This window comes from Ranitomeya variabilis, chromosome 7 (assembly GCF_051348905.1).
Source record: "Ranitomeya variabilis isolate aRanVar5 chromosome 7, aRanVar5.hap1, whole genome shotgun sequence".
Classification (NCBI taxonomy): Eukaryota; Metazoa; Chordata; class Amphibia; order Anura; family Dendrobatidae; genus Ranitomeya; species Ranitomeya variabilis.
This window is the reverse complement of record NC_135238.1, coordinates 30886701-31025465: the sequence shown is the minus strand read 5'-3', so window position 1 is coordinate 31025465 and position 138765 is coordinate 30886701. Positions and strand designations below refer to the sequence as shown.

At 49.6% G+C, this 138765-nt stretch overlaps 26 protein-coding genes and 3 pseudogenes across 26 annotated transcripts; 15 read left to right on the top strand and 14 right to left on the bottom strand.

Annotated features, from left to right (window-relative positions):
• Positions 1 to 1434: 1434 nt before the first annotated feature.
• LOC143784882 (histone H1.01-like) lies at positions 1435 to 2147 on the top strand. Its single transcript, XM_077273508.1, has one exon. The coding sequence runs from the start codon at positions 1467 to 1469 to the stop codon at positions 2109 to 2111; it is 645 nt and encodes a 214-aa protein (XP_077129623.1). The 5' UTR covers positions 1435 to 1466; the 3' UTR covers positions 2112 to 2147.
• A 1286-nt stretch (positions 2148 to 3433) lies between these two features.
• Positions 3434 to 3844, top strand: LOC143786189 (histone H3). The gene has a single exon (XM_077275478.1). It carries the CDS (start codon positions 3434 to 3436, stop codon positions 3842 to 3844), a length of 411 nt encoding a protein of 136 aa, XP_077131593.1.
• A 7718-nt stretch (positions 3845 to 11562) lies between these two features.
• Positions 11563 to 12029, bottom strand: LOC143784880 (histone H2A type 1). Its single transcript, XM_077273507.1, has one exon. It carries the CDS (start codon positions 12007 to 12009, stop codon positions 11617 to 11619), a length of 393 nt encoding a protein of 130 aa, XP_077129622.1. The 5' UTR covers positions 12010 to 12029; the 3' UTR covers positions 11563 to 11616.
• Positions 12030 to 18182: 6153 nt separating this feature from the next.
• Positions 18183 to 18895, top strand: LOC143784879 (histone H1.01-like). Its single transcript, XM_077273506.1, has one exon. The coding sequence runs from the start codon at positions 18215 to 18217 to the stop codon at positions 18857 to 18859; it is 645 nt and encodes a 214-aa protein (XP_077129621.1). The 5' UTR covers positions 18183 to 18214; the 3' UTR covers positions 18860 to 18895.
• A 1286-nt stretch (positions 18896 to 20181) lies between these two features.
• Positions 20182 to 20592, top strand: LOC143786188 (histone H3). The gene has a single exon (XM_077275477.1). It carries the CDS (start codon positions 20182 to 20184, stop codon positions 20590 to 20592), a length of 411 nt encoding a protein of 136 aa, XP_077131592.1.
• Positions 20593 to 24171: 3579 nt separating this feature from the next.
• Positions 24172 to 24575, bottom strand: LOC143784878 (histone H2A type 1-like; annotated as a pseudogene).
• Positions 24576 to 35239: 10664 nt separating this feature from the next.
• Positions 35240 to 36081, top strand: LOC143784877 (histone H2A type 1). Its single transcript, XM_077273505.1, has one exon. It carries the CDS (start codon positions 35251 to 35253, stop codon positions 35641 to 35643), a length of 393 nt encoding a protein of 130 aa, XP_077129620.1. The 5' UTR covers positions 35240 to 35250; the 3' UTR covers positions 35644 to 36081.
• A 4263-nt stretch (positions 36082 to 40344) lies between these two features.
• On the bottom strand, positions 40345 to 40809 carry LOC143784876 (histone H2A type 1). The gene has a single exon (XM_077273504.1). The coding sequence runs from the start codon at positions 40787 to 40789 to the stop codon at positions 40397 to 40399; it is 393 nt and encodes a 130-aa protein (XP_077129619.1). The 5' UTR covers positions 40790 to 40809; the 3' UTR covers positions 40345 to 40396.
• Positions 40810 to 46959: 6150 nt separating this feature from the next.
• LOC143784875 (histone H1.01-like) lies at positions 46960 to 47672 on the top strand. The gene has a single exon (XM_077273503.1). The coding sequence runs from the start codon at positions 46992 to 46994 to the stop codon at positions 47634 to 47636; it is 645 nt and encodes a 214-aa protein (XP_077129618.1). The 5' UTR covers positions 46960 to 46991; the 3' UTR covers positions 47637 to 47672.
• A 1286-nt stretch (positions 47673 to 48958) lies between these two features.
• Positions 48959 to 49369, top strand: LOC143786187 (histone H3). The gene has a single exon (XM_077275476.1). The coding sequence runs from the start codon at positions 48959 to 48961 to the stop codon at positions 49367 to 49369; it is 411 nt and encodes a 136-aa protein (XP_077131591.1).
• Positions 49370 to 57087: 7718 nt separating this feature from the next.
• On the bottom strand, positions 57088 to 57554 carry LOC143784874 (histone H2A type 1). Its single transcript, XM_077273502.1, has one exon. It carries the CDS (start codon positions 57532 to 57534, stop codon positions 57142 to 57144), a length of 393 nt encoding a protein of 130 aa, XP_077129617.1. The 5' UTR covers positions 57535 to 57554; the 3' UTR covers positions 57088 to 57141.
• A 6153-nt stretch (positions 57555 to 63707) lies between these two features.
• Positions 63708 to 64420, top strand: LOC143784873 (histone H1.01-like). The gene has a single exon (XM_077273500.1). The coding sequence runs from the start codon at positions 63740 to 63742 to the stop codon at positions 64382 to 64384; it is 645 nt and encodes a 214-aa protein (XP_077129615.1). The 5' UTR covers positions 63708 to 63739; the 3' UTR covers positions 64385 to 64420.
• A 1277-nt stretch (positions 64421 to 65697) lies between these two features.
• LOC143784872 (histone H3) lies at positions 65698 to 66139 on the top strand. Its single transcript, XM_077273499.1, has one exon. The coding sequence runs from the start codon at positions 65707 to 65709 to the stop codon at positions 66115 to 66117; it is 411 nt and encodes a 136-aa protein (XP_077129614.1). The 5' UTR covers positions 65698 to 65706; the 3' UTR covers positions 66118 to 66139.
• A 2143-nt stretch (positions 66140 to 68282) lies between these two features.
• LOC143785396 (histone H4) lies at positions 68283 to 68643 on the top strand. The gene has a single exon (XM_077274200.1). The coding sequence runs from the start codon at positions 68283 to 68285 to the stop codon at positions 68592 to 68594; it is 312 nt and encodes a 103-aa protein (XP_077130315.1). The 3' UTR covers positions 68595 to 68643.
• A 1053-nt stretch (positions 68644 to 69696) lies between these two features.
• Positions 69697 to 70100, bottom strand: LOC143784871 (histone H2A type 1-like; annotated as a pseudogene).
• A 10664-nt stretch (positions 70101 to 80764) lies between these two features.
• On the top strand, positions 80765 to 81606 carry LOC143784868 (histone H2A type 1). Its single transcript, XM_077273498.1, has one exon. The coding sequence runs from the start codon at positions 80776 to 80778 to the stop codon at positions 81166 to 81168; it is 393 nt and encodes a 130-aa protein (XP_077129613.1). The 5' UTR covers positions 80765 to 80775; the 3' UTR covers positions 81169 to 81606.
• Positions 81607 to 82564: 958 nt separating this feature from the next.
• LOC143785719 (histone H4) lies at positions 82565 to 82876 on the bottom strand. The gene has a single exon (XM_077274802.1). It carries the CDS (start codon positions 82874 to 82876, stop codon positions 82565 to 82567), a length of 312 nt encoding a protein of 103 aa, XP_077130917.1.
• A 2991-nt stretch (positions 82877 to 85867) lies between these two features.
• Positions 85868 to 86328, bottom strand: LOC143784867 (histone H2A type 1). Its single transcript, XM_077273497.1, has one exon. It carries the CDS (start codon positions 86312 to 86314, stop codon positions 85922 to 85924), a length of 393 nt encoding a protein of 130 aa, XP_077129612.1. The 5' UTR covers positions 86315 to 86328; the 3' UTR covers positions 85868 to 85921.
• Positions 86329 to 92487: 6159 nt separating this feature from the next.
• On the top strand, positions 92488 to 93200 carry LOC143784866 (histone H1.01-like). The gene has a single exon (XM_077273496.1). It carries the CDS (start codon positions 92520 to 92522, stop codon positions 93162 to 93164), a length of 645 nt encoding a protein of 214 aa, XP_077129611.1. The 5' UTR covers positions 92488 to 92519; the 3' UTR covers positions 93165 to 93200.
• Positions 93201 to 94477: 1277 nt separating this feature from the next.
• On the top strand, positions 94478 to 94919 carry LOC143784865 (histone H3). Its single transcript, XM_077273495.1, has one exon. The coding sequence runs from the start codon at positions 94487 to 94489 to the stop codon at positions 94895 to 94897; it is 411 nt and encodes a 136-aa protein (XP_077129610.1). The 5' UTR covers positions 94478 to 94486; the 3' UTR covers positions 94898 to 94919.
• Positions 94920 to 97061: 2142 nt separating this feature from the next.
• Positions 97062 to 97373, top strand: LOC143785716 (histone H4). Its single transcript, XM_077274799.1, has one exon. The coding sequence runs from the start codon at positions 97062 to 97064 to the stop codon at positions 97371 to 97373; it is 312 nt and encodes a 103-aa protein (XP_077130914.1).
• Positions 97374 to 98475: 1102 nt separating this feature from the next.
• Positions 98476 to 98879, bottom strand: LOC143784864 (histone H2A type 1-like; annotated as a pseudogene).
• Positions 98880 to 109543: 10664 nt separating this feature from the next.
• Positions 109544 to 110385, top strand: LOC143784863 (histone H2A type 1). The gene has a single exon (XM_077273494.1). It carries the CDS (start codon positions 109555 to 109557, stop codon positions 109945 to 109947), a length of 393 nt encoding a protein of 130 aa, XP_077129609.1. The 5' UTR covers positions 109544 to 109554; the 3' UTR covers positions 109948 to 110385.
• Positions 110386 to 111343: 958 nt separating this feature from the next.
• On the bottom strand, positions 111344 to 111655 carry LOC143785710 (histone H4). Its single transcript, XM_077274794.1, has one exon. The coding sequence runs from the start codon at positions 111653 to 111655 to the stop codon at positions 111344 to 111346; it is 312 nt and encodes a 103-aa protein (XP_077130909.1).
• Positions 111656 to 116183: 4528 nt separating this feature from the next.
• On the bottom strand, positions 116184 to 117883 carry LOC143784862 (histone H4). The gene has a single exon (XM_077273493.1). The coding sequence runs from the start codon at positions 117880 to 117882 to the stop codon at positions 117571 to 117573; it is 312 nt and encodes a 103-aa protein (XP_077129608.1). The 5' UTR covers position 117883; the 3' UTR covers positions 116184 to 117570.
• Positions 117884 to 120064: 2181 nt separating this feature from the next.
• On the bottom strand, positions 120065 to 120503 carry LOC143784861 (histone H3). Its single transcript, XM_077273491.1, has one exon. It carries the CDS (start codon positions 120492 to 120494, stop codon positions 120084 to 120086), a length of 411 nt encoding a protein of 136 aa, XP_077129606.1. The 5' UTR covers positions 120495 to 120503; the 3' UTR covers positions 120065 to 120083.
• A 1291-nt stretch (positions 120504 to 121794) lies between these two features.
• On the bottom strand, positions 121795 to 122492 carry LOC143784860 (histone H1.5-like). The gene has a single exon (XM_077273490.1). It carries the CDS (start codon positions 122462 to 122464, stop codon positions 121817 to 121819), a length of 648 nt encoding a protein of 215 aa, XP_077129605.1. The 5' UTR covers positions 122465 to 122492; the 3' UTR covers positions 121795 to 121816.
• A 4799-nt stretch (positions 122493 to 127291) lies between these two features.
• On the bottom strand, positions 127292 to 128041 carry LOC143784859 (histone H3). Its single transcript, XM_077273489.1, has one exon. The coding sequence runs from the start codon at positions 127717 to 127719 to the stop codon at positions 127309 to 127311; it is 411 nt and encodes a 136-aa protein (XP_077129604.1). The 5' UTR covers positions 127720 to 128041; the 3' UTR covers positions 127292 to 127308.
• A 242-nt stretch (positions 128042 to 128283) lies between these two features.
• Positions 128284 to 128958, bottom strand: LOC143784857 (histone H1.10-like). The gene has a single exon (XM_077273488.1). The coding sequence runs from the start codon at positions 128929 to 128931 to the stop codon at positions 128284 to 128286; it is 648 nt and encodes a 215-aa protein (XP_077129603.1). The 5' UTR covers positions 128932 to 128958.
• Positions 128959 to 138765: the final 9807 nt, after the last annotated feature.

Genomic DNA, 138765 nt, shown 5'->3' with positions numbered 1-138765 from the left:
CATGAAGGATTGATCATCTCTCCCTGAGAGAGAGAGAGAGAGAGAGAGAGAGAGAGAGAGAGAGAAAGACAGAGAGAAATAGAGGGAAAGAGAGACAGAGAAAGAGAGGTAAAGAGAGATAGAGCGAAAGAGAGAGAAAGAAAGAGAGAGAGAAGAGAAGGAGAGAGAAAGAGAGGAGAGACTGCTCTATACTGTACACACTGCTCTATATACTGTACACACTGCTGTATATACTGTACATACTGCTCTATATAATGTGTACATTGCTCTATATACTGTACACACTGCTGTATATACTGTACTTTCAGCCCTATATACTGTACATACTGCTCTATATAATGTATAAACGTCTCTATATACTCAGCTCTATATATTGTACACACTGCTGTATATACTGTACACTGCTCTATATACTGTACACTCTGCTCTATATACTGCATACACTGCTCTATATACTGTACATACTACTCTATATACTGTACACTGCTGTATATACTGTACACACTCCTCTATTATCAGTGACATTTATTACACTGCTGATCTGGGCTGTGCAGATGTGATGTGTTGCACTACATATACTATATACAGCTGTGCTCTGTGTAGACGCTGGATTTTGCGTCTCCGCTTTTCTCCCGATATTCCCCTTTTGCACAATAGTGGGGGTCACATAAATCCGTTAATAGTTCACAGTTTCCTCCCCGGAGAGTCGCAATGTGCAGCTGTCGCCTTATCAGAGCTCTTCCCTCCATTACAGGCCGCAGCGGTCACTGCTTCACACGGGGTAAGACACGATATCAGGCAGGTGATTGCAATCAGCCCCCGATGTGGAACACGTGTCCCCCCAATACTCTGCACATACGGGGTACAGAGATATCACAGGTCAGGGAGGGGGCAGTCAGCGGAGGCCGTCGCCTGTGTGATCCTTCTGGGCTCTCAGCAGCTCCAGCTCGTCCCCACATCGTACAATCAGCTTCCTGTACGATAGACATTGGAGTAAAGATCCCTGTGATGGTGACAAGAGCCGGGAATAGGAGGAACGAGCTCCCGCAGCAGATTTATCTCCCCGGATACACAGCGATGTGCAGATCGGGAGGACGTCGGCGATGATCGCGGGATTTCCTCTCCGCTCTTTCCCGACTTCTCTGTTAGTGACGGCTACAAACGGTCGGTGGAGATGTTGGAGCAGGAGAAGCGATGGAGGAAGCGCGCTCTGCTGTCCGGTGTTAGCCGGTAAAGGGCTTTTCTCCCGGGCAGGGAAGCACAAGGGGAGAGCGGAGCTTCACTCGGACTCAGCTGGGATGAGGCGGGGCCTGTGTCCACTATCAGCCAATAGATGCTCAGGACCGTGCAGCTCAGCAGCCAATCAGTGCGCAGTAAGCCTGTACATATAACAGGCGCCTCCAGCTCCGGCCTCAGTGTTTTCCTTCCTATCAGAAGAAATTTTCGTTTTATTTCCGCAGCACATAATGGCAGAGACCGCGCCAGCCGCCGCTCCCCCTCCCGCAGAACCGGCCGCCAAATCCAAGAAGCAGCCGAAGAAATCCGCCGCCAAGAAAAGCCATAAACTCTCCGGCCCCAGCGTCTCCGAGCTGATCGTGAAAGCCGTGTCCGCCTCCAAGGAGCGCAGCGGGGTGTCTCTGGCCGCCCTGAAGAAGGCTCTGTCTGCCGGAGGATACGATGTAGAGAAGAACAACAGCCGCCTGAAGCTGGCCGTCAAGTCTCTGGTCACCAAGGGCGCCCTCCTCCAGGTGAAGGGCAGCGGCGCCTCCGGGTCCTTCAAGCTGAACAAGAAACAGGAGACGAAGGAGAAAGTGGCCAAGAAGAAGTCAGCAGCTGCGGCCAAGCCCAAGAAACCCGCTGCTGCCAAGAAAGCCGCCAAATCTCCGAAGAAGCTAAAGAAGGCTCCGACCGCGGCCAAGAAGAGCCCGAAAAAGGCCAAGAAGCCCGCAGCAGCTGCCAAGAAAGCGGCCAAGAGCCCCAAGAAGCCGAAAGCCGCTCCTAAGCCCAAGAAGGCGACGAAGAGTCCGGCTAAGAAGGCGGCCAAACCCAAAGCTGCCAAGAGTCCGGCTAAGAAGGCTGCGAAAGCCAAGAAGCCCGCGGCTAAGAAATAAGCGGAGCTGCTCCTGTACTTATACCACAAAGGCTCTTATCAGAGCCACCACCTCCTCCCCGCAGAGCTGTATGATCAGTGCCAGCACCTCCTCCCCTCAGAACTGTATGATCAGTGCCACCACCTCCTCCCCTCAGCTGTATAATTGCCGGCACCTCCCCGCAGAGCTGTATGATCAGTGCCACCACCTCTTCCCCTCAGAACTGTATGATCAGTGCCACCACCTCCTCCCCTCAGCTGTATGATAATTGCCAGCACCTCCCCGCAGAGCTGTATGATCAGTGCCACCACCTCCTCCCCGCAGAGCTGTATGATCAGTGCCACCACCTCCCCTCAGAGCTGTATGATCAGTGCCACCACCTCCCCTCAGAGCTGTATGATCAGTGCCACCACCTCCTCCCCGCAGAGCTGTATGATAAGTGCCACCACCTCCTCCCCTCAGCTGTATGATAATTGCCAGCACCTCCCCGCAGAGCTGTATGATCAGTGCCACCAACTCCTTCCCTCAGAGCTGTATGATCAGTGCCACCACGTCCTTCCCTCAGAGCTGTATGATCAGTGTCACCACCTCCCCGCAGAGCTGTATGATCAGTGCCACCACCTCCCCTCAGAGCTGTATGATCAGTGCCACCACCTCCCCTCAGAGCTGTATGATCAGTGCCACCACCTCCTCCCCGCAGAGCTGTATGATAAGTGCCACCACCTCCTCCCCGCAGAGCTGTATGATCAGAGCCACCACCTCCTCCCCGCAGAGCTGTATGATCAGTGCCACCACCTCCTCCCCGCAGAGCTGTATGATCAGTGCCACCACCTCCCCGCAGAGCTGTATGATCAGTGCCTACAGGTGACAATTCTGTGTCACTATTAATGGAGGGAAGGGGCCGATGTGCAGCAGAGATCACGACACTTGCATCATCCTAATCAGTTATCACCACATGTAACCCTCATCTCAGTAATAGGGGTGTGAGGTTATTACTGCGATGTGAGAGTTGAAGCCTCAGTGACTGATTATAGAGGAGCCACTGTACAGCTCCGGGCACTGGGAATCTAGAACCGGAGCTTCCGCTGTATTAGCCGCCTGGAGATTTGATGCGACCCTGTGTTTCAGAGCAGCAAGTAATATCTGAAGTGTGAGTCAGGCTGAACCTTCTCTGTGCAGTGATTGGTCGCGGACATCACACGTTATTGGCTGCTCACCTTCTACAAAATAACCAATGGTATGCAGGGGGCGTGTCCACATGGAGCGAGACTAGGAGCAGAGGAGTATAAATATCCCGCTCTCTCCGCTCCTCTCATCACTTCTGTTCTCTTCTATACAGAGCTATGGCCAGAACCAAGCAGACCGCCCGTAAATCCACCGGAGGGAAAGCTCCCCGCAAGCAGCTGGCCACTAAGGCCGCCAGGAAGAGCGCTCCGGCCACTGGTGGAGTGAAGAAGCCCCATCGTTACCGCCCGGGAACAGTCGCTCTCCGTGAGATCCGCCGCTATCAGAAATCCACCGAGCTGCTGATCCGTAAACTTCCCTTCCAGCGACTGGTGAGAGAGATCGCCCAGGACTTCAAGACTGATCTGCGCTTCCAAAGCTCGGCCGTGATGGCCCTGCAGGAGGCCAGCGAGGCTTATCTGGTGGGGCTGTTTGAGGACACCAACCTGTGCGCCATCCACGCCAAGAGGGTCACCATCATGCCCAAAGACATCCAGCTGGCCCGCCGGATCCGTGGGGAGAGAGCTTAGATCTGTTCTCAAGACCTGACTGTACCACAAAGGCTCTTTTCAGAGCCACCAAATCCTCCCTCCAGACGAGCTCATTCCTAACCTCCGCCACACAGGGCTGATCCTGAATGCATCATGTATCCGGACTAGTTGTTCATTTCTCTGCAGGAGTTTGCAGCAGTTCTATAGTCGTTTTGCCTAGATAAAATCAATCAGCGTTTTAGAGACTCCTCATCCCCTTATAAGTTCTCTCTAAACTGCTGGACCTCGTTTCCTTATATTCCCGGCACTCCGGTGTGATGGAGTCACTATGGAAAGAGGGAAAGTTATGTTCCTTGTATTCTTGAAAGCGGATACTTCTCCTTTGATACTTCTCCCTTGATACTGAAAACCTATCTAGACTAAGTAGAAGGAACAAGGTAAAACGTCATCTCACCCAAAAGTAGAAAGGGACACGAGACACTGAATCATTTAGTGGGGGACAGATCCAGCTCCAGGCATCCCATAAAAACGTATTTATTAGTAAGTCAGAACCGCGTCTGCCTAGTGTAAGTGTACATCCCCTGTGACTCCTTATGCAGTTTGTGAGTTTTTTTGTATTATTTCCAAATACGTTTTTCTGTGATCCCTGGACCTGGATATATATCTACCTATTAGACTCCTGTATGGAACGTAAGTGACCAGTGATCGCAGGACACAAACACATTTCCGATATCTGTCCGTCCGGAAACTAAAGAAAAAAAACGGACACCAGTGCTGCAAGGCTGCAGTGTTAACCACTGAGCCACGGCGCCGCTCAACAATACTTAACTCCCTCTTTGTCTGCTCTGTATATACTGTACACTGCTCAATATAATGTACACGCTGCTGTATATGCTGTACACACTGTTGTATATACTGTACACACTGCTGCATATAATGTAAACTGCTCAATATAATGTACACACTGCTGTATATGCTGTACACACTGTTGTATATACTGTACACACTGCTCTATATACTATACACACTGCTGTATATAATGTACACACTGCTCTATATACTGTACACACTGCTGTATATAATGTACACACTGCTCTATATACTGTACACACTGCTCTATATACTGTACACACTGCTGTATATAATGTACACACTGCTCTATATAATGTACACACTGCTGTATATACTGTACACACTGCTGCATATAATGTAAACTGCTCAATATAATGTACACTGCTGTATATAATGTACACACTGTTGTATATACTGTACACACTGCTGCATATAATGTACACTGCTCAATATAATGTACACACTGCTCTATATACTGTACACACTGTTCTATATACTGTACACTGCTCTATACACTGTACACTGCTCTATACACTGTACACTGCTGTATATACTGTACACACTGCTGTATATACTGTACACTGCTCTATATACTGTACACTGCTTTATATACTGTATACTGCTGTATATACTGTACACTGCACTGTACACTGCTGTATATACTGTACACACTCCTCTATTATCAGTGACACTTATTACACTGCTGATCTGGGCAGTACAGATGTGATGTGCACTATATATACTATATACAGCTGTGCTCTCTGTGTAGATGCTGGATTTTGTGTCTCCGCTTTTCTCCCTCCCCCCATCGCTACAGATCACATTTGTGGTGGGTGGGTCGTTATGTAATTATCGTGTATTTGAGTTCTCCTATGTTCTCTGGGGCTGGAGACGCCGGGGGTCTGGTTACATGCAGCTCCCTGCTCTGAGGGACCGGTAATGGCCGCCAATCCGGCACCACAGTGACTGCCGGGGATCAGATGAGTTTTCTGTAGATCATTGTCCCTAAAATACATTTTTGTATTCTACTTTCTAACAAGCTGGAAAATAGCAGCAGGAACTACAATGAAAGCACAAATCAAAATAACCAACAGATCTAGCAGCAGCGCCGAGGTGAGAAGAATGGAGAAGCGGGAAAATAAGAGGACAATAATCGGGAAATTCAAAATCGCCAACCGTTCTGTGCTCAACCAATCAGAGACGAAAGGGAGGAGCTAACTGCAAATTTAGTACTAGAAATCTCGCTCCGGAAACGCGTCATCTCTGCGGTTCTCGCTCCGGTCCGCTCACTCGCTATATAAAGGAAGGACTCTGCGCTGCTCAGTCATCGTGTTCTGCTGACTACGTGGAAGATGTCTGGTCGCGGTAAAGGAGGAAAAGGTCTCGGGAAGGGCGGCGCCAAGCGGCACAGGAAGGTGCTCCGTGATAACATCCAGGGCATCACCAAGCCTGCCATCCGCCGTCTAGCTCGCAGAGGAGGCGTCAAGCGCATCTCCGGCCTCATCTATGAGGAGACTCGCGGTGTCCTGAAAGTCTTCCTGGAGAACGTGATCCGTGACGCCGTCACCTACACCGAGCACGCCAAGAGGAAGACCGTCACCGCCATGGACGTGGTGTACGCGCTCAAGCGCCAGGGCCGCACTCTCTACGGCTTCGGAGGTTAATTGTGTTCTCTGCTCCATGCTCACACCCCAAAGGCTCTTTTCAGAGCCACCCACATCTTACATGAGAGGCTGCACCTGACTGCTGGGGTCTAATGGTCACTGTGCTTGTGTGACTGCCAGTGCAGGCTTTATACACGCTGTACATGTGTAAGGGGGGATATATCCGCACTGGGCCGTTTATAGTAATTTGTGCACAGTTCTACCATATTCTGCTGATACTACGGAGCAGAAATCCACGTCCTGATGTTGAGTAAAGGAGATTCTGACATTGTATCTTCCTGCTCAGATCCGTGTGGGTTGTAGGAGGGCTGCGAATAGTGAAAGCGGCTGGATTGATGAATGGCCTCGGAGTGTAGACTCCTATGTGACCGCGTCCTGATCACTAGACTCTGGTATGGATGGCGGCTCCGGTGCTGAGGCCGCATTTTTTGGGCCACATGTCAGTCGATTTACTTTATAATAAATAATCTGCCATTACCAGTGGAACCCTGGAGGCAGCGGCACTAGGACCCAGAGCTGAGAGGACAGGGGTCTATAGCTACAGAAAGCGCTGCGCCACTGGTAGAGGAGCCGCACAGAAGCTCCCACAGCTGTGATGGGGACTGGACCTGCACGGGGCCGATAGAAATGGTGAAATCAGCCAGATGTGATACAAATCCGGTGAACAAACAACCTCCGCCGGCGAACGATCTACATCTCACTAGGACACATCTGCAGATGAAGACGGAACAAAACCCTACGAGGCAGCGGAGAAGCAGCTCTTCTAGTGAGGGTGTGGGTGGCTCTTAGAAGAGCCTTTGGGGTGAGGAGCAGAGGAAGGAGCCGATCACTTGGCGCTGGTGTACTTGGTGACCGCCTTGGTGCCCTCGGACACCGCGTGCTTGGCCAGCTCTCCGGGCAGCAGCAGGCGCACGGCGGTCTGGATCTCCCGGGAGGTGATGGTGGAGCGCTTGTTGTAGTGAGCCAGGCGGGAGGCTTCCCCTGCGATGCGCTCGAAGATGTCGTTGACGAAGGAGTTCATGATGCCCATGGCCTTGGAGGAGATGCCGGTGTCGGGGTGGACCTGCTTCAGCACCTTGTACACGTAGATGGCGTAGCTCTCCTTCCTGCTCTTCCTCCGCTTCTTGCCGTCCTTCTTCTGGGTCTTGGTCACGGCTTTTTTGGAGCCCTTCTTGGGCGCTGGGGCAGATTTGGGATCAGCCATAATGAAAGCAAATAGTTCTTGTCACAAGTGAGAGGAAAATGATCCTGACTCTCCCAGAGCAGCGGAATCTATAGCCAGTCCATGCAAATGAGCACTGATGACAGATCGCTGTGCTATTGGGTGAGAAAATCAGGTGATCAACATCAGAAGCTCCGCCCTCTGAAGTTCATTGGTTATTCCATAAATAAATCTCCCCTCCATCAGACTGTGCTGTAACTCCCCATATACTGCTGCGTACCCCCGTATAGTGCGATATATGCCCATATAGCAATGTATACCCTCATATAGTGCAATGTATGCCCATATAGCAATGTATACCCTCATATAGTGCTTTACAACTCCATATTGCATTGTATAAACTCCAGACGGTGCTGTATACCTTACACATAATGCTGTGTATCGCATGTAGCACTGTAACCCCCCGTCCATATGTGCTATATTCTCCCCTTATAGTGCTACACACACCATGTTGCACTGCATACCCTCCATAGAGCGCTGGAAACCCCCATGTCTCGTTTTTACCCATGCATAGTGATGTATACCCCCCTATAGTGCTGCATTCTTCCATATAGGAGCTTTTACCTTGGTAGATCCTGTGTGCCGGTTTGCTGCCGGTTGTGACTTTATTGCTATCGGGTCGGTGCGATTCTCTAACTGATGTTCTCACTGTCGCAAGTGATCGGAGGACGCCACCTATTGCTAGAGGCGGAGGAGCAGTGATCGGATTTCGGCCTCTCCCCTGTGCTCCTCACCCGGATCTCTCTCAGCTGACCAGATTGTTTGTGCAGAGCCCAGGACTGATCGCTGCGACATTTCCCCAACTAGAAACAACTGGTGAGCACCGGCAGTAACGGAGCGGGAATGTCCGAAGCAACAAATCACCTGCGAGGAGGATGCGGCCACCGATCAGTCCGTGTACCGGCTCCCCGCTATGTCCAGCGCCGCTTCTGCGGATACTGCGCCACTAATCAGGGACTCCAGTGGGGGATCACTATACAAGAGCGGATCGTCCGACCCGACACCGGGCGTCGTCCATGCTCCTGGGTCCTCTCCAGTCTTCCCGCCGTGTCTGCGGCTGCACAGCCCGGGTCTCTCAGCCTAGCGGCGGGAGAAATAGCAGGTGGCGCAATAGAGGTGAGGGCTAAATGCTGAGGAGGGTGATGGCGGGATCCGGGGCTGAGCTCCTCTACAGCTCGGAGCCTTCACTACTGATCTTGTCAGTTCTGAGCGAGTTGCTGTGATCAGTGGTGTCTGTTATTTAACCCTTTGCTCCCCAGATCTGATATTCTGGGGACTCCGGCATCTGCTATAACATGATTCGGTTTAGTTCATGATTCTCCAAATAACCTGAGACCTTTGCGCTCCGTCAAGATTACAGACTATTCCGGATCCTTCTCTTTACAGAGGAAGAAGTTACATAATGACATTTAGAAGCTGCGGAGACGACGATGAGCGGGAAATTCAAATTCCCTAACAGTTCTGTGCTCAGCCAATCAGCAGAGGGAGGGGAGGGGCTAATGTTGGTTACAATGTGGCAGTTCCCGCTCAGTGGCTTCTTCTGTTCTGTGTCTTCATATAACGCGTGGTCCCAGGATGCTAAACTCAAATGCTCTCCGTGGGGAGAGAGCTTAGATCTGTCCTCCACACCTGCCTGTACCACAAAGGCTCTTTTCAGAGCCACCAAATCCTCCCACAAATGAGCCGAGTCCTGAACGGTCCCTTTTCTGCGCGTATTCTCCATATACGGAGCGCGGTCGCAACCGGTAATAGACGGCGGCTGCTGTTTCCGATATTGTAGGTGATCCGCGATATTCCAGTGACCGCTCCGCCCCTTCTCTATTCTCACCTAGTCCAAGTGTGCGACATCTATTACATAACTGACGTTTTATAAGGACAGGGTAAAGTGTGTACAGAGCACAGCCCGGGTCTGTGGCGGTGGAGGCGCGGTTTCTGTACAGCAGGGGTAAATGGGGTCCTAGTGCCGCCTCTGCAGTCTTGCGGCTTTAGGTTGTTCTCTTGTTCTGATCGGAGATCTCTGCGTTTAGTTTCTATTAATAACCTCATTTGTCCCCCAGATCGGTGATGGCGCCTTTATGTGAATCTATTCTGCTTGACACTGATCGGAGCAGATCCCTCCCCCCATCGCTACAGATCACATTTGTGGTGGGTGGTTATATAATTATCGTGTATTTCAGTTTTCCCATCTTCTCTGTAGCTGGAGCCGCCGGGGGTCTGGTTACATGCAGCTCCCTGCTCTGCAGTGACAGGTAATGGCCGCCAGTCCGGCACCACAGTGACTTTTCTGGGGTGGCTGGGGGCAGATGTTTTTAGCCAGGGGGGGCCAATAACCATGGACCCTCTCCTGGCTATTAATATCTGCCCTCAGTCACTGGCTTTACCATTCTGGCGGAGAAAATTGCGCGGGAGCCCACGCCAATTTTTTCCGCCATTTAACCCTTTATTTCAGCAGCTACAGCGCTGAAATTTTGCACATACACACTACTAACATTAGTAATGTGGAATATGCAAAAAAAAAGGGGATATGAGATGGTTTACTGTATGTAAACCATGTCTCATATCCTGTCGGGTTTGTGCAGGAGAAATTAAAAGCCGGCAATTGAATTACCGACTTTTCACTAACACCGCTGCGTATTTCTCGCAAGTCACACTGCTGGTCAGTGTGGAATCCGTATTTTTCACGCCCCCATAGACTTTCATTGGCGATTTTTTTGCGCAGTACGCTGACAAACGCAGCATGCTGCGATTTTGTACGGCCGTAGAAAGCCGTATAATACTGAACCGTAATATACGGCTAATAGGAGCAGCCCCATTGAGAATAATTGTGCCGTATGTTATGCGAGTTTTACGGACGTAGTTTCTGCGCTCTTGCGTCCGTAAAACTCGCCAGTGTGACGCCGGCCTAAGGGCTCATTTCCACATGCGAGTCACACGTCCGTATCTCGCATGTGGAAACCAAGCTCTGGCGCCGGCACTTTGGAGCAGAGCGTGCAGCTCCATGTGTTCCTATGCGGCCGCACGCTCCGCTCACAAGTGCCGGCTCCACAGCTTGGTTTCCACATGCGAGATACGGACGTGTGACTCGCATGTGGAAATGAGCCCTAAGACGTTCTGTCTGTTCCTTCTGAAGCTGGTTGATGCGGTTCTAATGATCGAGAACAGGGATATATCCGCACTGGGCCGTTCATAGTAATTTGTGCACAGTTCTACCGTATTCTGCTGATACTACGGAGCAGACATCCAAGTCCTGGTGTTGAGTAAAAGGAGATTCTGACACCTTGTATCTTCCTGCTCAGATCCGTGTGGGTTGTAGGAGGGCTGCGAATAGTGAAAGCGGCTGGATTGATGAATGGCCTCGGAGTGTAGACTCCTATGTGACCGCGTCCTGATCACTAGACTCTGGTATGGATGACGGCCACTGAGATAAACATAGATCCCATATATACACCAATATGTAATAGAATAGGTCGTGTCCGCAAACTATAAGCGGCTCCGGTGCTGAGGCCGCATGTTTCGGGCACATGTCAGTTGATTTAATTTATTAAATGACTGAAAGAGGAGCCTCCTGCTGAACCTACACATGCAGATTATTGCAGAAGATGCCTATACTGCGCCGACAGTGACTAACCCCCGGCATCCATTACTCGGAGAACCGAGAACCAAAACAAGAGGCAGTCTGCTAGAAGTTCCATCTGTTTGGGAATGTTAGGACATAACTTACTAGCAGCCGCACTGAAGGTTACAGGATAACCCGGCTTCCCCACTAATGCTGGTGGGAGAGTTTCCCGTCATCTACTGTATTAGCCGCACACTCTGGACCATTTATTATAGAATACTGCGGTAATAGCAGCCGCTGCGGTATCACCAGGAGACATGTGGCAGGATGGACATCAGGCCTCTGCTGACCGCAGCACAGATCGTGTATATAGTTGTATCTAATTCCAGATACCGCGGGGGCACATGTGTTAGCAGACGCTAGTGTGGACCATCGGCCGATTACAGCTCTCAGGAAGAGGATGTGGGGGCTCTTAAAAGAGCCTTTGGGTGTGTGGACAGACGTGGAGAAGCGGCACTCACTTGCTCTTGCTCGCCTTGCTGCTCTCGGTCTTTTTGGGCAGCAGCACGGCCTGGATGTTGGGCAGGACGCCCCCCTGGGCAATGGTCACCCCACCCAGCAGCCTGTTCAGCTCCTCGTCATTGCGCACCGCCAGCTGCAGGTGACGGGGGATGATGCGGGTCTTCTTGTTGTCCCGGGCAGCATTGCCGGCCAATTCCAGGATCTCGGCGGTCAGATACTCCAGCACAGCGGCCAGATAGACCGGAGCGCCGGCGCCGACTCTCTCAGCGTAATTGCCCTTGCGAAGAAGCCTGTGCACACGGCCGACTGGGAACTGCAGTCCTGCCCGGGATGAGCGGGTCTTGGCTTTAGCGCGAACCTTTCCTCCTTGTTTGCCGCGTCCAGACATGATGGCGAGAACTGTAAAAAGAGAAAATCGAATGTAGAAGAGACCGTGTTGTGTCGCCTTATATAGTCTGCTGCCCCGCCCTCCTCTCCTGTCGTTGGATGAATCTGAAGCTGCCAACGGAGAAGAGACTTGGAGAACCACCAATGAGCTGCAGAGGGCGGAGCTTATTACCGCTCCATTGCTCAAATGAGTTTCTCACACAATAGAAAACGTTTGCTTTGAGCAGAATAGATAAGGGGTGAAAACAGATATTTGTCTTGGAGCAGAAGAAAATGCAGAAATATTCTGTTGATTTGTAATTTGCACTCGTTAGAATTGTGTCTTCTATCAGTCATGAATTGCACTGACAGGCTGGCGGGAGAGGGGTTAATCCCTGTCAGGGCTTCTTACTCCGCTCCATCTATACAGGAGCAGATTCCCTGCGGTGTCCGCGCTGATCCTATCACTGCCCGTAAAACAAGTCTCTTATGTTCTACCAGGAGCCTGATGTGACGCTGCCGGGTCTGGGGTGGGGGAAGTTGCCGCTTCTGTAAAGCAAGTGTGTAGTGGGGAGCAGCACACACACGGCCACTGAGGAGTTAAATGGAGGCGGATATTCCTGTATCTGGGATTGGTCGGCGCCTGCGGATGTCTCTCGCTCATTGGCTGATCACAGATCCGTTGCTTGTTTTGAATTTCCCGCTCAATCTCTGTTCTTTGTCCGTCGGATTATTACCGGCCCCTCTGCTGGTAGCGGCGGTCGCTGTGGATACCGGTGGGGGCAGCTCTGCCCCACTGATAATACCGGGTCCTGCCCTCCCAGCTGTCTGCCCCCAAACACCGGGATCGGTGGCCATTATTATCCTGGTGAGGTTATAATAGTCTTCAGAGGCGCCATCCAACCGAAACATTAGTGTCCAGGACGTGGTCATCACACAGGAGTCTCCGTACCCGGTACACAGGGCGTCCATCTATCCAGCTGCCTCATACAGCCACATTCCCTGTGAATATTCGTTGCCCTATTCATCCCACACGGATCTGATCAGGGAAATATTACGGCACAGCCCATATCCCTGGAAATCGTGTTATATTTATTTTGTAGATCAATATAAGAAACCGCATTTGTGCCATGATGGGAGTCACCAGGACTTGGGCATCTTACAGTCGGACTTGTGATCGGAGCTCTCTGCACTGCAGTGATTTTATCTAGTCCTGTCATATTAACCCTGTGAGATCTGTGACATCCGTTATACATGATTACATCTGGTGCTAGAGGATCTTATCCTGCGATTATATTGGGATATTTATCCTATGATTCGCTGTTCCCCTCCTCATTCTCGGAGCTTCTACATGTGGATATATTGCCCGAGAGCCGCCTGTCTTGACACTGGATGAAGCGGGGGAGGAAAAGTGATAGAACAGAAGGACGATCAGTAACTGAGCAGGAATCCTGTGAGGAGGATGTGACGGCGATAATGTGACTGCCTGACCTGTGAGATCCTGACACCGCAGTGTAATGTTCTGAGCAGGGAACTCTCAGCAATCTCCTACACATGATCGTCCATTCCCCATCACAGACCTCCTGTAGCCTGTAGCCGTAGGACGGATCTGTAATGGGGAGACATGGTGGGATCTGCTGGGAGAGCAGAATTGGTCTTCCCTGAAATGTCTCTTGTAGGACACGTCCCTGACCAGTATATCGTCTCCACAATACTGATTGTGACGGGAAAGGGAAGATCTGATTGTCTCCGGGTCAGACACACGGGCACATCACAGCATGTGGAGAACACGGAATCATTCTCTATAGCCATGAGAGGAAACCGGGGCGGATACTGCGCCGCTAACCTGGAAATCTGCAGATTCCTGTGTGGGATGTAAGAGACCAATGATCGCTCAACACAAGCAGATTCCCCGATATCGGTCCTGGGACCACGTGTTATATGAAGACAAAGGACTGGAAAAAGCGGGAACTGTAAGCGTGTTACCATTGGCAACATTAGCTCCTCCCTCTGCTGATTGGCTGAACACAGGACTGTTAGGGGGGGGTTGAATTTCCCCGCAGCTTCTAAATGTAATGACGTCACTTCCACTGTAATGTAATGACGTCATTTCCCTAGATCAACTCCACCGACCACAAATGTCTCCTGTTATTTGATAAACAAGAGAATAATTAACTAATAAACGAGACCCCAGAATGCCGAGATCTGTGCAGCAAGGGGTTAAATAAGAAGTCCCAGAACACAGAGCAACTCACCGAGAAATGCCCAGATTATTCCGGACAAGGTTTTCTCACCATCTCCCTCGTCACCATTAATTCCCTCCGTTGCTTCACCTGCTATTTCCCGTCACCAGACGCAGAGCCCCGGGCGGTGAGAGCAGACACCTCGGGGAGACTCCATATAGTGCAGTGATATCTCCAGATGGTGCTGGAAACCCCTGTAATTCTGTATACCTCCATATAACAATGCAGTGCACATCTGTATACCGCTGTATGCCCCCTGTAATGCAGAAATCCCCACACACAGCAGTGAACCTTCCATGTAGAAATAATTACCTCTATATAGTAATGTATCTTTACGAATAGTCCTTTCTACCCCCATATAGTGCGACATACTGCGATGTAGCGGTTTGCGGTATAGTGCAGTAAGTGTCCGGTAAGGGCATCACAGCAGTATGCATGGCCCCCTCACACATACAGATATGAGCCACCATCCTCTGTGGAAGTTACATATGGAAACGGGGAAAAAAGATCAGAAATGACCCTCAATATTACTGAATTACGAATGTACTTTTTATCAAGATCCATTTTAAGTTATTCTACCGGATTTTCCCCTCTTGGATGTTTTTTTTGTCTATCAAGACCCCGGTAGGGAAACATTTAGTCAAGATATAGTTGAGAGCTCTTATCTTGTAGGTTGAGTTTTACTAACATGTTTTTATTTTCCCTTATTAAGGTCATTCAATTAAAGCTATCATATTACTTTTCTCCTGTTACGCGGTTAGTATTATAACAGTACGCTTGTCTTTCTCCAACCTGCTTGGATCTGTGTCTTATCCTACACTTTCCTCAACTTTGATCCCTTTTTCTTACCCTATTACAATTTATTTTTACCGTCCCTCTTTTCTTTGTTTGTTGTATAAAACTCTATGTGTGTATTTGACAAATCGCGCTGCGCTCAGTGGCTTTTCATTCCAGCTCTTGCTCCATGGATCGTCCTGATTCTTTGTGGTCTCATAGTCCTCTTGTATTAATTGAAGTTCATGATTCTCACTTTGTTTCTCCAAACATTTATTAACTAAATGACTCCAGTCCTAATGCAAAATTACAGGAATGCGCCCGTTTTTTTTTTGTTTGTTTCTTTTAATTGTTAGTCATGTGAAAAGTGTACTGGCAGCAACCCAAAATAGCAAAATAGAAAAAATAATCCCTACTACATCGGCCTCTATAGTGCCAGAGGCATTTACTTTCTTATAAGCAGAACTTCCTTCTTAGGGCTCCTTACTCACCGGCAATACCCCGGCACTGCACCCCGCACAGAGGAGCGGAGCGTGCGGCTGCATCTATTCCTATGCGGCCGCATGCTCCGATCTGAGTGCCGGGTGCAGAGCCGGGTTTTAAACATGCGAGACTCATCCGAGTTGCTTGCAAGTGAGTAGTAGCCCTTAGACGTTAAGGCAGTGCCCCCATTAAATGCTGCAGGTTGGTTACTGAGTAGCTGTAGGATGGCTTCTGGGTCCCAGTAGGGCACTGTAGGAAAAAACAGGTGGGATTCACTGCAAATTACAGCACAAAAGGCATTATTTTTGCAGCAAAAATGTCCCTTAAACTTCCCATCAGTAGCAATCTGCATCGTGCATTTCTCCCCACCCATAAGGTGGCTTTGGTTATCCAAATCCATCTTCTTTATGACCCCAGTGGCCCATTCTGGTGGGCGCTCCTGCCGGTCCCCAGCACCTTCCCCACCTGCTATTTGCTTCTCTTTCATCGTGTGCTCCAGCCAGTCTCTTCCATGCTGTACGGAGGGATCGGTGTCCCCACTGCACAGTTTGGACTTCACAGCGAGAAGGATTTCACAAGCCTTTAATGCCACTGGCCGTTCAGAGTCACAAAGACAAGTCAATAAGGCCTGGAAAAGCCCGACTCGTTCACAGGTAACCAGAGCGTCTGAGATGGAACCTGAGCTTCTGCTAGATGGCAGCCCTATAGTGTAAGGGCACGTTAGGGATGGCCCCATCTCCAATGTTTGGGACATATAGGAATCTGCCAAGTCCATTGCGTTCACCTTCACCTCCCAATCCAATTCCCTGCACGTCGTCTCCAGAATCTGGGACAGCACGGTGTCCGAGTCTTGGAGATTTGCATGTGACCGTTCCATAGCCAATTAGTAAACACTTTCACCACCGCCCTCCTGGGGAAACCTTCCGTGCCATGACATAGAATGTCCATTAGATGGGGCACCAGATCCTGTTGGGAGGACACAATTAATGATTATTAAATTTCCATAGCATATCATCCCGCACCACAGCGGAGACACTTTAGGGAAGACAGAGGCGGGTTATCACCACTTCTGTCTTCTCCTTTGCAACATATTGCAGTATCGCCAATGCTGATGGGTATAATGGACCCAGCGATCACTTGGCTGGATGTGGAAACGTGCAGAGGAAAAACTATAATGATGAAAGGGATTACAGCAGCACCGAGCGCAGATGGCAGTGCCTAGAAAATCTAGTACACCAGCCTCATTCTGGAGAGGTGCTGACATGAAGGATTGATCATCTCTCCCTGAGAGAGAGAGAGAGAGAGAGAGAGAGAGAGAGAGAGAGAAAGACAGAGAGAAATAGAGGGAAAGAGAGACAGAGAAAGAGAGGTAAAGAGAGATAGAGCGAAAGAGAGAGAAAGAAAGAGAGAGAGAAGAGAAGGAGAGAGAAAGAGAGGAGAGACTGCTCTATACTGTACACACTGCTCTATATACTGTACACACTGCTGTATATACTGTACATACTGCTCTATATAATGTGTACATTGCTCTATATACTGTACACACTGCTGTATATACTGTACTTTCAGCCCTATATACTGTACATACTGCTCTATATAATGTATAAACGTCTCTATATACTCAGCTCTATATATTGTACACACTGCTGTATATACTGTACACTGCTCTATATACTGTACACTCTGCTCTATATACTGCATACACTGCTCTATATACTGTACATACTACTCTATATACTGTACACTGCTGTATATACTGTACACACTCCTCTATTATCAGTGACATTTATTACACTGCTGATCTGGGCTGTGCAGATGTGATGTGTTGCACTACATATACTATATACAGCTGTGCTCTGTGTAGACGCTGGATTTTGCGTCTCCGCTTTTCTCCCGATATTCCCCTTTTGCACAATAGTGGGGGTCACATAAATCCGTTAATAGTTCACAGTTTCCTCCCCGGAGAGTCGCAATGTGCAGCTGTCGCCTTATCAGAGCTCTTCCCTCCATTACAGGCCGCAGCGGTCACTGCTTCACACGGGGTAAGACACGATATCAGGCAGGTGATTGCAATCAGCCCCCGATGTGGAACACGTGTCCCCCCAATACTCTGCACATACGGGGTACAGAGATATCACAGGTCAGGGAGGGGGCAGTCAGCGGAGGCCGTCGCCTGTGTGATCCTTCTGGGCTCTCAGCAGCTCCAGCTCGTCCCCACATCGTACAATCAGCTTCCTGTACGATAGACATTGGAGTAAAGATCCCTGTGATGGTGACAAGAGCCGGGAATAGGAGGAACGAGCTCCCGCAGCAGATTTATCTCCCCGGATACACAGCGATGTGCAGATCGGGAGGACGTCGGCGATGATCGCGGGATTTCCTCTCCGCTCTTTCCCGACTTCTCTGTTAGTGACGGCTACAAACGGTCGGTGGAGATGTTGGAGCAGGAGAAGCGATGGAGGAAGCGCGCTCTGCTGTCCGGTGTTAGCCGGTAAAGGGCTTTTCTCCCGGGCAGGGAAGCACAAGGGGAGAGCGGAGCTTCACTCGGACTCAGCTGGGATGAGGCGGGGCCTGTGTCCACTATCAGCCAATAGATGCTCAGGACCGTGCAGCTCAGCAGCCAATCAGTGCGCAGTAAGCCTGTACATATAACAGGCGCCTCCAGCTCCGGCCTCAGTGTTTTCCTTCCTATCAGAAGAAATTTTCGTTTTATTTCCGCAGCACATAATGGCAGAGACCGCGCCAGCCGCCGCTCCCCCTCCCGCAGAACCGGCCGCCAAATCCAAGAAGCAGCCGAAGAAATCCGCCGCCAAGAAAAGCCATAAACTCTCCGGCCCCAGCGTCTCCGAGCTGATCGTGAAAGCCGTGTCCGCCTCCAAGGAGCGCAGCGGGGTGTCTCTGGCCGCCCTGAAGAAGGCTCTGTCTGCCGGAGGATACGATGTAGAGAAGAACAACAGCCGCCTGAAGCTGGCCGTCAAGTCTCTGGTCACCAAGGGCGCCCTCCTCCAGGTGAAGGGCAGCGGCGCCTCCGGGTCCTTCAAGCTGAACAAGAAACAGGAGACGAAGGAGAAAGTGGCCAAGAAGAAGTCAGCAGCTGCGGCCAAGCCCAAGAAACCCGCTGCTGCCAAGAAAGCCGCCAAATCTCCGAAGAAGCTAAAGAAGGCTCCGACCGCGGCCAAGAAGAGCCCGAAAAAGGCCAAGAAGCCCGCAGCAGCTGCCAAGAAAGCGGCCAAGAGCCCCAAGAAGCCGAAAGCCGCTCCTAAGCCCAAGAAGGCGACGAAGAGTCCGGCTAAGAAGGCGGCCAAACCCAAAGCTGCCAAGAGTCCGGCTAAGAAGGCTGCGAAAGCCAAGAAGCCCGCGGCTAAGAAATAAGCGGAGCTGCTCCTGTACTTATACCACAAAGGCTCTTATCAGAGCCACCACCTCCTCCCCGCAGAGCTGTATGATCAGTGCCAGCACCTCCTCCCCTCAGAACTGTATGATCAGTGCCACCACCTCCTCCCCTCAGCTGTATAATTGCCGGCACCTCCCCGCAGAGCTGTATGATCAGTGCCACCACCTCTTCCCCTCAGAACTGTATGATCAGTGCCACCACCTCCTCCCCTCAGCTGTATGATAATTGCCAGCACCTCCCCGCAGAGCTGTATGATCAGTGCCACCACCTCCTCCCCGCAGAGCTGTATGATCAGTGCCACCACCTCCCCTCAGAGCTGTATGATCAGTGCCACCACCTCCCCTCAGAGCTGTATGATCAGTGCCACCACCTCCTCCCCGCAGAGCTGTATGATAAGTGCCACCACCTCCTCCCCTCAGCTGTATGATAATTGCCAGCACCTCCCCGCAGAGCTGTATGATCAGTGCCACCAACTCCTTCCCTCAGAGCTGTATGATCAGTGCCACCACGTCCTTCCCTCAGAGCTGTATGATCAGTGTCACCACCTCCCCGCAGAGCTGTATGATCAGTGCCACCACCTCCCCTCAGAGCTGTATGATCAGTGCCACCACCTCCCCTCAGAGCTGTATGATCAGTGCCACCACCTCCTCCCCGCAGAGCTGTATGATAAGTGCCACCACCTCCTCCCCGCAGAGCTGTATGATCAGAGCCACCACCTCCTCCCCGCAGAGCTGTATGATCAGTGCCACCACCTCCTCCCCGCAGAGCTGTATGATCAGTGCCACCACCTCCCCGCAGAGCTGTATGATCAGTGCCTACAGGTGACAATTCTGTGTCACTATTAATGGAGGGAAGGGGCCGATGTGCAGCAGAGATCACGACACTTGCATCATCCTAATCAGTTATCACCACATGTAACCCTCATCTCAGTAATAGGGGTGTGAGGTTATTACTGCGATGTGAGAGTTGAAGCCTCAGTGACTGATTATAGAGGAGCCACTGTACAGCTCCGGGCACTGGGAATCTAGAACCGGAGCTTCCGCTGTATTAGCCGCCTGGAGATTTGATGCGACCCTGTGTTTCAGAGCAGCAAGTAATATCTGAAGTGTGAGTCAGGCTGAACCTTCTCTGTGCAGTGATTGGTCGCGGACATCACACGTTATTGGCTGCTCACCTTCTACAAAATAACCAATGGTATGCAGGGGGCGTGTCCACATGGAGCGAGACTAGGAGCAGAGGAGTATAAATATCCCGCTCTCTCCGCTCCTCTCATCACTTCTGTTCTCTTCTATACAGAGCTATGGCCAGAACCAAGCAGACCGCCCGTAAATCCACCGGAGGGAAAGCTCCCCGCAAGCAGCTGGCCACTAAGGCCGCCAGGAAGAGCGCTCCGGCCACTGGTGGAGTGAAGAAGCCCCATCGTTACCGCCCGGGAACAGTCGCTCTCCGTGAGATCCGCCGCTATCAGAAATCCACCGAGCTGCTGATCCGTAAACTTCCCTTCCAGCGACTGGTGAGAGAGATCGCCCAGGACTTCAAGACTGATCTGCGCTTCCAAAGCTCGGCCGTGATGGCCCTGCAGGAGGCCAGCGAGGCTTATCTGGTGGGGCTGTTTGAGGACACCAACCTGTGCGCCATCCACGCCAAGAGGGTCACCATCATGCCCAAAGACATCCAGCTGGCCCGCCGGATCCGTGGGGAGAGAGCTTAGATCTGTTCTCAAGACCTGACTGTACCACAAAGGCTCTTTTCAGAGCCACCAAATCCTCCCTCCAGACGAGCTCATTCCTAACCTCCGCCACACAGGGCTGATCCTGAATGCATCATGTATCCGGACTAGTTGTTCATTTCTCTGCAGGAGTTTGCAGCAGTTCTATAGTCGTTTTGCCTAGATAAAATCAATCAGCGTTTTAGAGACTCCTCATCCCCTTATAAGTTCTCTCTAAACTGCTGGACCTCGTTTCCTTATATTCCCGGCACTCCGGTGTGATGGAGTCACTATGGAAAGAGGGAAAGTTATGTTCCTTGTATTCTTGAAAGCGGATACTTCTCCTTTGATACTTCTCCCTTGATACTGAAAACCTATCTAGACTAAGTAGAAGGAACAAGGTAAAACGTCATCTCACCCAAAAGTAGAAAGGGACACGAGACACTGAATCATTTAGTGGGGGACAGATCCAGCTCCAGGCATCCCATAAAAACGTATTTATTAGTAAGTCAGAACCGCGTCTGCCTAGTGTAAGTGTACATCCCCTGTGACTCCTTATGCAGTTTGTGAGTTTTTTTGTATTATTTCCAAATACGTTTTTCTGTGATCCCTGGACCTGGATATATATCTACCTATTAGACTCCTGTATGGAACGTAAGTGACCAGTGATCGCAGGACACAAACACATTTCCGATATCTGTCCGTCCGGAAACTAAAGAAAAAAAACGGACACCAGTGCTGCAAGGCTGCAGTGTTAACCACTGAGCCACGGCGCCGCTCAACAATACTTAACTCCCTCTTTGTCTGCTCTGTATATACTGTACACTGCTCAATATAATGTACACGCTGCTGTATATGCTGTACACACTGTTGTATATACTGTACACACTGCTGCATATAATGTAAACTGCTCAATATAATGTACACACTGCTGTATATGCTGTACACACTGTTGTATATACTGTACACACTGCTCTATATACTATACACACTGCTGTATATAATGTACACACTGCTCTATATACTGTACACACTGCTGTATATAATGTACACACTGCTCTATATACTGTACACACTGCTCTATATACTGTACACACTGCTGTATATAATGTACACACTGCTCTATATAATGTACACACTGCTGTATATACTGTACACACTGCTGCATATAATGTAAACTGCTCAATATAATGTACACTGCTGTATATAATGTACACACTGTTGTATATACTGTACACACTGCTGCATATAATGTACACTGCTCAATATAATGTACACACTGCTCTATATACTGTACACACTGTTCTATATACTGTACACTGCTCTATACACTGTACACTGCTCTATACACTGTACACTGCTGTATATACTGTACACACTGCTGTATATACTGTACACTGCTCTATATACTGTACACTGCTTTATATACTGTATACTGCTGTATATACTGTACACTGCACTGTACACTGCTGTATATACTGTACACACTCCTCTATTATCAGTGACACTTATTACACTGCTGATCTGGGCAGTACAGATGTTATGTGCACTATATATACTATATACAGCTGTGCTCTCTGTGTAGATGCTGGATTTTGTGTCTCCGCTTTTCTCCCTCCCCCCATCGCTACAGATCACATTTGTGGTGGGTGGGTCGTTATGTAATTATCGTGTATTTGAGTTCTCCTATGTTCTCTGGGGCTGGAGACGCCGGGGGTCTGGTTACATGCAGCTCCCTGCTCTGAGGGACCGGTAATGGCCGCCAATCCGGCACCACAGTGACTGCCGGGGATCAGATGAGTTTTCTGTAGATCATTGTCCCTAAAATACATTTTTGTATTCTACTTTCTAACAAGCTGGAAAATAGCAGCAGGAACTACAATGAAAGCACAAATCAAAATAACCAACAGATCTAGCAGCAGCGCCGAGGTGAGAAGAATGGAGAAGCGGGAAAATAAGAGGACAATAATCGGGAAATTCAAAATCGCCAACCGTTCTGTGCTCAACCAATCAGAGACGAAAGGGAGGGGCTAACTGCAAATTTAGTACTAGAAATCTCGCTCCGGAAACGCGTCATCTCTGCGGTTCTCGCTCCGGTCCGCTCACTCGCTATATAAAGGAAGGACTCTGCGCTGCTCAGTCATCGTGTTCTGCTGACTACGTGGAAGATGTCTGGTCGCGGCAAAGGAGGAAAAGGTCTCGGGAAGGGCGGCGCCAAGCGGCACAGGAAGGTGCTCCGTGATAACATCCAGGGCATCACCAAGCCTGCCATCCGCCGTCTAGCTCGCAGAGGAGGCGTCAAGCGCATCTCCGGCCTCATCTATGAGGAGACTCGCGGTGTCCTGAAAGTCTTCCTGGAGAACGTGATCCGTGACGCCGTCACCTACACCGAGCACGCCAAGAGGAAGACCGTCACCGCCATGGACGTGGTGTACGCGCTCAAGCGCCAGGGCCGCACTCTCTACGGCTTCGGAGGTTAATTGTGTTCTCTTCTGTCCTGACAACCCAAAGGCTCTTTTCAGAGCCACCCACATCTTCTATGAGAGGCTGCACCTGACTGCTGGGGTCTGATGGTCACTGCTTGTGTGACTGCCAGTGCAGGCTTTATACCCTGTACATTAAGACGTTCTGTCTGTTCCTTCTGGAGATGGTTGTTGCTGTTCTAATGATCGAGGACAGATATATACCTGGAGTGTATGGGGGATATATCCGCACTGGGCCGTTCATAGTAATTTGTGCACAGTTCTACCATATTCTGCTGATACTACGGAGCAGAAATCCAAGTCCTGGTGTTGAGTAGAGATTCTGACACCTTGTATCTTCCTGCTCAGATCCGTGTGGGTTGTAGGAGGGCTGCGAACAGTGAAAGGGAATGTGGCTGGATTGATGAATGGACTCGGAGTGTAGACTCCTATGTGACCGCGTCCTGATCACTAGACTCTGGTATGGATGACGGCCTCTGAGATAAACATAGATCCCATATACACGAATGTTATAGAATAGGTCGTGTCCGCAAACTATAAGCAGCTCTGGTGCTGAGGCCGCATGTTTTCGGGCACATGTCAGTTGATTTCTTTTATTAAGTGGCTGAAAGAGGAGCCTCCTGCTGCTTCTAACGCTGCTGAATCTATACATGCAGATTATTGCAGAAGATGCCTATACTGCGCCGACAGTGACTAACCCCCGGCATCCATTACTCGGAGAACCGAGGCACAAGACAAGAGGCAGTCTGTTAGAAGTTCCATCTGATTGTGAAGGTTACCTGATAACCCGGCTTCTCCACTACTGCTGGAGGGAGAGTTTCCCGTCATCTACTGTATTAGCCGCACACTCTGGACCATTTATTATAGAATACTGCGGTAATAGCAGCCGCTGCGGTATCACCAGGAGACACTGTGGCAGGATGGACATCAGGCCTCTGGTGACCGCAGCACAGATCGTGTATGTAGTTGTATCTAGATACCGCGGGGCACATGTGTTAGCAGACGCTAGTATGGACCATCAGCCGATTACAGCTCTTGTGGTGACGGTATGGGTGGCTCTTAGAAGAGCCTTTAGTTTTGTAGGGATCGGCGGCAGCGCTCACTTGCTCTTCTTGCTGCTCTCGGTCTTTTTGGGCAGCAGCACGGCCTGGATGTTGGGCAGGACGCCCCCCCTGGGCAATGGTCACCCCACCCAGCAGCCTGTTCAGCTCCTCGTCATTGCGCACCGCCAGCTGCAGGTGACGGGGGATGATGCGGGTCTTCTTGTTGTCCCGGGCAGCATTGCCGGCCAATTCCAGGATCTCGGCGGTCAGATACTCCAGCACAGCGGCCAGATAGACCGGAGCGCCGGCGCCGACTCTCTCGGCGTAGTTGCCCTTGCGAAGAAGCCTGTGCACACGGCCGACTGGGAACTGCAGTCCTGCCCGGGATGAGCGGGTCTTGGCTTTAGCGCGAACCTTTCCTCCTTGTTTGCCGCGTCCAGACATGATGGCGATAACGTCAGATAAGAAAATCGTGTGAAGAAGAGACCGTGTTGTGTCGCCTTATATAGTCTACTGCCCCGCCCTCCTCTCCTGTCATTGGACGGATCTGAAGCTGCCAATAGAGAAGAGACTTGGAGAACCACCAATGAGCTGCAGAGGGCGGAGCTTATTACCGCTCCATTGCTCAAATGAGTTTCTCACACAATAGAAAACGTTTGTTTTTAACAGACTAGATAAGGGATGAAAACAGATATTTGCCTTGGAGCAGAAGAAAATACAGAAATATTCTGTTGATTTGTAGTTTGCACTTGTTGGACTTGTGTCTTCTATCAGCCATAAATTGTGTCACCAAATTACAAGGATGGAAGCTGCAGAGCAACGTGACGTCGCTTTAGAACATCGCTGGACAGAATCTTCGCTCCCAGGAATTCGCCTGCAGACAGTGAGGAGGGGCCGGCGCCGATCACCTACAGGAGCTTCTATTGGGGAAGCAGCACACACGGCCACTAAGGAGTTAAATGGAGGCGGATATTCCTGTATCTGGGATTGGTCGGCGCCTGCGGATGTCTCTCGCTCATTGGCTGATTACAGATCCGTTGCTTGTTTTGAATTTCCCGCTCAATCTCTGTTCTTTGTCCGTCGGATTATTACCGGCCCCTCTGCTGGTAGCGGCGGTCGCTGTGTATACCGGTGGGGGCAGCTCTACCCCGCTGATAATACCGGGTCCTGCCCTCCCAGCTGTCTGCCCCCAAACACGGGGATGGGTTTTCTTATCGGTTGCCATTATTATTCTGGTGAGGTTATAATAGTCTTCAGAGGCGCCATCCATCCGAAACATTAGTGTCCAGGACGTGGTCATCACACAGGAGTCTCCGTACCCGGTACACAGGGCGTCCATCTATCCAGCCGCCTCATACAGCCACATTCCCTGTGAATATTCGCTGCCCCCTGTTCAGTATAATATGCAGCAGAATCAACACATTCACCTCACGGCAGCACTGTAGTAACCGCATCACATCGGGGCTTGTACTGTGCGCATAGAGGGGTCTCTGGGAGGCAGTGTGCGGATATATCCCCCATAAATCTGTTAGGTTTCTGTCATGCCCCCAAACACGGGGATTGTTCTCCTGATCGGTCGCCATTATTATTCTGGTGAGGTTGTAACCGGATTAGATGGAGCCGAGTCTTTTCTCTATGATTCTGTATGAGACTCTTCTGGGGATGGAGCTGCTCGGGGACTTGATACATACAGCGCTCCCCGATCTGCTCTAATAAATGAATTCATTTGACGCTGCGTGTCAAACAACGATATCGCTATCCAGGACGCTGCAACGTCACGGATCGTTGTCGTTCTCGTTGTAAAGTCGTTTCGTGTGAAGGTACCTTAAGACCGGAGCTTGAGCCGGCAGCCACCTCCTGTGCTCGGTGAAACCAATCACATCCCGCTCCCTCCCCGCAGCTGGTCTTATAGGGAACAACTACTGCGCTACTAACCCGGGAACCAGACACCTGTGTGCTAGAAAGGCCGCAGATCAGTGAGGAGCAGGACGCCAAATACCGCGCACGATCTACATCTCACTAGGACACATCTCCAGATGAGGACGGAACAAAACCTAACGAGGCAGCGGAGAAGCAGCTCTTCTAGTGAGGGTGTGGGGGTGGCTCTTAGAAGAGCCTTTGGGGTGAGGAGCAGAGGAAGGAGCCGATCACTTGGCGCTGGTGTACTTGGTGACGGCCTTGGTGCCCTCGGACACGGCGTGCTTGGCCAGCTCTCCGGGCAGCAGCAGGCGCACGGCGGTCTGGATCTCCCGGGAGGTGATGGTGGAGCGCTTGTTGTAGTGAGCCAGGCGGGAGGCTTCCCCTGCGATGCGCTCGAAGATGTCGTTGACGAAGGAGTTCATGATGCCCATGGCCTTGGAGGAGATGCCGGTGTCGGGGTGGACCTGCTTCAGCACCTTGTACACGTAGATGGCGTAGCTCTCCTTCCTGCTCTTCCTCCGCTTCTTGCCGTCCTTCTTCTGGGTCTTGGTCACGGCTTTTTTGGAGCCTTTCTTGGGCGCTGGGGCAGATTTGGGATCAGCCATAATGAAAGCAAATAGTTCTTGTCACAAGTGAGAGGAAAATGATCCTGACTCTCCCAGAGCAGCAGCATTTATAGCCAGTCCATGCAAATGAGCACTGATGACAGATCGCTGTGCTATTGGGTGAGAAAATCAGGTGATCAACATCAGAAGCTCCGCCCTCTGAAGTTCATTGGTTATTCCATAAATAAATCTCCCCTCCATCAGACTGTGCTGTAAATCCCCATATACTGCTGCGTACCCCCGTATGGTGCGATGTATGCCCATATAGCAATGTATACCATCATATAGTGCGATGTATGCCCATATAGCAATGTATACCCTCATATAGTGCTTTACAACTCCATATTGCACTGTATAAACTCCAGACGGTGCTGTATACCTTACACATAATGCTGTGTATCGCATGTAGCACTGTAACCCCCGTCCATATGTGCTATATACTCCCCTTATAGTGCTACACACACCATGTTGCACTGCATACCCTCAATAGAGCGCTGGAAACCCCCATGTCTCGTTTTTACCCATGCATAGTGATGTATGCCCCCCTATAGTGCTGCATTCTTCCATATAGGAGCTTTTACCTTGGTAGATCCTGTGATCAACCTGATAACTTTGCTGCCGGTTGTGACTTTATTGCTCTCGGTCGGTGCGATTCTCTCACTGATGTTCTCACTGTCGCAAGTGATCGGAGGACGCCACCTATTGCAAGCGGCAGAGGAGCAGTGATCGGATCTCGGCCTCTCCCCTGTGCTCCTCACCCGGATCTCTCTCAGCTGACCAGATTGTCTGTGCAGAGCCCAGGACTGATCGCTGCGACATTTCCCCAACTAGAAACAACTGGTGAGCACCGGCAGTAACGGAGCGGGAATGTCCGAAGCAACAAATCACCTGCGAGTAGGATGGGGCCACCGATCAGTCCGTGTACCGGCTCCCCGCTATGTCCAGCGCCGCTTCTGCGGATACTGCGCCACTAATCAGGGACTCCAGGGGGTGATCACTATACAAGAGCGGATCGTCCGACCCGACACCGGGCGTCGTGCTGCCTCCCCCTTTGGTGAGTATGACACTATCGGCAGTGACTTTAGCAAGAATCGCTGATGTGAAAGTCGCCTTTTGCAGCAGATCTTGCAGTTTTTCTGCATCTGCCGCGTAACGGGTCACTCACTACAGCAACATTGCGTTCGGCCTCATTCATTCACTATGGGATTTGCCAGAAGGGTAACACAGGCGACGGCCTCCGCTGACTGCCCCCTCCCTGACCTGTGATATCACTGTACCCCGTATGTGCAGAGTATTGGGGGGGGGGGGGGGGGGGTTGTGTTCCACATCAATAGATGATCCACATCGGGGGCTGATTGCAATCACCTGCCTGATATCGTGTCTTACCCCGTGTGAAGCTGTGACCGCTGCGGCCTGTAATGGAGGGAAGAGCTCTGATAAGGCGACAGCTTCACAGTGCGACTCTCCGCGGAGGAAACTGTGAAATATTAACGGATTTATGTGACCCCCACTATTGTGCAAAAGGGGAATATCGGGAGAAAGGCGGAGACGCAAAATCCAGCGTCTACACAGAGCACAGCTGTATATAGTATATATAGTGCAACACATCACATCTGCACAGCCCAGATCCGCAGTGTAATAAGTGTCACTGATAACACAGGCCAACAAAAAACAACTTTTTTTATGTTTCTTTGATGAAAATAGGCAAATATTACTAATTTTGGGTCGAGAAACTCAAATATACCCACAGAATTGTTTAATTAGCTCTCGTTTTTTAGATACACGCCATGGAAGTATGTGCTGTAGGTAGCGATAAGAATTCATTACAAGAGTATAAATTGCACAGTACAGTACACATATTTAGTATCGCCGCGTCCGTAACGACCCAACCTATAAAACTGTCCCACTAGTTAACCCCTTCAGTAAACACCGTAAGAAAAAAAACAAAAAAACGAGGCAAAAAACAACGCTTTATTACCATACCGCCGAACAAAAAGTGGAATAACACGCGATCAAAAAGATGGATATAAATAACCATGGTACCGCTGAAAACGTCATCTTGTCCCGCAAAAAACGAGCCGCCATACAGCATCATCAGCAAAAAAATAAAAAAGTTATAGTCCTCAGAATAAAGCGATGCCAAAATAATTATTTTTTCTATAAAATAGTTTTTATCGTATAAAAGCGCCAAAACATTAAAAAATGATATAAATGAGGTATCGCTGTAATCGTACTGACCCGACGAATAAAACTGCTTTATCAATTTTACCAAACGCAGAACGGTATAAAGAAATTCATGAATAGCTGGTTTTTGGTTATTCTGCCTCACAAAAATCGGAATAAAAAGTGATAAAAAATGGTCACGTGTCCGAAAATGTTACCAATAAAAACGTCAACTCGTCCCGCAAAAAACAAGACCTCACATGACTCTGTGGACCAAAATGTGGAAAAATGATAGGTCTCAAAATGCAACGTATATAAGTGCCACGTATTTAAGTGCCACGTATAAGCAAAGTAATGATGGTAAGCAGTCTTCACAAGTGGAGTAATTGGTCTTCTTTGGTTGGCAAATGTCACATAACCACACACGTAACAAAAATTGTTAACAATATTTGCACATTTACGAGGCATTTTCAAAGTGTAAATTCTCTCCACAAAATTACTGCAACAAGAGAAAGAGACTTCAATTAGTACAAACTATGCAGACACAATGAATAAAATGGCTGACATTGGTTCAACAGGTCTGTAATCAGGTTTACCAATACACATTTGTTGAAAATTCAAAATTTCCCTATTTTCCTGCATAATAATCTTAAATGACCTGTATCTCAGCAACAAGAGCTAATAATGATTTTTAAGTAACATATTCGTTTTTAGGATGCTAAAATTATTACAAACCAGCTATTTTCATTTCAGAAACATTTTCACTGTTGGCCAGTGTAATAGAGGAGAGTGTACAGTATATACAGCAGTGTACAGTATATAGAGTAGTATGTACAGTATATAGAGCAGTGTATGCAGTATATAGAGCAGAGTGTACAGTATATAGAGCAGTGTACAGTATATACAGCAGTGTGTACAATATATAGAGCTGAGTATATAGAGACGTTTATACATTATATAGAGCAGTATGTACAGTATATAGGGCTGAAAGTACAGTATATACAGCAGTGTGTACAGTATATAGAGCAGTGTACACATTATATAGAGCAGTATGTACAGTATGTACAGTATATACAGCAGTGTGTACAGTATATAGAGCAGTGTGTACAGTATAGAGCAGTCTCTCCTCTCTTTCTCTCTCCTTCTCTTCTCCTTTCTCTATCTCTCTTTATCTTTCTTTCCCTCTCTCTATTTCTGTCTCCTCTTTCATTCTTTCTCCTTTCTCTCTTCTCTCTCTCTTTCTTTCTCTCTCTTTCGCTCTATTTCTCTCTTTACCTCTCTTTCTCTGTCTCTCTTTCCCTCTATTTCTCTCTGTCTTTCTCTCTCTCTCTCTCTCTCTCTCTCTCTCTCTCTCTCTCTCTCTCAGGGAGAGATGATCAATCCTTCATGTCAGCACCTCTCCAGAATGAGGCTGATGTACTAGTTTTTCTAGGCACCGCCATCTGCACTTGGGGTGCTGCTGTAATCCCTTTCATCATCCTCGTTTTTCTCTTTCTCTCTCCTCTCTTTTAATCTTTCTCTCTCCTTTCTCTCTTTCTATCTATCTCTATCTCTCTTACTTTCTTCATTTCTTTCTCTCTCACTCTTTCTTCTCTCTCTTTCTCTCTTTATTTTTCTCTCTCTCCTTGTCTCTTTCTTTATCTCGTTCTCTCTCTTTCTTTCTCTCTCTTTCTATTTCTCTCTCTCAGAGAGAGATGATCAATCCTTCATGTCAGCACCTCTCCAGAATGAGGCTGGTGTACTAGATTTTCTAGGCACTGCCATCTGCGCTCGGTGCTGCTGTAATCCCTTTCATCATTATAGTTTTTCCTCTGCACGTTTCCACATCCAGCCAAGTGATCGCTGGGTCCATTATACCCATCAGCATTGGCGATACTTCAATATGTTGCAAAGGAGAAGACAGAAGTGGTGATAACCCGCCTCTGTCTTCCCTAAAGTGTCTCCGCTGTGGTGCGGGATGATATGCTATGGAAATTTAATAATCATTAATTGTGTCCTCCCAACAGGATCTGGTGCCCCATCTAATGGACATTCTATGTCATGGCACGGAAGGTTTCCCCAGGAGGGCGGTGGTGAAGGTGTTTACTAATTGGCTATGGAACGGTCACATGCAAAAACTCCAAGACTCGGACACCGTGCTGTCCCAGATTCAGGAGACGACGTGCAGGGAATTTGATTGGGAGGTGAAGGTGAACGCAATGGACCTGGCAGATTCCTATATGTCCCAAACATTGGAGATGGGGCCATCCCTAACGTGCCCTTACACTATAGGGCTGCCATCTAGCAGAAGCTCAGGTTCCATCTCAGACGCTCTGGTTAAATGTGAACGAGTCGGGCTTTTCCAGGCCTTATTGACTTGTCTTTGTGACTCTGAACGGCCAGTGGCATTAAAGGCTTGTGAAATCCTTCTCGCTGTGAAGTCCAAACTGTGCAGTGGGGACCCCGATTCCTCCGTACAGCATGGAAGAGACTGGCTGGAGCACACGATGAAAGAGAAGCAAATAGCAGGTGGGGAAGGTGCTGGGGACCGGCAGGAGCGCCCACCAGAATGGGCCACTGGGGTCATAAAGAAGATGGATTTGGATAACCAAAGCCACCTTATGGGTGGGGAGAAATGCACGATGCAGATTGCTACTGATGGGAAGTTTAAGGGACATTTTTGCTGCAAAAATAATGCCTTTTGTGCTGTAATTTGCAGTGAATCCCACCTGTTTTTTTCCTACAGTGCCCTACTGGGACCCAGAAGCCATCCTACAGCTACTCAGTAACAAACCTGCAGCATTTAATGGGGGCACTGCCTTAACATCTAAGGGCTACTACTCACTTGCAAGCAACTCGGATGAGTCTCGCATGTTTAAAACCCGGCTCTGCACCCGGCACTCAGATCGGAGCATGCGGCCGCATAGGAATAGATGCAGCCGCACGCTCCGCTCCTCTGTGCGGGGTGCAGTGCCGGGGTATTGCCGGTGAGTAAGGAGCCCTAAGAAGGAAGTTCTGCTTATAAGAAAGTAAATGCCTCTGGCACTATAGAGGCCGATGTAGTAGGGATTATTTTTCTATTTTGGGTTGCTGCCAGTACACTTTTCACATGACTAACAATTAAAAGAAACAAACAAAAAAAAACAAAAAAAAAACGGGCGCATTCCTGTAATTTTGCATTAGGACTGGAGTCATTTAGTTAATAAATGTTTGGAGAAACAAAGTGAGAATCATGAACTTCAATTAATACAAGAGGACTATGAGACCACAAAGAATCAGGACGATCCATGGAGCAAGAGCTGGAATGAAAAGCCACTGAGCGCAGGGCGATTTGTCAAATACACACATAGAGTTTTATACAACAAACAAAGAAAAGAGGGACGGTAAAAATAAATTTTAATAGGGTAAGAAAAAGGGATCAAAGTTGAGGAAAGTGTAGGATAAGACACAGATCCAAGCAGGTTGGAGAAAGACAAGCGTACTGTTAGAATACTAACCGCGTAACAGGAGAAAAGTAATATGATAGCTTTAATTGAATGACCTTAATAAGGGAAAATAAAAACATGTTAGTAAAACTCAACCTACAAGATAAGAGCTCTCAACTATATCTTGACTAAATGTTTCCCTACCGGGGTCTTGATAGACAAAACCATCCAAGAGGGGAAAATCCGGTAGAATAACTTAAAATGGATCTTGATAAAAAGTACATTCGTAATTCAGTAATATTGAGGGTCATTTCTGATCTTTTTTCCCCGTTTCCATATGTAACTTCCACAGAGGATGGTGGCTCATATCTGTATGTGTGAGGGGGCCATGCATACTGCTGTGATGCCCTTACCGGACACTTACTGCACTATACCGCAAACCGCTACATCGCAGTATGTCGCACTATATGGGGGTAGAAAGGACTATTCGTAAAGATACATTACTATATAGAGGTAATTATTTCTACATGGAAGGTTTACTGCTGTGTGTGGGGATTTCTGCATTACAGGGGGCATACAGCGGTATACAGATGTGCACTGCATTGTTATATGGAGGTATACAGAATTACAGGGGTTTCCAGCACCATCTGGAGATATCACTGCACTATATGGAGTCTCCCCGAGGTGTCTGCTCTCACCGCCCGGGGCTCTGCGTCTGGTGACGGGAAATAGCAGGTGAAGCAACGGAGGGAATTAATGGTGACGAGGGAGATGGTGAGAAAACCTTGTCCGGAATAATCTGGGCATTTCTCGGTGAGTTGCTCTGTGTTCTGGGACTTCTTATTTAACCCCTTGCTGCACAGATCTCGGCATTCTGGGGTCTCGTTTATTAGTTAATTATTCTCTTGTTTATCAAATAACAGGAGACATTTGTGGTCGGTGGAGTTGATCTAGGGAAATGACGTCATTACATTACAGTGGAAGTGACGTCATTACATTTAGAAGCTGCGGGGAAATTCAACCCCCCCCTAACAGTCCTGTGTTCAGCCAATCAGCAGAGGGAGGAGCTAATGTTGCCAATGGTAACACGCTTACAGTTCCCGCTTTTTCCAGTCCTTTGTCTTCATATAACACGTGGTCCCAGGACCGACATCGGGGAATCTGCTTGTGTTGAGCGATCATTGGTCTCTTACATCCCACACAGGAATCTGCAGATTTCCAGGTTAGCGGCGCAGTATCCGCCCCGGTTTCCTCTCATGGCTATAGAGAATGATTCCGTGTTCTCCACATGCTGTGATGTGCCCGTGTGTCTGACCTGGAGACGATCAGATCTCCCCTTTCCCGTCACAATCAGTATTGTGGAGACGATATACTGGTCAGGGACGTATCCTACAAGAGACATTTCAGGGAAGACCAATTCTGCTCTCCCAGCAGATCCCACCATGTCTCCCCATTACAGATCCGTCCTACGGCTACAGGCAGGAGGTCTGTGATGGGGAATGGACGATCATGTGTAGGAGATTGCTGAGAGTTCCCTGCTCAGAACATTACACTGTGGTGTCAGGATCTCACAGGTCAGGCAGTTACATTATCGGCCGTCACATCCTCCTCACAGGATTCCTGCTCAGTTACTGATCGTCCTTCTGTTCTATCACTTTTCCTCCCCCGCTTCATCCAGTGTCAGGACAGGCGGCTCTCGGGCAATATATCCACATGTAGAAGCTCCGAGAATGAGGAGGGGAACAGCGAATCATAGGATACATATCCCAATATAATCGCAGGATAAGATCCTCTAGCACCAGATGTAATCATGTATAACGGATGTCACAGATCTCACAGGGTTAATATGACAGGACTAGATAAAATCACTGCAGTGCAGAGAGCTCCGATCACAGGTCTGACTGTAAGATGCCCAAGTCCTGGTGACTCCCATCCTGGCACAAATGCTGTTTCTTATATTGATCTACAAAATAAATATAACACGATTTCCAGGGATATGGGCTGTGCCGTAATATTTCCCTGATCAGATCCGTGTGAGATGAACAGGGCAACGAATATTCACAGGGAATGTGGCTGTATGAGGCAGCTGGATAGATGGACGGCCTGTGTACCGGGTACGGAGACTCCTGTGTGATGACCACGTCCTGGACACTAATGTTTGGATGGATGGCGCCTCTGAGGACTATTATAACCTCACCAGGATAATAATGGCCACCGATCCCGGTGTTTGGGGGCAGACAGCTGGGAAGGCAGGACCCGGTATTATCAGTGGGGCAGAGCTGCCCCCACCGGTATCCACAGCGACCGCCGCTACCAGCAGAGGGGCCGGTAATAATCCGACGGACAAAGAACAGAGATTGAGCGGGAAATTCAAAACAAGCAACGGATCTGTGATCAGCCAATGAGCGAGAGACATCCGCAGGCGCCGACCAATCCCAGATACAGGAATATCCGCCTCCATTTAACTCCTCAGTGGCCGTGTGTGTGCTGCTCCCCACTACACACTTGCTTTACAGAAGCGGCGACTTCCCCCACCCCAGACCCGGCAGCGTCACATCAGGCTCCTGGTAGAACATAAGAGACTTGTTTTACGGGCAGTGATAGGATCAGCGCGGACACCGCAGGGAATCTGCTCCTGTATAGATGGAGCGGAGTAAGAAGCCCTGACAGGGATTAACCCCTCTCCCGCCAGCCTGTCAGTGCAATTCATGACTGATAGAAGACACAATTCTAACGAGTGCAAATTACAAATCAACAGAATATTTCTGCATTTTCTTCTGCTCCAAGACAAATATCTGTTTTCACCCCTTATCTATTCTGCTCAAAGCAAACGTTTTCTATTGTGTGAGAAACTCATTTGAGCAATGGAGCGGTAATAAGCTCCGCCCTCTGCAGCTCATTGGTGGTTCTCCAAGTCTCTTCTCCATTGGCAGCTTCAGATTCATCCAACGACAGGAGAGGAGGGCGGGGCAGCAGACTATATAAGGCGACACAACACGGTCTCTTCTACATTCGATTTTCTCTTTTTACAGTTCTCGCCATCATGTCTGGACGCGGCAAACAAGGAGGAAAGGTTCGTGCTAAAGCCAAGACCCGCTCATCCCGGGCAGGACTGCAGTTCCCAGTCGGCCGTGTGCACAGGCTTCTTCGCAAGGGCAACTACGCCGAGAGAGTCGGCGCCGGCGCTCCGGTCTATCTGGCCGCTGTGCTGGAGTATCTGACCGCCGAGATCCTGGAATTGGCCGGCAATGCTGCCCGGGACAACAAGAAGACCCGCATCATCCCCCGTCACCTGCAGCTGGCTGTGCGCAATGACGAGGAGCTGAACAGGCTGCTGGGTGGGGTGACCATTGCCCAGGGGGGCGTCCTGCCCAACATCCAGGCCGTGCTGCTGCCCAAAAAGACCGAGAGCAGCAAGGCGAGCAAGAGCAAGTGAGTGCCGCTTCTCCACGTCTGTCCACACACCCAAAGGCTCTTTTAAGAGCCCCCACATCCTCTTCCTGAGAGCTGTAATCGGCCGATGGTCCACACTAGCGTCTGCTAACACATGTGCCCCCGCGGTATCTGGAATTAGATACAACTATATACACGATCTGTGCTGCGGTCAGCAGAGGCCTGATGTCCATCCTGCCACATGTCTCCTGGTGATACCGCAGCGGCTGCTATTACCGCAGTATTCTATAATAAATGGTCCAGAGTGTGCGGCTAATACAGTAGATGACGGGAAACTCTCCCACCAGCATTAGTGGGGAAGCCGGGTTATCATGTAACCTTCAGTGCGGCTGCTAGTAAGTTATGTCCTAACATTCCCAAACAGATGGAACTTCTAGCAGACTGCCTCTTGTTTTGGTTCTCGGTTCTCCGAGTAATGGATGCCGGGGGTTAGTCACTGTCGGCGCAGTATAGGCATCTTCTGCAATAATCTGCATGTGCAGGTTCAGCAGGAGGCTCCTCTTTCAGTCATTTAATAAATTAAATCAACTGACATGTACCCGAAACATGCGGCCTCAGCACCGGAGCCGCTTATAGTTTGCGGACACGACCTATTCTATTACATATTGGTGTATATATGGGATCTATGTTTATCTCAGTGGCCGCCATCCATACCAGAGTCTAGTGATCAGGACGCGGTCACATAGGAGTCTACACTCCGAGGCCATTCATCAATCCAGCCGCTTTCACTATTCGCAGCCCTCCTACAACCCACACGGATCTGAGCAGGAAGATACAAGGTGTCAGAATCTCCTTTTACTCAACACCAGGACTTGGATGTCTGCTCCGTAGTATCAGCAGAATACGGTAGAGCTGTGCACAAATTACTATGAACGGCCCAGTGCGGATATATCCCTGTTCTCGATCATTAGAACAGCATCAACCAGCTTCAGAAGGAACAGACAGAACGTCTTAAAATGTACAGCGTATAAAGATGGTGTCCACGAACAGCCCCACCAGATTGGCCTCCTGCAGGGCCATCACGGCCGAGCTTATATTCTATACAGATTCCCTGCGGTGTCAGCGCTGATTATTACCTGCCCCTCTTCCCACATATTGGTAGCAGGATCTTCACTAATCGGGTCGTTTCCGCACCTTAGTCAACGATCACACGTTCAGTATTCGGTCAGTATTTCACATCATTATTTATAAGCCAAAACCAGGAGTGGGTGACGTGCTTCTATTATACTTTTCCTCTGATTGCTCCACTCCTGGTTTTGACTTACAAATACTGATAGTGTGAACGTCTCGGCAGCAGGAATAGGAAATTGCAGCCTTTCAAGAAGATGTGGGTGGCTCTGAAAAGAGCCTTTGGGTTGTCAGGACAGAAGAGAACACAATTAACCTCCGAAGCCGTAGAGAGTGCGGCCCTGGCGCTTGAGCGCGTACACCACGTCCATGGCGGTGACGGTCTTCCTCTTGGCGTGCTCGGTGTAGGTGACGGCGTCACGGATCACGTTCTCCAGGAAGACTTTCAGGACACCGCGAGTCTCCTCATAGATGAGGCCGGAGATGCGCTTGACGCCTCCTCTGCGAGCTAGACGGCGGATGGCAGGCTTGGTGATGCCCTGGATGTTATCACGGAGCACCTTCCTGTGCCGCTTGGCGCCGCCCTTCCCGAGACCTTTTCCTCCTTTGCCGCGACCAGACATCTTCTACAGTGAACAAAAACTGATTCCTGAGCCGCACGGACTCCTTCTTTATATGGAGGAGGAATGGACCAGAGAGAGAACTGCAGAGATGACGCGCTTCCAGGGCGAGATGTCTAGTACTAAATTAGCAGTAAAGCTCCTCCCTTTCGTCTCTGATTGGTTGAGCACAGAACGGTTGGCGATTTTGAATTTCCCGCTTATTGTCCTCTTCTTTTCCCACCTCTCTATTCTTCTCATCTCGGCGCCGCTGCTAGATCTGTTGGTTATTTAGATTTTTCCTTTCATTGTAGTTTGTCAAAAGTTAGAAAATAGAATTAAAAAAAATGTATTTTAGGGACAATGATCTACAGATTTACAGAGGAAGAAGTTACATAATGACATTTAGAAGCTGCGGAGACGACGATGAGCGGGAAATTCAAATTCCCTAACAGTTCTGTGCTCAGCCAATCAGCAGAGGGAGGGGAGGGGCTAATGTTGGTTACAATGTGGCAGTTCCCGCTCAGTGGCTTCTTCTGTTCTGTGTCTTCATATAACGCGTGGTCCCAGGATGCTAAACTCAAATGCTCTCCGTGGGGAGAGAGCTTAGATCTGTCCTCCACACCTGCCTGTACCACAAAGGCTCTTTTCAGAGCCACCAAATCCTCCCACAAATGAGCCGAGTCCTGAACGGTCCCTTTTCTGCGCGTATTCTCCATATACGGAGCGCGGTCGCAACCGGTAATAGACGGCGGCTGCTGTTTCCGATATTGTAGGTGATCCGCGATATTCCAGTGACCGCTCCGCCCCTTCTCTATTCTCACCTAGTCCAAGTGTGCGACATCTATTACATAACTGACGTTTTATAAGGACAGGGTAAAGTGTGTACAGAGCACAGCCCGGGTCTGTGGCGGTGGAGGCGCGGTTTCTGTACAGCAGGGGTAAATGGGGTCCTAGTGCCGCCTCTGCAGTCTTGCGGCTTTAGGTTGTTCTCTTGTTCTGATCGGAGATCTCTGCGTTTAGTTTCTATTAATAACCTCATTTGTCCCCCAGATCGGTGATGGCGCCTTTATGTGAATCTATTCTGCTTGACACTGATCGGAGCAGATCCCTCCCCCCATCGCTACAGATCACATTTGTGGTGGGTGGTTATATAATTATCGTGTATTTCAGTTTTCCCATCTTCTCTGTAGCTGGAGCCGCCGGGGGTCTGGTTACATGCAGCTCCCTGCTCTGCAGTGACAGGTAATGGCCGCCAGACCGGCACCACAGTGACTTTTCTGGGGTGGCTGGGGGCAGATGTTTTTAGCCAGGGGGGGCCAATAACCATGGACCCTCTCCTGGCTATTAATATCTGCCCTCAGTCACTGGCTTTACCATTCTGGCGGAGAAAATTGCGCGGGAGCCCACGCCAATTTTTTCCGCCATTTAACCCTTTATTTCAGCAGCTACAGCGCTGAAATTTTGCACATACACACTACTAACATTAGTAATGTGGAATATGCAAAAAAAAAGGGGATATGAGATGGTTTACTGTATGTAAACCATGTCTCATATCCTGTCGGGTTTGTGCAGGAGAAATTAAAAGCCGGCAATTGAATTACCGACTTTTCACTAACACCGCTGCGTATTTCTCGCAAGTCACACTGCTGGTCAGTGTGGAATCCGTATTTTTCACGCCCCCATAGACTTTCATTGGCGATTTTTTTGCGCAGTACGCTGACAAACGCAGCATGCTGCGATTTTGTACGGCCGTAGAAAGCCGTATAATACTGAACCGTAATATACGGCTAATAGGAGCAGCCCCATTGAGAATAATTGTGCCGTATGTTATGCGAGTTTTACGGACGTAGTTTCTGCGCTCTTGCGTCCGTAAAACTCGCCAGTGTGACGCCGGCCTAAGGGCTCATTTCCACATGCGAGTCACACGTCCGTATCTCGCATGTGGAAACCAAGCTCTGGCGCCGGCACTTTGGAGCAGAGCGTGCAGCTCCATGTGTTCCTATGCGGCCGCACGCTCCGCTCACAAGTGCCGGCTCCACAGCTTGGTTTCCACATGCGAGATACGGACGTGTGACTCGCATGTGGAAATGAGCCCTAAGACGTTCTGTCTGTTCCTTCTGAAGCTGGTTGATGCGGTTCTAATGATCGAGAACAGGGATATATCCGCACTGGGCCGTTCATAGTAATTTGTGCACAGTTCTACCGTATTCTGCTGATACTACGGAGCAGACATCCAAGTCCTGGTGTTGAGTAAAAGGAGATTCTGACACCTTGTATCTTCCTGCTCAGATCCGTGTGGGTTGTAGGAGGGCTGCGAATAGTGAAAGCGGCTGGATTGATGAATGGCCTCGGAGTGTAGACTCCTATGTGACCGCGTCCTGATCACTAGACTCTGGTATGGATGACGGCCACTGAGATAAACATAGATCCCATATATACACCAATATGTAATAGAATAGGTCGTGTCCGCAAACTATAAGCGGCTCCGGTGCTGAGGCCGCATGTTTCGGGCACATGTCAGTTGATTTAATTTATTAAATGACTGAAAGAGGAGCCTCCTGCTGAACCTACACATGCAGATTATTGCAGAAGATGCCTATACTGCGCCGACAGTGACTAACCCCCGGCATCCATTACTCGGAGAACCGAGAACCAAAACAAGAGGCAGTCTGCTAGAAGTTCCATCTGTTTGGGAATGTTAGGACATAACTTACTAGCAGCCGCACTGAAGGTTACAGGATAACCCGGCTTCCCCACTAATGCTGGTGGGAGAGTTTCCCGTCATCTACTGTATTAGCCGCACACTCTGGACCATTTATTATAGAATACTGCGGTAATAGCAGCCGCTGCGGTATCACCAGGAGACATGTGGCAGGATGGACATCAGGCCTCTGCTGACCGCAGCACAGATCGTGTATATAGTTGTATCTAATTCCAGATACCGCGGGGGCACATGTGTTAGCAGACGCTAGTGTGGACCATCGGCCGATTACAGCTCTCAGGAAGAGGATGTGGGGGCTCTTAAAAGAGCCTTTGGGTGTGTGGACAGACGTGGAGAAGCGGCACTCACTTGCTCTTGCTCGCCTTGCTGCTCTCGGTCTTTTTGGGCAGCAGCACGGCCTGGATGTTGGGCAGGACGCCCCCCTGGGCAATGGTCACCCCACCCAGCAGCCTGTTCAGCTCCTCGTCATTGCGCACCGCCAGCTGCAGGTGACGGGGGATGATGCGGGTCTTCTTGTTGTCCCGGGCAGCATTGCCGGCCAATTCCAGGATCTCGGCGGTCAGATACTCCAGCACAGCGGCCAGATAGACCGGAGCGCCGGCGCCGACTCTCTCAGCGTAATTGCCCTTGCGAAGAAGCCTGTGCACACGGCCGACTGGGAACTGCAGTCCTGCCCGGGATGAGCGGGTCTTGGCTTTAGCGCGAACCTTTCCTCCTTGTTTGCCGCGTCCAGACATGATGGCGAGAACTGTAAAAAGAGAAAATCGAATGTAGAAGAGACCGTGTTGTGTCGCCTTATATAGTCTGCTGCCCCGCCCTCCTCTCCTGTCGTTGGATGAATCTGAAGCTGCCAACGGAGAAGAGACTTGGAGAACCACCAATGAGCTGCAGAGGGCGGAGCTTATTACCGCTCCATTGCTCAAATGAGTTTCTCACACAATAGAAAACGTTTGCTTTGAGCAGAATAGATAAGGGGTGAAAACAGATATTTGTCTTGGAGCAGAAGAAAATGCAGAAATATTCTGTTGATTTGTAATTTGCACTCGTTAGAATTGTGTCTTCTATCAGTCATGAATTGCACTGACAGGCTGGCGGGAGAGGGGTTAATCCCTGTCAGGGCTTCTTACTCCGCTCCATCTATACAGGAGCAGATTCCCTGCGGTGTCCGCGCTGATCCTATCACTGCCCGTAAAACAAGTCTCTTATGTTCTACCAGGAGCCTGATGTGACGCTGCCGGGTCTGGGGTGGGGGAAGTTGCCGCTTCTGTAAAGCAAGTGTGTAGTGGGGAGCAGCACACACACGGCCACTGAGGAGTTAAATGGAGGCGGATATTCCTGTATCTGGGATTGGTCGGCGCCTGCGGATGTCTCTCGCTCATTGGCTGATCACAGATCCGTTGCTTGTTTTGAATTTCCCGCTCAATCTCTGTTCTTTGTCCGTCGGATTATTACCGGCCCCTCTGCTGGTAGCGGCGGTCGCTGTGGATACCGGTGGGGGCAGCTCTGCCCCACTGATAATACCGGGTCCTGCCCTCCCAGCTGTCTGCCCCCAAACACCGGGATCGGTGGCCATTATTATCCTGGTGAGGTTATAATAGTCTTCAGAGGCGCCATCCAACCGAAACATTAGTGTCCAGGACGTGGTCATCACACAGGAGTCTCCGTACCCGGTACACAGGGCGTCCATCTATCCAGCTGCCTCATACAGCCACATTCCCTGTGAATATTCGTTGCCCTATTCATCCCACACGGATCTGATCAGGGAAATATTACGGCACAGCCCATATCCCTGGAAATCGTGTTATATTTATTTTGTAGATCAATATAAGAAACCGCATTTGTGCCATGATGGGAGTCACCAGGACTTGGGCATCTTACAGTCGGACTTGTGATCGGAGCTCTCTGCACTGCAGTGATTTTATCTAGTCCTGTCATATTAACCCTGTGAGATCTGTGACATCCGTTATACATGATTACATCTGGTGCTAGAGGATCTTATCCTGCGATTATATTGGGATATTTATCCTATGATTCGCTGTTCCCCTCCTCATTCTCGGAGCTTCTACATGTGGATATATTGCCCGAGAGCCGCCTGTCTTGACACTGGATGAAGCGGGGGAGGAAAAGTGATAGAACAGAAGGACGATCAGTAACTGAGCAGGAATCCTGTGAGGAGGATGTGACGGCGATAATGTGACTGCCTGACCTGTGAGATCCTGACACCGCAGTGTAATGTTCTGAGCAGGGAACTCTCAGCAATCTCCTACACATGATCGTCCATTCCCCATCACAGACCTCCTGTAGCCTGTAGCCGTAGGACGGATCTGTAATGGGGAGACATGGTGGGATCTGCTGGGAGAGCAGAATTGGTCTTCCCTGAAATGTCTCTTGTAGGACACGTCCCTGACCAGTATATCGTCTCCACAATACTGATTGTGACGGGAAAGGGAAGATCTGATTGTCTCCGGGTCAGACACACGGGCACATCACAGCATGTGGAGAACACGGAATCATTCTCTATAGCCATGAGAGGAAACCGGGGCGGATACTGCGCCGCTAACCTGGAAATCTGCAGATTCCTGTGTGGGATGTAAGAGACCAATGATCGCTCAACACAAGCAGATTCCCCGATATCGGTCCTGGGACCACGTGTTATATGAAGACAAAGGACTGGAAAAAGCGGGAACTGTAAGCGTGTTACCATTGGCAACATTAGCTCCTCCCTCTGCTGATTGGCTGAACACAGGACTGTTAGGGGGGGGTTGAATTTCCCCGCAGCTTCTAAATGTAATGACGTCACTTCCACTGTAATGTAATGACGTCATTTCCCTAGATCAACTCCACCGACCACAAATGTCTCCTGTTATTTGATAAACAAGAGAATAATTAACTAATAAACGAGACCCCAGAATGCCGAGATCTGTGCAGCAAGGGGTTAAATAAGAAGTCCCAGAACACAGAGCAACTCACCGAGAAATGCCCAGATTATTCCGGACAAGGTTTTCTCACCATCTCCCTCGTCACCATTAATTCCCTCCGTTGCTTCACCTGCTATTTCCCGTCACCAGACGCAGAGCCCCGGGCGGTGAGAGCAGACACCTCGGGGAGACTCCATATAGTGCAGTGATATCTCCAGATGGTGCTGGAAACCCCTGTAATTCTGTATACCTCCATATAACAATGCAGTGCACATCTGTATACCGCTGTATGCCCCCTGTAATGCAGAAATCCCCACACACAGCAGTGAACCTTCCATGTAGAAATAATTACCTCTATATAGTAATGTATCTTTACGAATAGTCCTTTCTACCCCCATATAGTGCGACATACTGCGATGTAGCGGTTTGCGGTATAGTGCAGTAAGTGTCCGGTAAGGGCATCACAGCAGTATGCATGGCCCCCTCACACATACAGATATGAGCCACCATCCTCTGTGGAAGTTACATATGGAAACGGGGAAAAAAGATCAGAAATGACCCTCAATATTACTGAATTACGAATGTACTTTTTATCAAGATCCATTTTAAGTTATTCTACCGGATTTTCCCCTCTTGGATGTTTTTTTTGTCTATCAAGACCCCGGTAGGGAAACATTTAGTCAAGATATAGTTGAGAGCTCTTATCTTGTAGGTTGAGTTTTACTAACATGTTTTTATTTTCCCTTATTAAGGTCATTCAATTAAAGCTATCATATTACTTTTCTCCTGTTACGCGGTTAGTATTATAACAGTACGCTTGTCTTTCTCCAACCTGCTTGGATCTGTGTCTTATCCTACACTTTCCTCAACTTTGATCCCTTTTTCTTACCCTATTACAATTTATTTTTACCGTCCCTCTTTTCTTTGTTTGTTGTATAAAACTCTATGTGTGTATTTGACAAATCGCGCTGCGCTCAGTGGCTTTTCATTCCAGCTCTTGCTCCATGGATCGTCCTGATTCTTTGTGGTCTCATAGTCCTCTTGTATTAATTGAAGTTCATGATTCTCACTTTGTTTCTCCAAACATTTATTAACTAAATGACTCCAGTCCTAATGCAAAATTACAGGAATGCGCCCGTTTTTTTTTTGTTTGTTTCTTTTAATTGTTAGTCATGTGAAAAGTGTACTGGCAGCAACCCAAAATAGCAAAATAGAAAAAATAATCCCTACTACATCGGCCTCTATAGTGCCAGAGGCATTTACTTTCTTATAAGCAGAACTTCCTTCTTAGGGCTCCTTACTCACCGGCAATACCCCGGCACTGCACCCCGCACAGAGGAGCGGAGCGTGCGGCTGCATCTATTCCTATGCGGCCGCATGCTCCGATCTGAGTGCCGGGTGCAGAGCCGGGTTTTAAACATGCGAGACTCATCCGAGTTGCTTGCAAGTGAGTAGTAGCCCTTAGACGTTAAGGCAGTGCCCCCATTAAATGCTGCAGGTTGGTTACTGAGTAGCTGTAGGATGGCTTCTGGGTCCCAGTAGGGCACTGTAGGAAAAAACAGGTGGGATTCACTGCAAATTACAGCACAAAAGGCATTATTTTTGCAGCAAAAATGTCCCTTAAACTTCCCATCAGTAGCAATCTGCATCGTGCATTTCTCCCCACCCATAAGGTGGCTTTGGTTATCCAAATCCATCTTCTTTATGACCCCAGTGGCCCATTCTGGTGGGCGCTCCTGCCGGTCCCCAGCACCTTCCCCACCTGCTATTTGCTTCTCTTTCATCGTGTGCTCCAGCCAGTCTCTTCCATGCTGTACGGAGGGATCGGTGTCCCCACTGCACAGTTTGGACTTCACAGCGAGAAGGATTTCACAAGCCTTTAATGCCACTGGCCGTTCAGAGTCACAAAGACAAGTCAATAAGGCCTGGAAAAGCCCGACTCGTTCACAGGTAACCAGAGCGTCTGAGATGGAACCTGAGCTTCTGCTAGATGGCAGCCCTATAGTGTAAGGGCACGTTAGGGATGGCCCCATCTCCAATGTTTGGGACATATAGGAATCTGCCAAGTCCATTGCGTTCACCTTCACCTCCCAATCCAATTCCCTGCACGTCGTCTCCAGAATCTGGGACAGCACGGTGTCCGAGTCTTGGAGATTTGCATGTGACCGTTCCATAGCCAATTAGTAAACACTTTCACCACCGCCCTCCTGGGGAAACCTTCCGTGCCATGACATAGAATGTCCATTAGATGGGGCACCAGATCCTGTTGGGAGGACACAATTAATGATTATTAAATTTCCATAGCATATCATCCCGCACCACAGCGGAGACACTTTAGGGAAGACAGAGGCGGGTTATCACCACTTCTGTCTTCTCCTTTGCAACATATTGCAGTATCGCCAATGCTGATGGGTATAATGGACCCAGCGATCACTTGGCTGGATGTGGAAACGTGCAGAGGAAAAACTATAATGATGAAAGGGATTACAGCAGCACCGAGCGCAGATGGCAGTGCCTAGAAAATCTAGTACACCAGCCTCATTCTGGAGAGGTGCTGACATGAAGGATTGATCATCTCTCCCTGAGAGAGAGAGAGAGAGAGAGAGAGAGAGAGAGAGAGAAGACAGAGAGAAATAGAGGGAAAGAGAGACAGAGAAAGAGAGGTAAAGAGAGATAGAGCGAAAGAGAGAGAAAGAAAGAGAGAGAGAAGAGAAGGAGAGAGAAAGAGAGGAGAGACTGCTCTATACTGTACACACTGCTCTATATACTGTACACACTGCTGTATATACTGTACATACTGCTCTATATAATGTGTACATTGCTCTATATACTGTACACACTGCTGTATATACTGTACTTTCAGCCCTATATACTGTACATACTGCTCTATATAATGTATAAACGTCTCTATATACTCAGCTCTATATATTGTACACACTGCTGTATATACTGTACACTGCTCTATATACTGTACACTCTGCTCTATATACTGCATACACTGCTCTATATACTGTACATACTACTCTATATACTGTACACTGCTGTATATACTGTACACACTCCTCTATTATCAGTGACATTTATTACACTGCTGATCTGGGCTGTGCAGATGTGATGTGTTGCACTACATATACTATATACAGCTGTGCTCTGTGTAGACGCTGGATTTTGCGTCTCCGCTTTTCTCCCGATATTCCCCTTTTGCACAATAGTGGGGGTCACATAAATCCGTTAATAGTTCACAGTTTCCTCCCCGGAGAGTCGCAATGTGCAGCTGTCGCCTTATCAGAGCTCTTCCCTCCATTACAGGCCGCAGCGGTCACTGCTTCACACGGGGTAAGACACGATATCAGGCAGGTGATTGCAATCAGCCCCCGATGTGGAACACGTGTCCCCCCAATACTCTGCACATACGGGGTACAGAGATATCACAGGTCAGGGAGGGGGCAGTCAGCGGAGGCCGTCGCCTGTGTGATCCTTCTGGGCTCTCAGCAGCTCCAGCTCGTCCCCACATCGTACAATCAGCTTCCTGTACGATAGACATTGGAGTAAAGATCCCTGTGATGGTGACAAGAGCCGGGAATAGGAGGAACGAGCTCCCGCAGCAGATTTATCTCCCCGGATACACAGCGATGTGCAGATCGGGAGGACGTCGGCGATGATCGCGGGATTTCCTCTCCGCTCTTTCCCGACTTCTCTGTTAGTGACGGCTACAAACGGTCGGTGGAGATGTTGGAGCAGGAGAAGCGATGGAGGAAGCGCGCTCTGCTGTCCGGTGTTAGCCGGTAAAGGGCTTTTCTCCCGGGCAGGGAAGCACAAGGGGAGAGCGGAGCTTCACTCGGACTCAGCTGGGATGAGGCGGGGCCTGTGTCCACTATCAGCCAATAGATGCTCAGGACCGTGCAGCTCAGCAGCCAATCAGTGCGCAGTAAGCCTGTACATATAACAGGCGCCTCCAGCTCCGGCCTCAGTGTTTTCCTTCCTATCAGAAGAAATTTTCGTTTTATTTCCGCAGCACATAATGGCAGAGACCGCGCCAGCCGCCGCTCCCCCTCCCGCAGAACCGGCCGCCAAATCCAAGAAGCAGCCGAAGAAATCCGCCGCCAAGAAAAGCCATAAACTCTCCGGCCCCAGCGTCTCCGAGCTGATCGTGAAAGCCGTGTCCGCCTCCAAGGAGCGCAGCGGGGTGTCTCTGGCCGCCCTGAAGAAGGCTCTGTCTGCCGGAGGATACGATGTAGAGAAGAACAACAGCCGCCTGAAGCTGGCCGTCAAGTCTCTGGTCACCAAGGGCGCCCTCCTCCAGGTGAAGGGCAGCGGCGCCTCCGGGTCCTTCAAGCTGAACAAGAAACAGGAGACGAAGGAGAAAGTGGCCAAGAAGAAGTCAGCAGCTGCGGCCAAGCCCAAGAAACCCGCTGCTGCCAAGAAAGCCGCCAAATCTCCGAAGAAGCTAAAGAAGGCTCCGACCGCGGCCAAGAAGAGCCCGAAAAAGGCCAAGAAGCCCGCAGCAGCTGCCAAGAAAGCGGCCAAGAGCCCCAAGAAGCCGAAAGCCGCTCCTAAGCCCAAGAAGGCGACGAAGAGTCCGGCTAAGAAGGCGGCCAAACCCAAAGCTGCCAAGAGTCCGGCTAAGAAGGCTGCGAAAGCCAAGAAGCCCGCGGCTAAGAAATAAGCGGAGCTGCTCCTGTACTTATACCACAAAGGCTCTTATCAGAGCCACCACCTCCTCCCCGCAGAGCTGTATGATCAGTGCCAGCACCTCCTCCCCTCAGAACTGTATGATCAGTGCCACCACCTCCTCCCCTCAGCTGTATAATTGCCGGCACCTCCCCGCAGAGCTGTATGATCAGTGCCACCACCTCTTCCCCTCAGAACTGTATGATCAGTGCCACCACCTCCTCCCCTCAGCTGTATGATAATTGCCAGCACCTCCCCGCAGAGCTGTATGATCAGTGCCACCACCTCCTCCCCGCAGAGCTGTATGATCAGTGCCACCACCTCCCCTCAGAGCTGTATGATCAGTGCCACCACCTCCCCTCAGAGCTGTATGATCAGTGCCACCACCTCCTCCCCGCAGAGCTGTATGATAAGTGCCACCACCTCCTCCCCTCAGCTGTATGATAATTGCCAGCACCTCCCCGCAGAGCTGTATGATCAGTGCCACCAACTCCTTCCCTCAGAGCTGTATGATCAGTGCCACCACGTCCTTCCCTCAGAGCTGTATGATCAGTGTCACCACCTCCCCGCAGAGCTGTATGATCAGTGCCACCACCTCCCCTCAGAGCTGTATGATCAGTGCCACCACCTCCCCTCAGAGCTGTATGATCAGTGCCACCACCTCCTCCCCGCAGAGCTGTATGATAAGTGCCACCACCTCCTCCCCGCAGAGCTGTATGATCAGAGCCACCACCTCCTCCCCGCAGAGCTGTATGATCAGTGCCACCACCTCCTCCCCGCAGAGCTGTATGATCAGTGCCACCACCTCCCCGCAGAGCTGTATGATCAGTGCCTACAGGTGACAATTCTGTGTCACTATTAATGGAGGGAAGGGGCCGATGTGCAGCAGAGATCACGACACTTGCATCATCCTAATCAGTTATCACCACATGTAACCCTCATCTCAGTAATAGGGGTGTGAGGTTATTACTGCGATGTGAGAGTTGAAGCCTCAGTGACTGATTATAGAGGAGCCACTGTACAGCTCCGGGCACTGGGAATCTAGAACCGGAGCTTCCGCTGTATTAGCCGCCTGGAGATTTGATGCGACCCTGTGTTTCAGAGCAGCAAGTAATATCTGAAGTGTGAGTCAGGCTGAACCTTCTCTGTGCAGTGATTGGTCGCGGACATCACACGTTATTGGCTGCTCACCTTCTACAAAATAACCAATGGTATGCAGGGGGCGTGTCCACATGGAGCGAGACTAGGAGCAGAGGAGTATAAATATCCCGCTCTCTCCGCTCCTCTCATCACTTCTGTTCTCTTCTATACAGAGCTATGGCCAGAACCAAGCAGACCGCCCGTAAATCCACCGGAGGGAAAGCTCCCCGCAAGCAGCTGGCCACTAAGGCCGCCAGGAAGAGCGCTCCGGCCACTGGTGGAGTGAAGAAGCCCCATCGTTACCGCCCGGGAACAGTCGCTCTCCGTGAGATCCGCCGCTATCAGAAATCCACCGAGCTGCTGATCCGTAAACTTCCCTTCCAGCGACTGGTGAGAGAGATCGCCCAGGACTTCAAGACTGATCTGCGCTTCCAAAGCTCGGCCGTGATGGCCCTGCAGGAGGCCAGCGAGGCTTATCTGGTGGGGCTGTTTGAGGACACCAACCTGTGCGCCATCCACGCCAAGAGGGTCACCATCATGCCCAAAGACATCCAGCTGGCCCGCCGGATCCGTGGGGAGAGAGCTTAGATCTGTTCTCAAGACCTGACTGTACCACAAAGGCTCTTTTCAGAGCCACCAAATCCTCCCTCCAGACGAGCTCATTCCTAACCTCCGCCACACAGGGCTGATCCTGAATGCATCATGTATCCGGACTAGTTGTTCATTTCTCTGCAGGAGTTTGCAGCAGTTCTATAGTCGTTTTGCCTAGATAAAATCAATCAGCGTTTTAGAGACTCCTCATCCCCTTATAAGTTCTCTCTAAACTGCTGGACCTCGTTTCCTTATATTCCCGGCACTCCGGTGTGATGGAGTCACTATGGAAAGAGGGAAAGTTATGTTCCTTGTATTCTTGAAAGCGGATACTTCTCCTTTGATACTTCTCCCTTGATACTGAAAACCTATCTAGACTAAGTAGAAGGAACAAGGTAAAACGTCATCTCACCCAAAAGTAGAAAGGGACACGAGACACTGAATCATTTAGTGGGGGACAGATCCAGCTCCAGGCATCCCATAAAAACGTATTTATTAGTAAGTCAGAACCGCGTCTGCCTAGTGTAAGTGTACATCCCCTGTGACTCCTTATGCAGTTTGTGAGTTTTTTTGTATTATTTCCAAATACGTTTTTCTGTGATCCCTGGACCTGGATATATATCTACCTATTAGACTCCTGTATGGAACGTAAGTGACCAGTGATCGCAGGACACAAACACATTTCCGATATCTGTCCGTCCGGAAACTAAAGAAAAAAAACGGACACCAGTGCTGCAAGGCTGCAGTGTTAACCACTGAGCCACGGCGCCGCTCAACAATACTTAACTCCCTCTTTGTCTGCTCTGTATATACTGTACACTGCTCAATATAATGTACACGCTGCTGTATATGCTGTACACACTGTTGTATATACTGTACACACTGCTGCATATAATGTAAACTGCTCAATATAATGTACACACTGCTGTATATGCTGTACACACTGTTGTATATACTGTACACACTGCTCTATATACTATACACACTGCTGTATATAATGTACACACTGCTCTATATACTGTACACACTGCTGTATATAATGTACACACTGCTCTATATACTGTACACACTGCTCTATATACTGTACACACTGCTGTATATAATGTACACACTGCTCTATATAATGTACACACTGCTGTATATACTGTACACACTGCTGCATATAATGTAAACTGCTCAATATAATGTACACTGCTGTATATAATGTACACACTGTTGTATATACTGTACACACTGCTGCATATAATGTACACTGCTCAATATAATGTACACACTGCTCTATATACTGTACACACTGTTCTATATACTGTACACTGCTCTATACACTGTACACTGCTCTATACACTGTACACTGCTGTATATACTGTACACACTGCTGTATATACTGTACACTGCTCTATATACTGTACACTGCTTTATATACTGTATACTGCTGTATATACTGTACACTGCACTGTACACTGCTGTATATACTGTACACACTCCTCTATTATCAGTGACACTTATTACACTGCTGATCTGGGCAGTACAGATGTGATGTGCACTATATATACTATATACAGCTGTGCTCTCTGTGTAGATGCTGGATTTTGTGTCTCCGCTTTTCTCCCTCCCCCCATCGCTACAGATCACATTTGTGGTGGGTGGGTCGTTATGTAATTATCGTGTATTTGAGTTCTCCTATGTTCTCTGGGGCTGGAGACGCCGGGGGTCTGGTTACATGCAGCTCCCTGCTCTGAGGGACCGGTAATGGCCGCCAATCCGGCACCACAGTGACTGCCGGGGATCAGATGAGTTTTCTGTAGATCATTGTCCCTAAAATACATTTTTGTATTCTACTTTCTAACAAGCTGGAAAATAGCAGCAGGAACTACAATGAAAGCACAAATCAAAATAACCAACAGATCTAGCAGCAGCGCCGAGGTGAGAAGAATGGAGAAGCGGGAAAATAAGAGGACAATAATCGGGAAATTCAAAATCGCCAACCGTTCTGTGCTCAACCAATCAGAGACGAAAGGGAGGAGCTAACTGCAAATTTAGTACTAGAAATCTCGCTCCGGAAACGCGTCATCTCTGCGGTTCTCGCTCCGGTCCGCTCACTCGCTATATAAAGGAAGGACTCTGCGCTGCTCAGTCATCGTGTTCTGCTGACTACGTGGAAGATGTCTGGTCGCGGTAAAGGAGGAAAAGGTCTCGGGAAGGGCGGCGCCAAGCGGCACAGGAAGGTGCTCCGTGATAACATCCAGGGCATCACCAAGCCTGCCATCCGCCGTCTAGCTCGCAGAGGAGGCGTCAAGCGCATCTCCGGCCTCATCTATGAGGAGACTCGCGGTGTCCTGAAAGTCTTCCTGGAGAACGTGATCCGTGACGCCGTCACCTACACCGAGCACGCCAAGAGGAAGACCGTCACCGCCATGGACGTGGTGTACGCGCTCAAGCGCCAGGGCCGCACTCTCTACGGCTTCGGAGGTTAATTGTGTTCTCTGCTCCATGCTCACACCCCAAAGGCTCTTTTCAGAGCCACCCACATCTTACATGAGAGGCTGCACCTGACTGCTGGGGTCTAATGGTCACTGTGCTTGTGTGACTGCCAGTGCAGGCTTTATACACGCTGTACATGTGTAAGGGGGGATATATCCGCACTGGGCCGTTTATAGTAATTTGTGCACAGTTCTACCATATTCTGCTGATACTACGGAGCAGAAATCCACGTCCTGATGTTGAGTAAAGGAGATTCTGACATTGTATCTTCCTGCTCAGATCCGTGTGGGTTGTAGGAGGGCTGCGAATAGTGAAAGCGGCTGGATTGATGAATGGCCTCGGAGTGTAGACTCCTATGTGACCGCGTCCTGATCACTAGACTCTGGTATGGATGGCGGCTCCGGTGCTGAGGCCGCATTTTTTGGGCCACATGTCAGTCGATTTACTTTATAATAAATAATCTGCCATTACCAGTGGAACCCTGGAGGCAGCGGCACTAGGACCCAGAGCTGAGAGGACAGGGGTCTATAGCTACAGAAAGCGCTGCGCCACTGGTAGAGGAGCCGCACAGAAGCTCCCACAGCTGTGATGGGGACTGGACCTGCACGGGGCCGATAGAAATGGTGAAATCAGCCAGATGTGATACAAATCCGGTGAACAAACAACCTCCGCCGGCGAACGATCTACATCTCACTAGGACACATCTGCAGATGAAGACGGAACAAAACCCTACGAGGCAGCGGAGAAGCAGCTCTTCTAGTGAGGGTGTGGGTGGCTCTTAGAAGAGCCTTTGGGGTGAGGAGCAGAGGAAGGAGCCGATCACTTGGCGCTGGTGTACTTGGTGACCGCCTTGGTGCCCTCGGACACCGCGTGCTTGGCCAGCTCTCCGGGCAGCAGCAGGCGCACGGCGGTCTGGATCTCCCGGGAGGTGATGGTGGAGCGCTTGTTGTAGTGAGCCAGGCGGGAGGCTTCCCCTGCGATGCGCTCGAAGATGTCGTTGACGAAGGAGTTCATGATGCCCATGGCCTTGGAGGAGATGCCGGTGTCGGGGTGGACCTGCTTCAGCACCTTGTACACGTAGATGGCGTAGCTCTCCTTCCTGCTCTTCCTCCGCTTCTTGCCGTCCTTCTTCTGGGTCTTGGTCACGGCTTTTTTGGAGCCCTTCTTGGGCGCTGGGGCAGATTTGGGATCAGCCATAATGAAAGCAAATAGTTCTTGTCACAAGTGAGAGGAAAATGATCCTGACTCTCCCAGAGCAGCGGAATCTATAGCCAGTCCATGCAAATGAGCACTGATGACAGATCGCTGTGCTATTGGGTGAGAAAATCAGGTGATCAACATCAGAAGCTCCGCCCTCTGAAGTTCATTGGTTATTCCATAAATAAATCTCCCCTCCATCAGACTGTGCTGTAACTCCCCATATACTGCTGCGTACCCCCGTATAGTGCGATATATGCCCATATAGCAATGTATACCCTCATATAGTGCAATGTATGCCCATATAGCAATGTATACCCTCATATAGTGCTTTACAACTCCATATTGCATTGTATAAACTCCAGACGGTGCTGTATACCTTACACATAATGCTGTGTATCGCATGTAGCACTGTAACCCCCCGTCCATATGTGCTATATTCTCCCCTTATAGTGCTACACACACCATGTTGCACTGCATACCCTCCATAGAGCGCTGGAAACCCCCATGTCTCGTTTTTACCCATGCATAGTGATGTATACCCCCCTATAGTGCTGCATTCTTCCATATAGGAGCTTTTACCTTGGTAGATCCTGTGTGCCGGTTTGCTGCCGGTTGTGACTTTATTGCTATCGGGTCGGTGCGATTCTCTAACTGATGTTCTCACTGTCGCAAGTGATCGGAGGACGCCACCTATTGCTAGAGGCGGAGGAGCAGTGATCGGATTTCGGCCTCTCCCCTGTGCTCCTCACCCGGATCTCTCTCAGCTGACCAGATTGTTTGTGCAGAGCCCAGGACTGATCGCTGCGACATTTCCCCAACTAGAAACAACTGGTGAGCACCGGCAGTAACGGAGCGGGAATGTCCGAAGCAACAAATCACCTGCGAGGAGGATGCGGCCACCGATCAGTCCGTGTACCGGCTCCCCGCTATGTCCAGCGCCGCTTCTGCGGATACTGCGCCACTAATCAGGGACTCCAGTGGGGGATCACTATACAAGAGCGGATCGTCCGACCCGACACCGGGCGTCGTCCATGCTCCTGGGTCCTCTCCAGTCTTCCCGCCGTGTCTGCGGCTGCACAGCCCGGGTCTCTCAGCCTAGCGGCGGGAGAAATAGCAGGTGGCGCAATAGAGGTGAGGGCTAAATGCTGAGGAGGGTGATGGCGGGATCCGGGGCTGAGCTCCTCTACAGCTCGGAGCCTTCACTACTGATCTTGTCAGTTCTGAGCGAGTTGCTGTGATCAGTGGTGTCTGTTATTTAACCCTTTGCTCCCCAGATCTGATATTCTGGGGACTCCGGCATCTGCTATAACATGATTCGGTTTAGTTCATGATTCTCCAAATAACCTGAGACCTTTGCGCTCCGTCAAGATTACAGACTATTCCGGATCCTTCTCTTTACAGAGGAAGAAGTTACATAATGACATTTAGAAGCTGCGGAGACGACGATGAGCGGGAAATTCAAATTCCCTAACAGTTCTGTGCTCAGCCAATCAGCAGAGGGAGGGGAGGGGCTAATGTTGGTTACAATGTGGCAGTTCCCGCTCAGTGGCTTCTTCTGTTCTGTGTCTTCATATAACGCGTGGTCCCAGGATGCTAAACTCAAATGCTCTCCGTGGGGAGAGAGCTTAGATCTGTCCTCCACACCTGCCTGTACCACAAAGGCTCTTTTCAGAGCCACCAAATCCTCCCACAAATGAGCCGAGTCCTGAACGGTCCCTTTTCTGCGCGTATTCTCCATATACGGAGCGCGGTCGCAACCGGTAATAGACGGCGGCTGCTGTTTCCGATATTGTAGGTGATCCGCGATATTCCAGTGACCGCTCCGCCCCTTCTCTATTCTCACCTAGTCCAAGTGTGCGACATCTATTACATAACTGACGTTTTATAAGGACAGGGTAAAGTGTGTACAGAGCACAGCCCGGGTCTGTGGCGGTGGAGGCGCGGTTTCTGTACAGCAGGGGTAAATGGGGTCCTAGTGCCGCCTCTGCAGTCTTGCGGCTTTAGGTTGTTCTCTTGTTCTGATCGGAGATCTCTGCGTTTAGTTTCTATTAATAACCTCATTTGTCCCCCAGATCGGTGATGGCGCCTTTATGTGAATCTATTCTGCTTGACACTGATCGGAGCAGATCCCTCCCCCCATCGCTACAGATCACATTTGTGGTGGGTGGTTATATAATTATCGTGTATTTCAGTTTTCCCATCTTCTCTGTAGCTGGAGCCGCCGGGGGTCTGGTTACATGCAGCTCCCTGCTCTGCAGTGACAGGTAATGGCCGCCAGTCCGGCACCACAGTGACTTTTCTGGGGTGGCTGGGGGCAGATGTTTTTAGCCAGGGGGGGCCAATAACCATGGACCCTCTCCTGGCTATTAATATCTGCCCTCAGTCACTGGCTTTACCATTCTGGCGGAGAAAATTGCGCGGGAGCCCACGCCAATTTTTTCCGCCATTTAACCCTTTATTTCAGCAGCTACAGCGCTGAAATTTTGCACATACACACTACTAACATTAGTAATGTGGAATATGCAAAAAAAAAGGGGATATGAGATGGTTTACTGTATGTAAACCATGTCTCATATCCTGTCGGGTTTGTGCAGGAGAAATTAAAAGCCGGCAATTGAATTACCGACTTTTCACTAACACCGCTGCGTATTTCTCGCAAGTCACACTGCTGGTCAGTGTGGAATCCGTATTTTTCACGCCCCCATAGACTTTCATTGGCGATTTTTTTGCGCAGTACGCTGACAAACGCAGCATGCTGCGATTTTGTACGGCCGTAGAAAGCCGTATAATACTGAACCGTAATATACGGCTAATAGGAGCAGCCCCATTGAGAATAATTGTGCCGTATGTTATGCGAGTTTTACGGACGTAGTTTCTGCGCTCTTGCGTCCGTAAAACTCGCCAGTGTGACGCCGGCCTAAGGGCTCATTTCCACATGCGAGTCACACGTCCGTATCTCGCATGTGGAAACCAAGCTCTGGCGCCGGCACTTTGGAGCAGAGCGTGCAGCTCCATGTGTTCCTATGCGGCCGCACGCTCCGCTCACAAGTGCCGGCTCCACAGCTTGGTTTCCACATGCGAGATACGGACGTGTGACTCGCATGTGGAAATGAGCCCTAAGACGTTCTGTCTGTTCCTTCTGAAGCTGGTTGATGCGGTTCTAATGATCGAGAACAGGGATATATCCGCACTGGGCCGTTCATAGTAATTTGTGCACAGTTCTACCGTATTCTGCTGATACTACGGAGCAGACATCCAAGTCCTGGTGTTGAGTAAAAGGAGATTCTGACACCTTGTATCTTCCTGCTCAGATCCGTGTGGGTTGTAGGAGGGCTGCGAATAGTGAAAGCGGCTGGATTGATGAATGGCCTCGGAGTGTAGACTCCTATGTGACCGCGTCCTGATCACTAGACTCTGGTATGGATGACGGCCACTGAGATAAACATAGATCCCATATATACACCAATATGTAATAGAATAGGTCGTGTCCGCAAACTATAAGCGGCTCCGGTGCTGAGGCCGCATGTTTCGGGCACATGTCAGTTGATTTAATTTATTAAATGACTGAAAGAGGAGCCTCCTGCTGAACCTACACATGCAGATTATTGCAGAAGATGCCTATACTGCGCCGACAGTGACTAACCCCCGGCATCCATTACTCGGAGAACCGAGAACCAAAACAAGAGGCAGTCTGCTAGAAGTTCCATCTGTTTGGGAATGTTAGGACATAACTTACTAGCAGCCGCACTGAAGGTTACAGGATAACCCGGCTTCCCCACTAATGCTGGTGGGAGAGTTTCCCGTCATCTACTGTATTAGCCGCACACTCTGGACCATTTATTATAGAATACTGCGGTAATAGCAGCCGCTGCGGTATCACCAGGAGACATGTGGCAGGATGGACATCAGGCCTCTGCTGACCGCAGCACAGATCGTGTATATAGTTGTATCTAATTCCAGATACCGCGGGGGCACATGTGTTAGCAGACGCTAGTGTGGACCATCGGCCGATTACAGCTCTCAGGAAGAGGATGTGGGGGCTCTTAAAAGAGCCTTTGGGTGTGTGGACAGACGTGGAGAAGCGGCACTCACTTGCTCTTGCTCGCCTTGCTGCTCTCGGTCTTTTTGGGCAGCAGCACGGCCTGGATGTTGGGCAGGACGCCCCCCTGGGCAATGGTCACCCCACCCAGCAGCCTGTTCAGCTCCTCGTCATTGCGCACCGCCAGCTGCAGGTGACGGGGGATGATGCGGGTCTTCTTGTTGTCCCGGGCAGCATTGCCGGCCAATTCCAGGATCTCGGCGGTCAGATACTCCAGCACAGCGGCCAGATAGACCGGAGCGCCGGCGCCGACTCTCTCAGCGTAATTGCCCTTGCGAAGAAGCCTGTGCACACGGCCGACTGGGAACTGCAGTCCTGCCCGGGATGAGCGGGTCTTGGCTTTAGCGCGAACCTTTCCTCCTTGTTTGCCGCGTCCAGACATGATGGCGAGAACTGTAAAAAGAGAAAATCGAATGTAGAAGAGACCGTGTTGTGTCGCCTTATATAGTCTGCTGCCCCGCCCTCCTCTCCTGTCGTTGGATGAATCTGAAGCTGCCAACGGAGAAGAGACTTGGAGAACCACCAATGAGCTGCAGAGGGCGGAGCTTATTACCGCTCCATTGCTCAAATGAGTTTCTCACACAATAGAAAACGTTTGCTTTGAGCAGAATAGATAAGGGGTGAAAACAGATATTTGTCTTGGAGCAGAAGAAAATGCAGAAATATTCTGTTGATTTGTAATTTGCACTCGTTAGAATTGTGTCTTCTATCAGTCATGAATTGCACTGACAGGCTGGCGGGAGAGGGGTTAATCCCTGTCAGGGCTTCTTACTCCGCTCCATCTATACAGGAGCAGATTCCCTGCGGTGTCCGCGCTGATCCTATCACTGCCCGTAAAACAAGTCTCTTATGTTCTACCAGGAGCCTGATGTGACGCTGCCGGGTCTGGGGTGGGGGAAGTTGCCGCTTCTGTAAAGCAAGTGTGTAGTGGGGAGCAGCACACACACGGCCACTGAGGAGTTAAATGGAGGCGGATATTCCTGTATCTGGGATTGGTCGGCGCCTGCGGATGTCTCTCGCTCATTGGCTGATCACAGATCCGTTGCTTGTTTTGAATTTCCCGCTCAATCTCTGTTCTTTGTCCGTCGGATTATTACCGGCCCCTCTGCTGGTAGCGGCGGTCGCTGTGGATACCGGTGGGGGCAGCTCTGCCCCACTGATAATACCGGGTCCTGCCCTCCCAGCTGTCTGCCCCCAAACACCGGGATCGGTGGCCATTATTATCCTGGTGAGGTTATAATAGTCTTCAGAGGCGCCATCCAACCGAAACATTAGTGTCCAGGACGTGGTCATCACACAGGAGTCTCCGTACCCGGTACACAGGGCGTCCATCTATCCAGCTGCCTCATACAGCCACATTCCCTGTGAATATTCGTTGCCCTATTCATCCCACACGGATCTGATCAGGGAAATATTACGGCACAGCCCATATCCCTGGAAATCGTGTTATATTTATTTTGTAGATCAATATAAGAAACCGCATTTGTGCCATGATGGGAGTCACCAGGACTTGGGCATCTTACAGTCGGACTTGTGATCGGAGCTCTCTGCACTGCAGTGATTTTATCTAGTCCTGTCATATTAACCCTGTGAGATCTGTGACATCCGTTATACATGATTACATCTGGTGCTAGAGGATCTTATCCTGCGATTATATTGGGATATTTATCCTATGATTCGCTGTTCCCCTCCTCATTCTCGGAGCTTCTACATGTGGATATATTGCCCGAGAGCCGCCTGTCTTGACACTGGATGAAGCGGGGGAGGAAAAGTGATAGAACAGAAGGACGATCAGTAACTGAGCAGGAATCCTGTGAGGAGGATGTGACGGCGATAATGTGACTGCCTGACCTGTGAGATCCTGACACCGCAGTGTAATGTTCTGAGCAGGGAACTCTCAGCAATCTCCTACACATGATCGTCCATTCCCCATCACAGACCTCCTGTAGCCTGTAGCCGTAGGACGGATCTGTAATGGGGAGACATGGTGGGATCTGCTGGGAGAGCAGAATTGGTCTTCCCTGAAATGTCTCTTGTAGGACACGTCCCTGACCAGTATATCGTCTCCACAATACTGATTGTGACGGGAAAGGGAAGATCTGATTGTCTCCGGGTCAGACACACGGGCACATCACAGCATGTGGAGAACACGGAATCATTCTCTATAGCCATGAGAGGAAACCGGGGCGGATACTGCGCCGCTAACCTGGAAATCTGCAGATTCCTGTGTGGGATGTAAGAGACCAATGATCGCTCAACACAAGCAGATTCCCCGATATCGGTCCTGGGACCACGTGTTATATGAAGACAAAGGACTGGAAAAAGCGGGAACTGTAAGCGTGTTACCATTGGCAACATTAGCTCCTCCCTCTGCTGATTGGCTGAACACAGGACTGTTAGGGGGGGGTTGAATTTCCCCGCAGCTTCTAAATGTAATGACGTCACTTCCACTGTAATGTAATGACGTCATTTCCCTAGATCAACTCCACCGACCACAAATGTCTCCTGTTATTTGATAAACAAGAGAATAATTAACTAATAAACGAGACCCCAGAATGCCGAGATCTGTGCAGCAAGGGGTTAAATAAGAAGTCCCAGAACACAGAGCAACTCACCGAGAAATGCCCAGATTATTCCGGACAAGGTTTTCTCACCATCTCCCTCGTCACCATTAATTCCCTCCGTTGCTTCACCTGCTATTTCCCGTCACCAGACGCAGAGCCCCGGGCGGTGAGAGCAGACACCTCGGGGAGACTCCATATAGTGCAGTGATATCTCCAGATGGTGCTGGAAACCCCTGTAATTCTGTATACCTCCATATAACAATGCAGTGCACATCTGTATACCGCTGTATGCCCCCTGTAATGCAGAAATCCCCACACACAGCAGTGAACCTTCCATGTAGAAATAATTACCTCTATATAGTAATGTATCTTTACGAATAGTCCTTTCTACCCCCATATAGTGCGACATACTGCGATGTAGCGGTTTGCGGTATAGTGCAGTAAGTGTCCGGTAAGGGCATCACAGCAGTATGCATGGCCCCCTCACACATACAGATATGAGCCACCATCCTCTGTGGAAGTTACATATGGAAACGGGGAAAAAAGATCAGAAATGACCCTCAATATTACTGAATTACGAATGTACTTTTTATCAAGATCCATTTTAAGTTATTCTACCGGATTTTCCCCTCTTGGATGTTTTTTTTGTCTATCAAGACCCCGGTAGGGAAACATTTAGTCAAGATATAGTTGAGAGCTCTTATCTTGTAGGTTGAGTTTTACTAACATGTTTTTATTTTCCCTTATTAAGGTCATTCAATTAAAGCTATCATATTACTTTTCTCCTGTTACGCGGTTAGTATTATAACAGTACGCTTGTCTTTCTCCAACCTGCTTGGATCTGTGTCTTATCCTACACTTTCCTCAACTTTGATCCCTTTTTCTTACCCTATTACAATTTATTTTTACCGTCCCTCTTTTCTTTGTTTGTTGTATAAAACTCTATGTGTGTATTTGACAAATCGCGCTGCGCTCAGTGGCTTTTCATTCCAGCTCTTGCTCCATGGATCGTCCTGATTCTTTGTGGTCTCATAGTCCTCTTGTATTAATTGAAGTTCATGATTCTCACTTTGTTTCTCCAAACATTTATTAACTAAATGACTCCAGTCCTAATGCAAAATTACAGGAATGCGCCCGTTTTTTTTTTGTTTGTTTCTTTTAATTGTTAGTCATGTGAAAAGTGTACTGGCAGCAACCCAAAATAGCAAAATAGAAAAAATAATCCCTACTACATCGGCCTCTATAGTGCCAGAGGCATTTACTTTCTTATAAGCAGAACTTCCTTCTTAGGGCTCCTTACTCACCGGCAATACCCCGGCACTGCACCCCGCACAGAGGAGCGGAGCGTGCGGCTGCATCTATTCCTATGCGGCCGCATGCTCCGATCTGAGTGCCGGGTGCAGAGCCGGGTTTTAAACATGCGAGACTCATCCGAGTTGCTTGCAAGTGAGTAGTAGCCCTTAGACGTTAAGGCAGTGCCCCCATTAAATGCTGCAGGTTGGTTACTGAGTAGCTGTAGGATGGCTTCTGGGTCCCAGTAGGGCACTGTAGGAAAAAACAGGTGGGATTCACTGCAAATTACAGCACAAAAGGCATTATTTTTGCAGCAAAAATGTCCCTTAAACTTCCCATCAGTAGCAATCTGCATCGTGCATTTCTCCCCACCCATAAGGTGGCTTTGGTTATCCAAATCCATCTTCTTTATGACCCCAGTGGCCCATTCTGGTGGGCGCTCCTGCCGGTCCCCAGCACCTTCCCCACCTGCTATTTGCTTCTCTTTCATCGTGTGCTCCAGCCAGTCTCTTCCATGCTGTACGGAGGGATCGGTGTCCCCACTGCACAGTTTGGACTTCACAGCGAGAAGGATTTCACAAGCCTTTAATGCCACTGGCCGTTCAGAGTCACAAAGACAAGTCAATAAGGCCTGGAAAAGCCCGACTCGTTCACAGGTAACCAGAGCGTCTGAGATGGAACCTGAGCTTCTGCTAGATGGCAGCCCTATAGTGTAAGGGCACGTTAGGGATGGCCCCATCTCCAATGTTTGGGACATATAGGAATCTGCCAAGTCCATTGCGTTCACCTTCACCTCCCAATCCAATTCCCTGCACGTCGTCTCCAGAATCTGGGACAGCACGGTGTCCGAGTCTTGGAGATTTGCATGTGACCGTTCCATAGCCAATTAGTAAACACTTTCACCACCGCCCTCCTGGGGAAACCTTCCGTGCCATGACATAGAATGTCCATTAGATGGGGCACCAGATCCTGTTGGGAGGACACAATTAATGATTATTAAATTTCCATAGCATATCATCCCGCACCACAGCGGAGACACTTTAGGGAAGACAGAGGCGGGTTATCACCACTTCTGTCTTCTCCTTTGCAACATATTGCAGTATCGCCAATGCTGATGGGTATAATGGACCCAGCGATCACTTGGCTGGATGTGGAAACGTGCAGAGGAAAAACTATAATGATGAAAGGGATTACAGCAGCACCGAGCGCAGATGGCAGTGCCTAGAAAATCTAGTACACCAGCCTCATTCTGGAGAGGTGCTGACATGAAGGATTGATCATCTCTCCCTGAGAGAGAGAGAGAGAGAGAGAGAGAGAGAGAGAGAGAGAAAGACAGAGAGAAATAGAGGGAAAGAGAGACAGAGAAAGAGAGGTAAAGAGAGATAGAGCGAAAGAGAGAGAAAGAAAGAGAGAGAGAAGAGAAGGAGAGAGAAAGAGAGGAGAGACTGCTCTATACTGTACACACTGCTCTATATACTGTACACACTGCTGTATATACTGTACATACTGCTCTATATAATGTGTACATTGCTCTATATACTGTACACACTGCTGTATATACTGTACTTTCAGCCCTATATACTGTACATACTGCTCTATATAATGTATAAACGTCTCTATATACTCAGCTCTATATATTGTACACACTGCTGTATATACTGTACACTGCTCTATATACTGTACACTCTGCTCTATATACTGCATACACTGCTCTATATACTGTACATACTACTCTATATACTGTACACTGCTGTATATACTGTACACACTCCTCTATTATCAGTGACATTTATTACACTGCTGATCTGGGCTGTGCAGATGTGATGTGTTGCACTACATATACTATATACAGCTGTGCTCTGTGTAGACGCTGGATTTTGCGTCTCCGCTTTTCTCCCGATATTCCCCTTTTGCACAATAGTGGGGGTCACATAAATCCGTTAATAGTTCACAGTTTCCTCCCCGGAGAGTCGCAATGTGCAGCTGTCGCCTTATCAGAGCTCTTCCCTCCATTACAGGCCGCAGCGGTCACTGCTTCACACGGGGTAAGACACGATATCAGGCAGGTGATTGCAATCAGCCCCCGATGTGGAACACGTGTCCCCCCAATACTCTGCACATACGGGGTACAGAGATATCACAGGTCAGGGAGGGGGCAGTCAGCGGAGGCCGTCGCCTGTGTGATCCTTCTGGGCTCTCAGCAGCTCCAGCTCGTCCCCACATCGTACAATCAGCTTCCTGTACGATAGACATTGGAGTAAAGATCCCTGTGATGGTGACAAGAGCCGGGAATAGGAGGAACGAGCTCCCGCAGCAGATTTATCTCCCCGGATACACAGCGATGTGCAGATCGGGAGGACGTCGGCGATGATCGCGGGATTTCCTCTCCGCTCTTTCCCGACTTCTCTGTTAGTGACGGCTACAAACGGTCGGTGGAGATGTTGGAGCAGGAGAAGCGATGGAGGAAGCGCGCTCTGCTGTCCGGTGTTAGCCGGTAAAGGGCTTTTCTCCCGGGCAGGGAAGCACAAGGGGAGAGCGGAGCTTCACTCGGACTCAGCTGGGATGAGGCGGGGCCTGTGTCCACTATCAGCCAATAGATGCTCAGGACCGTGCAGCTCAGCAGCCAATCAGTGCGCAGTAAGCCTGTACATATAACAGGCGCCTCCAGCTCCGGCCTCAGTGTTTTCCTTCCTATCAGAAGAAATTTTCGTTTTATTTCCGCAGCACATAATGGCAGAGACCGCGCCAGCCGCCGCTCCCCCTCCCGCAGAACCGGCCGCCAAATCCAAGAAGCAGCCGAAGAAATCCGCCGCCAAGAAAAGCCATAAACTCTCCGGCCCCAGCGTCTCCGAGCTGATCGTGAAAGCCGTGTCCGCCTCCAAGGAGCGCAGCGGGGTGTCTCTGGCCGCCCTGAAGAAGGCTCTGTCTGCCGGAGGATACGATGTAGAGAAGAACAACAGCCGCCTGAAGCTGGCCGTCAAGTCTCTGGTCACCAAGGGCGCCCTCCTCCAGGTGAAGGGCAGCGGCGCCTCCGGGTCCTTCAAGCTGAACAAGAAACAGGAGACGAAGGAGAAAGTGGCCAAGAAGAAGTCAGCAGCTGCGGCCAAGCCCAAGAAACCCGCTGCTGCCAAGAAAGCCGCCAAATCTCCGAAGAAGCTAAAGAAGGCTCCGACCGCGGCCAAGAAGAGCCCGAAAAAGGCCAAGAAGCCCGCAGCAGCTGCCAAGAAAGCGGCCAAGAGCCCCAAGAAGCCGAAAGCCGCTCCTAAGCCCAAGAAGGCGACGAAGAGTCCGGCTAAGAAGGCGGCCAAACCCAAAGCTGCCAAGAGTCCGGCTAAGAAGGCTGCGAAAGCCAAGAAGCCCGCGGCTAAGAAATAAGCGGAGCTGCTCCTGTACTTATACCACAAAGGCTCTTATCAGAGCCACCACCTCCTCCCCGCAGAGCTGTATGATCAGTGCCAGCACCTCCTCCCCTCAGAACTGTATGATCAGTGCCACCACCTCCTCCCCTCAGCTGTATAATTGCCGGCACCTCCCCGCAGAGCTGTATGATCAGTGCCACCACCTCTTCCCCTCAGAACTGTATGATCAGTGCCACCACCTCCTCCCCTCAGCTGTATGATAATTGCCAGCACCTCCCCGCAGAGCTGTATGATCAGTGCCACCACCTCCTCCCCGCAGAGCTGTATGATCAGTGCCACCACCTCCCCTCAGAGCTGTATGATCAGTGCCACCACCTCCCCTCAGAGCTGTATGATCAGTGCCACCACCTCCTCCCCGCAGAGCTGTATGATAAGTGCCACCACCTCCTCCCCTCAGCTGTATGATAATTGCCAGCACCTCCCCGCAGAGCTGTATGATCAGTGCCACCAACTCCTTCCCTCAGAGCTGTATGATCAGTGCCACCACGTCCTTCCCTCAGAGCTGTATGATCAGTGTCACCACCTCCCCGCAGAGCTGTATGATCAGTGCCACCACCTCCCCTCAGAGCTGTATGATCAGTGCCACCACCTCCCCTCAGAGCTGTATGATCAGTGCCACCACCTCCTCCCCGCAGAGCTGTATGATAAGTGCCACCACCTCCTCCCCGCAGAGCTGTATGATCAGAGCCACCACCTCCTCCCCGCAGAGCTGTATGATCAGTGCCACCACCTCCTCCCCGCAGAGCTGTATGATCAGTGCCACCACCTCCCCGCAGAGCTGTATGATCAGTGCCTACAGGTGACAATTCTGTGTCACTATTAATGGAGGGAAGGGGCCGATGTGCAGCAGAGATCACGACACTTGCATCATCCTAATCAGTTATCACCACATGTAACCCTCATCTCAGTAATAGGGGTGTGAGGTTATTACTGCGATGTGAGAGTTGAAGCCTCAGTGACTGATTATAGAGGAGCCACTGTACAGCTCCGGGCACTGGGAATCTAGAACCGGAGCTTCCGCTGTATTAGCCGCCTGGAGATTTGATGCGACCCTGTGTTTCAGAGCAGCAAGTAATATCTGAAGTGTGAGTCAGGCTGAACCTTCTCTGTGCAGTGATTGGTCGCGGACATCACACGTTATTGGCTGCTCACCTTCTACAAAATAACCAATGGTATGCAGGGGGCGTGTCCACATGGAGCGAGACTAGGAGCAGAGGAGTATAAATATCCCGCTCTCTCCGCTCCTCTCATCACTTCTGTTCTCTTCTATACAGAGCTATGGCCAGAACCAAGCAGACCGCCCGTAAATCCACCGGAGGGAAAGCTCCCCGCAAGCAGCTGGCCACTAAGGCCGCCAGGAAGAGCGCTCCGGCCACTGGTGGAGTGAAGAAGCCCCATCGTTACCGCCCGGGAACAGTCGCTCTCCGTGAGATCCGCCGCTATCAGAAATCCACCGAGCTGCTGATCCGTAAACTTCCCTTCCAGCGACTGGTGAGAGAGATCGCCCAGGACTTCAAGACTGATCTGCGCTTCCAAAGCTCGGCCGTGATGGCCCTGCAGGAGGCCAGCGAGGCTTATCTGGTGGGGCTGTTTGAGGACACCAACCTGTGCGCCATCCACGCCAAGAGGGTCACCATCATGCCCAAAGACATCCAGCTGGCCCGCCGGATCCGTGGGGAGAGAGCTTAGATCTGTTCTCAAGACCTGACTGTACCACAAAGGCTCTTTTCAGAGCCACCAAATCCTCCCTCCAGACGAGCTCATTCCTAACCTCCGCCACACAGGGCTGATCCTGAATGCATCATGTATCCGGACTAGTTGTTCATTTCTCTGCAGGAGTTTGCAGCAGTTCTATAGTCGTTTTGCCTAGATAAAATCAATCAGCGTTTTAGAGACTCCTCATCCCCTTATAAGTTCTCTCTAAACTGCTGGACCTCGTTTCCTTATATTCCCGGCACTCCGGTGTGATGGAGTCACTATGGAAAGAGGGAAAGTTATGTTCCTTGTATTCTTGAAAGCGGATACTTCTCCTTTGATACTTCTCCCTTGATACTGAAAACCTATCTAGACTAAGTAGAAGGAACAAGGTAAAACGTCATCTCACCCAAAAGTAGAAAGGGACACGAGACACTGAATCATTTAGTGGGGGACAGATCCAGCTCCAGGCATCCCATAAAAACGTATTTATTAGTAAGTCAGAACCGCGTCTGCCTAGTGTAAGTGTACATCCCCTGTGACTCCTTATGCAGTTTGTGAGTTTTTTTGTATTATTTCCAAATACGTTTTTCTGTGATCCCTGGACCTGGATATATATCTACCTATTAGACTCCTGTATGGAACGTAAGTGACCAGTGATCGCAGGACACAAACACATTTCCGATATCTGTCCGTCCGGAAACTAAAGAAAAAAAACGGACACCAGTGCTGCAAGGCTGCAGTGTTAACCACTGAGCCACGGCGCCGCTCAACAATACTTAACTCCCTCTTTGTCTGCTCTGTATATACTGTACACTGCTCAATATAATGTACACGCTGCTGTATATGCTGTACACACTGTTGTATATACTGTACACACTGCTGCATATAATGTAAACTGCTCAATATAATGTACACACTGCTGTATATGCTGTACACACTGTTGTATATACTGTACACACTGCTCTATATACTATACACACTGCTGTATATAATGTACACACTGCTCTATATACTGTACACACTGCTGTATATAATGTACACACTGCTCTATATACTGTACACACTGCTCTATATACTGTACACACTGCTGTATATAATGTACACACTGCTCTATATAATGTACACACTGCTGTATATACTGTACACACTGCTGCATATAATGTAAACTGCTCAATATAATGTACACTGCTGTATATAATGTACACACTGTTGTATATACTGTACACACTGCTGCATATAATGTACACTGCTCAATATAATGTACACACTGCTCTATATACTGTACACACTGTTCTATATACTGTACACTGCTCTATACACTGTACACTGCTCTATACACTGTACACTGCTGTATATACTGTACACACTGCTGTATATACTGTACACTGCTCTATATACTGTACACTGCTTTATATACTGTATACTGCTGTATATACTGTACACTGCACTGTACACTGCTGTATATACTGTACACACTCCTCTATTATCAGTGACACTTATTACACTGCTGATCTGGGCAGTACAGATGTTATGTGCACTATATATACTATATACAGCTGTGCTCTCTGTGTAGATGCTGGATTTTGTGTCTCCGCTTTTCTCCCTCCCCCCATCGCTACAGATCACATTTGTGGTGGGTGGGTCGTTATGTAATTATCGTGTATTTGAGTTCTCCTATGTTCTCTGGGGCTGGAGACGCCGGGGGTCTGGTTACATGCAGCTCCCTGCTCTGAGGGACCGGTAATGGCCGCCAATCCGGCACCACAGTGACTGCCGGGGATCAGATGAGTTTTCTGTAGATCATTGTCCCTAAAATACATTTTTGTATTCTACTTTCTAACAAGCTGGAAAATAGCAGCAGGAACTACAATGAAAGCACAAATCAAAATAACCAACAGATCTAGCAGCAGCGCCGAGGTGAGAAGAATGGAGAAGCGGGAAAATAAGAGGACAATAATCGGGAAATTCAAAATCGCCAACCGTTCTGTGCTCAACCAATCAGAGACGAAAGGGAGGGGCTAACTGCAAATTTAGTACTAGAAATCTCGCTCCGGAAACGCGTCATCTCTGCGGTTCTCGCTCCGGTCCGCTCACTCGCTATATAAAGGAAGGACTCTGCGCTGCTCAGTCATCGTGTTCTGCTGACTACGTGGAAGATGTCTGGTCGCGGCAAAGGAGGAAAAGGTCTCGGGAAGGGCGGCGCCAAGCGGCACAGGAAGGTGCTCCGTGATAACATCCAGGGCATCACCAAGCCTGCCATCCGCCGTCTAGCTCGCAGAGGAGGCGTCAAGCGCATCTCCGGCCTCATCTATGAGGAGACTCGCGGTGTCCTGAAAGTCTTCCTGGAGAACGTGATCCGTGACGCCGTCACCTACACCGAGCACGCCAAGAGGAAGACCGTCACCGCCATGGACGTGGTGTACGCGCTCAAGCGCCAGGGCCGCACTCTCTACGGCTTCGGAGGTTAATTGTGTTCTCTTCTGTCCTGACAACCCAAAGGCTCTTTTCAGAGCCACCCACATCTTCTATGAGAGGCTGCACCTGACTGCTGGGGTCTGATGGTCACTGCTTGTGTGACTGCCAGTGCAGGCTTTATACCCTGTACATTAAGACGTTCTGTCTGTTCCTTCTGGAGATGGTTGTTGCTGTTCTAATGATCGAGGACAGATATATACCTGGAGTGTATGGGGGATATATCCGCACTGGGCCGTTCATAGTAATTTGTGCACAGTTCTACCATATTCTGCTGATACTACGGAGCAGAAATCCAAGTCCTGGTGTTGAGTAGAGATTCTGACACCTTGTATCTTCCTGCTCAGATCCGTGTGGGTTGTAGGAGGGCTGCGAACAGTGAAAGGGAATGTGGCTGGATTGATGAATGGACTCGGAGTGTAGACTCCTATGTGACCGCGTCCTGATCACTAGACTCTGGTATGGATGACGGCCTCTGAGATAAACATAGATCCCATATACACGAATGTTATAGAATAGGTCGTGTCCGCAAACTATAAGCAGCTCTGGTGCTGAGGCCGCATGTTTTCGGGCACATGTCAGTTGATTTCTTTTATTAAGTGGCTGAAAGAGGAGCCTCCTGCTGCTTCTAACGCTGCTGAATCTATACATGCAGATTATTGCAGAAGATGCCTATACTGCGCCGACAGTGACTAACCCCCGGCATCCATTACTCGGAGAACCGAGGCACAAGACAAGAGGCAGTCTGTTAGAAGTTCCATCTGATTGTGAAGGTTACCTGATAACCCGGCTTCTCCACTACTGCTGGAGGGAGAGTTTCCCGTCATCTACTGTATTAGCCGCACACTCTGGACCATTTATTATAGAATACTGCGGTAATAGCAGCCGCTGCGGTATCACCAGGAGACACTGTGGCAGGATGGACATCAGGCCTCTGGTGACCGCAGCACAGATCGTGTATGTAGTTGTATCTAGATACCGCGGGGCACATGTGTTAGCAGACGCTAGTATGGACCATCAGCCGATTACAGCTCTTGTGGTGACGGTATGGGTGGCTCTTAGAAGAGCCTTTAGTTTTGTAGGGATCGGCGGCAGCGCTCACTTGCTCTTCTTGCTGCTCTCGGTCTTTTTGGGCAGCAGCACGGCCTGGATGTTGGGCAGGACGCCCCCCCTGGGCAATGGTCACCCCACCCAGCAGCCTGTTCAGCTCCTCGTCATTGCGCACCGCCAGCTGCAGGTGACGGGGGATGATGCGGGTCTTCTTGTTGTCCCGGGCAGCATTGCCGGCCAATTCCAGGATCTCGGCGGTCAGATACTCCAGCACAGCGGCCAGATAGACCGGAGCGCCGGCGCCGACTCTCTCGGCGTAGTTGCCCTTGCGAAGAAGCCTGTGCACACGGCCGACTGGGAACTGCAGTCCTGCCCGGGATGAGCGGGTCTTGGCTTTAGCGCGAACCTTTCCTCCTTGTTTGCCGCGTCCAGACATGATGGCGATAACGTCAGATAAGAAAATCGTGTGAAGAAGAGACCGTGTTGTGTCGCCTTATATAGTCTACTGCCCCGCCCTCCTCTCCTGTCATTGGACGGATCTGAAGCTGCCAATAGAGAAGAGACTTGGAGAACCACCAATGAGCTGCAGAGGGCGGAGCTTATTACCGCTCCATTGCTCAAATGAGTTTCTCACACAATAGAAAACGTTTGTTTTTAACAGACTAGATAAGGGATGAAAACAGATATTTGCCTTGGAGCAGAAGAAAATACAGAAATATTCTGTTGATTTGTAGTTTGCACTTGTTGGACTTGTGTCTTCTATCAGCCATAAATTGTGTCACCAAATTACAAGGATGGAAGCTGCAGAGCAACGTGACGTCGCTTTAGAACATCGCTGGACAGAATCTTCGCTCCCAGGAATTCGCCTGCAGACAGTGAGGAGGGGCCGGCGCCGATCACCTACAGGAGCTTCTATTGGGGAAGCAGCACACACGGCCACTAAGGAGTTAAATGGAGGCGGATATTCCTGTATCTGGGATTGGTCGGCGCCTGCGGATGTCTCTCGCTCATTGGCTGATTACAGATCCGTTGCTTGTTTTGAATTTCCCGCTCAATCTCTGTTCTTTGTCCGTCGGATTATTACCGGCCCCTCTGCTGGTAGCGGCGGTCGCTGTGTATACCGGTGGGGGCAGCTCTACCCCGCTGATAATACCGGGTCCTGCCCTCCCAGCTGTCTGCCCCCAAACACGGGGATGGGTTTTCTTATCGGTTGCCATTATTATTCTGGTGAGGTTATAATAGTCTTCAGAGGCGCCATCCATCCGAAACATTAGTGTCCAGGACGTGGTCATCACACAGGAGTCTCCGTACCCGGTACACAGGGCGTCCATCTATCCAGCCGCCTCATACAGCCACATTCCCTGTGAATATTCGCTGCCCCCTGTTCAGTATAATATGCAGCAGAATCAACACATTCACCTCACGGCAGCACTGTAGTAACCGCATCACATCGGGGCTTGTACTGTGCGCATAGAGGGGTCTCTGGGAGGCAGTGTGCGGATATATCCCCCATAAATCTGTTAGGTTTCTGTCATGCCCCCAAACACGGGGATTGTTCTCCTGATCGGTCGCCATTATTATTCTGGTGAGGTTGTAACCGGATTAGATGGAGCCGAGTCTTTTCTCTATGATTCTGTATGAGACTCTTCTGGGGATGGAGCTGCTCGGGGACTTGATACATACAGCGCTCCCCGATCTGCTCTAATAAATGAATTCATTTGACGCTGCGTGTCAAACAACGATATCGCTATCCAGGACGCTGCAACGTCACGGATCGTTGTCGTTCTCGTTGTAAAGTCGTTTCGTGTGAAGGTACCTTAAGACCGGAGCTTGAGCCGGCAGCCACCTCCTGTGCTCGGTGAAACCAATCACATCCCGCTCCCTCCCCGCAGCTGGTCTTATAGGGAACAACTACTGCGCTACTAACCCGGGAACCAGACACCTGTGTGCTAGAAAGGCCGCAGATCAGTGAGGAGCAGGACGCCAAATACCGCGCACGATCTACATCTCACTAGGACACATCTCCAGATGAGGACGGAACAAAACCTAACGAGGCAGCGGAGAAGCAGCTCTTCTAGTGAGGGTGTGGGGGTGGCTCTTAGAAGAGCCTTTGGGGTGAGGAGCAGAGGAAGGAGCCGATCACTTGGCGCTGGTGTACTTGGTGACGGCCTTGGTGCCCTCGGACACGGCGTGCTTGGCCAGCTCTCCGGGCAGCAGCAGGCGCACGGCGGTCTGGATCTCCCGGGAGGTGATGGTGGAGCGCTTGTTGTAGTGAGCCAGGCGGGAGGCTTCCCCTGCGATGCGCTCGAAGATGTCGTTGACGAAGGAGTTCATGATGCCCATGGCCTTGGAGGAGATGCCGGTGTCGGGGTGGACCTGCTTCAGCACCTTGTACACGTAGATGGCGTAGCTCTCCTTCCTGCTCTTCCTCCGCTTCTTGCCGTCCTTCTTCTGGGTCTTGGTCACGGCTTTTTTGGAGCCTTTCTTGGGCGCTGGGGCAGATTTGGGATCAGCCATAATGAAAGCAAATAGTTCTTGTCACAAGTGAGAGGAAAATGATCCTGACTCTCCCAGAGCAGCAGCATTTATAGCCAGTCCATGCAAATGAGCACTGATGACAGATCGCTGTGCTATTGGGTGAGAAAATCAGGTGATCAACATCAGAAGCTCCGCCCTCTGAAGTTCATTGGTTATTCCATAAATAAATCTCCCCTCCATCAGACTGTGCTGTAAATCCCCATATACTGCTGCGTACCCCCGTATGGTGCGATGTATGCCCATATAGCAATGTATACCATCATATAGTGCGATGTATGCCCATATAGCAATGTATACCCTCATATAGTGCTTTACAACTCCATATTGCACTGTATAAACTCCAGACGGTGCTGTATACCTTACACATAATGCTGTGTATCGCATGTAGCACTGTAACCCCCGTCCATATGTGCTATATACTCCCCTTATAGTGCTACACACACCATGTTGCACTGCATACCCTCAATAGAGCGCTGGAAACCCCCATGTCTCGTTTTTACCCATGCATAGTGATGTATGCCCCCCTATAGTGCTGCATTCTTCCATATAGGAGCTTTTACCTTGGTAGATCCTGTGATCAACCTGATAACTTTGCTGCCGGTTGTGACTTTATTGCTCTCGGTCGGTGCGATTCTCTCACTGATGTTCTCACTGTCGCAAGTGATCGGAGGACGCCACCTATTGCAAGCGGCAGAGGAGCAGTGATCGGATCTCGGCCTCTCCCCTGTGCTCCTCACCCGGATCTCTCTCAGCTGACCAGATTGTCTGTGCAGAGCCCAGGACTGATCGCTGCGACATTTCCCCAACTAGAAACAACTGGTGAGCACCGGCAGTAACGGAGCGGGAATGTCCGAAGCAACAAATCACCTGCGAGTAGGATGGGGCCACCGATCAGTCCGTGTACCGGCTCCCCGCTATGTCCAGCGCCGCTTCTGCGGATACTGCGCCACTAATCAGGGACTCCAGGGGGTGATCACTATACAAGAGCGGATCGTCCGACCCGACACCGGGCGTCGTGCTGCCTCCCCCTTTGGTGAGTATGACACTATCGGCAGTGACTTTAGCAAGAATCGCTGATGTGAAAGTCGCCTTTTGCAGCAGATCTTGCAGTTTTTCTGCATCTGCCGCGTAACGGGTCACTCACTACAGCAACATTGCGTTCGGCCTCATTCATTCACTATGGGATTTGCCAGAAGGGTAACACAGGCGACGGCCTCCGCTGACTGCCCCCTCCCTGACCTGTGATATCACTGTACCCCGTATGTGCAGAGTATTGGGGGGGGGGGGGGGGGGGTTGTGTTCCACATCAATAGATGATCCACATCGGGGGCTGATTGCAATCACCTGCCTGATATCGTGTCTTACCCCGTGTGAAGCTGTGACCGCTGCGGCCTGTAATGGAGGGAAGAGCTCTGATAAGGCGACAGCTTCACAGTGCGACTCTCCGCGGAGGAAACTGTGAAATATTAACGGATTTATGTGACCCCCACTATTGTGCAAAAGGGGAATATCGGGAGAAAGGCGGAGACGCAAAATCCAGCGTCTACACAGAGCACAGCTGTATATAGTATATATAGTGCAACACATCACATCTGCACAGCCCAGATCCGCAGTGTAATAAGTGTCACTGATAACACAGGCCAACAAAAAACAACTTTTTTTATGTTTCTTTGATGAAAATAGGCAAATATTACTAATTTTGGGTCGAGAAACTCAAATATACCCACAGAATTGTTTAATTAGCTCTCGTTTTTTAGATACACGCCATGGAAGTATGTGCTGTAGGTAGCGATAAGAATTCATTACAAGAGTATAAATTGCACAGTACAGTACACATATTTAGTATCGCCGCGTCCGTAACGACCCAACCTATAAAACTGTCCCACTAGTTAACCCCTTCAGTAAACACCGTAAGAAAAAAAACAAAAAAACGAGGCAAAAAACAACGCTTTATTACCATACCGCCGAACAAAAAGTGGAATAACACGCGATCAAAAAGATGGATATAAATAACCATGGTACCGCTGAAAACGTCATCTTGTCCCGCAAAAAACGAGCCGCCATACAGCATCATCAGCAAAAAAATAAAAAAGTTATAGTCCTCAGAATAAAGCGATGCCAAAATAATTATTTTTTCTATAAAATAGTTTTTATCGTATAAAAGCGCCAAAACATTAAAAAATGATATAAATGAGGTATCGCTGTAATCGTACTGACCCGACGAATAAAACTGCTTTATCAATTTTACCAAACGCAGAACGGTATAAAGAAATTCATGAATAGCTGGTTTTTGGTTATTCTGCCTCACAAAAATCGGAATAAAAAGTGATAAAAAATGGTCACGTGTCCGAAAATGTTACCAATAAAAACGTCAACTCGTCCCGCAAAAAACAAGACCTCACATGACTCTGTGGACCAAAATGTGGAAAAATGATAGGTCTCAAAATGCAACGTATATAAGTGCCACGTATTTAAGTGCCACGTATAAGCAAAGTAATGATGGTAAGCAGTCTTCACAAGTGGAGTAATTGGTCTTCTTTGGTTGGCAAATGTCACATAACCACACACGTAACAAAAATTGTTAACAATATTTGCACATTTACGAGGCATTTTCAAAGTGTAAATTCTCTCCACAAAATTACTGCAACAAGAGAAAGAGACTTCAATTAGTACAAACTATGCAGACACAATGAATAAAATGGCTGACATTGGTTCAACAGGTCTGTAATCAGGTTTACCAATACACATTTGTTGAAAATTCAAAATTTCCCTATTTTCCTGCATAATAATCTTAAATGACCTGTATCTCAGCAACAAGAGCTAATAATGATTTTTAAGTAACATATTCGTTTTTAGGATGCTAAAATTATTACAAACCAGCTATTTTCATTTCAGAAACATTTTCACTGTTGGCCAGTGTAATAGAGGAGAGTGTACAGTATATACAGCAGTGTACAGTATATAGAGTAGTATGTACAGTATATAGAGCAGTGTATGCAGTATATAGAGCAGAGTGTACAGTATATAGAGCAGTGTACAGTATATACAGCAGTGTGTACAATATATAGAGCTGAGTATATAGAGACGTTTATACATTATATAGAGCAGTATGTACAGTATATAGGGCTGAAAGTACAGTATATACAGCAGTGTGTACAGTATATAGAGCAGTGTACACATTATATAGAGCAGTATGTACAGTATGTACAGTATATACAGCAGTGTGTACAGTATATAGAGCAGTGTGTACAGTATAGAGCAGTCTCTCCTCTCTTTCTCTCTCCTTCTCTTCTCCTTTCTCTATCTCTCTTTATCTTTCTTTCCCTCTCTCTATTTCTGTCTCCTCTTTCATTCTTTCTCCTTTCTCTCTTCTCTCTCTCTTTCTTTCTCTCTCTTTCGCTCTATTTCTCTCTTTACCTCTCTTTCTCTGTCTCTCTTTCCCTCTATTTCTCTCTGTCTTTCTCTCTCTCTCTCTCTCTCTCTCTCTCTCTCTCTCTCTCTCTCTCAGGGAGAGATGATCAATCCTTCATGTCAGCACCTCTCCAGAATGAGGCTGATGTACTAGTTTTTCTAGGCACCGCCATCTGCACTTGGGGTGCTGCTGTAATCCCTTTCATCATCCTCGTTTTTCTCTTTCTCTCTCCTCTCTTTTAATCTTTCTCTCTCCTTTCTCTCTTTCTATCTATCTCTATCTCTCTTACTTTCTTCATTTCTTTCTCTCTCACTCTTTCTTCTCTCTCTTTCTCTCTTTATTTTTCTCTCTCTCCTTGTCTCTTTCTTTATCTCGTTCTCTCTCTTTCTTTCTCTCTCTTTCTATTTCTCTCTCTCAGAGAGAGATGATCAATCCTTCATGTCAGCACCTCTCCAGAATGAGGCTGGTGTACTAGATTTTCTAGGCACTGCCATCTGCGCTCGGTGCTGCTGTAATCCCTTTCATCATTATAGTTTTTCCTCTGCACGTTTCCACATCCAGCCAAGTGATCGCTGGGTCCATTATACCCATCAGCATTGGCGATACTTCAATATGTTGCAAAGGAGAAGACAGAAGTGGTGATAACCCGCCTCTGTCTTCCCTAAAGTGTCTCCGCTGTGGTGCGGGATGATATGCTATGGAAATTTAATAATCATTAATTGTGTCCTCCCAACAGGATCTGGTGCCCCATCTAATGGACATTCTATGTCATGGCACGGAAGGTTTCCCCAGGAGGGCGGTGGTGAAGGTGTTTACTAATTGGCTATGGAACGGTCACATGCAAAAACTCCAAGACTCGGACACCGTGCTGTCCCAGATTCAGGAGACGACGTGCAGGGAATTTGATTGGGAGGTGAAGGTGAACGCAATGGACCTGGCAGATTCCTATATGTCCCAAACATTGGAGATGGGGCCATCCCTAACGTGCCCTTACACTATAGGGCTGCCATCTAGCAGAAGCTCAGGTTCCATCTCAGACGCTCTGGTTAAATGTGAACGAGTCGGGCTTTTCCAGGCCTTATTGACTTGTCTTTGTGACTCTGAACGGCCAGTGGCATTAAAGGCTTGTGAAATCCTTCTCGCTGTGAAGTCCAAACTGTGCAGTGGGGACCCCGATTCCTCCGTACAGCATGGAAGAGACTGGCTGGAGCACACGATGAAAGAGAAGCAAATAGCAGGTGGGGAAGGTGCTGGGGACCGGCAGGAGCGCCCACCAGAATGGGCCACTGGGGTCATAAAGAAGATGGATTTGGATAACCAAAGCCACCTTATGGGTGGGGAGAAATGCACGATGCAGATTGCTACTGATGGGAAGTTTAAGGGACATTTTTGCTGCAAAAATAATGCCTTTTGTGCTGTAATTTGCAGTGAATCCCACCTGTTTTTTTCCTACAGTGCCCTACTGGGACCCAGAAGCCATCCTACAGCTACTCAGTAACAAACCTGCAGCATTTAATGGGGGCACTGCCTTAACATCTAAGGGCTACTACTCACTTGCAAGCAACTCGGATGAGTCTCGCATGTTTAAAACCCGGCTCTGCACCCGGCACTCAGATCGGAGCATGCGGCCGCATAGGAATAGATGCAGCCGCACGCTCCGCTCCTCTGTGCGGGGTGCAGTGCCGGGGTATTGCCGGTGAGTAAGGAGCCCTAAGAAGGAAGTTCTGCTTATAAGAAAGTAAATGCCTCTGGCACTATAGAGGCCGATGTAGTAGGGATTATTTTTCTATTTTGGGTTGCTGCCAGTACACTTTTCACATGACTAACAATTAAAAGAAACAAACAAAAAAAAACAAAAAAAAAACGGGCGCATTCCTGTAATTTTGCATTAGGACTGGAGTCATTTAGTTAATAAATGTTTGGAGAAACAAAGTGAGAATCATGAACTTCAATTAATACAAGAGGACTATGAGACCACAAAGAATCAGGACGATCCATGGAGCAAGAGCTGGAATGAAAAGCCACTGAGCGCAGGGCGATTTGTCAAATACACACATAGAGTTTTATACAACAAACAAAGAAAAGAGGGACGGTAAAAATAAATTTTAATAGGGTAAGAAAAAGGGATCAAAGTTGAGGAAAGTGTAGGATAAGACACAGATCCAAGCAGGTTGGAGAAAGACAAGCGTACTGTTAGAATACTAACCGCGTAACAGGAGAAAAGTAATATGATAGCTTTAATTGAATGACCTTAATAAGGGAAAATAAAAACATGTTAGTAAAACTCAACCTACAAGATAAGAGCTCTCAACTATATCTTGACTAAATGTTTCCCTACCGGGGTCTTGATAGACAAAACCATCCAAGAGGGGAAAATCCGGTAGAATAACTTAAAATGGATCTTGATAAAAAGTACATTCGTAATTCAGTAATATTGAGGGTCATTTCTGATCTTTTTTCCCCGTTTCCATATGTAACTTCCACAGAGGATGGTGGCTCATATCTGTATGTGTGAGGGGGCCATGCATACTGCTGTGATGCCCTTACCGGACACTTACTGCACTATACCGCAAACCGCTACATCGCAGTATGTCGCACTATATGGGGGTAGAAAGGACTATTCGTAAAGATACATTACTATATAGAGGTAATTATTTCTACATGGAAGGTTTACTGCTGTGTGTGGGGATTTCTGCATTACAGGGGGCATACAGCGGTATACAGATGTGCACTGCATTGTTATATGGAGGTATACAGAATTACAGGGGTTTCCAGCACCATCTGGAGATATCACTGCACTATATGGAGTCTCCCCGAGGTGTCTGCTCTCACCGCCCGGGGCTCTGCGTCTGGTGACGGGAAATAGCAGGTGAAGCAACGGAGGGAATTAATGGTGACGAGGGAGATGGTGAGAAAACCTTGTCCGGAATAATCTGGGCATTTCTCGGTGAGTTGCTCTGTGTTCTGGGACTTCTTATTTAACCCCTTGCTGCACAGATCTCGGCATTCTGGGGTCTCGTTTATTAGTTAATTATTCTCTTGTTTATCAAATAACAGGAGACATTTGTGGTCGGTGGAGTTGATCTAGGGAAATGACGTCATTACATTACAGTGGAAGTGACGTCATTACATTTAGAAGCTGCGGGGAAATTCAACCCCCCCCTAACAGTCCTGTGTTCAGCCAATCAGCAGAGGGAGGAGCTAATGTTGCCAATGGTAACACGCTTACAGTTCCCGCTTTTTCCAGTCCTTTGTCTTCATATAACACGTGGTCCCAGGACCGACATCGGGGAATCTGCTTGTGTTGAGCGATCATTGGTCTCTTACATCCCACACAGGAATCTGCAGATTTCCAGGTTAGCGGCGCAGTATCCGCCCCGGTTTCCTCTCATGGCTATAGAGAATGATTCCGTGTTCTCCACATGCTGTGATGTGCCCGTGTGTCTGACCTGGAGACGATCAGATCTCCCCTTTCCCGTCACAATCAGTATTGTGGAGACGATATACTGGTCAGGGACGTATCCTACAAGAGACATTTCAGGGAAGACCAATTCTGCTCTCCCAGCAGATCCCACCATGTCTCCCCATTACAGATCCGTCCTACGGCTACAGGCAGGAGGTCTGTGATGGGGAATGGACGATCATGTGTAGGAGATTGCTGAGAGTTCCCTGCTCAGAACATTACACTGTGGTGTCAGGATCTCACAGGTCAGGCAGTTACATTATCGGCCGTCACATCCTCCTCACAGGATTCCTGCTCAGTTACTGATCGTCCTTCTGTTCTATCACTTTTCCTCCCCCGCTTCATCCAGTGTCAGGACAGGCGGCTCTCGGGCAATATATCCACATGTAGAAGCTCCGAGAATGAGGAGGGGAACAGCGAATCATAGGATACATATCCCAATATAATCGCAGGATAAGATCCTCTAGCACCAGATGTAATCATGTATAACGGATGTCACAGATCTCACAGGGTTAATATGACAGGACTAGATAAAATCACTGCAGTGCAGAGAGCTCCGATCACAGGTCTGACTGTAAGATGCCCAAGTCCTGGTGACTCCCATCCTGGCACAAATGCTGTTTCTTATATTGATCTACAAAATAAATATAACACGATTTCCAGGGATATGGGCTGTGCCGTAATATTTCCCTGATCAGATCCGTGTGAGATGAACAGGGCAACGAATATTCACAGGGAATGTGGCTGTATGAGGCAGCTGGATAGATGGACGGCCTGTGTACCGGGTACGGAGACTCCTGTGTGATGACCACGTCCTGGACACTAATGTTTGGATGGATGGCGCCTCTGAGGACTATTATAACCTCACCAGGATAATAATGGCCACCGATCCCGGTGTTTGGGGGCAGACAGCTGGGAAGGCAGGACCCGGTATTATCAGTGGGGCAGAGCTGCCCCCACCGGTATCCACAGCGACCGCCGCTACCAGCAGAGGGGCCGGTAATAATCCGACGGACAAAGAACAGAGATTGAGCGGGAAATTCAAAACAAGCAACGGATCTGTGATCAGCCAATGAGCGAGAGACATCCGCAGGCGCCGACCAATCCCAGATACAGGAATATCCGCCTCCATTTAACTCCTCAGTGGCCGTGTGTGTGCTGCTCCCCACTACACACTTGCTTTACAGAAGCGGCGACTTCCCCCACCCCAGACCCGGCAGCGTCACATCAGGCTCCTGGTAGAACATAAGAGACTTGTTTTACGGGCAGTGATAGGATCAGCGCGGACACCGCAGGGAATCTGCTCCTGTATAGATGGAGCGGAGTAAGAAGCCCTGACAGGGATTAACCCCTCTCCCGCCAGCCTGTCAGTGCAATTCATGACTGATAGAAGACACAATTCTAACGAGTGCAAATTACAAATCAACAGAATATTTCTGCATTTTCTTCTGCTCCAAGACAAATATCTGTTTTCACCCCTTATCTATTCTGCTCAAAGCAAACGTTTTCTATTGTGTGAGAAACTCATTTGAGCAATGGAGCGGTAATAAGCTCCGCCCTCTGCAGCTCATTGGTGGTTCTCCAAGTCTCTTCTCCATTGGCAGCTTCAGATTCATCCAACGACAGGAGAGGAGGGCGGGGCAGCAGACTATATAAGGCGACACAACACGGTCTCTTCTACATTCGATTTTCTCTTTTTACAGTTCTCGCCATCATGTCTGGACGCGGCAAACAAGGAGGAAAGGTTCGTGCTAAAGCCAAGACCCGCTCATCCCGGGCAGGACTGCAGTTCCCAGTCGGCCGTGTGCACAGGCTTCTTCGCAAGGGCAACTACGCCGAGAGAGTCGGCGCCGGCGCTCCGGTCTATCTGGCCGCTGTGCTGGAGTATCTGACCGCCGAGATCCTGGAATTGGCCGGCAATGCTGCCCGGGACAACAAGAAGACCCGCATCATCCCCCGTCACCTGCAGCTGGCTGTGCGCAATGACGAGGAGCTGAACAGGCTGCTGGGTGGGGTGACCATTGCCCAGGGGGGCGTCCTGCCCAACATCCAGGCCGTGCTGCTGCCCAAAAAGACCGAGAGCAGCAAGGCGAGCAAGAGCAAGTGAGTGCCGCTTCTCCACGTCTGTCCACACACCCAAAGGCTCTTTTAAGAGCCCCCACATCCTCTTCCTGAGAGCTGTAATCGGCCGATGGTCCACACTAGCGTCTGCTAACACATGTGCCCCCGCGGTATCTGGAATTAGATACAACTATATACACGATCTGTGCTGCGGTCAGCAGAGGCCTGATGTCCATCCTGCCACATGTCTCCTGGTGATACCGCAGCGGCTGCTATTACCGCAGTATTCTATAATAAATGGTCCAGAGTGTGCGGCTAATACAGTAGATGACGGGAAACTCTCCCACCAGCATTAGTGGGGAAGCCGGGTTATCATGTAACCTTCAGTGCGGCTGCTAGTAAGTTATGTCCTAACATTCCCAAACAGATGGAACTTCTAGCAGACTGCCTCTTGTTTTGGTTCTCGGTTCTCCGAGTAATGGATGCCGGGGGTTAGTCACTGTCGGCGCAGTATAGGCATCTTCTGCAATAATCTGCATGTGCAGGTTCAGCAGGAGGCTCCTCTTTCAGTCATTTAATAAATTAAATCAACTGACATGTACCCGAAACATGCGGCCTCAGCACCGGAGCCGCTTATAGTTTGCGGACACGACCTATTCTATTACATATTGGTGTATATATGGGATCTATGTTTATCTCAGTGGCCGCCATCCATACCAGAGTCTAGTGATCAGGACGCGGTCACATAGGAGTCTACACTCCGAGGCCATTCATCAATCCAGCCGCTTTCACTATTCGCAGCCCTCCTACAACCCACACGGATCTGAGCAGGAAGATACAAGGTGTCAGAATCTCCTTTTACTCAACACCAGGACTTGGATGTCTGCTCCGTAGTATCAGCAGAATACGGTAGAGCTGTGCACAAATTACTATGAACGGCCCAGTGCGGATATATCCCTGTTCTCGATCATTAGAACAGCATCAACCAGCTTCAGAAGGAACAGACAGAACGTCTTAAAATGTACAGCGTATAAAGATGGTGTCCACGAACAGCCCCACCAGATTGGCCTCCTGCAGGGCCATCACGGCCGAGCTTATATTCTATACAGATTCCCTGCGGTGTCAGCGCTGATTATTACCTGCCCCTCTTCCCACATATTGGTAGCAGGATCTTCACTAATCGGGTCGTTTCCGCACCTTAGTCAACGATCACACGTTCAGTATTCGGTCAGTATTTCACATCATTATTTATAAGCCAAAACCAGGAGTGGGTGACGTGCTTCTATTATACTTTTCCTCTGATTGCTCCACTCCTGGTTTTGACTTACAAATACTGATAGTGTGAACGTCTCGGCAGCAGGAATAGGAAATTGCAGCCTTTCAAGAAGATGTGGGTGGCTCTGAAAAGAGCCTTTGGGTTGTCAGGACAGAAGAGAACACAATTAACCTCCGAAGCCGTAGAGAGTGCGGCCCTGGCGCTTGAGCGCGTACACCACGTCCATGGCGGTGACGGTCTTCCTCTTGGCGTGCTCGGTGTAGGTGACGGCGTCACGGATCACGTTCTCCAGGAAGACTTTCAGGACACCGCGAGTCTCCTCATAGATGAGGCCGGAGATGCGCTTGACGCCTCCTCTGCGAGCTAGACGGCGGATGGCAGGCTTGGTGATGCCCTGGATGTTATCACGGAGCACCTTCCTGTGCCGCTTGGCGCCGCCCTTCCCGAGACCTTTTCCTCCTTTGCCGCGACCAGACATCTTCTACAGTGAACAAAAACTGATTCCTGAGCCGCACGGACTCCTTCTTTATATGGAGGAGGAATGGACCAGAGAGAGAACTGCAGAGATGACGCGCTTCCAGGGCGAGATGTCTAGTACTAAATTAGCAGTAAAGCTCCTCCCTTTCGTCTCTGATTGGTTGAGCACAGAACGGTTGGCGATTTTGAATTTCCCGCTTATTGTCCTCTTCTTTTCCCACCTCTCTATTCTTCTCATCTCGGCGCCGCTGCTAGATCTGTTGGTTATTTAGATTTTTCCTTTCATTGTAGTTTGTCAAAAGTTAGAAAATAGAATTAAAAAAAATGTATTTTAGGGACAATGATCTACAGATTTACAGAGGAAGAAGTTACATAATGACATTTAGAAGCTGCGGAGACGACGATGAGCGGGAAATTCAAATTCCCTAACAGTTCTGTGCTCAGCCAATCAGCAGAGGGAGGGGAGGGGCTAATGTTGGTTACAATGTGGCAGTTCCCGCTCAGTGGCTTCTTCTGTTCTGTGTCTTCATATAACGCGTGGTCCCAGGATGCTAAACTCAAATGCTCTCCGTGGGGAGAGAGCTTAGATCTGTCCTCCACACCTGCCTGTACCACAAAGGCTCTTTTCAGAGCCACCAAATCCTCCCACAAATGAGCCGAGTCCTGAACGGTCCCTTTTCTGCGCGTATTCTCCATATACGGAGCGCGGTCGCAACCGGTAATAGACGGCGGCTGCTGTTTCCGATATTGTAGGTGATCCGCGATATTCCAGTGACCGCTCCGCCCCTTCTCTATTCTCACCTAGTCCAAGTGTGCGACATCTATTACATAACTGACGTTTTATAAGGACAGGGTAAAGTGTGTACAGAGCACAGCCCGGGTCTGTGGCGGTGGAGGCGCGGTTTCTGTACAGCAGGGGTAAATGGGGTCCTAGTGCCGCCTCTGCAGTCTTGCGGCTTTAGGTTGTTCTCTTGTTCTGATCGGAGATCTCTGCGTTTAGTTTCTATTAATAACCTCATTTGTCCCCCAGATCGGTGATGGCGCCTTTATGTGAATCTATTCTGCTTGACACTGATCGGAGCAGATCCCTCCCCCCATCGCTACAGATCACATTTGTGGTGGGTGGTTATATAATTATCGTGTATTTCAGTTTTCCCATCTTCTCTGTAGCTGGAGCCGCCGGGGGTCTGGTTACATGCAGCTCCCTGCTCTGCAGTGACAGGTAATGGCCGCCAGTCCGGCACCACAGTGACTTTTCTGGGGTGGCTGGGGGCAGATGTTTTTAGCCAGGGGGGGCCAATAACCATGGACCCTCTCCTGGCTATTAATATCTGCCCTCAGTCACTGGCTTTACCATTCTGGCGGAGAAAATTGCGCGGGAGCCCACGCCAATTTTTTCCGCCATTTAACCCTTTATTTCAGCAGCTACAGCGCTGAAATTTTGCACATACACACTACTAACATTAGTAATGTGGAATATGCAAAAAAAAAGGGGATATGAGATGGTTTACTGTATGTAAACCATGTCTCATATCCTGTCGGGTTTGTGCAGGAGAAATTAAAAGCCGGCAATTGAATTACCGACTTTTCACTAACACCGCTGCGTATTTCTCGCAAGTCACACTGCTGGTCAGTGTGGAATCCGTATTTTTCACGCCCCCATAGACTTTCATTGGCGATTTTTTTGCGCAGTACGCTGACAAACGCAGCATGCTGCGATTTTGTACGGCCGTAGAAAGCCGTATAATACTGAACCGTAATATACGGCTAATAGGAGCAGCCCCATTGAGAATAATTGTGCCGTATGTTATGCGAGTTTTACGGACGTAGTTTCTGCGCTCTTGCGTCCGTAAAACTCGCCAGTGTGACGCCGGCCTAAGGGCTCATTTCCACATGCGAGTCACACGTCCGTATCTCGCATGTGGAAACCAAGCTCTGGCGCCGGCACTTTGGAGCAGAGCGTGCAGCTCCATGTGTTCCTATGCGGCCGCACGCTCCGCTCACAAGTGCCGGCTCCACAGCTTGGTTTCCACATGCGAGATACGGACGTGTGACTCGCATGTGGAAATGAGCCCTAAGACGTTCTGTCTGTTCCTTCTGAAGCTGGTTGATGCGGTTCTAATGATCGAGAACAGGGATATATCCGCACTGGGCCGTTCATAGTAATTTGTGCACAGTTCTACCGTATTCTGCTGATACTACGGAGCAGACATCCAAGTCCTGGTGTTGAGTAAAAGGAGATTCTGACACCTTGTATCTTCCTGCTCAGATCCGTGTGGGTTGTAGGAGGGCTGCGAATAGTGAAAGCGGCTGGATTGATGAATGGCCTCGGAGTGTAGACTCCTATGTGACCGCGTCCTGATCACTAGACTCTGGTATGGATGACGGCCACTGAGATAAACATAGATCCCATATATACACCAATATGTAATAGAATAGGTCGTGTCCGCAAACTATAAGCGGCTCCGGTGCTGAGGCCGCATGTTTCGGGCACATGTCAGTTGATTTAATTTATTAAATGACTGAAAGAGGAGCCTCCTGCTGAACCTACACATGCAGATTATTGCAGAAGATGCCTATACTGCGCCGACAGTGACTAACCCCCGGCATCCATTACTCGGAGAACCGAGAACCAAAACAAGAGGCAGTCTGCTAGAAGTTCCATCTGTTTGGGAATGTTAGGACATAACTTACTAGCAGCCGCACTGAAGGTTACAGGATAACCCGGCTTCCCCACTAATGCTGGTGGGAGAGTTTCCCGTCATCTACTGTATTAGCCGCACACTCTGGACCATTTATTATAGAATACTGCGGTAATAGCAGCCGCTGCGGTATCACCAGGAGACATGTGGCAGGATGGACATCAGGCCTCTGCTGACCGCAGCACAGATCGTGTATATAGTTGTATCTAATTCCAGATACCGCGGGGGCACATGTGTTAGCAGACGCTAGTGTGGACCATCGGCCGATTACAGCTCTCAGGAAGAGGATGTGGGGGCTCTTAAAAGAGCCTTTGGGTGTGTGGACAGACGTGGAGAAGCGGCACTCACTTGCTCTTGCTCGCCTTGCTGCTCTCGGTCTTTTTGGGCAGCAGCACGGCCTGGATGTTGGGCAGGACGCCCCCCTGGGCAATGGTCACCCCACCCAGCAGCCTGTTCAGCTCCTCGTCATTGCGCACCGCCAGCTGCAGGTGACGGGGGATGATGCGGGTCTTCTTGTTGTCCCGGGCAGCATTGCCGGCCAATTCCAGGATCTCGGCGGTCAGATACTCCAGCACAGCGGCCAGATAGACCGGAGCGCCGGCGCCGACTCTCTCAGCGTAATTGCCCTTGCGAAGAAGCCTGTGCACACGGCCGACTGGGAACTGCAGTCCTGCCCGGGATGAGCGGGTCTTGGCTTTAGCGCGAACCTTTCCTCCTTGTTTGCCGCGTCCAGACATGATGGCGAGAACTGTAAAAAGAGAAAATCGAATGTAGAAGAGACCGTGTTGTGTCGCCTTATATAGTCTGCTGCCCCGCCCTCCTCTCCTGTCGTTGGATGAATCTGAAGCTGCCAACGGAGAAGAGACTTGGAGAACCACCAATGAGCTGCAGAGGGCGGAGCTTATTACCGCTCCATTGCTCAAATGAGTTTCTCACACAATAGAAAACGTTTGCTTTGAGCAGAATAGATAAGGGGTGAAAACAGATATTTGTCTTGGAGCAGAAGAAAATGCAGAAATATTCTGTTGATTTGTAATTTGCACTCGTTAGAATTGTGTCTTCTATCAGTCATGAATTGCACTGACAGGCTGGCGGGAGAGGGGTTAATCCCTGTCAGGGCTTCTTACTCCGCTCCATCTATACAGGAGCAGATTCCCTGCGGTGTCCGCGCTGATCCTATCACTGCCCGTAAAACAAGTCTCTTATGTTCTACCAGGAGCCTGATGTGACGCTGCCGGGTCTGGGGTGGGGGAAGTTGCCGCTTCTGTAAAGCAAGTGTGTAGTGGGGAGCAGCACACACACGGCCACTGAGGAGTTAAATGGAGGCGGATATTCCTGTATCTGGGATTGGTCGGCGCCTGCGGATGTCTCTCGCTCATTGGCTGATCACAGATCCGTTGCTTGTTTTGAATTTCCCGCTCAATCTCTGTTCTTTGTCCGTCGGATTATTACCGGCCCCTCTGCTGGTAGCGGCGGTCGCTGTGGATACCGGTGGGGGCAGCTCTGCCCCACTGATAATACCGGGTCCTGCCCTCCCAGCTGTCTGCCCCCAAACACCGGGATCGGTGGCCATTATTATCCTGGTGAGGTTATAATAGTCTTCAGAGGCGCCATCCAACCGAAACATTAGTGTCCAGGACGTGGTCATCACACAGGAGTCTCCGTACCCGGTACACAGGGCGTCCATCTATCCAGCTGCCTCATACAGCCACATTCCCTGTGAATATTCGTTGCCCTATTCATCCCACACGGATCTGATCAGGGAAATATTACGGCACAGCCCATATCCCTGGAAATCGTGTTATATTTATTTTGTAGATCAATATAAGAAACCGCATTTGTGCCATGATGGGAGTCACCAGGACTTGGGCATCTTACAGTCGGACTTGTGATCGGAGCTCTCTGCACTGCAGTGATTTTATCTAGTCCTGTCATATTAACCCTGTGAGATCTGTGACATCCGTTATACATGATTACATCTGGTGCTAGAGGATCTTATCCTGCGATTATATTGGGATATTTATCCTATGATTCGCTGTTCCCCTCCTCATTCTCGGAGCTTCTACATGTGGATATATTGCCCGAGAGCCGCCTGTCTTGACACTGGATGAAGCGGGGGAGGAAAAGTGATAGAACAGAAGGACGATCAGTAACTGAGCAGGAATCCTGTGAGGAGGATGTGACGGCGATAATGTGACTGCCTGACCTGTGAGATCCTGACACCGCAGTGTAATGTTCTGAGCAGGGAACTCTCAGCAATCTCCTACACATGATCGTCCATTCCCCATCACAGACCTCCTGTAGCCTGTAGCCGTAGGACGGATCTGTAATGGGGAGACATGGTGGGATCTGCTGGGAGAGCAGAATTGGTCTTCCCTGAAATGTCTCTTGTAGGACACGTCCCTGACCAGTATATCGTCTCCACAATACTGATTGTGACGGGAAAGGGAAGATCTGATTGTCTCCGGGTCAGACACACGGGCACATCACAGCATGTGGAGAACACGGAATCATTCTCTATAGCCATGAGAGGAAACCGGGGCGGATACTGCGCCGCTAACCTGGAAATCTGCAGATTCCTGTGTGGGATGTAAGAGACCAATGATCGCTCAACACAAGCAGATTCCCCGATATCGGTCCTGGGACCACGTGTTATATGAAGACAAAGGACTGGAAAAAGCGGGAACTGTAAGCGTGTTACCATTGGCAACATTAGCTCCTCCCTCTGCTGATTGGCTGAACACAGGACTGTTAGGGGGGGGTTGAATTTCCCCGCAGCTTCTAAATGTAATGACGTCACTTCCACTGTAATGTAATGACGTCATTTCCCTAGATCAACTCCACCGACCACAAATGTCTCCTGTTATTTGATAAACAAGAGAATAATTAACTAATAAACGAGACCCCAGAATGCCGAGATCTGTGCAGCAAGGGGTTAAATAAGAAGTCCCAGAACACAGAGCAACTCACCGAGAAATGCCCAGATTATTCCGGACAAGGTTTTCTCACCATCTCCCTCGTCACCATTAATTCCCTCCGTTGCTTCACCTGCTATTTCCCGTCACCAGACGCAGAGCCCCGGGCGGTGAGAGCAGACACCTCGGGGAGACTCCATATAGTGCAGTGATATCTCCAGATGGTGCTGGAAACCCCTGTAATTCTGTATACCTCCATATAACAATGCAGTGCACATCTGTATACCGCTGTATGCCCCCTGTAATGCAGAAATCCCCACACACAGCAGTGAACCTTCCATGTAGAAATAATTACCTCTATATAGTAATGTATCTTTACGAATAGTCCTTTCTACCCCCATATAGTGCGACATACTGCGATGTAGCGGTTTGCGGTATAGTGCAGTAAGTGTCCGGTAAGGGCATCACAGCAGTATGCATGGCCCCCTCACACATACAGATATGAGCCACCATCCTCTGTGGAAGTTACATATGGAAACGGGGAAAAAAGATCAGAAATGACCCTCAATATTACTGAATTACGAATGTACTTTTTATCAAGATCCATTTTAAGTTATTCTACCGGATTTTCCCCTCTTGGATGTTTTTTTTGTCTATCAAGACCCCGGTAGGGAAACATTTAGTCAAGATATAGTTGAGAGCTCTTATCTTGTAGGTTGAGTTTTACTAACATGTTTTTATTTTCCCTTATTAAGGTCATTCAATTAAAGCTATCATATTACTTTTCTCCTGTTACGCGGTTAGTATTATAACAGTACGCTTGTCTTTCTCCAACCTGCTTGGATCTGTGTCTTATCCTACACTTTCCTCAACTTTGATCCCTTTTTCTTACCCTATTACAATTTATTTTTACCGTCCCTCTTTTCTTTGTTTGTTGTATAAAACTCTATGTGTGTATTTGACAAATCGCGCTGCGCTCAGTGGCTTTTCATTCCAGCTCTTGCTCCATGGATCGTCCTGATTCTTTGTGGTCTCATAGTCCTCTTGTATTAATTGAAGTTCATGATTCTCACTTTGTTTCTCCAAACATTTATTAACTAAATGACTCCAGTCCTAATGCAAAATTACAGGAATGCGCCCGTTTTTTTTTTGTTTGTTTCTTTTAATTGTTAGTCATGTGAAAAGTGTACTGGCAGCAACCCAAAATAGCAAAATAGAAAAAATAATCCCTACTACATCGGCCTCTATAGTGCCAGAGGCATTTACTTTCTTATAAGCAGAACTTCCTTCTTAGGGCTCCTTACTCACCGGCAATACCCCGGCACTGCACCCCGCACAGAGGAGCGGAGCGTGCGGCTGCATCTATTCCTATGCGGCCGCATGCTCCGATCTGAGTGCCGGGTGCAGAGCCGGGTTTTAAACATGCGAGACTCATCCGAGTTGCTTGCAAGTGAGTAGTAGCCCTTAGACGTTAAGGCAGTGCCCCCATTAAATGCTGCAGGTTGGTTACTGAGTAGCTGTAGGATGGCTTCTGGGTCCCAGTAGGGCACTGTAGGAAAAAACAGGTGGGATTCACTGCAAATTACAGCACAAAAGGCATTATTTTTGCAGCAAAAATGTCCCTTAAACTTCCCATCAGTAGCAATCTGCATCGTGCATTTCTCCCCACCCATAAGGTGGCTTTGGTTATCCAAATCCATCTTCTTTATGACCCCAGTGGCCCATTCTGGTGGGCGCTCCTGCCGGTCCCCAGCACCTTCCCCACCTGCTATTTGCTTCTCTTTCATCGTGTGCTCCAGCCAGTCTCTTCCATGCTGTACGGAGGGATCGGTGTCCCCACTGCACAGTTTGGACTTCACAGCGAGAAGGATTTCACAAGCCTTTAATGCCACTGGCCGTTCAGAGTCACAAAGACAAGTCAATAAGGCCTGGAAAAGCCCGACTCGTTCACAGGTAACCAGAGCGTCTGAGATGGAACCTGAGCTTCTGCTAGATGGCAGCCCTATAGTGTAAGGGCACGTTAGGGATGGCCCCATCTCCAATGTTTGGGACATATAGGAATCTGCCAAGTCCATTGCGTTCACCTTCACCTCCCAATCCAATTCCCTGCACGTCGTCTCCAGAATCTGGGACAGCACGGTGTCCGAGTCTTGGAGATTTGCATGTGACCGTTCCATAGCCAATTAGTAAACACTTTCACCACCGCCCTCCTGGGGAAACCTTCCGTGCCATGACATAGAATGTCCATTAGATGGGGCACCAGATCCTGTTGGGAGGACACAATTAATGATTATTAAATTTCCATAGCATATCATCCCGCACCACAGCGGAGACACTTTAGGGAAGACAGAGGCGGGTTATCACCACTTCTGTCTTCTCCTTTGCAACATATTGCAGTATCGCCAATGCTGATGGGTATAATGGACCCAGCGATCACTTGGCTGGATGTGGAAACGTGCAGAGGAAAAACTATAATGATGAAAGGGATTACAGCAGCACCGAGCGCAGATGGCAGTGCCTAGAAAATCTAGTACACCAGCCTCATTCTGGAGAGGTGCTGACATGAAGGATTGATCATCTCTCCCTGAGAGAGAGAGAGAGAGAGAGAGAGAGAGAGAGAGAGAGAAAGACAGAGAGAAATAGAGGGAAAGAGAGACAGAGAAAGAGAGGTAAAGAGAGATAGAGCGAAAGAGAGAGAAAGAAAGAGAGAGAGAAGAGAAGGAGAGAGAAAGAGAGGAGAGACTGCTCTATACTGTACACACTGCTCTATATACTGTACACACTGCTGTATATACTGTACATACTGCTCTATATAATGTGTACATTGCTCTATATACTGTACACACTGCTGTATATACTGTACTTTCAGCCCTATATACTGTACATACTGCTCTATATAATGTATAAACGTCTCTATATACTCAGCTCTATATATTGTACACACTGCTGTATATACTGTACACTGCTCTATATACTGTACACTCTGCTCTATATACTGCATACACTGCTCTATATACTGTACATACTACTCTATATACTGTACACTGCTGTATATACTGTACACACTCCTCTATTATCAGTGACATTTATTACACTGCTGATCTGGGCTGTGCAGATGTGATGTGTTGCACTACATATACTATATACAGCTGTGCTCTGTGTAGACGCTGGATTTTGCGTCTCCGCTTTTCTCCCGATATTCCCCTTTTGCACAATAGTGGGGGTCACATAAATCCGTTAATAGTTCACAGTTTCCTCCCCGGAGAGTCGCAATGTGCAGCTGTCGCCTTATCAGAGCTCTTCCCTCCATTACAGGCCGCAGCGGTCACTGCTTCACACGGGGTAAGACACGATATCAGGCAGGTGATTGCAATCAGCCCCCGATGTGGAACACGTGTCCCCCCAATACTCTGCACATACGGGGTACAGAGATATCACAGGTCAGGGAGGGGGCAGTCAGCGGAGGCCGTCGCCTGTGTGATCCTTCTGGGCTCTCAGCAGCTCCAGCTCGTCCCCACATCGTACAATCAGCTTCCTGTACGATAGACATTGGAGTAAAGATCCCTGTGATGGTGACAAGAGCCGGGAATAGGAGGAACGAGCTCCCGCAGCAGATTTATCTCCCCGGATACACAGCGATGTGCAGATCGGGAGGACGTCGGCGATGATCGCGGGATTTCCTCTCCGCTCTTTCCCGACTTCTCTGTTAGTGACGGCTACAAACGGTCGGTGGAGATGTTGGAGCAGGAGAAGCGATGGAGGAAGCGCGCTCTGCTGTCCGGTGTTAGCCGGTAAAGGGCTTTTCTCCCGGGCAGGGAAGCACAAGGGGAGAGCGGAGCTTCACTCGGACTCAGCTGGGATGAGGCGGGGCCTGTGTCCACTATCAGCCAATAGATGCTCAGGACCGTGCAGCTCAGCAGCCAATCAGTGCGCAGTAAGCCTGTACATATAACAGGCGCCTCCAGCTCCGGCCTCAGTGTTTTCCTTCCTATCAGAAGAAATTTTCGTTTTATTTCCGCAGCACATAATGGCAGAGACCGCGCCAGCCGCCGCTCCCCCTCCCGCAGAACCGGCCGCCAAATCCAAGAAGCAGCCGAAGAAATCCGCCGCCAAGAAAAGCCATAAACTCTCCGGCCCCAGCGTCTCCGAGCTGATCGTGAAAGCCGTGTCCGCCTCCAAGGAGCGCAGCGGGGTGTCTCTGGCCGCCCTGAAGAAGGCTCTGTCTGCCGGAGGATACGATGTAGAGAAGAACAACAGCCGCCTGAAGCTGGCCGTCAAGTCTCTGGTCACCAAGGGCGCCCTCCTCCAGGTGAAGGGCAGCGGCGCCTCCGGGTCCTTCAAGCTGAACAAGAAACAGGAGACGAAGGAGAAAGTGGCCAAGAAGAAGTCAGCAGCTGCGGCCAAGCCCAAGAAACCCGCTGCTGCCAAGAAAGCCGCCAAATCTCCGAAGAAGCTAAAGAAGGCTCCGACCGCGGCCAAGAAGAGCCCGAAAAAGGCCAAGAAGCCCGCAGCAGCTGCCAAGAAAGCGGCCAAGAGCCCCAAGAAGCCGAAAGCCGCTCCTAAGCCCAAGAAGGCGACGAAGAGTCCGGCTAAGAAGGCGGCCAAACCCAAAGCTGCCAAGAGTCCGGCTAAGAAGGCTGCGAAAGCCAAGAAGCCCGCGGCTAAGAAATAAGCGGAGCTGCTCCTGTACTTATACCACAAAGGCTCTTATCAGAGCCACCACCTCCTCCCCGCAGAGCTGTATGATCAGTGCCAGCACCTCCTCCCCTCAGAACTGTATGATCAGTGCCACCACCTCCTCCCCTCAGCTGTATAATTGCCGGCACCTCCCCGCAGAGCTGTATGATCAGTGCCACCACCTCTTCCCCTCAGAACTGTATGATCAGTGCCACCACCTCCTCCCCTCAGCTGTATGATAATTGCCAGCACCTCCCCGCAGAGCTGTATGATCAGTGCCACCACCTCCTCCCCGCAGAGCTGTATGATCAGTGCCACCACCTCCCCTCAGAGCTGTATGATCAGTGCCACCACCTCCCCTCAGAGCTGTATGATCAGTGCCACCACCTCCTCCCCGCAGAGCTGTATGATAAGTGCCACCACCTCCTCCCCTCAGCTGTATGATAATTGCCAGCACCTCCCCGCAGAGCTGTATGATCAGTGCCACCAACTCCTTCCCTCAGAGCTGTATGATCAGTGCCACCACGTCCTTCCCTCAGAGCTGTATGATCAGTGTCACCACCTCCCCGCAGAGCTGTATGATCAGTGCCACCACCTCCCCTCAGAGCTGTATGATCAGTGCCACCACCTCCCCTCAGAGCTGTATGATCAGTGCCACCACCTCCTCCCCGCAGAGCTGTATGATAAGTGCCACCACCTCCTCCCCGCAGAGCTGTATGATCAGAGCCACCACCTCCTCCCCGCAGAGCTGTATGATCAGTGCCACCACCTCCTCCCCGCAGAGCTGTATGATCAGTGCCACCACCTCCCCGCAGAGCTGTATGATCAGTGCCTACAGGTGACAATTCTGTGTCACTATTAATGGAGGGAAGGGGCCGATGTGCAGCAGAGATCACGACACTTGCATCATCCTAATCAGTTATCACCACATGTAACCCTCATCTCAGTAATAGGGGTGTGAGGTTATTACTGCGATGTGAGAGTTGAAGCCTCAGTGACTGATTATAGAGGAGCCACTGTACAGCTCCGGGCACTGGGAATCTAGAACCGGAGCTTCCGCTGTATTAGCCGCCTGGAGATTTGATGCGACCCTGTGTTTCAGAGCAGCAAGTAATATCTGAAGTGTGAGTCAGGCTGAACCTTCTCTGTGCAGTGATTGGTCGCGGACATCACACGTTATTGGCTGCTCACCTTCTACAAAATAACCAATGGTATGCAGGGGGCGTGTCCACATGGAGCGAGACTAGGAGCAGAGGAGTATAAATATCCCGCTCTCTCCGCTCCTCTCATCACTTCTGTTCTCTTCTATACAGAGCTATGGCCAGAACCAAGCAGACCGCCCGTAAATCCACCGGAGGGAAAGCTCCCCGCAAGCAGCTGGCCACTAAGGCCGCCAGGAAGAGCGCTCCGGCCACTGGTGGAGTGAAGAAGCCCCATCGTTACCGCCCGGGAACAGTCGCTCTCCGTGAGATCCGCCGCTATCAGAAATCCACCGAGCTGCTGATCCGTAAACTTCCCTTCCAGCGACTGGTGAGAGAGATCGCCCAGGACTTCAAGACTGATCTGCGCTTCCAAAGCTCGGCCGTGATGGCCCTGCAGGAGGCCAGCGAGGCTTATCTGGTGGGGCTGTTTGAGGACACCAACCTGTGCGCCATCCACGCCAAGAGGGTCACCATCATGCCCAAAGACATCCAGCTGGCCCGCCGGATCCGTGGGGAGAGAGCTTAGATCTGTTCTCAAGACCTGACTGTACCACAAAGGCTCTTTTCAGAGCCACCAAATCCTCCCTCCAGACGAGCTCATTCCTAACCTCCGCCACACAGGGCTGATCCTGAATGCATCATGTATCCGGACTAGTTGTTCATTTCTCTGCAGGAGTTTGCAGCAGTTCTATAGTCGTTTTGCCTAGATAAAATCAATCAGCGTTTTAGAGACTCCTCATCCCCTTATAAGTTCTCTCTAAACTGCTGGACCTCGTTTCCTTATATTCCCGGCACTCCGGTGTGATGGAGTCACTATGGAAAGAGGGAAAGTTATGTTCCTTGTATTCTTGAAAGCGGATACTTCTCCTTTGATACTTCTCCCTTGATACTGAAAACCTATCTAGACTAAGTAGAAGGAACAAGGTAAAACGTCATCTCACCCAAAAGTAGAAAGGGACACGAGACACTGAATCATTTAGTGGGGGACAGATCCAGCTCCAGGCATCCCATAAAAACGTATTTATTAGTAAGTCAGAACCGCGTCTGCCTAGTGTAAGTGTACATCCCCTGTGACTCCTTATGCAGTTTGTGAGTTTTTTTGTATTATTTCCAAATACGTTTTTCTGTGATCCCTGGACCTGGATATATATCTACCTATTAGACTCCTGTATGGAACGTAAGTGACCAGTGATCGCAGGACACAAACACATTTCCGATATCTGTCCGTCCGGAAACTAAAGAAAAAAAACGGACACCAGTGCTGCAAGGCTGCAGTGTTAACCACTGAGCCACGGCGCCGCTCAACAATACTTAACTCCCTCTTTGTCTGCTCTGTATATACTGTACACTGCTCAATATAATGTACACGCTGCTGTATATGCTGTACACACTGTTGTATATACTGTACACACTGCTGCATATAATGTAAACTGCTCAATATAATGTACACACTGCTGTATATGCTGTACACACTGTTGTATATACTGTACACACTGCTCTATATACTATACACACTGCTGTATATAATGTACACACTGCTCTATATACTGTACACACTGCTGTATATAATGTACACACTGCTCTATATACTGTACACACTGCTCTATATACTGTACACACTGCTGTATATAATGTACACACTGCTCTATATAATGTACACACTGCTGTATATACTGTACACACTGCTGCATATAATGTAAACTGCTCAATATAATGTACACTGCTGTATATAATGTACACACTGTTGTATATACTGTACACACTGCTGCATATAATGTACACTGCTCAATATAATGTACACACTGCTCTATATACTGTACACACTGTTCTATATACTGTACACTGCTCTATACACTGTACACTGCTCTATACACTGTACACTGCTGTATATACTGTACACACTGCTGTATATACTGTACACTGCTCTATATACTGTACACTGCTTTATATACTGTATACTGCTGTATATACTGTACACTGCACTGTACACTGCTGTATATACTGTACACACTCCTCTATTATCAGTGACACTTATTACACTGCTGATCTGGGCAGTACAGATGTTATGTGCACTATATATACTATATACAGCTGTGCTCTCTGTGTAGATGCTGGATTTTGTGTCTCCGCTTTTCTCCCTCCCCCCATCGCTACAGATCACATTTGTGGTGGGTGGGTCGTTATGTAATTATCGTGTATTTGAGTTCTCCTATGTTCTCTGGGGCTGGAGACGCCGGGGGTCTGGTTACATGCAGCTCCCTGCTCTGAGGGACCGGTAATGGCCGCCAATCCGGCACCACAGTGACTGCCGGGGATCAGATGAGTTTTCTGTAGATCATTGTCCCTAAAATACATTTTTGTATTCTACTTTCTAACAAGCTGGAAAATAGCAGCAGGAACTACAATGAAAGCACAAATCAAAATAACCAACAGATCTAGCAGCAGCGCCGAGGTGAGAAGAATGGAGAAGCGGGAAAATAAGAGGACAATAATCGGGAAATTCAAAATCGCCAACCGTTCTGTGCTCAACCAATCAGAGACGAAAGGGAGGGGCTAACTGCAAATTTAGTACTAGAAATCTCGCTCCGGAAACGCGTCATCTCTGCGGTTCTCGCTCCGGTCCGCTCACTCGCTATATAAAGAAGGACTCTGCGCTGCTCAGTCATCGTGTTCTGCTGACTACGTGGAAGATGTCTGGTCGCGGTAAAGGAGGAAAAGGTCTCGGGAAGGGCGGCGCCAAGCGGCACAGGAAGGTGCTCCGTGATAACATCCAGGGCATCACCAAGCCTGCCATCCGCCGTCTAGCTCGCAGAGGAGGCGTCAAGCGCATCTCCGGCCTCATCTATGAGGAGACTCGCGGTGTCCTGAAAGTCTTCCTGGAGAACGTGATCCGTGACGCCGTCACCTACACCGAGCACGCCAAGAGGAAGACCGTCACCGCCATGGACGTGGTGTACGCGCTCAAGCGCCAGGGCCGCACTCTCTACGGCTTCGGAGGTTAATTGTGTTCTCTTCTGTCCTGACAACCCAAAGGCTCTTTTCAGAGCCACCCACATCTTCTATGAGAGGCTGCACCTGACTGCTGGGGTCTGATGGTCACTGCTTGTGTGACTGCCAGTGCAGGCTTTATACCCTGTACATTAAGACGTTCTGTCTGTTCCTTCTGGAGATGGTTGTTGCTGTTCTAATGATCGAGGACAGATATATACCTGGAGTGTATGGGGGATATATCCGCACTGGGCCGTTCATAGTAATTTGTGCACAGTTCTACCATATTCTGCTGATACTACGGAGCAGAAATCCAAGTCCTGGTGTTGAGTAGAGATTCTGACACCTTGTATCTTCCTGCTCAGATCCGTGTGGGTTGTAGGAGGGCTGCGAACAGTGAAAGGGAATGTGGCTGGATTGATGAATGGACTCGGAGTGTAGACTCCTATGTGACCGCGTCCTGATCACTAGACTCTGGTATGGATGACGGCCTCTGAGATAAACATAGATCCCATATACACGAATGTTATAGAATAGGTCGTGTCCGCAAACTATAAGCAGCTCTGGTGCTGAGGCCGCATGTTTTCGGGCACATGTCAGTTGATTTCTTTTATTAAGTGGCTGAAAGAGGAGCCTCCTGCTGCTTCTAACGCTGCTGAATCTATACATGCAGATTATTGCAGAAGATGCCTATACTGCGCCGACAGTGACTAACCCCCGGCATCCATTACTCGGAGAACCGAGGCACAAGACAAGAGGCAGTCTGTTAGAAGTTCCATCTGATTGTGAAGGTTACCTGATAACCCGGCTTCTCCACTACTGCTGGAGGGAGAGTTTCCCGTCATCTACTGTATTAGCCGCACACTCTGGACCATTTATTATAGAATACTGCGGTAATAGCAGCCGCTGCGGTATCACCAGGAGACACTGTGGCAGGATGGACATCAGGCCTCTGGTGACCGCAGCACAGATCGTGTATGTAGTTGTATCTAGATACCGCGGGGCACATGTGTTAGCAGACGCTAGTATGGACCATCAGCCGATTACAGCTCTTGTGGTGACGGTATGGGTGGCTCTTAGAAGAGCCTTTAGTTTTGTAGGGATCGGCGGCAGCGCTCACTTGCTCTTCTTGCTGCTCTCGGTCTTTTTGGGCAGCAGCACGGCCTGGATGTTGGGCAGGACGCCCCCCCTGGGCAATGGTCACCCCACCCAGCAGCCTGTTCAGCTCCTCGTCATTGCGCACCGCCAGCTGCAGGTGACGGGGGATGATGCGGGTCTTCTTGTTGTCCCGGGCAGCATTGCCGGCCAATTCCAGGATCTCGGCGGTCAGATACTCCAGCACAGCGGCCAGATAGACCGGAGCGCCGGCGCCGACTCTCTCGGCGTAGTTGCCCTTGCGAAGAAGCCTGTGCACACGGCCGACTGGGAACTGCAGTCCTGCCCGGGATGAGCGGGTCTTGGCTTTAGCGCGAACCTTTCCTCCTTGTTTGCCGCGTCCAGACATGATGGCGATAACGTCAGATAAGAAAATCGTGTGAAGAAGAGACCGTGTTGTGTCGCCTTATATAGTCTACTGCCCCGCCCTCCTCTCCTGTCATTGGACGGATCTGAAGCTGCCAATAGAGAAGAGACTTGGAGAACCACCAATGAGCTGCAGAGGGCGGAGCTTATTACCGCTCCATTGCTCAAATGAGTTTCTCACACAATAGAAAACGTTTGTTTTTAACAGACTAGATAAGGGATGAAAACAGATATTTGCCTTGGAGCAGAAGAAAATACAGAAATATTCTGTTGATTTGTAGTTTGCACTTGTTGGACTTGTGTCTTCTATCAGCCATAAATTGTGTCACCAAATTACAAGGATGGAAGCTGCAGAGCAACGTGACGTCGCTTTAGAACATCGCTGGACAGAATCTTCGCTCCCAGGAATTCGCCTGCAGACAGTGAGGAGGGGCCGGCGCCGATCACCTACAGGAGCTTCTATTGGGGAAGCAGCACACACGGCCACTAAGGAGTTAAATGGAGGCGGATATTCCTGTATCTGGGATTGGTCGGCGCCTGCGGATGTCTCTCGCTCATTGGCTGATTACAGATCCGTTGCTTGTTTTGAATTTCCCGCTCAATCTCTGTTCTTTGTCCGTCGGATTATTACCGGCCCCTCTGCTGGTAGCGGCGGTCGCTGTGTATACCGGTGGGGGCAGCTCTACCCCGCTGATAATACCGGGTCCTGCCCTCCCAGCTGTCTGCCCCCAAACACGGGGATGGGTTTTCTTATCGGTTGCCATTATTATTCTGGTGAGGTTATAATAGTCTTCAGAGGCGCCATCCATCCGAAACATTAGTGTCCAGGACGTGGTCATCACACAGGAGTCTCCGTACCCGGTACACAGGGCGTCCATCTATCCAGCCGCCTCATACAGCCACATTCCCTGTGAATATTCGCTGCCCCCTGTTCAGTATAATATGCAGCAGAATCAACACATTCACCTCACGGCAGCACTGTAGTAACCGCATCACATCGGGGCTTGTACTGTGCGCATAGAGGGGTCTCTGGGAGGCAGTGTGCGGATATATCCCCCATAAATCTGTTAGGTTTCTGTCATGCCCCCAAACACGGGGATTGTTCTCCTGATCGGTCGCCATTATTATTCTGGTGAGGTTGTAACCGGATTAGATGGAGCCGAGTCTTTTCTCTATGATTCTGTATGAGACTCTTCTGGGGATGGAGCTGCTCGGGGACTTGATACATACAGCGCTCCCCGATCTGCTCTAATAAATGAATTCATTTGACGCTGCGTGTCAAACAACGATATCGCTATCCAGGACGCTGCAACGTCACGGATCGTTGTCGTTCTCGTTGTAAAGTCGTTTCGTGTGAAGGTACCTTAAGACCGGAGCTTGAGCCGGCAGCCACCTCCTGTGCTCGGTGAAACCAATCACATCCCGCTCCCTCCCCGCAGCTGGTCTTATAGGGAACAACTACTGCGCTACTAACCCGGGAACCAGACACCTGTGTGCTAGAAAGGCCGCAGATCAGTGAGGAGCAGGACGCCAAATACCGCGCACGATCTACATCTCACTAGGACACATCTCCAGATGAGGACGGAACAAAACCTAACGAGGCAGCGGAGAAGCAGCTCTTCTAGTGAGGGTGTGGGGGTGGCTCTTAGAAGAGCCTTTGGGGTGAGGAGCAGAGGAAGGAGCCGATCACTTGGCGCTGGTGTACTTGGTGACGGCCTTGGTGCCCTCGGACACGGCGTGCTTGGCCAGCTCTCCGGGCAGCAGCAGGCGCACGGCGGTCTGGATCTCCCGGGAGGTGATGGTGGAGCGCTTGTTGTAGTGAGCCAGGCGGGAGGCTTCCCCTGCGATGCGCTCGAAGATGTCGTTGACGAAGGAGTTCATGATGCCCATGGCCTTGGAGGAGATGCCGGTGTCGGGGTGGACCTGCTTCAGCACCTTGTACACGTAGATGGCGTAGCTCTCCTTCCTGCTCTTCCTCCGCTTCTTGCCGTCCTTCTTCTGGGTCTTGGTCACGGCTTTTTTGGAGCCTTTCTTGGGCGCTGGGGCAGATTTGGGATCAGCCATAATGAAAGCAAATAGTTCTTGTCACAAGTGAGAGGAAAATGATCCTGACTCTCCCAGAGCAGCAGCATTTATAGCCAGTCCATGCAAATGAGCACTGATGACAGATCGCTGTGCTATTGGGTGAGAAAATCAGGTGATCAACATCAGAAGCTCCGCCCTCTGAAGTTCATTGGTTATTCCATAAATAAATCTCCCCTCCATCAGACTGTGCTGTAAATCCCCATATACTGCTGCGTACCCCCGTATGGTGCGATGTATGCCCATATAGCAATGTATACCATCATATAGTGCGATGTATGCCCATATAGCAATGTATACCCTCATATAGTGCTTTACAACTCCATATTGCACTGTATAAACTCCAGACGGTGCTGTATACCTTACACATAATGCTGTGTATCGCATGTAGCACTGTAACCCCCGTCCATATGTGCTATATACTCCCCTTATAGTGCTACACACACCATGTTGCACTGCATACCCTCAATAGAGCGCTGGAAACCCCCATGTCTCGTTTTTACCCATGCATAGTGATGTATGCCCCCCTATAGTGCTGCATTCTTCCATATAGGAGCTTTTACCTTGGTAGATCCTGTGATCAACCTGATAACTTTGCTGCCGGTTGTGACTTTATTGCTCTCGGTCGGTGCGATTCTCTCACTGATGTTCTCACTGTCGCAAGTGATCGGAGGACGCCACCTATTGCAAGCGGCAGAGGAGCAGTGATCGGATCTCGGCCTCTCCCCTGTGCTCCTCACCCGGATCTCTCTCAGCTGACCAGATTGTCTGTGCAGAGCCCAGGACTGATCGCTGCGACATTTCCCCAACTAGAAACAACTGGTGAGCACCGGCAGTAACGGAGCGGGAATGTCCGAAGCAACAAATCACCTGCGAGTAGGATGGGGCCACCGATCAGTCCGTGTACCGGCTCCCCGCTATGTCCAGCGCCGCTTCTGCGGATACTGCGCCACTAATCAGGGACTCCAGGGGGTGATCACTATACAAGAGCGGATCGTCCGACCCGACACCGGGCGTCGTGCTGCCTCCCCCTTTGGTGAGTATGACACTATCGGCAGTGACTTTAGCAAGAATCGCTGATGTGAAAGTCGCCTTTTGCAGCAGATCTTGCAGTTTTTCTGCATCTGCCGCGTAACGGGTCACTCACTACAGCAACATTGCGTTCGGCCTCATTCATTCACTATGGGATTTGCCAGAAGGGTAACACAGGCGACGGCCTCCGCTGACTGCCCCCTCCCTGACCTGTGATATCACTGTACCCCGTATGTGCAGAGTATTGGGGGGGGGGGGGGGGGGGTTGTGTTCCACATCAATAGATGATCCACATCGGGGGCTGATTGCAATCACCTGCCTGATATCGTGTCTTACCCCGTGTGAAGCTGTGACCGCTGCGGCCTGTAATGGAGGGAAGAGCTCTGATAAGGCGACAGCTTCACAGTGCGACTCTCCGCGGAGGAAACTGTGAAATATTAACGGATTTATGTGACCCCCACTATTGTGCAAAAGGGGAATATCGGGAGAAAGGCGGAGACGCAAAATCCAGCGTCTACACAGAGCACAGCTGTATATAGTATATATAGTGCAACACATCACATCTGCACAGCCCAGATCCGCAGTGTAATAAGTGTCACTGATAACACAGGCCAACAAAAAACAACTTTTTTTATGTTTCTTTGATGAAAATAGGCAAATATTACTAATTTTGGGTCGAGAAACTCAAATATACCCACAGAATTGTTTAATTAGCTCTCGTTTTTTAGATACACGCCATGGAAGTATGTGCTGTAGGTAGCGATAAGAATTCATTACAAGAGTATAAATTGCACAGTACAGTACACATATTTAGTATCGCCGCGTCCGTAACGACCCAACCTATAAAACTGTCCCACTAGTTAACCCCTTCAGTAAACACCGTAAGAAAAAAAACAAAAAAACGAGGCAAAAAACAACGCTTTATTACCATACCGCCGAACAAAAAGTGGAATAACACGCGATCAAAAAGATGGATATAAATAACCATGGTACCGCTGAAAACGTCATCTTGTCCCGCAAAAAACGAGCCGCCATACAGCATCATCAGCAAAAAAATAAAAAAGTTATAGTCCTCAGAATAAAGCGATGCCAAAATAATTATTTTTTCTATAAAATAGTTTTTATCGTATAAAAGCGCCAAAACATTAAAAAATGATATAAATGAGGTATCGCTGTAATCGTACTGACCCGACGAATAAAACTGCTTTATCAATTTTACCAAACGCAGAACGGTATAAAGAAATTCATGAATAGCTGGTTTTTGGTTATTCTGCCTCACAAAAATCGGAATAAAAAGTGATAAAAAATGGTCACGTGTCCGAAAATGTTACCAATAAAAACGTCAACTCGTCCCGCAAAAAACAAGACCTCACATGACTCTGTGGACCAAAATGTGGAAAAATGATAGGTCTCAAAATGCAACGTATATAAGTGCCACGTATTTAAGTGCCACGTATAAGCAAAGTAATGATGGTAAGCAGTCTTCACAAGTGGAGTAATTGGTCTTCTTTGGTTGGCAAATGTCACATAACCACACACGTAACAAAAATTGTTAACAATATTTGCACATTTACGAGGCATTTTCAAAGTGTAAATTCTCTCCACAAAATTACTGCAACAAGAGAAAGAGACTTCAATTAGTACAAACTATGCAGACACAATGAATAAAATGGCTGACATTGGTTCAACAGGTCTGTAATCAGGTTTACCAATACACATTTGTTGAAAATTCAAAATTTCCCTATTTTCCTGCATAATAATCTTAAATGACCTGTATCTCAGCAACAAGAGCTAATAATGATTTTTAAGTAACATATTCGTTTTTAGGATGCTAAAATTATTACAAACCAGCTATTTTCATTTCAGAAACATTTTCACTGTTGGCCAGTGTAATAGAGGAGAGTGTACAGTATATACAGCAGTGTACAGTATATAGAGTAGTATGTACAGTATATAGAGCAGTGTATGCAGTATATAGAGCAGAGTGTACAGTATATAGAGCAGTGTACAGTATATACAGCAGTGTGTACAATATATAGAGCTGAGTATATAGAGACGTTTATACATTATATAGAGCAGTATGTACAGTATATAGGGCTGAAAGTACAGTATATACAGCAGTGTGTACAGTATATAGAGCAGTGTACACATTATATAGAGCAGTATGTACAGTATGTACAGTATATACAGCAGTGTGTACAGTATATAGAGCAGTGTGTACAGTATAGAGCAGTCTCTCCTCTCTTTCTCTCTCCTTCTCTTCTCCTTTCTCTATCTCTCTTTATCTTTCTTTCCCTCTCTCTATTTCTGTCTCCTCTTTCATTCTTTCTCCTTTCTCTCTTCTCTCTCTCTTTCTTTCTCTCTCTTTCGCTCTATTTCTCTCTTTACCTCTCTTTCTCTGTCTCTCTTTCCCTCTATTTCTCTCTGTCTTTCTCTCTCTCTCTCTCTCTCTCTCTCTCTCTCTCTCTCTCTCTCTCAGGGAGAGATGATCAATCCTTCATGTCAGCACCTCTCCAGAATGAGGCTGATGTACTAGTTTTTCTAGGCACCGCCATCTGCACTTGGGGTGCTGCTGTAATCCCTTTCATCATCCTCGTTTTTCTCTTTCTCTCTCCTCTCTTTTAATCTTTCTCTCTCCTTTCTCTCTTTCTATCTATCTCTATCTCTCTTACTTTCTTCATTTCTTTCTCTCTCACTCTTTCTTCTCTCTCTTTCTCTCTTTATTTTTCTCTCTCTCCTTGTCTCTTTCTTTATCTCGTTCTCTCTCTTTCTTTCTCTCTCTTTCTATTTCTCTCTCTCAGAGAGAGATGATCAATCCTTCATGTCAGCACCTCTCCAGAATGAGGCTGGTGTACTAGATTTTCTAGGCACTGCCATCTGCGCTCGGTGCTGCTGTAATCCCTTTCATCATTATAGTTTTTCCTCTGCACGTTTCCACATCCAGCCAAGTGATCGCTGGGTCCATTATACCCATCAGCATTGGCGATACTTCAATATGTTGCAAAGGAGAAGACAGAAGTGGTGATAACCCGCCTCTGTCTTCCCTAAAGTGTCTCCGCTGTGGTGCGGGATGATATGCTATGGAAATTTAATAATCATTAATTGTGTCCTCCCAACAGGATCTGGTGCCCCATCTAATGGACATTCTATGTCATGGCACGGAAGGTTTCCCCAGGAGGGCGGTGGTGAAGGTGTTTACTAATTGGCTATGGAACGGTCACATGCAAAAACTCCAAGACTCGGACACCGTGCTGTCCCAGATTCAGGAGACGACGTGCAGGGAATTTGATTGGGAGGTGAAGGTGAACGCAATGGACCTGGCAGATTCCTATATGTCCCAAACATTGGAGATGGGGCCATCCCTAACGTGCCCTTACACTATAGGGCTGCCATCTAGCAGAAGCTCAGGTTCCATCTCAGACGCTCTGGTTAAATGTGAACGAGTCGGGCTTTTCCAGGCCTTATTGACTTGTCTTTGTGACTCTGAACGGCCAGTGGCATTAAAGGCTTGTGAAATCCTTCTCGCTGTGAAGTCCAAACTGTGCAGTGGGGACCCCGATTCCTCCGTACAGCATGGAAGAGACTGGCTGGAGCACACGATGAAAGAGAAGCAAATAGCAGGTGGGGAAGGTGCTGGGGACCGGCAGGAGCGCCCACCAGAATGGGCCACTGGGGTCATAAAGAAGATGGATTTGGATAACCAAAGCCACCTTATGGGTGGGGAGAAATGCACGATGCAGATTGCTACTGATGGGAAGTTTAAGGGACATTTTTGCTGCAAAAATAATGCCTTTTGTGCTGTAATTTGCAGTGAATCCCACCTGTTTTTTTCCTACAGTGCCCTACTGGGACCCAGAAGCCATCCTACAGCTACTCAGTAACAAACCTGCAGCATTTAATGGGGGCACTGCCTTAACATCTAAGGGCTACTACTCACTTGCAAGCAACTCGGATGAGTCTCGCATGTTTAAAACCCGGCTCTGCACCCGGCACTCAGATCGGAGCATGCGGCCGCATAGGAATAGATGCAGCCGCACGCTCCGCTCCTCTGTGCGGGGTGCAGTGCCGGGGTATTGCCGGTGAGTAAGGAGCCCTAAGAAGGAAGTTCTGCTTATAAGAAAGTAAATGCCTCTGGCACTATAGAGGCCGATGTAGTAGGGATTATTTTTCTATTTTGGGTTGCTGCCAGTACACTTTTCACATGACTAACAATTAAAAGAAACAAACAAAAAAAAACAAAAAAAAAACGGGCGCATTCCTGTAATTTTGCATTAGGACTGGAGTCATTTAGTTAATAAATGTTTGGAGAAACAAAGTGAGAATCATGAACTTCAATTAATACAAGAGGACTATGAGACCACAAAGAATCAGGACGATCCATGGAGCAAGAGCTGGAATGAAAAGCCACTGAGCGCAGGGCGATTTGTCAAATACACACATAGAGTTTTATACAACAAACAAAGAAAAGAGGGACGGTAAAAATAAATTTTAATAGGGTAAGAAAAAGGGATCAAAGTTGAGGAAAGTGTAGGATAAGACACAGATCCAAGCAGGTTGGAGAAAGACAAGCGTACTGTTAGAATACTAACCGCGTAACAGGAGAAAAGTAATATGATAGCTTTAATTGAATGACCTTAATAAGGGAAAATAAAAACATGTTAGTAAAACTCAACCTACAAGATAAGAGCTCTCAACTATATCTTGACTAAATGTTTCCCTACCGGGGTCTTGATAGACAAAACCATCCAAGAGGGGAAAATCCGGTAGAATAACTTAAAATGGATCTTGATAAAAAGTACATTCGTAATTCAGTAATATTGAGGGTCATTTCTGATCTTTTTTCCCCGTTTCCATATGTAACTTCCACAGAGGATGGTGGCTCATATCTGTATGTGTGAGGGGGCCATGCATACTGCTGTGATGCCCTTACCGGACACTTACTGCACTATACCGCAAACCGCTACATCGCAGTATGTCGCACTATATGGGGGTAGAAAGGACTATTCGTAAAGATACATTACTATATAGAGGTAATTATTTCTACATGGAAGGTTTACTGCTGTGTGTGGGGATTTCTGCATTACAGGGGGCATACAGCGGTATACAGATGTGCACTGCATTGTTATATGGAGGTATACAGAATTACAGGGGTTTCCAGCACCATCTGGAGATATCACTGCACTATATGGAGTCTCCCCGAGGTGTCTGCTCTCACCGCCCGGGGCTCTGCGTCTGGTGACGGGAAATAGCAGGTGAAGCAACGGAGGGAATTAATGGTGACGAGGGAGATGGTGAGAAAACCTTGTCCGGAATAATCTGGGCATTTCTCGGTGAGTTGCTCTGTGTTCTGGGACTTCTTATTTAACCCCTTGCTGCACAGATCTCGGCATTCTGGGGTCTCGTTTATTAGTTAATTATTCTCTTGTTTATCAAATAACAGGAGACATTTGTGGTCGGTGGAGTTGATCTAGGGAAATGACGTCATTACATTACAGTGGAAGTGACGTCATTACATTTAGAAGCTGCGGGGAAATTCAACCCCCCCCTAACAGTCCTGTGTTCAGCCAATCAGCAGAGGGAGGAGCTAATGTTGCCAATGGTAACACGCTTACAGTTCCCGCTTTTTCCAGTCCTTTGTCTTCATATAACACGTGGTCCCAGGACCGACATCGGGGAATCTGCTTGTGTTGAGCGATCATTGGTCTCTTACATCCCACACAGGAATCTGCAGATTTCCAGGTTAGCGGCGCAGTATCCGCCCCGGTTTCCTCTCATGGCTATAGAGAATGATTCCGTGTTCTCCACATGCTGTGATGTGCCCGTGTGTCTGACCTGGAGACGATCAGATCTCCCCTTTCCCGTCACAATCAGTATTGTGGAGACGATATACTGGTCAGGGACGTATCCTACAAGAGACATTTCAGGGAAGACCAATTCTGCTCTCCCAGCAGATCCCACCATGTCTCCCCATTACAGATCCGTCCTACGGCTACAGGCAGGAGGTCTGTGATGGGGAATGGACGATCATGTGTAGGAGATTGCTGAGAGTTCCCTGCTCAGAACATTACACTGTGGTGTCAGGATCTCACAGGTCAGGCAGTTACATTATCGGCCGTCACATCCTCCTCACAGGATTCCTGCTCAGTTACTGATCGTCCTTCTGTTCTATCACTTTTCCTCCCCCGCTTCATCCAGTGTCAGGACAGGCGGCTCTCGGGCAATATATCCACATGTAGAAGCTCCGAGAATGAGGAGGGGAACAGCGAATCATAGGATACATATCCCAATATAATCGCAGGATAAGATCCTCTAGCACCAGATGTAATCATGTATAACGGATGTCACAGATCTCACAGGGTTAATATGACAGGACTAGATAAAATCACTGCAGTGCAGAGAGCTCCGATCACAGGTCTGACTGTAAGATGCCCAAGTCCTGGTGACTCCCATCCTGGCACAAATGCTGTTTCTTATATTGATCTACAAAATAAATATAACACGATTTCCAGGGATATGGGCTGTGCCGTAATATTTCCCTGATCAGATCCGTGTGAGATGAACAGGGCAACGAATATTCACAGGGAATGTGGCTGTATGAGGCAGCTGGATAGATGGACGGCCTGTGTACCGGGTACGGAGACTCCTGTGTGATGACCACGTCCTGGACACTAATGTTTGGATGGATGGCGCCTCTGAGGACTATTATAACCTCACCAGGATAATAATGGCCACCGATCCCGGTGTTTGGGGGCAGACAGCTGGGAAGGCAGGACCCGGTATTATCAGTGGGGCAGAGCTGCCCCCACCGGTATCCACAGCGACCGCCGCTACCAGCAGAGGGGCCGGTAATAATCCGACGGACAAAGAACAGAGATTGAGCGGGAAATTCAAAACAAGCAACGGATCTGTGATCAGCCAATGAGCGAGAGACATCCGCAGGCGCCGACCAATCCCAGATACAGGAATATCCGCCTCCATTTAACTCCTCAGTGGCCGTGTGTGTGCTGCTCCCCACTACACACTTGCTTTACAGAAGCGGCGACTTCCCCCACCCCAGACCCGGCAGCGTCACATCAGGCTCCTGGTAGAACATAAGAGACTTGTTTTACGGGCAGTGATAGGATCAGCGCGGACACCGCAGGGAATCTGCTCCTGTATAGATGGAGCGGAGTAAGAAGCCCTGACAGGGATTAACCCCTCTCCCGCCAGCCTGTCAGTGCAATTCATGACTGATAGAAGACACAATTCTAACGAGTGCAAATTACAAATCAACAGAATATTTCTGCATTTTCTTCTGCTCCAAGACAAATATCTGTTTTCACCCCTTATCTATTCTGCTCAAAGCAAACGTTTTCTATTGTGTGAGAAACTCATTTGAGCAATGGAGCGGTAATAAGCTCCGCCCTCTGCAGCTCATTGGTGGTTCTCCAAGTCTCTTCTCCATTGGCAGCTTCAGATTCATCCAACGACAGGAGAGGAGGGCGGGGCAGCAGACTATATAAGGCGACACAACACGGTCTCTTCTACATTCGATTTTCTCTTTTTACAGTTCTCGCCATCATGTCTGGACGCGGCAAACAAGGAGGAAAGGTTCGTGCTAAAGCCAAGACCCGCTCATCCCGGGCAGGACTGCAGTTCCCAGTCGGCCGTGTGCACAGGCTTCTTCGCAAGGGCAACTACGCCGAGAGAGTCGGCGCCGGCGCTCCGGTCTATCTGGCCGCTGTGCTGGAGTATCTGACCGCCGAGATCCTGGAATTGGCCGGCAATGCTGCCCGGGACAACAAGAAGACCCGCATCATCCCCCGTCACCTGCAGCTGGCTGTGCGCAATGACGAGGAGCTGAACAGGCTGCTGGGTGGGGTGACCATTGCCCAGGGGGGCGTCCTGCCCAACATCCAGGCCGTGCTGCTGCCCAAAAAGACCGAGAGCAGCAAGGCGAGCAAGAGCAAGTGAGTGCCGCTTCTCCACGTCTGTCCACACACCCAAAGGCTCTTTTAAGAGCCCCCACATCCTCTTCCTGAGAGCTGTAATCGGCCGATGGTCCACACTAGCGTCTGCTAACACATGTGCCCCCGCGGTATCTGGAATTAGATACAACTATATACACGATCTGTGCTGCGGTCAGCAGAGGCCTGATGTCCATCCTGCCACATGTCTCCTGGTGATACCGCAGCGGCTGCTATTACCGCAGTATTCTATAATAAATGGTCCAGAGTGTGCGGCTAATACAGTAGATGACGGGAAACTCTCCCACCAGCATTAGTGGGGAAGCCGGGTTATCATGTAACCTTCAGTGCGGCTGCTAGTAAGTTATGTCCTAACATTCCCAAACAGATGGAACTTCTAGCAGACTGCCTCTTGTTTTGGTTCTCGGTTCTCCGAGTAATGGATGCCGGGGGTTAGTCACTGTCGGCGCAGTATAGGCATCTTCTGCAATAATCTGCATGTGCAGGTTCAGCAGGAGGCTCCTCTTTCAGTCATTTAATAAATTAAATCAACTGACATGTACCCGAAACATGCGGCCTCAGCACCGGAGCCGCTTATAGTTTGCGGACACGACCTATTCTATTACATATTGGTGTATATATGGGATCTATGTTTATCTCAGTGGCCGCCATCCATACCAGAGTCTAGTGATCAGGACGCGGTCACATAGGAGTCTACACTCCGAGGCCATTCATCAATCCAGCCGCTTTCACTATTCGCAGCCCTCCTACAACCCACACGGATCTGAGCAGGAAGATACAAGGTGTCAGAATCTCCTTTTACTCAACACCAGGACTTGGATTTCTGCTCCGTAGTATCAGCAGAATACGGTAGAGCTGTGCACAAATTACTATGAACGGCCCAGTGCGGATATATCCCTGTTCTCGATCATTAGAACAGCATCAACCAGCTTCAGAAGGAACAGACAGAACGTCTTAAAATGTACAGCGTATAAAGATGGTGTCCACGAACAGCCCCACCAGATTGGCCTCCTGCAGGGCCATCACGGCCGAGCTTATATTCTATACAGATTCCCTGCGGTGTCAGCGCTGATTATTACCTGCCCCTCTTCCCACATATTGGTAGCAGGATCTTCACTAATCGGGTCGTTTCCGCACCTTAGTCAACGATCACACGTTCAGTATTCGGTCAGTATTTCACATCATTATTTATAAGCCAAAACCAGGAGTGGGTGACGTGCTTCTATTATACTTTTCCTCTGATTGCTCCACTCCTGGTTTTGACTTACAAATACTGATAGTGTGAACGTCTCGGCAGCAGGAATAGGAAATTGCAGCCTTTCAAGAAGATGTGGGTGGCTCTGAAAAGAGCCTTTGGGTTGTCAGGACAGAAGAGAACACAATTAACCTCCGAAGCCGTAGAGAGTGCGGCCCTGGCGCTTGAGCGCGTACACCACGTCCATGGCGGTGACGGTCTTCCTCTTGGCGTGCTCGGTGTAGGTGACGGCGTCACGGATCACGTTCTCCAGGAAGACTTTCAGGACACCGCGAGTCTCCTCATAGATGAGGCCGGAGATGCGCTTGACGCCTCCTCTGCGAGCTAGACGGCGGATGGCAGGCTTGGTGATGCCCTGGATGTTATCACGGAGCACCTTCCTGTGCCGCTTGGCGCCGCCCTTCCCGAGACCTTTTCCTCCTTTGCCGCGACCAGACATCTTCTACAGTGAACAAAAACTGATTCCTGAGCCGCACGGACTCCTTCTTTATATGGAGGAGGAATGGACCAGAGAGAGAACTGCAGAGATGACGCGCTTCCAGGGCGAGATGTCTAGTACTAAATTAGCAGTAAAGCTCCTCCCTTTCGTCTCTGATTGGTTGAGCACAGAACGGTTGGCGATTTTGAATTTCCCGCTTATTGTCCTCTTCTTTTCCCACCTCTCTATTCTTCTCATCTCGGCGCCGCTGCTAGATCTGTTGGTTATTTAGATTTTTCCTTTCATTGTAGTTTGTCAAAAGTTAGAAAATAGAATTAAAAAAAATGTATTTTAGGGACAATGATCTACAGAAAACTCATCTGATCCCCGGCAGTCACTGTGGTGCCGGACTGGCGGCCATTACCTGTCACTGCAGAGCAGGGAGCTGCATGTAACCAGACCCCCGGCGGCTCCAGCTACAGAGAAGATGGGAAAACTGAAATACACGATAATTATATAACCACCCACCACAAATGTGATCTGTAGCGATGGGGGGAGGGATCTGCTCCGATCAGTGTCAAGCAGAATAGATTCACATAAAGGCGCCATCACCGATCTGGGGGACAAATGAGGTTATTAATAGAAACTAAACGCAGAGATCTCCGATCAGAACAAGAGAACAACCTAAAGCCGCAAGACTGCAGAGGCGGCACTAGGACCCCATTTACCCCTGCTGTACAGAAACCGCGCCTCCACCGCCACAGACCCGGGCTGTGCTCTGTACACACTTTACCCTGTCCTTATAAAACGTCAGTTATGTAATAGATGTCGCACACTTGGACTAGGTGAGAATAGAGAAGGGGCGGAGCGGTCACTGGAATATCGCGGATCACCTACAATATCGGAAACAGCAGCCGCCGTCTATTACCGGTTGCGACCGCGCTCCGTATATGGAGAATACGCGCAGAAAAGGGACCGTTCAGGACTCGGCTCATTTGTGGGAGGATTTGGTGGCTCTGAAAAGAGCCTTTGTGGTACAGGCAGGTGTGGAGGACAGATCTAAGCTCTCTCCCCACGGAGAGCATTTGAGTTTAGCATCCTGGGACCACGCGTTATATGAAGACACAGAACAGAAAAAGCCACCGAGCGGGAACTGCCACACTGTAACCAACATTAGCCCCTCCCCTCCCTCTGCTGATTGGCTGAGCACATAACTGTTAGGGAATTTGAATTTCCCGCTCATCGTCGTCTCCGCAGCTTCTAAATGTCATTATGTAACTTCTTCCTCTGTAAAGAGAAGGATCCGGAATAGTCTGTAATCTTGACGGAGCGCAAAGGTCTCAGGTTATTTGGAGAATCATGAACTAAACCGAATCATGTTATAGCAGATGCCGGAGTCCCCAGAATATCAGATCTGGGGAGCAAAGGGTTAAATAACAGACACCACTGATCACAGCAACTCGCTCAGAACTGACAAGATCAGTAGTGAAGGCTCCGAGCTGTAGAGGAGCTCAGCCCCGGATCCCGCCATCACCCTCCTCATCATTTAGCCCTCACCTCTATTGCGCCACCTGCTATTTCTCCCGCCGCTAGGCTGAGAGACCCGGGCTGTGCAGCCGCAGACACGGCGGGAAGACTGAAGAGGACACAGGAGCATGGACGACGCCCGGTGTCGGGTCGGACGATCCGCTCTTGTATAGTGATCCCCCACTGGAGTCCCTGATTAGTGGCGCAGTATCCGCAGAAGCGGCGCTGGACATAGCGGGGAGCCGGTACACGGACTGATCGGTGGCCGCATCCTCCTCGCAGGTGATTTGTTGCTTCGGACATTCCCGCTCCGTTACTGCCGGTGCTCACCAGTTGTTTCTAGTTGGGGAAATGTCGCAGCGATCAGTCCTGGGCTCTGCACAAACAATCTGGTCAGCTGAGAGAGATCCGGGTGAGGAGCACAGGGGAGAGGCCGAGATCCGATCACTGCTCCTCCGCCTCTAGCAATAGGTGGCGTCCTCCGATCACTTGCGACAGTGAGAACATCAGTGAGAGAATCGCACCGACCCGATAGCAATAAAGTCACAACCGGCAGCAAACCGGCACACAGGATCTACCAAGGTAAAAGCTCCTATATGGAAGAATGCAGCACTATAGGGGGGTATACATCACTATGCATGGGTAAAAACGAGACATGGGGGTTTCCAGCGCTCTATGGAGGGTATGCAGTGCAACATGGTGTGTGTAGCACTATAAGGGGAGTATATAGCACATATGGACGGGGGGTTACAGTGCTACATGCGATACACAGCATTATGTGTAGGGTATACAGCACCGTCTGGAGTTTATACAATGCAATATGGAGTTGTAAAGCACTATATGAGGGTATACATTGCTATATGGGCATACATTGCACTATATGAGGGTATACATTGCTATATGGGCATATATCGCACTATACGGGGGTACGCAGCAGTATATGGGGAGTTACAGCACAGTCTGATGGAGGGGAGATTTATTTATGGAATAACCAATGAACTTCAGAGGGCGGAGCTTCTGATGTTGATCACCTGATTTTCTCACCCAATAGCACAGCGATCTGTCATCAGTGCTCATTTGCATGGACTGGCTATAAATGCTGCTGCTCTGGGACAGTCAGGATCATTTTCCTCTCACTTGTGACAAGAACTATTTGCTTTCATTATGGCTGATCCCAAATCTGCCCCAGCGCCCAAGAAGGGCTCCAAAAAAGCCGTGACCAAGACCCAGAAGAAGGACGGCAAGAAGCGGAGGAAGAGCAGGAAGGAGAGCTACGCCATCTACGTGTACAAGGTGCTGAAGCAGGTCCACCCCGACACCGGCATCTCCTCCAAGGCCATGGGCATCATGAACTCTTTCGTCAACGACATCTTCGAGCGCATCGCAGGGGAAGCCTCCCGCCTGGCTCACTACAACAAGCGCTCCACCATCACCTCCCGGGAGATCCAGACCGCCGTGCGCCTGCTGCTGCCCGGAGAGCTGGCCAAGCACGCCGTGTCCGAGGGCACCAAGGCCGTCACCAAGTACACCAGCGCCAAGTGATCGGCTCCTTCCTCTGCTCCTCACCCCAAAGGCTCTTCTAAGAGCCACCCACACCCTCACTAGAAGAGCTGCTTCTCCGCTGCCTCGTTAGGTTTTGTTCCGTCTTCATCTGGAGATGTGTCCTAGTGAGATGTAGATCGTGCGCGGTATTTGGCGTCCTGCTCCTCAATGATCTGCGGCCTTTCTGGCACACAGGTGTCTGGTTCCCGGGTTAGTAGCGCAGTAGTTGTTCCCTATAAGACCAGCTGCGGGGAGGGAGCGGGATGTGATTGGTTTCACCGAGCACAGGAGGTGGCTGCCGGCTCAAGCTCCAGTCTTATGAATTTAATTTTGGGGAAAAAAAACAACTGCTCAATAAATGTAAAATCGACGAAAAAAATACTCCAGCATCGTCACTATGAGAATATTCAGCGACCGATACTACAAGGGATCTCAGACATCTGAACGATGGGAACCCAATCTGCAGAGAATCTGGTTCTGGAATCAGCCGCCGCCGCCCCGCACTCCTCTCTATTCCCTGCTGTATCATCAGGGCTCCTACCAGATATTCAGACCTCCCAGCTCCCACCTGACTGTGGACTCCGATTCACTGACCACCTACAATCCCTACATCCGCCGATCTGCGCATCATCCTGCACTGGAGCTAAAACTGCCGAGGGAGATCGTCCCTTCTGCTCCCGGCACTTAGGGCATTGTGTGTGTTTGGGGACACGTCTGTTGGGAGCACAAGCTCCGGGATCTCCAGGATTCTGCTCTAAGTCACATGTCCGTTCATCCCTTCATGGTTTCATTCATTAGAGCAGATCGGGAAGCGCTGTATGTATCAAGTCCCCGAGCAGCTCCATCCCCAGAAGAGTCTCATGCAGAATCATAGAGAAAAGACTCGGCTCCATCTAATCCGGTTACAACCTCACCAGAATAATAATGGCGACCGATCAGGAGAACAATCCCCGTGTTTGGGGGCATGACAGAAACCTAACAGATTTATGGGGGATATATCCGCACACTGCCTCCCAGAGACCTCTATGCACACAGTACAAGCCCCGGTGTGATGCGGTTACTACAGTCCTGCCGTGAGGTGAATGTGTTGATTCTGCTGCATATTATACTGAACGGGGGCAGCGAATATTCACAGGGAATGTGGCTGTATGAGGCGGCTGGATAGATGGACGCCCTGTGTACCGGGTACGGAGACTCCTGTGTGATGACCACGTCCTGGACACTAATGTTTCGGATGGCGCCTCTGAAGACTGTTATAACCTCCCCAGAATAATAATGGCAACCGATAAGAAAACCCATCCCCGTGTTTGGGGGCAGACAGCTGGGAGGGCAGGACCCGGTGTTATCAGCGGGGTAGAGCTGCCCCCACCGGTATACACAGCGACCGCCGCTACAGCAGAGGGGCCGGTAATAATCCGACGGACAAAGAACAGAGATTGAGCGGGAAATTCAAAACCAGCAACGGATCTGTAATCAGCCAATGAGCGAGAGACATCCGCAGTCGCCGACCAATCCCAGATACAGGAATATCCGCCTCCATTTAACTCCTTAGTGGCCGTGTGTGTGCGGCGACTTCCCCCACCCGAGACCCGGCAGCGTCACATCAGGCTCCTGGCAGAACATAGGAGACTTGTATTAGTCGGGCAGTGATAGGATCAGCGCGGACACCGCAGGGAATCTGCACAGGATAATAAGCGGGTGAGTGAGGAGCCTCCTCCTGTGTAGATGGAGCGGAGGAGAAGCCCTGACAGGGATTAACCCCTCTCCCGCCAGCCTGTCAGTGCAGATTGAGTGTCGCTCGCAGAACTCGGCCTCAGAATAATCTGCAGATAGCAGGAAATTAGCCCTTATTGATGGAGGACTTTGTGCAGTGATTGGGACAGATAATGGCGATTCCCCCATAGATCCAGGAAGCGGCTAGTCAGCGGTGGAAGGCTGTGAATTCAGGGAGATATCTCGGTAGTAGCCGCACCCACTGCTCTCTGAGGAGCCGGCTTCCCTCAGGAGCTTCGTCCCCGGTATAAACTGTACTTAGCCCTCGTGTGTGTGATCTCAGTAACATGGAGCCGGATCAGTCACTTCAGCCATGAATCTCTGCTCTGTGGTGACCGCAGATCTCCTGTGCTCGGTCCGATTGATGATCACATCCCGCAGCAGAACATTAGCGGCTCATTCCTTTGCCGGCGGAGGTTGTTTGTTCTCCGGATTTGTATCACATCCGGCTAAAGCGATTTCACCATTTCTATCTGCCCCGTGCAGGTCCAGTCCCCATCACAGCTGTGGGAGCTTCTGTGCGGCTCCTCTACCAGTGGCGCAGCGCTTTCTGTAGCTATAGACTCCTGTCCTCTCAGCTCTGGGTCCTAGTGCCGCTGCCTCCAGGGTTCCACTGGTAATGGCAGATTATTTATTATAAAGTAAATCGACTGACATGTGGCCCAAAAAATGCGGCCTCAGCACCGGAGCCGCCATCCATACCAGAGTCTAGTGATCAGGACGCGGTCACATAGGAGTCTACACTCCGAGGCCATTCATCAATCCAGCCGCTTTCACTATTCGCAGCCCTCCTACAACCCACACGGATCTGAGCAGGAAGATACAATGTCAGAATCTCCTTTACTCAACATCAGGACGTGGATTTCTGCTCCGTAGTATCAGCAGAATATGGTAGAACTGTGCACAAATTACTATAAACGGCCCAGTGCGGATATATCCCCCCTTACACATGTACAGCGTGTATAAAGCCTGCACTGGCAGTCACACAAGCACAGTGACCATTAGACCCCAGCAGTCAGGTGCAGCCTCTCATGTAAGATGTGGGTGGCTCTGAAAAGAGCCTTTGGGGTGTGAGCATGGAGCAGAGAACACAATTAACCTCCGAAGCCGTAGAGAGTGCGGCCCTGGCGCTTGAGCGCGTACACCACGTCCATGGCGGTGACGGTCTTCCTCTTGGCGTGCTCGGTGTAGGTGACGGCGTCACGGATCACGTTCTCCAGGAAGACTTTCAGGACACCGCGAGTCTCCTCATAGATGAGGCCGGAGATGCGCTTGACGCCTCCTCTGCGAGCTAGACGGCGGATGGCAGGCTTGGTGATGCCCTGGATGTTATCACGGAGCACCTTCCTGTGCCGCTTGGCGCCGCCCTTCCCGAGACCTTTTCCTCCTTTACCGCGACCAGACATCTTCCACGTAGTCAGCAGAACACGATGACTGAGCAGCGCAGAGTCCTTCCTTTATATAGCGAGTGAGCGGACCGGAGCGAGAACCGCAGAGATGACGCGTTTCCGGAGCGAGATTTCTAGTACTAAATTTGCAGTTAGCCCCTCCCTTTCGTCTCTGATTGGTTGAGCACAGAACGGTTGGCGATTTTGAATTTCCCACTTATTGTCCTCTTATTTTCCCGCTTCTCCATTCTTCTCACCTCGGCGCTGCTGCTAGATCTGTTGGTTATTTTGATTTGCGCTTTCATTGTAGTTCCTGCTGCTATTTTCCAGCTTGTTAGAAAGTAGAATACAAAAATGTATTTTAGGGACAATGATCTACAGAAAACTCATCTGATCCCCGGCAGTCACTGTGGTGCCGGATTGGCGGCCATTACCGGTCCCTCAGAGCAGGGAGCTGCATGTAACCAGACCCCCGGCGTCTCCAGCCCCAGAGAACATAGGAGAACTCAAATACACGATAATTACATAACGACCCACCCACCACAAATGTGATCTGTAGCGATGGGGGGAGGGAGAAAAGCGGAGACACAAAATCCAGCATCTACACAGAGAGCACAGCTGTATATAGTATATATAGTGCACATCACATCTGTACTGCCCAGATCAGCAGTGTAATAAGTGTCACTGATAATAGAGGAAAGTGTACAGTATATACAGCAGTGTACAGTGCAGTGTACAGTATATACAGCAGTATACAGTATATAAAGCAGTGTACAGTATATAGAGCAGTGTACAGTATATACAGCAGTGTGTACAGTATATACAGCAGTGTACAGTGTATAGAGCAGTGTACAGTATATACAGCAGTATACAGTATATAAAGCAGTGTACAGTATATAGAGCAGTGTACAGTATATACAGCAGTGTGTACAGTATATACAGCAGTGTACATTATATTGAGCAGTGTACATTATATGCAGCAGTGTGTACAGTATATACAACAGTGTGTACATTATATACAGCAGTGTACATTATATTGAGCAGTTTACATTATATGCAGCAGTGTGTACAGTATATACAGCAGTGTGTACATTATATAGAGCAGTGTGTACATTATATACAGCAGTGTGTACAGTATATAGAGCAGTGTGTACAGTATATAGAGCAGTGTGTACATTATATACAGCAGTGTGTACAGTATATAGAGCAGTGTGTACATTATATACAGCAGTGTGTATAGTATATAGAGCAGTGTGTACAGTATATACAACAGTGTGTACAGCATATACAGCAGTGTGTACATTATATTGAGCAGTTTACATTATATGCAGCAGTGTGTACAGTATATACAACAGTGTGTACAGCATATACAGCAGCGTGTACATTATATTGAGCAGTGTACAGTATATACAGAGCAGACAAAGAGGGAGTTAAGTATTGTTGAGCGGCGCCGTGGCTCAGTGGTTAACACTGCAGCCTTGCAGCACTGGTGTCCGTTTTTTTTCTTTAGTTTCCGGACGGACAGATATCGGAAATGTGTTTGTGTCCTGCGATCACTGGTCACTTACGTTCCATACAGGAGTCTAATAGGTAGATATATATCCAGGTCCAGGGATCACAGAAAAACGTATTTGGAAATAATACAAAAAAACTCACAAACTGCATAAGGAGTCACAGGGGATGTACACTTACACTAGGCAGACGCGGTTCTGACTTACTAATAAATACGTTTTTATGGGATGCCTGGAGCTGGATCTGTCCCCCACTAAATGATTCAGTGTCTCGTGTCCCTTTCTACTTTTGGGTGAGATGACGTTTTACCTTTTTCCTTCTACTTAGTCTAGATAGGTTTTCAGTATCAAGGGAGAAGTATCAAGGGAGAAGTATCCGCTTTCAAAAATACAAGGAACATAACTTTCCCTCTTTCCATAGTGACTCCATCACACCGGAGTGCCGGGAATATAAGGAAACGAGGTCCAGCAGTTTAGAGAGAACTTATAAGGGGATGAGGAGTCTCTAAAACGCTGATTGATTTTATCTAGGCAAAACGACTATAGAACTGCTGCAAACTCCTGCAGAGAAATGAACAACTAGTCCGGATACATGATGCATTCAGGATCAGCCCTGTGTGGCGGAGGTTAGGAATGAGCTCGTCTGGAGGGAGGATTTGGTGGCTCTGAAAAGAGCCTTTGTGGTACAGTCAGGTCTTGAGAACAGATCTAAGCTCTCTCCCCACGGATCCGGCGGGCCAGCTGGATGTCTTTGGGCATGATGGTGACCCTCTTGGCGTGGATGGCGCACAGGTTGGTGTCCTCAAACAGCCCCACCAGATAAGCCTCGCTGGCCTCCTGCAGGGCCATCACGGCCGAGCTTTGGAAGCGCAGATCAGTCTTGAAGTCCTGGGCGATCTCTCTCACCAGTCGCTGGAAGGGAAGTTTACGGATCAGCAGCTCGGTGGATTTCTGATAGCGGCGGATCTCACGGAGAGCGACTGTTCCCGGGCGGTAACGATGGGGCTTCTTCACTCCACCAGTGGCCGGAGCGCTCTTCCTGGCGGCCTTAGTGGCCAGCTGCTTGCGGGGAGCTTTCCCTCCGGTGGATTTACGGGCGGTCTGCTTGGTTCTGGCCATAGCTCTGTATAGAAGAGAACAGAAGTGATGAGAGGAGCGGAGAGAGCGGGATATTTATACTCCTCTGCTCCTAGTCTCGCTCCATGTGGACACGCCCCCTGCATACCATTGGTTATTTTGTAGAAGGTGAGCAGCCAATAACGTGTGATGTCCGCGACCAATCACTGCACAGAGAAGGTTCAGCCTGACTCACACTTCAGATATTACTTGCTGCTCTGAAACACAGGGTCGCATCAAATCTCCAGGCGGCTAATACAGCGGAAGCTCCGGTTCTAGATTCCCAGTGCCCGGAGCTGTACAGTGGCTCCTCTATAATCAGTCACTGAGGCTTCAACTCTCACATCGGAGTAATAACCTCACACCCTTATTACTGAGATGAGGGTTACATGTGGTGATAACTGATTAGGATGATGCAAGTGTCGTGATCTCTGCTGCACATCGGCCCCTTCCCTCCATTAATGACACAGAATTGTCACCTGTAGGCACTGATCATACAGCTCTGCGGGGAGGTGGTGGCACTGATCATACAGCTCTGCGGGGAGGAGGTGGTGGCACTGATCATACAGCTCTGAGGGAAGGAGGTGGTGGCACTGATCATACAGCTCTGCGGGGAGGAGGTGGTGGCACTTATCATACAGCTCTGCGGGGAGGAGGTGGTGGCACTGATCATACAGCTCTGCGGGGGGGAGGTGGTGGCACTTATCATACAGCTCTGCGGGGAGGAGGTGGTGGCACTGATCATACAGCTGAGGGGAGGTGGTGGCACTGATCATACAGCTCTGAGGGGAGGTGGTGGCACTGATCATACAGCTCTGAGGGGAGGTGGTGGCACTGATCATACAGCTCTGCGGGGAGGTGGTGACACTGATCATACAGCTCTGCGGGAAGGACGTGGTGGCACTGATCATACAGCTCTGAGGGAAGGAGTTGGTGGCACTGATCATACAGCTCTGCGGGGAGGTGCTGGCAATTATCATACAGCTGAGGGGAGGAGGTGGTGGCACTGATCATACAGTTCTGAGGGGAAGAGGTGGTGGCACTGATCATAAAGCTCTGCGGGGAGGTGCCGGCAATTATACAGCTGAGGGGAGGAGGTGGTGGCACTGATCATACAGTTCTGAGGGGAGGAGGTGGTGGCACTGATCATACAGCTCTGAGGGGAGGAGGTGGTGGCACTTATCATACAGCTCTGCGGGGAGGTGGTGGCACTGATCATACAGCTCTGAGGGGAGGAGGTGGTGGCACTGATCATACAGCTCTGAGGGGAGGAGGTGGTGGCACTGATAAGAGCCTTTGTGGTATAAGTACAGGAGCAGCTCCGCTTATTTCTTAGCCGCTGGCTTCTTGGCTTTCGCAGCCTTCTTAGCCGGACTCTTGGCAGCTTTGGGTTTGGCCGCCTTCTTAGCCGGACTCTTCGTCGCCTTCTTGGGCTTAGGAGCGGCTTTCGGCTTCTTGGGGCTCTTGGCCGCTTCCTTGGCAGCTGCTGCGGGCTTCTTGGCCTTTTTCGGGCTCTTCTTGGCCGCGGTCGGAGCCTTCTTTAGCTTCTTCGGAGATTTGGCGGCTTTCTTGGCAGCAGCGGGTTTCTTGGGCTTGGCCGCAGCTGCTGACTTCTTCTTGGCCACTTTCTCCTTCGTCTCCTGTTTCTTGTTCAGCTTGAAGGACCCGGAGGCGCCGCTGCCCTTCACCTGGAGGAGGGCGCCCTTGGTGACCAGAGACTTGACGGCCAGCTTCAGGCGGCTGTTGTTCTTCTCTACATCGTATCCTCCGGCAGACAGAGCCTTCTTCAGGGCAGCCAGAGACACCCCGCTGCGCTCCTTGGAGGCGGACACGGCTTTCACGATCAGCTCGGAGACGCTGGGGCCGGAGGGTTTATGGCTTTTCTTGGCGGCGGATTTCTTCGGCTGCTTCTTGGATTTGGCGGCCGGTTCTGCGGGAGGGGGAGCGGCGGCTGGCGCGGTCTCTGCCATCATGTGCTGCGGAAACAAAACGAAAATTTCTTCTGATAGGAAGGAAAACACTGAGGCCGGAGCTGGAGGCGCCTGTATATGTACAGGCTTACTGCGCACTGATTGGCTGCTGAGCTGCACCGTCCTGAGCATCTATTGGCTGACACTAGACACAGGCCCCGCCTCATCCCAGCTGAGTCCGAGTGAAGCTCCGCTCTCCCCTTGTGCTTCCCTGCCCGGGAGAAAAGCCCTTTACCGGCTAACACCGGACAGCAGAGCGCGCTTCCTCCATCGCTTCTCCTGCTCCAACATCTCCACCGACCGTTTGTAGCCGTCACTAACAGAGAAGTCGGGAAAGAGCGGAGAGGAAATCCCGGGATCATCGCCGACGTCCTCCCGATCTGCACATCGCTGTGTATCCGGGGAGATAAATCTGCTGCGGGAGCTCGTTCCTCCTATTCCCGGCTCTTGTCACCATCACAGGGATCTTTACTCCAATGTCTATCGTACAGGAAGCTGATTGTACGATGTGGGGACGAGCTGGAGCTGCTGAGAGCCCAGAAGGGTAACACAGGCGACGGCCTCCGCTGACTGCCCCCTCCCTGACCTGTGATATCACTGTACCCCGTATGTGCAGAGTATTGGGGGGACACGTGTTCCACATCAGTAGATGATCCACATCGGGGGCTCACTGCAATCACCTGCCTGATATCGTGTCTTACCCCGTGTGAAGCTGTGACCGCTGCGGCCTGTAATGGAGGGAAGAGCTCTGATAAGGCGACAGCTTCACAGTGCGACTCTCCGGGGAGGAAACTGTGAACTATTAACGGATTTATGTGACCCCCACTATTGTGCAAAAGGGGAATATCGGGAGAAAAGCGGAGACGCAAAATCCAGCGTCTACACAGAGCACAGCTGTATTTGTATATAGTATATATAGTGCAACACATCACATCTGCACAGCCCAGATCAGCAGTGTAATAAGTGTCACTGATAATAGAGGAGAGTGTACAGTATATACAGCAGTGTACAGTATATAGAGTAGTATGTACAGCATATAGAGCAGTGTATGCAGTATATACAGCAGTGTGTACGATATATAGAGCTGAGTATATAGAGAAGTTTATACATTATATAGAGCAGTATGTACAGTATATAGAGCAGTGTATGCAGTATATAGAGCAGAGTGTACAGTATATAGAGCAGTGTACAGTATATACAGCAGTGTGTACAATATATAGAGCTGAGTATATAGAGACGTTTATACATTATATAGAGCAGTATGTACAGTATATAGGGCTGAAAGTACAGTATATACAGCAGTGTGTACAGTATATAGAGCAATGTACACATTATATAGAGCAGTATGTACAGTATATACAGCAGTGTGTACAGTATATAGAGCAGTGTGTACAGTATAGAGCAGTCTCTCCTCTCTTTCTCTCTCCTTCTCTTCTCTCTCTCTTTCGCTCTATCTCTCTTTCGCTCTATCTCTCTTTACCTCTCTTTCTCTGTCTCTCTTTCTCTCTGTCTTTCTCTCTGTCTTTCTCTCTCTCTCTCTCTCAGGGAGAGATGATCAATCCTTCATGTCAGCACCTCTCCAGAATGAGGCTGATCTACTAGTTTTTCTAGGCACCGCCATCTGCACTTGGGGTGCTGCTGTAATCCCTTTCATTATCCTCGTTTTTCTCTTTTTCTCTCCTCTCTTTTAATCTTTCTCTCTCCTTTCTCTCTTTCTATCTATCTCTATCTCTCTTACTTTCTTCATTTCTTTCTCTCTCACTCTTTCTTCTCTCTCTTTCTTTTTCTCTCTCTCCTTGTCTCTTTCTTTATCTCGTTCTCTCTCTTTCTTTCTCTCTCTTTCTATTTCTCTCTCTCAGAGAGAGATGATCAATCCTTCATGTCAGCACCTCTCCAGAATGAGGCTGGTGTACTAGATTTTCTAGGCACTGCCATCTGCGCTCGGTGCTGCTGTAATCCCTTTCATCATTATAGTTTTTCCTCTGCACGTTTCCACATCCAGCCAAGTGATCGCTGGGTCCATTATACCCATCAGCATTGGCGATACTTCAATATGTTGCAAAGGAGAAGACAGAAGTGGTGATAACCCGCCTCTGTCTTCCCTAAAGTGTCTCCGCTGTGGTGCGGGATGATATGCTATGGAAATTTAATAATCATTAATTGTGTCCTCCCAACAGGATCTGGTGCCCCATCTAATGGACATTCTATGTCATGGCACGGAAGGTTTCCCCAGGAGGGCGGTGGTGAAAGTGTTTACTAATTGACTATGGAACGGTGACATGCAAATCTCCAAGACTCGGACACCGTGCTGTCCCAGATTCTGGAGACGACGTGCAGGGAATTGGATTGGGAGGTGAAGGTGAACGCAATGGACTTGGCAGATTCCTATATGTCCCAAACATTGGAGATGGGGCCATCCCTAACGTGCCCTTACACTATAGTCCTGCCATCTAGCAGAAGCTCAGGTTCCATCTCAGACGCTCTGGTTACCTGTGAACGAGTCGGGCTTTTCCAGGCCTTATTGACTTGTCTTTGTGACTCTGAACGGCCAGTGGCATTAAAGGCTTGTGAAATCCTTCTCGCTGTGAAGTCCAAACTGTGCACAAATGGTCCAGAGTGTGCGGCTAATACAGTAGATGACGGGAAACTCTCCCACCAGCATTAGTGGGGAAGCCGGGTTATCCTGTAACCTTCAGTGCGGCTGCTAGTAAGTTATGTCCTAACATTCCCAACAGATGGAACTTCTAGCAGACTGCCTCTTGTTTTGGTTCTCGGTTCTCCGAGTAATGGATGCCGGGGGTTAGTCACTGTCGGCGCAGTATAGGCATCTTCTGCAATAATCTGCATGTATAGATTCAGCAGCGTTAGAAGCAGCAGGAGGCTCCTCTTTCAGCCACTTAATAAAAGAAATCAACTGACATGTGCCCGAAAACATGCGGCCTCAGCACCAGAGCTGCTTATAGTTTGCGGACACGACCTATTCTATAACATTCGTGTATATGGGATCTATGTTTATCTCAGAGGCCGTCATCCATACCAGAGTCTAGTGATCAGGACGCGGTCACATAGGAGTCTACACTCCGAGTCCATTCATCAATCCAGCCACATTCCCTTTCACTGTTCGCAGCCCTCCTACAACCCACACGGATCTGAGCAGGAAGATACAAGGTGTCAGAATCTCTACTCAACACCAGGACTTGGATTTCTGCTCCGTAGTATCAGCAGAATATGGTAGAACTGTGCACAAATTACTATGAACGGCCCAGTGCGGATATATCCCCCATACACTCCAGGTATATATCTGTCCTCGATCATTAGAACAGCAACAACCATCTCCAGAAGGAACAGACAGAACGTCTTAATGTACAGGGTATAAAGCCTGCACTGGCAGTCACACAAGCAGTGACCATCAGACCCCAGCAGTCAGGTGCAGCCTCTCATAGAAGATGTGGGCGGCTCTGAAAAGAGCCTTTGGGTTGTCAGGACAGAAGAGAACACAATTAACCTCCGAAGCCGTAGAGAGTGCGGCCCTGGCGCTTGAGCGCGTACACCACGTCCATGGCGGTGACGGTCTTCCTCTTGGCGTGCTCGGTGTAGGTGACGGCGTCACGGATCACGTTCTCCAGGAAGACTTTCAGGACACCGCGAGTCTCCTCATAGATGAGGCCGGAGATGCGCTTGACGCCTCCTCTGCGAGCTAGACGGCGGATGGCAGGCTTGGTGATGCCCTGGATGTTATCACGGAGCACCTTCCTGTGCCGCTTGGCGCTGCCCTTCCCGAGACCTTTTCCTCCTTTGCCGCGACCAGACATCTTCTACAGTGAGCAAAAACTGATGCCGGAGCCGCACAGACTCCTCCTTTATATGGAGGAGGATGGACCAGAGAGAGAACTGCAGAGATGACGCGCTTCCAGGGCGAGATGTCTAGTACTAAATTAGCAGTAAAGCTCCTCCCTTTCGTCTCTGATTGGTTGAGCACAGAACGGTTGGCGATTTTGAATTTCCCGCTTATTGTCCTCTTATTTTCCCGCTTCTCCATTCTTCTCATCTCGGCGCCGCTGCTAGATCTGTTGGTTATTTTGATTTTTCCTTTCATTGTAGTTTGTCAAAAGTTAGAAAATAGAATTAAAAAAAATGAATTTTAGGGACAATGATCTACAGAAAACTCATCTGATCCCCGGCAGTCACTGTGGTGCCGGACTGGCGGCCATTACCTGTCACTGCAGAGCAGGGAGCTGCATGTAACCAGACCCCCGGCGGCTCCAGCTACAGAGAAGATGGGAAAACTGAAATACACGATAATTATATAACCACCCACCACAAATGTGATCTGTAGCGATGGGGGGAGGGATCTGCTCCGATCAGTGTCAAGCAGAATAGATTCACATAAAGGCGCCATCACCGATCTGGGGGACAAATGAGGTTATTAATAGAAACTAAACGCAGAGATCTCCGATCAGAACAAGAGAACAACCTAAAGCCGCAAGACTGCAGAGGCGGCACTAGGACCCCATTTACCCCTGCTGTACAGAAACCGCGCCTCCACCGCCACAGACCCGGGCTGTGCTCTGTACACACTTTACCCTGTCCTTATAAAACGTCAGTTATGTAATAGATGTCGCACACTTGGACTAGGTGAGAATAGAGAAGGGGCGGAGCGGTCACTGGAATATCGCGGATCACCTACAATATCGGAAACAGCAGCCGCCGTCTATTACCGGTTGCGACCGCGCTCCGTATATGGAGAATACGCGCAGAAAAGGGACCGTTCAGGACTCGGCTCATTTGTGGGAGGATTTGGTGGCTCTGAAGAGCCTTTGTGCTACAGTCAGGTGTGGAGGACAGATCTAAGCTCTCTCCCCACGGATCCGGCGGGCCAGCTGGATGTCTTTGGGCATGATGGTGACCCTCTTGGCGTGGATGGCGCACAGGTTGGTGTCCTCGAACAGCCCCACCAGATAAGCCTCGCTGGCCTCCTGCAGGGCCATCACGGCCGAGCTCTGGAAGCGCAGATCGGTCTTGAAGTCCTGGGCGATCTCTCTCACCAGGCGCTGGAAGGGAAGTTTACGGATCAGCAGCTCGGTGGATTTCTGATAGCGGCGGATCTCACGGAGAGCGACTGTTCCCGGGCGGTAACGATGAGGCTTCTTCACTCCACCAGTGGCGGGAGCGCTCTTCCTGGCGGCCTTAGTGGCCAGCTGCTTGCGGGGAGCTTTCCCTCCGGTGGATTTACGGGCGGTCTGCTTAGTTCTGGCCATAGCTCTGTATAGAACAGATGTGATAAGCGCAGCGGCGGGAGCAGGGTATTTATGCTCCCGTGCGCGTCCTCATTGGTCTCTGGGAAACACGCCCCCTGCACTCCATTGGTTCTTTCATGAAAAAAAAAGAGGCCAACAAGGGTTGATGTGCTCCGCTTCCAGAACAGTAATCTCGCCCCCCTGAAGTCCCCGCCTCTTCCATGATGCGTTTCTTCAGGTCACACTCATTTGCCGCTGCTGGACCACCTGATGTATCTGCGTTGAATGTCTCCGTGTATAGCGCTGTACAGTGCAGCTCCCGCATTATCATCAGATCACACCCGTCCCCCCCATCCTGAGACTGCGCCCACTATCAGGTATATTAAAAACATTAGACGTACGAGATCTGATCATACAGCTCTGCGGGGAGGTGGTGGCTCTGATCATACAGCTCTGCGGGGAGGTGGTGGCACTGAGCATACAGCTCTGAGGGGAGGTGGTGGTGGCACTGATCATACAGCTCTGAGGGGAGGAGGTGGTGGCTCTGATAAGAGCCTTTGGGGTACGAGGACAGGGCGGCTCCGCTTATTTTTTAGCCGCGGGCTTCTTGGCTTTCGCAGCCTTCTTAGCCGGACTCTTGGCAGCTTTGGGTTTGGCCACCTTCTTAGCCGGACTCTTCGTCGCCTTCTTGGGCTTGGGGGCGGCTTTCGGCTTCTTGGGGCTCTTGGCCGCTTTCTTGGCAGCTGCTGCGGGCTTCTTGGCCTTTTTCGGGCTCTTCTTGGCCGTGGTCGGGGCCTTCTTTAGCTTCTTCGGAGATTTGGCGGCTTTCTTGGCAGCAGCGGGTTTCTTGGGCTTGGCCGCAGCTGCTGACTTCTTCTTGGCCACTTTCTCCTTCGTCTCCTGTTTCTTGTTCAGCTTGAAGGATCCGGAGGCGCCGCTGCCCTTCACCTGGAGGAGGGCGCCCTTGGTGACCAGAGACTTGACGGCCAGCTTCAGGCGGCTGTTGTTCTTCTCTACATCGTATCCTCCGCCAGACAGAGCCTTCTTCAGGGCGGCCAGAGACACCCCGCTGCGCTCCTTGGAGGCGGACACGGCTTTCACGATCAGCTCGGAGACGCTGGGTCCGGAGGGTTTATGGCTTTTCTTGGCGGCGGATTTCTTCGGCTGTTTCTGAGATTTGGCGGCCGGTTCTGCGGGAGGGGGAGCGGCGGCTGGCGCAGTCTCTGCCATCATGTGCTGCGGAAACAAAACGAAAATCTCTCCTGATAGGAAGGAAAATACTGAGGCCGGAGCTGGAGGCGCCTGTTATATGTACAGGCTTACTGCGCACTGATTGGCTGCTGAGCTGCACGGTCCTGAGCATCTATTGGCTGATAGTGGACACAGGCCCCGCCTCCTCCCAGCTGAGTCCGAGTGAAGCTCCGCTCTCCCCTTGTGCTTCCCTGCCCGGGAGAAAAGCCCTTTACCGGCTAACACCGGACAGCAGAGCGCGCTTCCTCCATCGCTTCTCCTGCTCCATCTCCACCAACCGTTTGTAGCCGTCACTAACAGAGAAGTCGGGAAAGAGCGGAGAGGAAATCCCGGGATCATCGCCGCCGTCCTCCCGATCTGCACATCGCTGTGTATCCGGGGAGATAAATCTGCTGCGGGAGCTCGTTCCTCCTATTCCCGGCTCTTGTCACCATCACAGGGATCTTTACTCCAATGTCTATCGTACAGGAAGCTGATTGTACGATGTGGGGACGAGCTGGAGCTGCTGAGAGCCCAGAAGGATAACACAGGCGACGGCCTCCGCTGACTGCCCCCTCCCTGACCTGTGATATCTCTGTACCCCGTATGTGCAGAGTATTGGGGGGACACGTGTTCCACATCAGTAGATGATCCACATCGGGGGCTGATTGCAATCACCTGCCTGATATCGTGTCTTACCCCGTGTGAAGCTGTGACCGCTGCGGCCTGTAATGGAGGGAAGAGCTCTGATAAAGCGACAGCTGCACAGTGCGACTCTCCGGGGAGGAAACTGTGAAATATTAACGGATTTATGTGACCCCCACTATTGTGCAAAAGGGGAATATTGGGAGAAAAGCGGAGACACAAAATCCAGCGTCTACACAGAGCACAGCTGTATATAGTATATATAGTGCAACACATCACATCTGCACAGCCCAGATCAGCAGTGTAAGTGTCACTGATAATAGAGGAGTGTGTACAGTATATACAGCAGTGTACAATATAGAGCGGTGTGTACAGTATGTAGAATAGGGTATACAGTATATGCAGCAGTGTACAGTTTATAGAGCAGTGTGTACAGTATATAGAACAGTGTACAGTATATAGAGCAGTGTACAGTATAGAGCGGTGTGTACAGTATATAGAGGAGAGTATACAGTATATACAGCAGTGTACAGTATAAAGCAGTGTGTACAGTATAGAGCAGTGTGTGCAGTATGTAGTCCAGTGTACAGTATATAGAACAGAGTATACAGTATATACAGCAGTGTACAGTATATAGAGCAGTGTGTGCAATGTATAGAGCAGTGTCTACAGTATATAGAGCAGTGTTCAGTATATAGTGCAGTGTGTACAGTATATAGAGCAGTGTGTACAGTATACAGAGCAGTGTACTGTATATACCGAGCACGCCAAGCGGGAGACCGTCAGCGCCATGGACATGGTGTACACGCTCAAGCGTCAGGGCCGCACTCTCTAAGGTTTCGGAGCGGTGTGTTTCGAGGTTCGACAGCTGTGGGCACATTTAGAGGTCTGGTAGTCACATTTTGAGGTCCTACAGCCACTGAGGTGCATTTCGAGGTCCGACATCAGCAACAGCGCGTTTTGAGGTAAGACAGCTGAAGCAGTGAGTTTTGAGGTGCGGCAGCACGTTTCAAGCTAAGGTAGCTGCAAAGTCGCCTTTCGAGGTCCGACGGCCGTGGAGCTGCGTTTCGAAGTCCAACAGCTGAGCAGGTGCGATTTGAGGTCCGACAGCTGCAGAGCTGCCTTTTGAGCTAAAGCAGTCTCGGCCGCGCGTTTCGAGGTCTGACAGCTGCAGAGCTGTGCTTCGAGCTAAAGCAGCCTTGGTGGCGCGATTCGAGGTCCGACAACCTCTGTGGTGCGTTTCGAGGTCCAGCAGCAGTGGTGGTGCGTTTTGAGGTCTGACAGCAGCAATGGTGCATTTTGAGATTTGTTTGCCGCGGCTCTGCATTTTGAGGTCTAGCAGCAAGGGTGGTGCGTTTCAAAGTCCCTCAGCCGCAGCGGTGCGTTTTGAACTCCGACAGCTGCAAAGGCGTGTTTCTAGCTCCGACAGCCGCAGCGGTTTGTTTTGCGTTTTGGCAGCCACCGCAGCGTGTTTCGAGGTCCGGTAGCCGCAGATGTGCGTTTCGAGGTCCGACAGCTGTTGCGGCGCTTTTCGAGGTTTCATCATCAGCGGAGGTGAGTTTCGAGGTCCGACAGCAGCGGCAGTGGGTTTCGAGGTCTGGCAGCCGCGGTGGCGCATTTCGAGAACCGATATCAGTGGAGGTGTGCTTCGAGGTCCGACAGCTGAGCAGGTGCATTTTGAGGTCCGACAGCCATCGAGCTGCATTTCAAGCTAAAGCAGCCTCAGGTGCGCGCTTTGAGGGACGTCAGCTGCGTCAGCACGTTTTGAGGTCCGACAGCCATGGACGTGCATTTCGAGTTCCGACAGCCCCTGAGGAGCGTTTAGAGGTCAAGGAGCCGTTGTGGCGTATTTCGAGGTCCCACTGCCGCAGTGATGCTTTTTGAGGTCCAACAGCAGCAATGGTGCATTTTGAGTTCTGAAAGCCGCAGTGGGGTGTTTCAAGAACCGGCAGCCGCAGCAGCGCATTTCGAGGTCTGTCTGCCGCAGCGGTGCATTTCGAGGTCTAGCAGCCAGGGCGGTGACTTTCAAAGTCACTCAGCTGCAGCGGCGTGTTTTGAAGTCCGATAGCTGCAAAGGCACATTTCTTGCTCCGACAGCCGCGGCGGTGTGTTTGGAGGTCTGACAGCAGCAGTGGTTCGTTTTGAGGTCCGACAGCTGAGCAGATGTGTTTCCATGTCTGACAGCTGCAGAGCTGAATTTTGAGCTAAAGTTGCCTCGATGGCGCATTTTTTAGGTATGAAAGCCGCGACGGAGCGTCTCGAGGTCTGGCAGCCGAGGCGTTGCGTTTTGAGGTCAGGCAGCTGCGGCGGCGCGTTTTGAGGTCAGAGAGCCACAGCAGTGCGTTTTGAGGTCCGACAGCCGTGGAGGTGCTTTTCGAGGTCCGACAGCTGAGCCGGTGCGTTTCGATGTCCGACAACAGTGGTGGTGCGTTTCAATGTCCGACAGCTGCGGTGGTGCGTTTCGAGGTCTGGCAGCGGTGGCTGCGGGTTTCGAGGTCCGACAGCCGAGCAGGTGCAGCTGTCTGTCACTATCCACATTAGTTAATCACGGTGTAATGTTCTCCCATAGTTCTCCCTCTTTAGTGTAATGCACCCCCATAGACAGCCTCTTGAATACAATGCACGCCTATAGGCAGCCTCTATAGTGCAATGTTCCCCCACAAGTAGCCTCTATAGTGTAATGCTCCTCCATAGGAAGTGTATATAGCATTATACTCCTCCATAAAAAGTCTCCATAGTGTAATGCTCCCCAATTGGCAGCCTCTGTAGTGTAATTCTCCCCCATAGGCAGCCTCTACAGTGTAATGTTCCCCCATAGGCAGCCTCTAGAATACAATGCTCCCCCATAGGCAGCCTCTAGAATGAAATGCACCCCTATAGGCAGCCTCTGTAGTGTAACATTCCCCCACAGGCAGCCTCTATAGTGTAATGCTCCTCCATAAGCAGTCTCTATAGTGTAATGCTCCCCCATAGGCAGCCTGCATAATGTTATGCTCCCCCATAGGCAGCCTTTATAGTGTTTTGTTGATCTATAGGCAGCCTCTGGAGTGTATCGATCCCCAATTGGTAGCCTATATAGTGTAATGTCCCCCCATAGGCAGCCTCTATAGTATAATGCTTCCCTATAGGCAGCCTCTTTAGTGTAACGTGCCCCAATAGGCAGACTCTATAAAGTAATGCACCCTCATAGCCACCCACTGTAGTATAATGCACCCACATTAGCAGTCTCTGTGATGTAATGCTCCCCCATAAGCAGACTCTATAGTGTGCTTTGCACAAAAAGGAAAAAAAAAAACATGAACCGCACTTCCAAAAGTCATAAGTTGATCTAAAGCCGCTAGGCAAATATTTATACAACTGAATATGAGGTCTTCAGTTTAACATTCTAATCAGACTGTATGAAGCTCACTGCCACGTCACGGCAAACCTCATATTGGGTCCTACCGCCCTAACGGAGCGGAGCCATGCGGCGACCACCACCACATCGGCAATGCACCAGAAGGGCGGACAGCCTTTTGCCCCACAGCACCCATGCTGTGAGACTGAGCCGCCATGACTCCAAACCACACTGCCCCACCAGCACAAAGCCACAGCAACAATGGCTGCCACACAGCACCAGAATGAAAGGAGCACGGATACTCACCTTCCTCCAGCTCTTCAGTGGGAGCCAAAATGGGCTAGTGTTGTGAATTCCGCTCTTGGGCTCCCTCCGGTGCTTGTGAGTAGCACTTTTGTGAGTTCTGCTCTTGGGCTCCCTCCTGTGGTTTTGAGTGGTATAGCTGCTTCTTGGATTTAGCATTAGCAGCTGCTTCCACTGATCGTCTTTCTGGCTCGGCTATATTAGTCTGCCCTTAGCCTTCAATCAATGCCAGTTGTCAATTGTTCCTGCTTGGAGCCACTGCTCTTTTGGATTTCCCTGACACTCTGTCCAGTTCAGCAAAGATAAGTCCTTGCTTGTCCTTTTGCAGTCCATTTGTTGTGGACTTTATTGTTCAGCACTAGTGTTGAGTAGTGTTGAGCATTCCGATACCGCAAGTATCGGGTATCGGCCGATACTTGCGGGTATCGGAATTCCGATACCGAGATCCGATACTTTTGTGGTATCGGGTATCGGTATCGAAACAACATTAATGTAAAAATGTGTAAAAGAAAGAATTAAAATAAAAAATATTGCTATACTCACCTCTCCGACGCAGCCTGCACCTTACCGAGGGAAGTGGCAGCGTTCTTTGTTTAAAATTCGCACTTTTCTTTCCTTACGTGAAGTCCCGGCTTTGTGATTGGTTGCGTCGCAGTTACATGGGCGACGCAACCAATCACAGCAAGCCGTGACGTAATTTCAGGTCCTTAAGGATTTTAAAATTGCGTCCCGGCTTTGTGATTGGTTGCGTCGCAGTCACATGGGCGACGCAACCAATCACAAGCCGTGACGTCACGGGAGGCTGGACACGCGCGCATTTTAAAATGCGTGCTTGTCCAGCCTCCCGTGACGTCCCGGCTTGTGATTGGTTGCGTCGCGATCAACCAATCACAAGCCGGGAGGCTGGACACGCGCGCATTCGCCTCCCGGCTTGTGATTGGTTGACCGCGAAGCAACCAATCACAAGCCGGGACGTCACGGGAGGTTGGACAAGCGCACATTTTAAAATGCGCGCGTGTCCAGCCTCCCGGCTTGTGACCGGTTGACCGCGAAGCAACCAATCACAAGCCGGGATGTAATTTTAAAATCCTGAAGGACCTGAAATTACGTCACGGCTTGCTGTGATTGGTTGCGTCCCGGCCACATGGGCGGCACGCGACCAATCACAAGCCGGGACTTCACGTAAAGGAAAGAAAAGCGCGAATTTTAAACAAAGAACGCTGCCGCTTCCCTCGGTAAGGTGCAGGCTGCGTCGGAGAGGTGAGTATATCAATATTTTTTATTTTAATTCTTTCTTTTACACATTAATATGGTTCCCAGGGCCTGAAGGAGAGTTTCCTCTCCTTCAGACCCTGGGAACCATCAGGGATACCGTCCGATACATGAGTCCCATTGACTTGTATTGGTATCGGGTATCGGTATCGGATTGGATCCGATACTTTGCCGGTATCGGCCGATACTTTCCGATACCGATACTTTCAAGTATCGGACGGTATCGCTCAACACTAGTGTTGAGCATTCCGATACCGCAAGTATCGGATATCGGCCGATACTTAGCGGTATCGGAATTCCGATACCGAGATCCGATACTTGCCGCGTATCGGATACCGGAATCGGAAGTTCCCAGGATTCAAACTGCACAACTTTGTACGAAATCAGCCAATGAGAATGATTCCAAGTGTGTTGGCACATCCTGTTCAGCATGGAGGGCCTGAAACTACTGACAAGGCTGTGATTGGCTGCTGAAATGATGTCATGATGCAGTTTAAAAGTCGCTGGTGCCATTTTGCGCTCACTCTGTTGTGAATTCAGTTAGTGACAGGACGCTGTTTGCTGACTGAGGGCCAGTTTAGAGATAGCGATTTGCTTCTTTGTGCTTTTCAAAGGCTAATTTAGCAACCGCTGTGTTCACCTACTAATCACCTTGCTTTTGCCTTGTAGCACTGTTTTCACAGGTTTATGTGTGTGTGTGTGTGTGTGTGTGTGTGTGTGTGTGTGTGTGTGTGTGTGTGTGAGTGCAGCCCACTCTCTAGTCTGAGTGCAGCCATAGGCCATCCATAGCTGGTTGTATTCAGTTCAGGGAGGGTGGTTCATTGCCTCATACTGTTCTTTTTTTTTTTTTTTTTTTTTCCAAGTAGTGTAGTCTGCTGCTAATTTTTTCCAAAAAATCCTATTAGTGTCTTTCCACCCGTCTCCAGCTAACTTGTGGAAAAACACTACATAGGATAACGTAGAGGAGGGTTTTTGGGCCTTGCAGCGCCGTTTACGGCTGTCTGCACGGTCTCCGTGTGACTGCAGCTCGCCCTGTAGTCTGTGAGCAGCCATAGCCTGGTTGTCTCCAGCTCAGGGTTCTTCACTGCGTCATACCGCAAAATCAATTTTCATTTTGTTTTAAGTAGTGCAGGCTGCTGCACATTTTTTCAAAAAATTCCTATTAGTGTCTTTCCACCCGTCTCCAGCTAACTTGTGGAAAAACACTACATAGGATAACGTAGAGGAAGGTTTTTGGGCCTTGCAGCGCCGTTTACGGCTGTCTGCACGGTCTCCGTGTGACTGCAGCTCTCTCTGTTGTCAGTTCAGCCCCCCAAAAATAAATAAATAATAAAGTTCACCAAACACACCAGTGACACCACTTTACATTTGTGTAGGCCACATTAGCTCATATTAAAGTCTAGTCCACACTTTAGAAAATTAGTGTTTCTTATACCTGTTAGGAGTTGTTCAGGAATAAGCACACAAAGCCGTTAGTACTTTTCTGCTTATCTTTATCAGTCAACCAAGATGAAGAAGGCAGTGAGTAAGGCACGTGGGCGTGGGCGCGGAGCAGGGAGAGGACGTGGGGATTCTGTGCCTGCTGCGGGCACCGGTGACACATCAGCACCCACTTTCACCAGGGAACAGTCTTTCATGCGCAGCTTTGTCGCAGAGCGCCGTACACCGCTGCTGCGTGAAGACCAAATTTGAAGCCGTTGTTGGATGGATGGCAGCTAATGCATCAACTTCAATTAGTGCCACATCCTCTCAGACACAGAGCACTGGAGAGCAGCCATCTGTCTCTTCACCACCTGCCAAAATGCCCAGGCAGACAGAGAGCCCAGGACAGGAGCCGTCTCTACTTCTGTTCTCTGAATCTCTTGGCTTGGAAACAGGGGGCCAGCCAAGCAGCACTGGAGAAATGGAAGAAGAGGCAGGGTGCAGTGATGCCCAACAGCTTTTTCTCTCTTCCTCTGAAGAGGCGGGTGGGCCAGTGCCTCCGGTCACCACATCGCAGGCCGCATCCGCTGATGATGACACTCAGGTGCCACTTACTGGTGCGTGCTCTGCTGCTGAGACTACCCAGGAGGAGCAGTTGGGGGCAGAGGGTAGTGTAGATGATGAGGTCCTTGACCCATCTTGGCGTGAGGGACAGGAAGGTGGTGGGAGCAGCTCTGAGGAAGAGATTCCCCATACGGCCCAAAGAGGGAGAGGGAGGGGGAAGACTGCGGATCCTGCAGCCTCCGCTTTGGCACCCGTTAGGAGCATGTATCTTCCAAAAGCCAAAAAGGGCGCTCCCAAGACTTGCAGTGCCTGGGCCTTTTTTGACACAGTTGCAGATGACATTTGCTATGTCAAATGCAAGGTGTGTCATCACAAAGTCAAAAGAGGTCGAAATGTCAGCAACCTCAATACCTCCAACATGTGGAAACATGTGCGCACCAGGCACGCGGCGGAGTTAGAAAGACACACTGAAGAGCTAGGCCAACCAACAGCGGCAGCTACCACCTCTTCAGCTCGTGTTGCCTCTTCCTCCAGCTCACACGCAGCTGGTTCGGCTTCCTCCCAGGATCGCCGTGGAAGAACCTCTGGCCCTGTTGTCCATAGACCCGCTGTAATTCCACCCGCAGCACCACTTTCCCAGTCATCCACACACTCCCAGCCCAGTGTACAGCCATCGGTAGTACAGGCATGGGAGAAAAGGCGGCCTTTCTCGTCAAACCACCCACGAGCACAGGCTCTGACTGCAGGCATTGCCAAACTTCTGTCACTGGAAATGCTGTCATTCAGGCTGGTGGAGACTGACAGCTTCCGTGACTTGATGTCATTGGCAGTCCCACAGTACAATGTGCCCAGCCGCTTTAATTTCAGCAGGCAAGCCGTCCCTGCCATGCACAAGCATGTGGAGGGACACATAAAACACGCGCTACTGAACGCCGTCAGTAGCAAGGTCCACCTCACCACCGATGCGTGGACCAGTCAACATGGACAGGGGCGATACCTTTCCCTCACTGCTAGTGTTGAGCATTCCGATACCGCAAGTATCGGGTATCGGCCGATACTTGCGGTATCGGAATTCCGATACCGGGATTCCGATACTTGCCGCGTATCGGATACCGGAATCGGAAGTTCCAAGATTCAAAATGCAGAAATTCAGCCAATGAGAATGATTCCAAGTGTGGGCACATCCTGTTTAGCATGGAGGGCATGAAACTACTGGCAAGGCTGTGATTGGCTGCTGAAATGATGTCATGATGCAGTTTAAAAGTCGCTGGCGCCATTTTGCGATCACTCTGCTGTGAATTCAGTTAGTGACAGGACGCTGTTTGCTGACTGAGGGACAGTTTAGAGATAGCGATTTGCTTCTTTGTGCTTTCCAAAGGCTAATTTAGCAACTGCTGTGTTCACCTACTATTCACCTTGCTTTTGCCTTGTAGCGCTGTTTTCACAGGTTTATGTGTGTGTGTGTGTGTGTGTGTGTGTGTGTGTGTGTGAGTGCAGCCCACTCTCTAGTCTGAGTGCAGCCATAGGCCATCCATAGCTGGTTGTATTCAGTTCAGGGAGGGTGGTTCATTGCCTCATACTGTTCTTTTTTTTTTTTTTTTTTTTCCAAGTAGTGTAGTCTGCTGCTAATTTATTCAAAAAAATCCTATTAGTGTCTTTCCACCCGTCTCCAGCTAATTTGTGGAAAAACACTACATAGGATAACGTAGAGGAGGGTTTTTGGGCCTTGCAGCGCCGTTTACGGCTGTCTGCACGGTCTCCGTGTGATTGCAGCTCGCCCTGTAGTCTGTGAGCAGCCATAGCCTGGTTGTCTCCAGCTCAGGGTTGTTCACTGCGTCATACCGCCAAATCAATTTTCATTTTGTTTTAAGTAGTGCAGGCTGCTGCACATTTTTTCAAAAAATTCCTATTAGTGTCTTTCCACCCGTCTCCAGCTAATTTGTGGAAAAACACTACATAGGATAACGTAGAGGAGGGTTTTTGGGCCTTGCAGCGCCGTTTACGGCTGTCTGCACGGTCTCCGTGTGACTGCAGCTCGCCCTGTAGTCTGTGAGCAGCCATAGCCTGGTTGTCTCCAGCTCAGGGTTGTTCACTGCGTCATACCGCCAAATCAATTTTCATTTTGTTTTAAGTAGTGCAGGCTGCTGCACATTTTTTCAAAAAATTCCTATTAGTGTCTTTCCACCCGTCTCCAGCTAATTTGTGGAAAAACACTACATAGGATAACGTAGAGGAGAGTTTTTGGGCCTTGCAGCGCCGTTTACGGCTGTCTGCACGGTCTCCGTGTGACTGCA

Coding starts and splice junctions, on each gene's coding strand:
- LOC143784882 (XM_077273508.1), top strand. CDS start 1,467: ATGGCAGAGACCGCGCCAGCCGCCGCTCCCCCTCCCGCAGAACCGGCC.
- LOC143786189 (XM_077275478.1), top strand. CDS start 3,434: ATGGCCAGAACCAAGCAGACCGCCCGTAAATCCACCGGAGGGAAAGCT.
- LOC143784880 (XM_077273507.1), bottom strand. CDS start 12,009: ATGTCTGGACGCGGCAAACAAGGAGGAAAGGTTCGCGCTAAAGCCAAG.
- LOC143784879 (XM_077273506.1), top strand. CDS start 18,215: ATGGCAGAGACCGCGCCAGCCGCCGCTCCCCCTCCCGCAGAACCGGCC.
- LOC143786188 (XM_077275477.1), top strand. CDS start 20,182: ATGGCCAGAACCAAGCAGACCGCCCGTAAATCCACCGGAGGGAAAGCT.
- LOC143784877 (XM_077273505.1), top strand. CDS start 35,251: ATGTCTGGACGCGGCAAACAAGGAGGAAAGGTTCGTGCTAAAGCCAAG.
- LOC143784876 (XM_077273504.1), bottom strand. CDS start 40,789: ATGTCTGGACGCGGCAAACAAGGAGGAAAGGTTCGCGCTAAAGCCAAG.
- LOC143784875 (XM_077273503.1), top strand. CDS start 46,992: ATGGCAGAGACCGCGCCAGCCGCCGCTCCCCCTCCCGCAGAACCGGCC.
- LOC143786187 (XM_077275476.1), top strand. CDS start 48,959: ATGGCCAGAACCAAGCAGACCGCCCGTAAATCCACCGGAGGGAAAGCT.
- LOC143784874 (XM_077273502.1), bottom strand. CDS start 57,534: ATGTCTGGACGCGGCAAACAAGGAGGAAAGGTTCGCGCTAAAGCCAAG.
- LOC143784873 (XM_077273500.1), top strand. CDS start 63,740: ATGGCAGAGACCGCGCCAGCCGCCGCTCCCCCTCCCGCAGAACCGGCC.
- LOC143784872 (XM_077273499.1), top strand. CDS start 65,707: ATGGCCAGAACCAAGCAGACCGCCCGTAAATCCACCGGAGGGAAAGCT.
- LOC143785396 (XM_077274200.1), top strand. CDS start 68,283: ATGTCTGGTCGCGGCAAAGGAGGAAAAGGTCTCGGGAAGGGCGGCGCC.
- LOC143784868 (XM_077273498.1), top strand. CDS start 80,776: ATGTCTGGACGCGGCAAACAAGGAGGAAAGGTTCGTGCTAAAGCCAAG.
- LOC143785719 (XM_077274802.1), bottom strand. CDS start 82,876: ATGTCTGGTCGCGGCAAAGGAGGAAAAGGTCTCGGGAAGGGCGGCGCC.
- LOC143784867 (XM_077273497.1), bottom strand. CDS start 86,314: ATGTCTGGACGCGGCAAACAAGGAGGAAAGGTTCGCGCTAAAGCCAAG.
- LOC143784866 (XM_077273496.1), top strand. CDS start 92,520: ATGGCAGAGACCGCGCCAGCCGCCGCTCCCCCTCCCGCAGAACCGGCC.
- LOC143784865 (XM_077273495.1), top strand. CDS start 94,487: ATGGCCAGAACCAAGCAGACCGCCCGTAAATCCACCGGAGGGAAAGCT.
- LOC143785716 (XM_077274799.1), top strand. CDS start 97,062: ATGTCTGGTCGCGGTAAAGGAGGAAAAGGTCTCGGGAAGGGCGGCGCC.
- LOC143784863 (XM_077273494.1), top strand. CDS start 109,555: ATGTCTGGACGCGGCAAACAAGGAGGAAAGGTTCGTGCTAAAGCCAAG.
- LOC143785710 (XM_077274794.1), bottom strand. CDS start 111,655: ATGTCTGGTCGCGGCAAAGGAGGAAAAGGTCTCGGGAAGGGCGGCGCC.
- LOC143784862 (XM_077273493.1), bottom strand. CDS start 117,882: ATGTCTGGTCGCGGTAAAGGAGGAAAAGGTCTCGGGAAGGGCGGCGCC.
- LOC143784861 (XM_077273491.1), bottom strand. CDS start 120,494: ATGGCCAGAACCAAGCAGACCGCCCGTAAATCCACCGGAGGGAAAGCT.
- LOC143784860 (XM_077273490.1), bottom strand. CDS start 122,464: ATGATGGCAGAGACCGCGCCAGCCGCCGCTCCCCCTCCCGCAGAACCG.
- LOC143784859 (XM_077273489.1), bottom strand. CDS start 127,719: ATGGCCAGAACTAAGCAGACCGCCCGTAAATCCACCGGAGGGAAAGCT.
- LOC143784857 (XM_077273488.1), bottom strand. CDS start 128,931: ATGATGGCAGAGACTGCGCCAGCCGCCGCTCCCCCTCCCGCAGAACCG.